This window comes from Emys orbicularis, chromosome 6 (assembly GCF_028017835.1).
Source record: "Emys orbicularis isolate rEmyOrb1 chromosome 6, rEmyOrb1.hap1, whole genome shotgun sequence".
Classification (NCBI taxonomy): Eukaryota; Metazoa; Chordata; order Testudines; family Emydidae; genus Emys; species Emys orbicularis.
Window position 1 is genome coordinate 29,677,736 of NC_088688.1, and position 144,179 is coordinate 29,821,914.

Consider the following 144,179-nt stretch of genomic DNA (forward strand, 5'->3'; position numbering starts at 1 on the left):
CAGGAACCTGATGCAAAGGCTTTCCAATTACCTCCAGGAGAGCTTCGTGGAGATGTCCCAGGAGGATTTCTGCTCTATCCCCGGACATATAGACCGGATTTTACTGTAGCTGCACTGGCAGGGACTAAACAGTAGAGCGCCTAGGGCAAAACAATCATGCTAAACCGGACATTGTTAGATTTTTTTTCAGTAGTTGCACTGCCAAGGACTGAAACGTTAAGCGCCTAGGGCAAAGTAATCATGAAAAACCCATTGTTAATATTGTTAATATTCCTGTTCTGTTAAAAATAAATGTTTACATGTTTAAAACACTTACTGACTGATCCTTCCCCTGATTCTGTGTCCGGGTTAACGCCTGGGGACGGTTGGTAGGGGATCTCTGTAAGGGTGATGAAGAGATCCTGGCTGTCGGGGAAATCAGCGTTGTAAGCGCTGTCGACTGCCTCGTCCTCCTCATCTCCTTCCTCATCTTCCCCGTCCGCTAACATGTCCGAGGAAGCGGCCGTCGACAATATCCCATCCTCAGAGTCCACGGTCAGTGGTGGGGTAGTGGTGGCGGCCGCACCTAGGATGGAATGCAGTGCCTCGTAGAAACGGGATGTCTGGGGCTGGGATCCAGAGCGTCCGTTTGCCTCTTTGGTCTTCTGGTAGCCTTGTCTCAGCTCCTTGATTTTCATGCGGCACTGCGTTGCATCCCGGCTGTATCCTCTCTCTGCCATGGCTTTAGAGATCTTCTCGTATATCTTTGCATTCCGTCTTTTCGATCGCAGCTCGGAAAGCACGGACTCATCGCCCCACACAGCGATCAGATCCAAGACTTCCCGATCAGTCCATGCTGGGGCCCTCTTTCTATTCTGAGATTGCACAGCCATCTCTGCTGGAGAGCTCTGCATCGTTGCCAGTGCTGCTGAGCTCGCCACGATGTCCAAACAGGAAATGAGATTCAAACTGCCCAGACAGGAAAAGGAATTCAAATTTTCCCGGAGCTTTTCCTGTGCGGCTGGTCAGAGCATCCGAGCTCGGACTGCTGTCCAGAGCGTCAACAGAGTGGTGCACTGTGGGATAGCTCCTGGAGCTATTACCGTCGATTTCCATCCACACCTAGCCTAATTTGACATGGCCATGTCGAATTTAGCGCTACTCCCCTCGTTGGGGAGGAGTACAGAAGTCGAATTTAAGAGACCTCTATGTCGAACTAAATAGCTTCGTGGTGTGGACGGGTGCAGAGTTAATCCGATGTAACGGTGCTAAATTCGACATAAACTCCTAGTGTAGACCAGGCCTAAGGATCGAATCCTGAGAGGTGCACAGTCCTCTCAACTCCCATGAAAATCCCATTAATGTCACTGGGAACTGAGAATGCTTCCATCTTTCAGAGGCATTCAGTCCCTACATCTGCACATACCAGATCCCTAAAGACTATAGTACTCAGGGAACAAGTACTCTGAAAAAATTCATTCCAGAACAATCCATTAACTGCTTTGCTGTCTCTGAACACATCAGACGGTATTCATAAGCCCTAACACTTAGGCTACATCTACACTGCAGGAGGTCAGATTAGATGATCATGCTGGTCCCTTCTGGCCTTAAAGTCTGAGTCATATGAATTTTAAAGAGTGTGGCTTTAACCCAAAATATTGGATCTATGACAGTCCTCTTTTTCCTTTAGAACTTGTTGCTCACTAGGTAGAAACTACATGGTGATTTAAATTTAAAGCCTGATTGATAAGATCGTATTTAATAGCCTTGCTTATTTTAAAAACATTAGTGTGACATGGAGTCAGTGGCAATGATTGGTCTTTTTTTCCCCTTAAAAGCACTAATTATTTAAAATTACTCTGAATTCCCATCACCCTTTTCTGCTTCTCCTCCCCATGCAGAAACAGTGATTTCCCCCCCCTCCTCCCATTTCTTCTAGGTCATCAGCATAAAGCACCCTCTCTGTTTCCACTTCATTTCCCTGGGAGCATTGACACCCATCCCTACACCAAGCCTGACACTTAGGCTATGTGTACACTGCACACCTGTGACAGCGGTGCGTAGGGGATATGGATCTACACACCTCAGTGAAAAATAAGCTGCGTCCACACAGTGGTATGGACTTATACATGTCAGTGAAAGTTTCTGGCAGGTGGGAGGCAGTGGGGAAAGGCTTCAGCAGCTCCCCACTGATACAGCCTTTCACTGAAGTGAGGTAAGGCTTCTGGGAGGCAGTGGTGGAAAGCTCCAGCAGTGGGGAAGCAACAGGACACTACACTGCTAAAAATAGTAGTGTACATGGGGAGACACGGCTTGGACGAATAGGGATCTGTGTAGGGTACGTTCCCACAGGCTTCAGGCATGTTTTTACTCACCTAAGCAATGCTTCCCAATCTACGCCGCTATTTATACCTGTGCTAGGGGGTATGTACTCTACACACCACCAAAAGAAGTGTGCAGTGTTGTCATCCCTTTAGCTACCCTGGTAATAGGTATCTTAGAATCACTATAGACTAGATGGCATTGCATGTACCCATTGTCACCCAGCAAGATCCAGCCCCTCCAACACTGAATCAATCTTCCTTTCTTACCTAAGCCCATCTCCAATTTCCAAACAGGCTCCATCTGTCCTCTTGCCTCCCCAGCCTGAGAGCCAACAGCCCCACACAGCACTGCCTACATCCAGCCTGAGCACTGCACCCACCCTTCCTTGCATCCATTTTATCCATCCGCCTGATAGCTCTGGATCCACCTCTTGTGTCTCCCCACCGTCACCCATAGCCATCCAGCCACCCCACTCTGCTGCAGTGCTGCATCCATTCTCCCCTAGTGCCACGCTCACCCCCCTGATTCTCCCCCATCCCCATGCACTGTGCTGTTCTTTCCTCCCACTGATCCCTTTCCCTGGCAGAGCAGACAAAGCTAGCTTGGGGGATGTGCATCAGATGCCACCGCACAGGGAGCTCTGCGGTCGGGCGGCTGCCTCCATTAGCTGGTTGGTGCGGGGGGAGTGTAGAAAATCTCCCTACTGTCCCCCCAAGGCCACCAGTGGTACAGTCCGTGTTGTGCTGAGGGATTCGCCCGCCTGTCTGGGAAGGCGCCAGCACTGCTCCTCAGCCTGGCACGAGGGGGCAGGAGGCTGAGGGGTGCGGAGGGAGTCAGGTGAGCTGGGTCCTGTCCCCTTTCACCAGGGGCCTGGCACAGACGCTGGGCACTCGCCATCTGTGCCCCACGGTCATATGCTGTGGCCCCAAGGGTGCCTCCGGAGCCTGCCCACTGCCCGGCTGCTGGGTGTTGGAGCCATGAGGTGTACCTGACCCCACAGAGGTCCAGGGGAGCTTGCACTGGGAGGCGGTGGGCCGGCCACCAACACTCAGGGTGTCAGCCTTCTGGAGGTGTGGCTCTGGGGAGGTTTATTGATTGTGCCTTTGCCGTGGGGAGTGTAGTTTTCCACCCTGAGTGATGTCGCTCCTATGGCGACTGGAGTGACGAGCCCCTGCGCGCATCCACCCGAATCCCAGAGGCCAGGCCATATTGTGTGCTTGGCCTAGGGGGGCAGAGCACTAGTCTGGATCTCAGAAGAGTTGGGTTCCTATCCTGGCACAGCCACCAACCTACTGGGTGATTTGGGCAGGTCACATCACTTCCCTGTGCCTCAGCATGCCCATCAGTAAAATGGGGTGATGATACTGATCTCCTTCAGAAAGGGTTTTGAGCTCTACTGATGAAAAGTACTCTATAAGAGTGAGGGATTATTATTACTGATGCTTAGGGCAGGTACTACAGCCACTCCTAGTACTGAGAGCTCAGGTGGAAACATTATTCGACACAGAGCATTGCATCCTGGGACCTCTGTTTTCCACTGTGGGCACTTCTGTACAAAGGGTCTTGGTGAGCACTATAGGTCATGCATGATGCAACATTGCATCCCAGAATACCTAACCTCCACAGCAGGGTCCATCCCTCTACTTAAATCTTCACATCTGTGAAGTCCTGCATAGCGGCTCCATGTCATTGTGTGGCCCATAATTCCAAACAGAAGACACGGGGGCTATGTACCACATTGCAAAATCCATACGTCAGCTATCCCTGCCATAAGAATTTTTAAAGCTCTAAAAATACACACAGGAGGGGAGAAAATACTGGAGCCTACTGAGTGAATTTTAAAACATTCACAAAATTAATAGTTATTTTAACTAATACAAATATATTTTTAAAGCACAGTACAATTTATTATATAAATTGCCTTCATTTTTCTTTATGACTTTTTTAACCATTATTTAAATTTTCTATTTCTTTTCACAGCAGGAAAAACAACAAACATACTGGAAGATGGCTGTGTATTACGGCCTCCATCCTGCAAAGACTTACACATGCTTAACTTTATGCGGTTAGCCATCCCACTGAAGTCAATAGGACTCCTATCAGGGTGTAAAATTAAGCACAAGTCTTTGTAGGCTCGGGGCCTTATTAACAGAAAGGAAAGTAAGGATTGCTACTTCTGTTTGTAAAGATAAAGAGCAGACAAAATAAAGCTACATTTCCCTATTGATAGCCTCCAAGAGGCTTTGGGGGTTGGTAGGTTAAAATGCCGCCAATGGTTCCCTGACACATACAGTGTGACCATTAGTACACCCTCTAAGTGTGGGGCAGCTCATGCCTTCCACTGTGGCCAACATGTTCCACTATCCCTTTTGGGTTGGCTAGAGACCATAAGGCCTATGGTTGAGCTGGGTACTCATGAGTCCTTTCCCACACTTGCACACCCACCGGTGAGCTGGGCAGAATGCGACACTCAATTAAAAACTGACCTTTAATATCCACAAACAATATCTTTCCTTTTCTGGTATTCTCAGGATATCCTTTGAAGACCAATTAAAGTGAGATACATATAACTACACATATGAAATGTTGGGGTCTAAATTAGCTGTTAACACTCAAGAAAGAGATCTTGGAGTCTTTGTGGATAGTTCTTTGAAAACATCCACTCAATGTGAAGCGGCAGTCAAAAAAGCGAACAGAATGTTGGGAATCGTTAAGAAAGGGATCAATAATAAGACAGAAAATATCATATTGGCTCTGTATAAATCCATGGTATGCCCACATCTTAAATACTGCATGCAGATGTGGTCACCCCATCTCAAAAAAGATATATTGGAATTGGAAAAGATTCAGAAAAAGGCAACAAAAATGATTAGGGGTATGGAACGGCTGCCATATGAGGAGAGATTAATAAGACTGGGACTTTTCATCTTGGAAAGGGGGGGATATGATAGAGGTCTATAAAATCATGACTGGTGTGGAGAAAGTAAATAAGGAAGTGCTATTTACTCCTTCTCATAACACAACAACTAGGGGTCACCAAATGAAATTAATAGGCAGCAGATTTGAAATAAAAGGACGTATTTTTTCACACAATGCACAGTCAACCTGTGGAACTTCTTGCCATAGGATGTTGTGAAGGCCAAGACTATACCAGGTTTCAAAAAAGAACTAGATTAGTTCATGGAGGATAGATGCATCAATGGCTATTAGCCAAGATGGACAGGGTTTGCCAGAAGCTGGGAATGGGCGACGGGATGGATCACTTGATGATTATCTGTTCTGTTCATTCTCTCTGGGGCACCTGCCATTGGCCACTGTTGGAAGACAGGATACTGGGTTAAATGGACCTTTGGTCTGACCCAGTATGGCTGTTCTTATGTTTTTATAAGATTAGATTTGGTCCAAATGTTAACTGCCTCACTTATCAAAGTGTGAAACAAGGGAAAGAACCGATGAGGCTGTTACAGAAACCCATCATTGAATAATTAATATTCCACTGATATACACTTTTGATGTTAAATTGGCAGTCATGAATTAAATGATCAGTTACTTGTTGTAGAGAAAGTATCAAATTAAATTTCAAAAGCAGATTATCAGTTACCATGCTGAAAAATGAAAAAAAAATCTATTTTTCTTCTTTCATCTCACCCACATGTTAGAAAGGCACCATATACTACTTAATATTGAAATAAATAAGGAAATACCACAATTCAAAATGTGCATAAGAACATAAGAATGGCCATACTGGGTCAGACCAAAGGTCCATCAAGCCCAGTATCCTGTCCTCTGACAGTGGCCAATGGCAGGTGCCCCAAAGGGAATCAACTCAAGTCCACACTATGGAAAAGCTAAGTCTAATGATCATGATGGTCCTGGAAAATCACTTACAAAGAAAAGAAAATATGACGATGATTTATATACAATATGGCTTTACATGCATTGGTGAGCAAGAATGTCCAAAACCACTGTGTGTAATTTGTGGTGATGTTCTAGCAAACAGTAGCCTCAAACCTTCTCTACTTTGGCGCTATTTAGAAACTAGGCATCCTGCATAACTCGACAAGCCTGCTGATTTTTTCAAGTGAAAATTAGCTGAGAGGAAAAGTGACAGTACCAGTTTTATATTCAAAGCAAGTACTGATAATGAAAATGCACTTGAAGCGTCATACCGCGTGAACTACTGAGTAGCAAAAGCATCAGAAGCCCATACCATAGCAGAGAGCTTGATTGTCCATGTATAAAAGACGTAGTTCATTGCATGCTCAGAGAAAAGGCTGCAAAAATGATTGACATGGTACCTTTGTCCAATAATACGTTGTCACAAAGAATTAATGACGTCAAATAATGTAGAGACTACAATGATACAGAGAGTGAAAAATAGTCCATATTATGCTATACAGTTGGATGAATCAACTGATGTAGCTAATCTAGCTATTTTGCTACTGTTTGTACATTATGTGAATGAAGGTATGGTTGAAGAAGACTTCTTGTTTTGCCAACCATTGGAAGAAAGTATAACTGGAGAAGATATCTTCAATCTGACTAATGCAAATTTTCAAGAAAAGGAAATAGATTGGTCTCGTTGCCTAGGCATTTGCACTGATGGGGCCACATCAATGATGGGGAAGTATACCGGATTTGTAGCTCGAATAAAAAAGGTTGCATCAAACATCTCTTGGACTCATTGCAGTATCCATAGACAAGCCCTTGCAACAAAACACATGCCTGAGGGACTGAAGGAAGTGCTGGACAATGCAGTGAAAATGGTGAATTTCATAAAATAACGACCAACAAATTCCAGAATATTTCACATACTTTGTGAAGAAATGGGTAGTATACACAATTGTCTGTTGACCTATACCAAAGTTAGATGGCTCTCACGGGGCAAAATCCTTGTGCGCTTGTTTGAGCTTAGAACGGAAATCCTAGTTTTTTTCAACAGCCACCCTTTCCACCTTGCCAGCTGTATAGAGAATCATGTCTGGCTCCAGAGCCTAGCTTAGTTAGCAGATATTTTCTCAAGAATTAATTACCTAAATTTATCGCTTCAAGGCCTCGATATAACAGTTTTCAATGTGCAAGAGCAAGTTGAATCCATGATAAAGAAGTTACAGTTCTGGGAAAGTTGTTTAGAAAACAATCAAACTGAGTGTTTCAGTAATCTTCATGACTTCCTGGCAGAAAATAAACTTCAGGTGGATCAGTGCACTAAAACCAATATAACTGCATACCTAAAAGGACTTTGCACAACTTTCAGGGAATACTTTCCAACTTTGTCAGGCGATAATCACTGGATTTGCAACCCTTTTGATGATACCACTTTCTCAACACAGATATTGAACACTGAGGAAAAAGAGAAATTGATTGAGATCTCCTGTGATTACGAACTGAAAAGGAGTTTCAGAAATCTGTCTTTGATCAAATTTTGGCTGAGTTTAAGAAACAAGTACCCCCTTCTGGCAGAAAAAGCTACTACAGTTTTGTTACCATTTTCAACAACATACTTACGTGAGAAAGCGTTTTCCTCGTATGCACATCTGAAAACCAAATACAGAAACAGACTTGATGCCGAACCAAACCTGAGACTTTATCTTTCTCCAGTGGTTCCGGACTTCCAAGAGCTATGCAGAGCAAAGCAAGCATATCCATCACACTGAGAAAATTTAAACTTAAATCCCTGGAAATATTCATTTTTAGGAGAGGGTTCAAAAGATTTCACAATTTAGTGAAAGGGGTTCACGGGTTGTTAAAGTTTGGGAACCACTGGGTTAGACAAATACATTTCAGGGATGGCACAGGTTTACTTGGCCCTCCCTCAGCACATGGGGCTGGGCTTTATAACTTCTCGAGGTCCTTTACAGCCCTCCATTTCTATGATTCTATACAGGTAGTTACTTATTAGGAAGAAAAGTTTATTCTGTAATGCTAACCTCATTTTGTACATATCTTTCTGAAAAATATTTTTAAAGTTAATTAGCTGTTTAAGTAATCTGGGAAAACAAAGAGTGAATACAAAAAAATATATGTACTTATCACAGAGTGCTAATGTTTTTACAATATTGTTTTACTAATGAAGCTAAATATATATACAGGCTTCTAACCATTACATTACCAAGAATATCTGCTGGCTTGATGACATAATTTTGTCTGCTAATCAAAACTGGTCACTTAAATGCACATTTCTGTGTAATTTTCTCTTAAATGGTTTTATCTAGAAATCCATTCAATTTTTTTATACTGCACATTCCAACCTCTGATCTTTTTCTGTCATGTTGCCACTTCCTGTTTGTAAAAATTGAAAATGAAAGATTGTGATACAAACCATCATGAAATTAAAAGTTGAACTTAAAGCTCTGTCCTAATTCATAATTTGTTCTGGTCTTTCCGTTGTTTCCTAATAGAGTCTTCAGGTTAATGCATATAGACTGTCTTTATAAATATTTATTACAAGTGAGACTTTCTTGTAAATTTATGTTTAAGGTTCTTAGAGTGAAATTTCCAAAGTGTTCAGCATTGACCTTTGTTTCTACTAAAGTCAATGGAACTTTTACTGTTCACTTCAGTGGGAAAAGAGTTAGGCCAGCACAGAGTGCTTTTGAAAATCACACCTCACTGTGAGACATAAAACTGTTAATATGTGCTATAATACAAGGCTCACTGGCCTGCACTCAAATCATGGTTTAAAAGAACACATAAAAGTGAATTTATGCAGGATTGTAAACCTGAGTAGTTAAGTCTGGCAGCCATGTATGTTATAAACATAAAATAAGTGGGCCAAATACTATATTAATTTACACTCTGTAAAATCCAACTGATATCAGTAGCATTGTATAGGTTATAAAGCAGCACAACATTTGATCCACTGGTTCTGGTATTGATGCAGCATGGTTTAAAGGAGTAGCACATAGCTGTCTTAACCATTAGTGTACTGTGTAGTTTGGGTAAGTCACTTAGCCTTTCTGATTCAATTTCCCTAGCTATAAAATGAGGACAATCTATTTCACAGGGTACTGTGGATTAATTGTCTTTTAATGTTTGTAAAGTTCTTTGTACATGTAAAGCACTAATATTTATTTGGCATGGTATGTAGACGATATGGTTGCAGCTTTAGTTTTGAACTTCAGCAGAAAATTCAAATTCTTATGAGATTGCCTGCCATTCTATTTGATAACATTACCTCTGCTTTCTGACATCTAAACATCATTCCTAGAAATGTCACTAAAGGTACTAGAGAGACAAGGTGGGTGAGCTAATATCTTTTATTGGACTAACTTCTGTTGATGAGAGAGTCAAGTTTTTGAGCTTACACAGAGCTCTTCTTCGGATACTAGTGAGAATGATTTTTTAAAATGGTTCTCATAGTTGCATAGGACATAGCACATCTAGAAAAATGTCTGCAACACTTCCTGGCTTATTAATAAAGATAGCTGATTTTACATATAATATTTCACCTATTTCTATGCTGGATAGAAATTCATTTTAATTTGCAAGACTAATTTGATTTGAAGATAAGACATATTTTGCTCAAATTCACACCCATGCAATCCCTTTGACACATGAAATGAATGAGGGCATAGGTGCTGGAACTCGGGGTGTCGGGGGTGCTGCAGCACCCCATGGCTTGAAGGGGTTTCCATCATATACAGGGTTTACAGTTTGGTTCAATGGTTCTCAGCACCCCCACTATAAAAATTGTTCCAGCACCCCTGAATGAGGGAAGAATTTGTCTCAAGTAGTATAAATTCTTAAATCAATGTTAATTTTATATACAATAAATACTGGGTGATATTTTCTAGAAACAAATGAATCACACCAGTGAAGCAAATATGAAGAAAATCAGTGTGGCAAATCTTGATAAACTTTTAGATGACTTCTCACAGATAGAAAAGGTAGGTAACAAATTAAGCTGAAATGGCTTTTTGTTAACACTTTGTGACAACTTTTTAAACACTTTTTTAGTGAAATTTTCTTCTATGTGGCATCTGCAGTTGTCATACTTGTGGAATGCGCCCCCTAGTGCCACAGAACTTCAAAATCTGCTGCAAAGCAGTGCCTATTTGTGCCACACAATATCCTCTTCCATCACTGAATGTTTGGAGCCAACGCTGTAAAAAAGGCTGTCCTACCCCAGTTACCTTAGTTGCCAGCATTCCTGGGCAAAACACCTTCTTGGTACTCTCAGCAATTTTGGGGGAGGCGGGGTGCTTATCAAAAACTCCTCTAATTTTTATTGTTAATTTCTGTTGTAGTTAGCTGGCAAATATTAGTTTGTTTGTGCCATCGTGCACTTAATTTTTGTGTAGGCCAGGATCATTGGCTCTTTTTGTCATGGATTATGAGGCTTCCAAAGATTCAGATAAAGATCAATTTAAGCACTGTACAGTAAGCTCTTCTGTGTTTCAGGAAGCAGACAAATATTTTTGTAATTTGTTCTGACGGGTGAATCCTCATTCTGCAGATTCCAACACAGTGTGTTGTGCCTTCATACCTCCAGCCCACACAGGCAGGAAGTAGAGGCTTTGGCCCAGATCCATGAGGGAATTTAGGCTTGAATTCAATGGAAGTTAGGAGCCTAAATACCTTTGAGGATCTGGACCCAGCGGCGGCTCCAGGCACCAGCGCTCCAAGCGCATGCCTGGGGCGGCAAGTCGCAGGGGGTGCGCCCTGCCAGTCCCTGCGAGGGCGGCAGGCAGGCCGCCTTCGGCGGCTTGCCTGTGGGAGGTCCGCCGGTCCCACGGATTCGGCGGCAATTCGGCGGCGGGTACGCCAAAGCCGCGGGACTGGTGGACCTCCCGCAGGCATGCCGCTGAAGGCAGCCTGCCTGCCGTGCTTGGGGCGGCAAAAAAGCTAGAGCTGCCCCTGTCTGGACCGTGCCTTGCTTATAAAGGAAGGCCTTACAAACATAATCCTGGGTCTGACAGTGGATCAGACATCTGCCCTGCATAGCGATAGAATGGGCTGTTTTCAGCTTTAAAGCCCAGCAAGTCAGGGATAGCTCTGGCACCAACGGCTTCAGAGCCAGGTACATCAGGTCTATAGGTGTAGGGCCAGATTTCTAAAGATATTTGAAAATCCCACTAGTAGCCTATCTGCATCTTCAGGTGCCAAAATACCTTTAAAAGTCTGGCTCATGGTGCTTTATTCACCAATGAGCATCAAGAGCTCATTGGCACAGGGAACATTTCAGAGAAGTGGCCCTTCTGGTACCAAAACTTTATCAGTGCAGAGGCCAATTTGGCTTCTAGATAATATGACAGAGCAGCCCTCACCAGCATCAGCTGCTGATATTAAGTAAGCACTTACTGGTGTGTTGGTGCTAGACTCCTTCAGTACCAAAGAGCTTTTTCCATTGGAACAAGTCATGCAGGTACTTCTTCCATGCAGGAATTGTTCAAGGAAATTGCTACAACAGTGAGGACCTCTCTTAAGTATGATCTCCTAAGCATCAAGCAGTTCATTTTATGTATCACTGCCTCAAAGATTGCACACTTTCGGAGATATTACTGCAATTTTTATTTAATTAGAACTACTCAGCCCAAGTTCCTAAGGAATTGTACTGCTCACTAGATTCCCACAGTGGGAATATGCAGAGGCCACTTCCAGAGAAAATTATTATTTTCCATAAAAACTGTGGTTTTACAACAATGTTGTCTCTGCATAGTCACACTACCTGCCCATCTTCCCCCTTCCTCAGAATTCTATTCATACAGGGCCTTCATCAACTCCACTGAAATTAAGAGAGATTCCCATTGAGTTCAATGGGAGCTGGATCTGACCCATAACGTTTTGGAGTTTAGTGGAAGAAATTGAGGCAGTTGAGCTACAGAGCCCTTTTATAATGATAGTCATTATCATCACCTTCATCTCCTCTTTTCCAACACCAAGGTTGGATAGGGCCAAGATTATGAGCAGATTCCATCCACATCAGTTTTGAGTTACTATTTTAGCCTATTGAGGGGGTTGCCTGGATGGTTTTATATATACCACTCTCTCCTGGGACATCCATGGCCTCTTTCACTATGCATTCTTCCATAGAGAATAATTTTAGGGTGTCAGTATGAGGTTATTCTAGCAACATCTCCAACCATTGTAGTTGGCACCTTCTGATGTTGTAGTTAACTACTGCACTTTGAGTCTTCTACAGATGTCATCATTTAGGCATGACAAGGTTAAGTAGACAGGTATGGCACAGGTCCCTCATTTTAAATGTGTGCAGCTTTTACTCCAGACACTTCGTCTGTACCCATGTTTCCTAATTGTAAAGTAATTTGGGCACAAAGGGTGTATATAATCTGGTTTAGCTGTCATGGACACTGATTTAAGGTTCCAAATGTTTTTATTCAGGCACACAAACATTCTGCTGGCACTAGCTATCCACTTGTTGATGTCATCATCATAATGGCTGTCATGTATTTTGATGGAGCTCAAGTAGCAAAAGCTGTCCACTTGGTCGATGTCTACACCAATCATGACTAGTTTAGCCTATTTCTTGATTTTTTGATGTTACCATTAGTTTGGACTTTTGTCATTCTTTTTTAATCCCCGTTCTCTGGCTGCTGTGTACAGGTTAGTTGCAACTTTTTGGTTGTATTCCTCCAGAGGCATTATCACTACGATATCGCCTGCAAAGTCAAGGTGATTTGCCCCATTATCATCCAACCTCCATCAGTACTACCAAGGGTGTTGGACAAGATGTTTTCTAAGTATAGAGCAAAAACCTTGGCTTGAATATTTAGTTCTGCAAGAAGGAGCTCAAGGAGCCCAAATGGGTCCTGCTTCCTAAAGATTCCCACAGCTCTGCAGCTTGGAAGGGGACATCCCTAAGCTTGAATATGGAGAAGCAACACTCTGAAAGACCATTACTATAGTAACCATTATCAGAGTGCAGCCTAATTATCTACAATGCAAGCCTCTAACACCTAACTTCATTCATTTCTTTACAGCTAAATCATAATGTCAGTATAATAGACCTGGGAGGGAGGCACTGAACTATTCTGTAAACCTCAGCTCAATGTTGTGGGTTTTTTGTTTGGTTTGATTTGGGGTTGTTTGGTTTTTTGTTTTTGTAACATTCACTTGAAAAACCTGGGATTTAGATAGAAAATTTAGAACAAAAGGATTTAATTTAGCATTAACCTACTGATATTTCAATATTTTTTAAAGAAAATATTAGAAATTAATGGAAAGAATAGCCTTCTGGATCTTCAGCTGGAAAAATGTAATAGGTTATTAACATTAAGCCAATCGAAGGAAGACTCAGTAAAAGAGGGTAAGTGTCATTTTAATGCTTAAAAACACTTGATTCCATTCTTGTATTTGACAATTCAAAAAATAATTCCACTATCTTCCATCATAAAATGTAAAATAATAACTTAGTAAGGAACATAAGATATCCTATTAATAAAGCAATTTTCTATAAGACTTTGGAGCCAGTCCAGTCAGATGTCCTATTGAAATGTATGGTAGACAAGAATGTTGATTAACTCATAGCAGACTCAATGTGAAAGTAGAAGGCCAAGGGGAGGCGATTACAGTAATCATGAGAAATAGCCAAGGCATGGACAAGAGTTTTAGCAGTACAGATAGTCAAGAAAGGTCAGAATTTGGTAATGTTAAAGAAGCAGTGACAGAATTTGGCAAAAGGGTGGATACGGAGGAAGAAGTAAAAAGAGTTGAAGATTACTCCAAGCTTTCAAGCCTGGGAGACTGGAGGGGTGATGGAGTTGCCAATAGCAACAGAGAAAGAGGCAAAGGGGAAGGATCTGGAAGAAAGATAATTTCAGGTCAGGAAAAGTTTGAGAAGGTGGTGGGATGTTCAAGAGGAGATTTTCAGAGACATTTGGTGATGTGAGAGTGGAGAAGGGGAAGATATCAGGGTATAGACAACAGATGTTAATTGCTCCCCTGACAACTAGTGAAGCAGCAAACATTGAGCACAGTCTTGCTTTTTTTATGTAGGCAAAACTCCCAGTGGGCCCACAGTTAATTGTCAAGTTTTGTTTTTTTTCCCAATCACCCAGGTATAACCATATGGGAAATTTGTCAAGATATGTCTTACAGACATGGTCACATTAAGGCATAATTCTTGGGATTGCGGGTTCTTAATCACAAGTGGCTTACACTCAAATAGGGGTGGAGCAGCAAGCATTGATTCAGTCTGCAGCTAGTTTCTCTCCCCCATCTTGCCTACTGGGTATACTGACTGGGTAGCCTCATTTGTGAAAATCACCAAGGATTCAAAGTGAAAGGAAGACAAGAGCCATCCAGCGGTGTTGGAAAAATATTATTAAAATCTAATAAAAATTTCCGCAAGATGTATGCAGCAAAGGTTTCCAAATTGTGCCTGGACTAGAGCCCTGCACGGGACTTTTAAAAATCCTACTTCCACCCGCTCCTGCTATTATGGCAACGGGTCCTGCTGGACCCATGGGATCCCAGTCCCTCTGCAGGGCTCTACACTAGTCCTGTGCGGGCTCTACCTTGAACCTACAGGATGGTATATGGGCAACAAGTTTCCATCATTCTGAGTGGAGAGTGAATGTATGGCAGAACCAGTCACTGAAAATGGAGGCAGGATTAAAGATGTGGATGCTCTCCCTCTATGGGTCATATTTGAAGAAAGTAGGTTTTCCTTGGGTCCTAATCATAAAGCATTGAGATGCAGTGTGTAATCTACTTTTTAGCATGAATAAACATTATTTCTGAAAATAAGTCTGTAGGACACCCAAATAAAACACAATTTAAGGGACTGGGATTGGAAGTAAGTAAAGAAGAATTACATGATTCCTGAATAAAGAAGGCAATTGTGTTCTATAAATTATAGGTGGAGCTGAGAGCGCCATCTATTGGTAAGATCACCTGACACTAATTATGAAACCCTGTTTTTAGTTGCTCTGCCAAACTAACTGCGTGTGTTGAAATTTTCCATGCAGTGTGTCTGCCTCGGGTTGAAGTCTTTTAGAAATTTTCAACAAAAATGGTTGTGCTCCTTCTCAAAATAAGGTGAGGGGAAAACACATAATTTTAGACACATTAAAAAAAATCTTACAACCTTTTTTGGTGAGAGGCTTTGGAGCAGGCACTTCAATTTGGTGGCGGGGGGAGTAGGGGTCTCCTGTAGGGTCAGAGATGTGCCTTGTGTTGTCTCTTTGAAAATTCTCCAAAATTTGGCCAAATTATGAGTCTCTGAAAATCTCAGTTCACAGTAGAGACAAATCTCAGTAGAGACTTTGAGATTTGACAGGTAATTTTTCTGAAGAGTCCTTCTGTACAGAACATATTCCAGCCTGGTACTGTAGGTACTGAACAGGATTTTTTCTGCAATTGCTGCTTCTGGCTTCTGAGGATGCTGTGGCAATGGGCACAAAAATGAGAGCAAGGAGATTGGCTGTCTTTCCTGTGCTCTCTATGCTCCCCCTACTGGCAGCCAAGCAGTGTGAGGAGGAGGATGAAGTAGCCTACTGAAATGCAGGGGCTGGAAATGCAGAGGGGTCGTTACGGAGTGAAGGAGCCTAAGGGAAGACTGGGAGAGGAAGTGGGAGCTTAATCCAGCTCCTGTAACATAATGTACATGCGTTATGTTACAGTCTTTGATTTCATGATCACATACTATTTGTTTCCACACGACCCCTACTTCATTCAGTGCAGAGGATGGACGATGCTCTGGAGATGTATCAGGATTGTACTGTGAATGAGGCTTTGGTCTGTTGGACCGCTGCCTTATTTGTTGCAGATGTTGGAAGATATACTGTGAATGACACAGAGGATTGCAGGAAAAGAATGGATGGCTTCAGACACAGGCAACCTTTATTCTAGCATTTCCTGACTTCTGGGTGCTTGACTTTGCAACCTTAATATACTTTTAATGTAGTTTTCTGTGTGTAGTTTCTAAACAGTATGAGTTTTTAAAAAGAGGCATGCACATAATATCTAATGATGATTTTATATTTTAACATATTACAGGAGAGCCATCTTGTGTTCACATGTTTATATTGCAAAAATTTGAAAAAATAGAATCATTTTTTGCTTATAAATAACTTCTAGTTTCTGAAATTATTTACCAATAAGAAATGGCCTGTTTCCCAAACAAATACAAAGTTGTATTTTCATAGTGGTTTTATTTAAGATGCTGTGATGGGGTATATTCATCCTGCACTAGCATGGAAGGGGATAAGGAGCTGCTTTGGCCTGGAGTGGCCCCACCCTGTCACACCTGCAAACGGTGCCAGGACTGGAGGAGGAGTTAAAAAGAAGTAATTCTACTCAGATGGGGAACCCTGGGATGGGAACAGACTGTTGAGCTTTTCCAGTGCATGAGAGGGGACTGACAGCTCGCAGAGCCCCTGCCCTCAGAGAAGGAGGGTGCAAAAATCCTGAGTTGAAGGAGCAAAGAACTGGAACCCAGTGAACTCTAAAGTGGACATTGATACTCCAAGGTCCCCTCTGAAGTAAGGGAGGTCCGTATGCTGGAGGGAGCTGCTTTACTTTTCTCTTGTTTAACTCCTTTTGCTGGCTATGGGCTGTTTGGTGGCATCACTCGGGACATAGAGAAGGGATGAGGCAGTCTCAAGGCCCCAGTCGGACTGTGAGTGCTGATCCACTAAAAAGATGCCCTGCAGCACCTTTTGGGGTGGGGGTGGAGTAATTGACTCGTGTGTGTGCACTCCCCATGTAGCCGAAAGGGGCTGCCCTCCACAGAAAGATTTGTGACAGATGGAAGAGCTGCATACTCTTTTAATTTCTCCAACTTTTGTCCGGATTATAAATCACATGTTAATATCTGATATCCGAAAGGGGAAAAGAGAGATTGGACAATAAAAAAAAACAAAAAAAAACCCCTATGTCTATTTAGGAGCTATGTCTAAATTAATCCTCCTTCACCTTCTACTTAATCTCCAAACTTAAATTCAGTTCATAAGAAGAAAAGCAAGAATATCAAGAAACAATATCTCCATTTAAAATTTAGGTAAAATAAATTTGATGAAATTTGAAGATGCACTTAGCCTTCATCTATTGGTATTTCCAATAAAATGTGAGACTTAGAACACACAAAAACTATATAAATTATGAAGGTGCTGGTTCCTCTCGTCCTGTAATCTTCAGAATCAAGAATCCCACCGGTGTCATTGTATATTACATTAAAAAAACTATATTAAATTAATGTTAAGGTTGCAGAGTCAAACACTCAAAAGTTAGGAAATGAAAGAATTAGAATAATAGCATCATAGAAGTGTAGGACTGAACGAGACCACAATAGGTCATCTAGTCTAGTCCCCTGCACTCAAGGCAGGTCTAAATAATAACTAGACCATTCCTGACAGGTATTTGTCTAACTTGCACTTAAAAATCTCCAGTGATGGAGATTCCCCAGCCTCCCTAGGCAATTTGTTCCAGTGCTTAACTACCCTGACAGGAAGTTTTTCCTAATGTCCAACCTAACCCTCTCTTGCTGCAATTTAAGCCCATTGTTTCTTTTCCTATACTCAGAGGTTAACAACAACAATTTTTCACCCTCCTCCTTGTAATAACCTTTTATGTACTTGAAAACTGTTATGACGTCTGTCCGTCCCATCCCCCAGCCAGTATTCTCTTCTCCAGACTAAACAAACTCAATTTTTCCAATCTTTCCTCATAGGTCATATTTTCTAGACCTTTAATCATTTTTGTTGCTCTTCTCTGGACTTTCTCCAATTTGTCCACATCTTTCCTGAAATGTGGTGCCCAGAACTGGACACAATATTCTAGTTGAGACATTATCAGCGCAGAGTAGAGTAGAACCAGTGCAACCTTAACTTGACTTCCTTGTGCATATGCATTATGATACAAACTTTAATTACATCATCACATATTATTTCTTCCATAGGACCTCTGCCTCATTCAGTGGTCTGGAATTTAATCAAGGATGTGTAGTAAAGAAGTCTGTTGTCTGCCTTGTTTGCTGCAGAATTGGATGGTGTGTCGTGAATGAGGCTGGGGACTGCAGGAAGAGGAAGGATAATCTTGTTTACACAGTTGAATGCCATCCTGGAGAATTTGATTCTATCCCTGCCTCTGCCACAGAATTTATATGTCACTAAGAATGTCACTTAATACAAAGTTTTCACAGATGGCCACAACTGTTTCTCATTTTATGTGTGCCCAACTTGAGACACCTGGGGTCTGCTTTGCAGAATTGCCAAATGCTCACAACTACAAATGAAGTCTGTAAATTGAAGCCTACAATTGAACGATACCCTAAACATATAAAGTGCTATAAAATATTCAGGTCTCTGAAAAATTAGGACAAAGATCTCAAAAATTGGGCACCCAACATTTCTGGACACTTTTGACATTAATATCTTTGTGCCTCAGTTCCCCATCTGCAAAATGGGAATAATAACATCTTACCTCACAGGGGAATTGTGAATATAAATTAAGTAATGTTTGTGAAACACTCAAATGCTACAGTAATGAGTGCCATAGAACAGCCCCTGAAAAAGTTAATAATTCTATATTTATAACAAGGCTTGAATGATGTGCAATAATGCAGAAACTGAATGATGAGAAAATGAAATATTGAATAGCTGTTCCTTCATTGACCACCATCCATCCTGGGCACTGAATGAAGGGGCCGCTTTAAAAAAAATGTGAAAATGTAATTAAAGACTGTATCATAATGCATATGCACAAGGGAGCCAAATTAAGATTGTAAGGGCTACCTTAATTTTGTCATTGCCTTGCTGTTGGGTGCTTAACTTCACAGCCTTAACACTCTTTTAATGCAGTTTTTGTATGTAATTTCCTAGGTTTAAAAAAAAACCCCAAAAAACAGAAATTCCATCATGTTAACATCATGTTTACACCCACTTGGTCCATCAGCAGGCTTGGAACCTTTAGATCTAAATAAATCTCTGCTGCTTCATCTAAAAGAGTAACTGGTAGAAGTTATATTGTTTATATGGGCCAGGCGCTAGTTAGATGAGGCACACGTTTGCCAGTGGGTTTCACAGTTTTATTGACAGCAGAGGAATGCTGAGATTTAAGAATCCTTGTTTTGTTCCAGAGTTTGAGGGCAGTATACTTTAGGAGTTATAGGCTCTTCGCCCTTGGCCTTCCATTATGTTTTTGTCCTGGTCTTTGTCCTCCACCCCCACCCCACTTTGGCTTCTCATCTAAGTCTCATTCCACTCCCACCAGCCCCCTTGATTCTGTGTCCCATTCCCCTGGTTTAGGCTCCCATTCTTCTCCCAACTGCTGCCTCTTGGCTCGCAGTTTCAGTCCCTCCCTGGTTCCTCATCCCACTTCCCCCTCTAACTACCCCTGCCCGAGTCTCCACCATGGCACTTTTGCCCCAGTTTACCTCCTCCTCTGCATTCCAGTCCTCCTCCTCCTTTCTGCCTAGGCTCCAGCAGTGAGAACACGGGACAGAGAGTTCCTGCTTTCAGGTCCTGTGTGCTTGATATAAAGATATACTGGAATTGGTAAAGGTACAGGAAAGGGCACAAAAATGATTAGGGGCATGGAATAGCTTTCGTATGAGGAGAGATTAATAAGACTGGGACTTTTCAGCTTGGTAAAGAGACAACTAAGGGGATATGATAGTCTATAAAATTATGACTGGTGTGGAGACAGTAAATAAGGAAGTGTTATTTACTCCTTCTCATAACCCAAGACCTAGGGATCACCAAATGAAATTAATAGGCAGCAGGTTTAAAGCAAACAAAAGGAAGTATTTCTTCACACAGCGCACAGTCAACCTGTGGAACTCTTTGTCAGAGGATGTTGTGAAGGCCAAGACTATAACAGGTTTAAAAACAGAACTAGATAAATTCATGGAGGATAGGTCCCTCAATGGCTATTAGCCAGGATGGGCAGGGATAGTGTCCCTAGTCTCTGTTTGCCAGAAGCTGGGAATGGCTGACAGGGGATGGCTCACTTGATGATTACCTGTTCTGTTCATTCCCTCTGAAGCACCTCTCATTGGCCACTGTCAGAAGACAGGATACTGAGCTAGATGGACCATTGGTCTGACCCAGTATGGCTGTTCTTATAGTGCAAAGAAATTCCTGTTCATCCCTGTTTGGATTATGCCCCATGCAAACAGAATCTTCAGAGAATTTAGCTGCCAAACTCTAAAAGTCTCTACTGAACATGTGCAAATTAAGATTTTCAGAGGCTCAAAACCTGGCCAAATTCAGGGAGATTTTCACAGGAATGCCAACAGGCACATCCCTGACATCAGCATAATCCCCACTCCCTGGCCAAATTACAAGTCTCTGTTCTGAAGTAGGGAGGTGCTAGAGCTTCTCAACAAAAGAGTTGTAAGAATTTTTTTAACATGGCAGAAAACAATGTATTATTCCCTAATTTTGTTCTGAGAAATGGCTGAACTATTTTTGCTGAAGGTTTCAATACAAAAAAAAAAAAAATCACAGTGAGGCCAACACCTAGCTCTGTTCAAACACTTAACATTTGGCAAAGCTTTAAGTGACTGAAAACAGGTTTGTTCTTATAATGGACAGTGTCGGGAAACCTGAACTATAAATGTCATTGCCTGTATTACCTATAATAGGTATAACATGGATTTGTCCATCTGGAAAAGCCTATAACTGAACACTGAAATAGTTGTAAGATTGTTTTTCCTTGAAGTACCTGCTACCTGTTACAAAAGACCACTCATTGTTAAATAAGATATTTATGGTTGTTTTCAGTTCTTAGAGTGGAATCCTAAAATGAAAATAATGAAGAAATCACTGAACAATAATATATTTATATTTCTTTTTGTTTGTTTAGAATATGCCACTCTCCAGAATGTGATAAAGGGTCTAAGACAAACAATTGAAAATCAGTGTAACCTGAGAGGTAAAAAAACAAACAAACAAAATCCTGTAAAGTACATTGCATTATATTTTAGAACAAATATGCATCTATTGCATAAACAAGGAGATTCCTAATTCACATGTAATCCTTTTGTTAGACCAATCTTTAACTGCCAATCAGAAAACACAACAAAATTAAATTAGAAACAAACCGATATATCCTATCATTTCATATGTGCCTAAGCTTAAGTGTGTGATACACAATAAAGGACTTTTCCTGCAGTCCTACACGTACAAAAATGCTTTATCTTCAATGGGAGTTTTGCCTGAATGAGGATTTATATCCTGAATTTTTGGTTTGTTTTTTATTTCTTAGCAGCGCAAGAAATCTTGCAAGAAATCAAGGTAGTGTGAATCACCTTTTTTAAGTACTCTGCGATCCAGCAAAGCACTTAATCATATGCTTACACATGCATTAGTGCTTTACTGGGTCAAGGAAGCTTTAGGTCTTAGTTTGATAATGTTCTTAAAATGCAGCTACCATCCAGAAATACTTAATCTAGGTAGTTGTTATTATTAGATATTATTTTGAAATAAAATGATAAATATATTTGTAATGTTTAGTCTTTTTTTTTATACACATCATAATTTGAAGCAGATTTTTATACTCCTAACAATGTTGATTTCTGTGAAATCTCCGCTTCTTCTGAATTGTCACTCGTGAAATTCTGTATGAAGGGCCAGCACAAACTCTATGTGCTGGCTAAGTGCTCCTTGAGCCTATGGAGTTAAGTGGTACTTAGGCCTTGTGCTGGGAGGTGAATTTTCCGTAGAATGAATGCCATCTCTCTTACACTTATTGGTTTCACATTAATAAAAGTATGATATCCAGTTCTAATCAGATCAGCTTGTATTCTGTCAGTTTGCCCAATATTTTGCATTTATAGGTTTAAACTTTGCTTAGTTCTAATTATCTGCTACTGGCTTATAAACTATCTATTCTATGTTAGCACATTTGAATTGTTCAATATGGTTTTTAATTTTTCAATGATATTGACAGTCTTACGGACACTTCTTCCGTGCTTTTTTCTCCTTTTGTCTACTTCACACTCTCTCCCCATATTTACTCTAAAACTCTACAGTCTTGATATAATTTGCCATGCTCATTCCAAATACCCCCACAGTTTCTCATAATGCTGATAAAATATTACAGCCCTCAGGAAAATGCTGGTAGAATGTATATCATGTAAATAGACTCTCTGAGGGAGTACTTCTGCTGTTCCTTCAGAAATGTTGATTTCTTTCACCCATTTTAGAAATCCTCCTTGTGTCATTTTGACTAAGTCATCCTGCCTAATTCATTTACTGGACAGTGTCAATCTTGAAGAATAGAATGTAGTGAGAGAAAATTGTCCAAATTTGAATTTTTGCCATACATTAATGTCACAAACTTTGCTACATGTGCATAGTCTTAAAAATGATTGTGTGTATGTATTGAATTTCTTAGTTTCTTTCTGTGTACTATTTGTATGTAAAGATTTTTTTTTAAAGACTCCACTGTTTTCAAATGACCTTGTAGTCTCAGTCTCTGGTCTCCAGTTTGATAACCTTGATTTGTTTCCACTATCAACTTTTAGCAACAAAAATTTCTACATGTATGAAACCAAAAGCTAGAGAAATGTATTAGTAGATGATTCAGATCTAACAACCCCTACTTTCTAAAGAATCATGACAATCCAGATTAAACAAATTTGTGGATTTTTGAATACATAACTCAATGCAGCTTTTTATGTCGATGAAATCTACGCAAAATAGATTAAAATAGACAACAAGCTAAGAGTCTGTTCAACGCACATCAACTAATAACAAAGGATCAAATCCTGCAAGACACTGCCCCATCTAACTTCCATGGGAGTTAGATTTTAAATACCTTTGAGGATCTGGGCCTCTGAATGTCTCCTGTCAGGTACTGAGCAACCTCAACTCACATTAGCCTCTATGGGAGCTATGAATATTCAGCATGTTGAATGAGGTGCTCTGCAGCTCTCAGAATTGTGCCCTGTTCCTCCATAATTCCTATTGAAATCAATGGGAATTTTGTGTGGGGAACAGCCTTAGGACTGGTGACTTAAAGGGCTTTCATTACCCAACTGAAAGTGATTCAGCTCCTCTTATTGAAGATTCACTGTCCCATTTACCATCTGTCTGGGAGGTAGGTTGGCCTTCTTTTTAACAAATGAGCCAGGACTCTAAAGGACTGATTCTCATTTATTCTAAAACCACTTTACACCACTCCGGCAGTGTAAAGGACTTTAAAGGGGTGTATATATAATTTACTCCCATTTTAAGGACCCTTTACACTGGTGTAAAGTGACTATAGTATCTATGAGAATCAGCCTTAAATAAGAATCAGGTATCTTCTGTGATTCATTGACAAGGCTATAATCTCAAGGCCTCGGTGGCTATCACTAAATTCTTTCTTAGAGACACTATCCTTAGCTAGGAGATTTACTGTCAAATTAAAGGCAGACTGAGGGCTAGTATCCTATTTTGTAAAATGTTCTCTAAGGCTCTAGGATCTGATTGCCCCAAGCAAAAGACATGTTAATTAGCTATCAAACAGGTTTTTCTAATCTACTGTCATACAGTTCCCACTGTAACATTTTTATCCATAAAAGTAAGTGTTAACATCTATAGGCAATGAAACATCTTAGAAGGATATGACATTTTAATAAGGTTTGTTTTGCCAAATAAAGTTTAGAAGTCCTTCCAGCTTGGCAAGTGTTCACTAATTCCATCAAAAGGGATTAATTCAACAAGATTTACTCAATACTGCTGAAATAAATAAGGCTTAATAACATAATGAACTATTAAATCCAGTGGGGATATCAATTATAAGGCCTGAACTCATAAAGTGGACCTAGAAGATCACTGAATTGATTAATAGGTGATTATAGGGTCTAGAATTTCTAGGAAAATAACAAGCATCATCTGTATGAAGAGTCAGTTTGTTATTTGTCTTGCCTGTTGAAACTCCATGAAAATCCTCTGCTTGTATTAGGTTTTTAGTAATGGTTTGTTCATAAATCCAGTGATACAGGGCATAGACAATCTGAGTTGTGATTTTCCCCAGCCTAAAAAATACAACTGAAAATACTGGGGGGAAAACGAGAAGGTTTGCTGAGGTGAAATATAAATCACATACACTATATGGTTCACTTCAGAAGCAATCCCTCAGACACAAAAAGGCACACAAATTATTCAAAATGCAAGGATTGCATTTCTATAAGTAAAACACAAGTATACAATAATTGAGTCCCTAGCTAACTAAGTAGTTAGGCCAATCATTCTTTTTTGTCTGCCCTTAAATATTACTATACTTTTACCAAAATAATTTGCTCTTTCAGCACCTATGCTACTAAGTTTGGAACAAATTTGTTCAAATGGAAAGGTACCATATACAAGTTCTCTGAATTTTTTTCTGTGGTTCCCGTTCTTTGTTGTTAATCAAATGAAACCAGATTTCCACAGAGACTGTGATAGTAGTATCCTTAGCCCAGCGGTTCTCAAACTTTTGTACTGGTGACCCCTTTCACATAGCAAGCCTCTGAGTGCGACCCCCCCTTATAAATTAAAAACACTTTTTAATATATTTAACACTATTATAAATGCGGGAGGCAAAGCGGGGTTTGGGGTGGAGGCTGACAGCTCGCAACCCCCCATGTAATAACCTCATGACCCCCTGAGACGTCCCAACCCCCAGTTTGAGACTCCCTGCCTTAGCCTCTAATCTGTCAACTCTCTCCAAAATCTCCAATTGTTTTTGCAGATTTATTCCTTCTTTGTAGAATCCTTTGTTCTGCAGAATGTGTGCTGTATTTTGATCAAAAACCTCTTCTGTTTGATAAAATGTCAACAAACTTACAGTAGTTGGATGCAAGTATAGAGACACAATATTACTGAGAGTTCCACCAACAGTTATTTGGAAACTCAGTAGTAATCTTCCTTTTTCAACCAAACAACCACCCACAAAGTTGATGATGGTTGCAGAATTTTTGAACTTACGCAATGTGCTTTAGGATTGTGTTAGGTGTTACTTCTTTCTCAAGAAGGTTTAAATATTGTGCTGAACATTCATACCTCAGAAGTTTAGGACGATTGTATCCGAGAGGTTCCTTCATTATTTTAATTTTATTTTTGTTGTCTGAGTAAATGGCAAAGAGCTTCATGTCATACTTTCGTTTGCATTCTTGGATGGCATCTTCTGCAATTTGGACAATGTTCTGCAGTTTTCATTTTAGATGTAGTAGAAACAATAATGTTACATATGAATGCATTTTTCCCTTTATGGATGGTTGAAGCCATTGTTGGGTCATTTCCCATGTTTGACCAAACTTCCTGCATTAATGTCAATGTTGATTCTTTTAGTTCTCCATTTACTATTTCTTCTAGTTTTTAACTTCAGCATACAGCAGCAGACCTATGAGTTCACATCTGTTAGGAGGAATATATTCAGGGTGAAAAGCTTCAACCATTTCTTTATATTACTCATTTTGTGCTATGTCGAAAGCAATGTTGTCATAAAAGTGGGTTGCAACTTTTTCTAGTTCAAGTCTTTTCCTTTCTGTTTCCACGGGTGTCCACTAATTGTGTGTTCCTCATTTACTGCATACCCAACCTGAGACATATATAGTCTGATTTTCAGAAATTCTAAGCACTCATGATTAAGGCTACAATTTTGTCATGGAGGTCGTGGAAATCATGGAATCTGTCGCTTCCAGAGACCGCCGTGACTTCATTCCCACAGTGGCTGGGAGCTGCAGATTCCCCCCGCTGCCCATGGTGGCCGGGAGCTGTGGGGGCTCCCCAGAGCTCCTAGCCACCACATGTAGTAAGGATACCCTGCAGCCCTCGGCCACCACGGGTAGCGGGGGCCCCCGCAAGGTCCGAGCCACCGCAGACCCCAAGAGACCCCCTCAGAGTGTGGCCTCCACAGGCAGCAGGGGTGACCCCGCATTTCCCAGCTACTGCGGTCAGCAGGGGGGACCTGGGAGCTCCAAGCTGTGGGCAGCAGGGCTCCTCAGGAGCTCGGGGCTGCTGGCAGCAGGGGGACCCTGCAGCTCCAAGCCACTGGCGGGGGGACCCTCTAGCTCCGAGACCCCATGGGTGGTGGGGGGCCCTGGAGCTCCCCAGCTGTCGCAGTGGGTATGGGGGCTCTGCTGCTCCCGATTTTCTCATGGATATTTTTAGTAAAAGTCACGGACAGGTCATGGGCTTCCGTGAATTTTTCTTTATTGCCTGTGACCTGTCCGTGACTTTTACTAAAAATATCTATGACAAAATCTTAGTCATACTCATGATTGCAACTGAACTCAAGGGAACTGCAGATGCTCAGCACCTCTGAAATATCAAGTCCTGGATGCCTCAAGGCACCCAAAGTTAGTGGGCGCACTCTGTACCTTAGTTTCTCATCTGCAAAACTGGGATAATAATACTTCTCTACCTCACAGGGGTGTTGTGATGATAAATTCATTAATTTTTGTGAGGCTCTGAGATGGAAAACTGCGAGGAAGTTAATAATTCTGTATTCAGTGCAGGATTTGGATGGAGTTTAGTAAATAAAGAATGAGGCCACACATAGAATAATGAGGGTAAAAAGAAACATTGAGCAGTTGCTTCAGTTCACTTAGTACAGTCCATTCTGTGCACTAAATGACACAAAAATAGTATGAGATCATGGAATCAATGTTTGTAAATGAATATGTACAAGGAGGCAAAATTAAGGTTACATGGACAACCTTAATTCTGGCATTTCCTAAATGTTGAGTACTTAACTTTGCAACCTTAAAAGTGTTCTCTTAACAGTTAATTTTATATGATTTAATATATATTACAGCAGCACCCCATAGGCCACACTCAGTACTGGGGTCCCATTGTGCCAAGTGCTGTACAAACATCTGCAAAGACTTAGTTCCTGAGCCAAAGATTTTAGCATATAAAATTCTGATCAACTAAATCAATTATTATAAGGCTAAAGTTCTTCCAAATTAATAAGACTGAGACAAATACTATAAATAAACAATAATTGTGCTTTTAAATTTTTTTTTAAATGTATTAGAAACCACAAAGATGTAATAAAAGGGTGTCATAATGGAATCTACTTCTAAATAAGAAGTTTTATTTTAAGGTTCAGCTGGATAATAAAAATACATACAAAAGTATTTCCTTATTCTGACTGTTGTTAGAAAAAATGAAATCTCATCAATACCATCTGATACAATATTTTATTTATACAGATGAAAATGAAAGGCTGAAGAATAATACCCATCTCTTGGAAGAGAAATTAAAGGCTCATGAACAGGTGAGACATGACTGGGCGTTCTGTATTCAAAGCAATAGGGCATATATATATATTTCCCTTGATTGGAGCATCTCAAGCAATGGTTTACAGTTCTTCATGTACTGAGGGACATGGTATTAAACTTTGGGGAAATTCTATGGCCTCTGTTATATGGCAGGTCAGACTAGGTGATCACAATGGTCCCTTTTGGCTTTGGAATCTATGAATCATTCCGGAAAGAGCTGTGGCTGAACTGGATTATTCTTTTCATTTATCTTATCGTTGCTCTTCTTCTGAAGCTGATCTTGCACATAAAAACAGATGACCAGCAGTTTAAAGGTCATAGCAGTACAGATAAGAGATGATGTTTTGGAGACCCAGGGGTAGGTCTTGTTAAAGGCACTTAACTTTAAATTCAAATACTCACATGTTTAAATTCACAGGAATATAAGAATCAAATTGACAAACTTGTGACAGAAATTAAAAACAAAGGAGAAGAATACAAGCTGGAATTAACAAAGGTTCATTGTGACATGAGCAGAAAATGTAAGTTTTCTGAATGCTGCACTAAATGTTAATGATCCTGAGATATGACATATCCAAATCAAAATTACCAGCTGGTTATATATGTTCTGTATCTCTTTTTCACTGTTTCATATTGTTCAGGAAACTTATAGGTAGCACATTTTATACCTATTTGAGACCTTTTTGTAGATAATTTAAAAGCAAAGAGTCTATAGAAGTCTAAGGCCCTCTGACAAGGTATTCCTGTCTACAATAAGGGGTAAGGATGAGTTCCACTTCACATCAGATTATATTTATTTGTTTAATTTGAAATGTATTACTTGTAAAATATTGAACTCTGTATATATAGCAACGGTAACTATTATCCTTTCTCAAGGCTAGGTTCGTAGCTCCTTAGTGTGGGTCATTGCCTGTCTGTAGCTATAGGGGGCAGAATCAAAGCATTGAACTGGGGACAAGGGACTAGCCCCAACCCCACCTTCCAGGGAGGACCTCCTCAGTTTTGCTTTGCTTTGTCTCCCTACGGGCATGGCAGAGAATCCAGTACTTGCTGCAAGAGAGAGAATTTAAAAAAAAACCCTGAAGGTGGTGGGTTGGAGGATGGTGGAGGATGTCGCCTGCCTGGAATTAGCAGAGTGCCTCCCCCCTGCCCTGACTGTTCAGGTTATAGGGTTGGAGGATGGTGGAGGGAGACCAAGGCTGTGTTTCTCCTGTGCTGTGTCCCTGCCAGAGGGTATAGAAGGAGAGGGTTGTGCCTTGGGCAACCCAGCCGCCTCATCTTCTCAGAAAGGTTTCACTTTGGCTGCCTCACGCCAACCCCAGAGCCAGTTCCCCAGGAGTTCCCCACCTGTGAGGGAGGAGTCTGACAGTCAGAGACCACAAATGTCTCAGTGGGTGGCAGAAAAATGAAGAGAGCACTTGAGCCACCAGAGGCAGTTACATCAAAGGGCAGCAGCCCGGCATAGGAAACCATAAGCCAGTCGGCTGAATCCACCACAGACAGAGCCAGGAGTGGCCAGTGAGACCATTTTGGGTGCGTGTGGTCCATGGCTCAGGTCATCCCTCCATGAAGCAGAGAAGAAGGGAATCAGTCTTCCTTTCAGGAAGAAATTTCTTCTTGGGCTAGGGAGTTCTTGGATTTGGCGCAAAAAGCACCTTTATCTCAGAGGCCATCTTGTGAGCCCCAGATAGCGGCTGCAGTGTCCCCTTACAGGCTTTCTATTCACTTTCAAAAGGACAAAGATAAAAAGATGCCTGCTAGCAGAAGAGGTTCCCAGGACTCCTCATCTGACTCAGGTCCCCAATCCCCACCTCCCTTAAGAAGTCAAATTATAAAAGGGGGAAAGATTCAAGAAATTACTTCAGAAACTTTGAAGAAAGCTGCCCTGTTCTTCTTGGGATAACAGTTCCACCGACGCATCACCAGAAGGACCCAGAACTAGAGGCTCTGCTCAAAGTTTTCATACATGGAAAGAAAAACCATAATAAAGGGAATACATTGTTTAAGCATCTGGCTCTTCTTCTTCATCATTTAATTCATTTTCATCCTCATTTTCTGATGAGCTCATTAGAAACGATTCTAAGGAGGAAGAAGAGGACTGCTATAGAAATTACAAAAAAATATTTTCTAACCAGTTCAAAATTTGAACCACACATTCCCCTTTATATCTTTTTGCAAAAAGTAATTAAGGCTGAATGGGAAACACCAGCAAAGTGTATGAGATTGTCCAGGTGTGCCAAAATATTCTACAACACAAAGTGTAGCAAACCAGATTTTGTCTCTTTTCCCAGAGTGGACAGGGCAGTTTCAGCACTAGTCAAAGACACTGCTACCCTAACTGAAAGGAATTTTTTACCCAAAAGAACCTAGCGACCACAGAATGGATATATCATTGCATTTGAGGCTGTATCTTCCTCCCTGAGGGCTTCTGCAGCAATGTGTTTTGCAAGAACAGAACTGGCCTGGACTGACAATTTGGCAGCCAGACTGCCAAGAAAAATGGCTAAGAAATCATTGAGGTTAGGTTTGGAGTTAAAAGAAAATCTCAGTGGCTTCAGCATTCATAGCCAATGCAACCAGGGATTGCTTTGATGTTTTCAGCACACGCCGTAGCCTTCAATGTGGTGACCAGATTGCATCTCTGATTGAGTCTGGAACAGCGAAGTACAGGCCAAAATCATGATAGTGGCTTTGAAATAGTCAGTTATTTGGGGATCCATTAGACATTTAAAATAACCATTTTTTCATTCCAAACAAAGAACAATACATTTTTAATATGTTAGTGTTCCCCTTTTTTCAATTTGTGTTTTTAGTTGGTTCATGAATTTGTCACTTTACAGCTTCTGCTGGTTTTGAATTTTACTCAGTTAATAAAATTAATGTTCTTGATAATTACAATTTTATATTATTATTTTATTGTTATTAGTTGAACTAAAAGAAGAAGAGCATAAAGAAAAGCTAGAGAAAAAAGAGCTGACAATATTAGACTTAACCAGACAGCTGAGAACTCTAGATAAAGAGAAACAGAATGAGATAATCAAACTGCAGATAGAGGTATGCACTACTGGGAAGAGAGGGTTTCATAAGTTTAAAGTTTAAAGACCAAATAGACATGCACCTTGGATAGATTTAGAAGATTCTATGTAAAGAAAAGGGTTGAGATTAGCACTTACTAATGTAATTTGGATCCTCACAGTTTTATAATTTAAAGAGGCAGGTCCACAGGTGGTGTAAATTGTCATAGCTCAATGAGCTTCATCTGAGCTGAGGATAAGCCCTCCGAAGTTGGCCAGTACGAAAAATGTTGAGATCTGTTCTCTCCTCCATGTACACGTGTAACTAACTACCATTAACAAATGGGGGATATGTCTGTATTTTAAGAATAATATAACTTATTATGTTGTTTTTGAGAAAGGTAGAATTGTTTTAAGTACATCTGTTATGCCCTCTTAGAAAATTTTGCCCTATATGTTTTTTAACACCTAGAGGGATGAAAAAAATGCTTTTGTTTTTTGCTTATTTTTTCAAATGTTTATAGTTCCTGTAATATTTGGAAGATGTCTTTACTTTAAAATGTTGAGAGCTTGAGGCCCTGATCCAGCAATGCGCTGGCAGCGCCCACTGATTTCAGAGGAACGCTGCATAGGTACTGTAAGCTTCAGGACTGGAGCTTTATTTAACATCTGAGGTTTTAAAGCCACTGCTCTGCTACTGAAAAACTAAGCAAAGATTTCAAATTCTCTACATGTTAAAAAAATAAATAGGGCATGAACCTCTGGTTGGGATGAGCTCTCCTCAGGACCCAAACTTGGGGCTGGTTTAATTAAGAGTATGCAATGCCTTCTTTTGCCCAGACACACTCCCTACAGTTGGGGAAAATCCTCAGCTGGTTGGCAAACAAATATTATGGCCCCTTTGAACCACCAGAATCAAGGACTTGGGCTAATATTTTTAAAGGGACACTGTCAACTTGTAATCTTATTAATTTTTAATTTTAAAAAACTGATTAAGTAGTTGCATTTCTAATTAAGTAGTTGGATCACCCTGCCAGTTTTAATTTTAAGGTACAAAATACATGCAAAAACATGTGGAAATTATGCCTATTTTTATGAAAATAATCATAGAATCATAGAATATTAGGGTTGGAAGAGACCTCAGGAGGCCATCTAGTCCAACCCCCTGCTCAAAGCAGGGCCAACACCAATTAATCATCCCAGCCAAGGCTTTGTCAAGCTGGGCCTTAAAAACCTCTAAGGATGGAGATTCCACCACCTCCCTAGATAACCCATTCCAGTGCTTCACCACCCTCCTAGCAAAATAGTGTTTCCTAATATCCAACGTAGACCTCCCCCACTGCAACTTGAGACCATTGCTTCTTGTTCTGTCATCTGCCAACACTGAGAACAGCTTAGCTCCATCCTCTTTGGAACCCCCCTTCAGGTAATTGAAGGCTGCTATCAAATCCCCCCTCACTCTTCTCTTCTGCAGACTAAAATAAGCCCAGTTCCCTCAGCCTTTCCTCGTAAGTCATGTGCCCCAGACCCCTAATCATTTCCATTGCCCTCCGCTGGACTCTCTCCAATTTGTCCACATCCTTTCTGTAGTGGGGGGCCCAAAACTGGACGCAATACTCCAGGTGTGGCCTCACCAGTGCCGAATAGAGGGGAATAATCACTTCCCTCGATCTGCTGGCAGTGCTCCTACTAATACAGCCCAATATGCCATTGGCCTTCTTGGCAACAAGGGCAAACTGCTGACTCATATCCAGCTTCTTGTCCACTGTAATCCCCAGGTCTTTTTCTGCAGAACTGCTGCTTAGCCAGTCGGTCCCCAGCCTGTAGCAGTGCATGGGAGTCTTCCTTCCTAAGTGCAGAACTCTGCACTTGCTCTTGTTGAACCTCATCAGATTATTTTGGGCCCAATCCTCCAATTTGTCTAGGTCACTCTGGACCCTATCCCTACCCTTCAGCGTATCTACCTCTCCCCCCAGTTTAGTGTCATCTGCGAACTTGCTGAGGGTGCAATGAATCCCATCATCCAGATCATTAATAAAGATGTTGAACAAAACCGGCCCCAGGACCGACCCCTGGGGCACTCCGCTTGATACTGGCTGCCATCTGGACATCGAGCCGTTGATCACTACCCGTTGAGCCCGACAATCTAGCCAGCTTTCTCTCCACCTTATAGTCCATTCATCCAATCCATACTTTTTTAACTTGCTGGCAAGAATACTGTAGGAGACCATATCAAAAGCTTTGCTAAAGTCAAGATATATCACATCCACTGCTTTCCCCATATCCACAGAGCCAGTTATCTCATCATAGAAGGCAATCAGGTTGGTCAGGCATGACTTGCCCTTGGTGAATAATGTTTTCTTCTGTTGGGTCAGTGTAAATATTAGGGATTTTTGTCCTTTCCTTTTGTTTCAGTTCAGTGCTAAATTGGCAAGAGTTCAGAATAAAACAACAAAATCATATCCAGATACCACTGTCTTGCCTCAAAACATCTACAGAAGGGTATGTGTTTTAATAGCTTTTTCCTAAAAATGTCTGTGGGTTGCAAATACTGTTGCTACCATGTGTTTATATAGAGTATCTAGCTGGTATTTCTGTATGATATGCAAGGTTTTAAAGCGTAGCTTGCTTTGAAAAGTGACTTTGTAAAAATGGCAATGTGCCGCTCCTTGTTTATTGTGCCACCATGGCTCCAAACCATATTGCTCACTTACCAAGTAAAACAATGATTTTTCGATGTATCTGAAAGTGAAGCTGTGAACCTTCCAGCTCATGTGTCATTCCCAGCACTAACGATTCTGGGGGACAGATTCTGTCATCAGTTACACCTGTACAAACCCAGTGTGCTCAGTGGAGGCTCCACAGAGGGATAAATTGCCTCAACCAAACCACCAGTATCCTGGAAAACTGTCCAGAAGGATGAAGCAACAACCAGTGGATTGATTGCAGTGTGCATCCCCCAACTAAGGGTCTGATCCAAAGCCTATTGAAGCCTGCTGACTTTCTATTAACTTCAACAGGGTTTGGATCGAGCCCTAAATATTCCTGTCTATGGCTGTCACATGTTGGCAGCTATGCACGACGTGCAGCCCCACCATGGCCTTCCAGCTTTCATTGATTATGCTCTTTCCAGTATGATGATGTCACAGTTTACCACAGAATCCTTCTGGTGCCAGTTTATGGAGGTCAGGGGATAGGGTTGAGGATTAACTATTTATTATTATATATCTTAAAGTGTATGTAATAATAATAAACTTTGAAAATGTTAAACATAGCATCCGGTGGTTTATTTTTACGTATATGCACGATCCCTTGCTTCAGGGATTTAATGTTACTGCCATTTGCACATAACCTTCAAATAAGCTTGAATTTTTTTGTAGATGTTTAAATATATTTTGTTAAAATAATGCCCATACACAATCAAACATCAACTATTGCTTTCATTCCAGTGTAAGGTGAGGATTGTGGGATTTCATATTGGCCATGTACCAACAAAGCACTTAAGCACATGCTTAACTTTACCTTGAATAGTCCTATTGACTTCAATGGCAGTACTCGTGCGCTTAAAGTTAAACATGTGCATCGTGCATGTGCTTTTCTAGATGAGGGCCATTAGGCTGTCAAATAAAGAGGATTTTGTGAGAATTATCCTTGTAAAATACATATTATTATGTTCTCATTATTGTACTTAGGATAATTTCATTAGTAGCAGCAAGTTGTGTTGATACACCTATGCTGTATTTCAGTTCTAAATTTTAATTACCAAAACATTTATTTATATTTCTATAGAAACTTCAGCATCTCCAGGAGGAAAAAAACAAGGAAATTGAAATTCTCCGTAACACTATTAGAGATTTAGAGCAACGACTGAGCAGTGGCCCAGATTCCCTCCTCAAACGGAGACGTTTTTGAGAATAACTTTGAACATGCACTACTGAAATGGTTTCTTGACTTAATACAACTGAAAAATATATTATAAATGCAATAGCACAAGCTATGTACTTGGAAAGTGAAAACAAAATATAAGGCAACTCTGGAATGCCATCTATTTTTATTGAAAACTCTCTTATCAAATATACCATACATCTATATTCTCCTTATATTCAGTACTGCTTTCTTGCTTATTAGCATTCACCATAAAAGGATTCAGGTTTTGTAGGAGACACAGTTTCCCTATTAAACCATCATTAACTATGGCATGTGCTTTCAAAGCATTCACCTCTATTCTCTTTTCTTTCTTCCATGATCCTTCAAATTAAAGACTACGTTGTTTTCAGTTCAGTTAAGATAGTCAAATTGTAAAAATAACTACACCAAGAGAGACATTATACAAGTTTCATTAGTAAGTTACACTGATAATCTATATATGTGGCTAAATTTAACCCTGGCATAAATAGGCACAATTCAGTGAGAGTTGTGTTTGCTTATACCAGGACTGAATTTGATTCATAACCTTGTTTCACGCCCTGATTCCACATCAAGATCTACTAACACTGCCCCCTGTGCCCATGCAGAATCTTGTTGTCTTCAGTAGAGCTTCACAAAGGTACAGGGGTCCTTGCTAATGGAGTCTGATACAGGATCTGGTCCTTAAACTATAAGATATCAAAGAATACAAAAACTATTACTTTTGAACAATGCAATTTTTGGCATATGGTTTACAGCTGAAATAAAACATTGTTATGGCAAGTTATTCTTGAATAAGTTTTTCATATGTATCAAAAACAATATGATTGGATCACTTTCATAGCTCCTTTTTTAGTTGAGAAAAAAATTAACTTTTTAATATTTCCTGTTCTTCAGAAATAAGTAATAAAACATGATTAGAATGTCTTTTCTGGCTTTCTTCTATTCTTGGTTGCTAAATATCAAACAGAAGCCCCTAGGTTATAGTTTATGCTTCTGTCCTCACTAATGCAAGCAGAATATTAGGAGAGAAACAAGAAAGACAAATTAACCAAATACTGTAGACACCCTTCAACTAGCACTGAAAAAACAAACTATGGCTTAGGTAATTTTACTTTTTAAAAAAAAAACCAAAATAACCCTCTACTGATGGTATTCTAACACACATCAAATTGTTTTCAGTGTTCTATTTTAACTTCTCTACGCTTTTCCATTTCCTGTCTAGGGTATTAATCTGATAAGTTTGAAGTTTGTTATTACAAGTTGTATTAGAATTAAATGCATTCAAATTGAAGGGATCTTTCCTGATGTTAAAATGTTTAGTTTGTTTTTCATGCTCAGTTTCCTGTCTTTCCTTCTCACTGTCAGGTGTCAGATGTTTCATGCTCACTTGCTGCTGGTGAATGTCAAGCAGCTGTGGGCAGACGTCACTGTCAAGATTCAGTGATGTTCTCTGCTAACAGCTGGCCATGTCACCTGCAGGAAGATGGGAGTTCTCCCTGACAGTGTCAGGTGGCTGCATTTCCTGATTCTTCAAACAACAGGTGTCGGCAGTGTCAACATCAGCTACTAGAAGTTGACTGTGACACTTTCTGCCAGTTTCAGGTTAACTGTTTGTTTCAGCTGGAAGTTCCTTTTTTTCAAGGCCTCTTAACTTGTGTAGGAACTTTCCCCACTTCTCTTTGTGGGGCAGTTTCTACATTTGGTTGACTACCTTTCTGACCCTGTCTATTACGACCCACAACCCTGTTATGACGTTGACTGCTCTGGTGGGAATGATTTCTCGGAGCTTGAGCAGAATCCTGTTGATTCTGCTCTTCTGAAAGCTGGTCCCCTTCCTGGTGGTGGTGCCTGTGTCCGTGATGTCTACGTTGATTGTGGTGGTGTGAATGGTGGTTGTGTGGCTTCGGTGCTTCTTCAGCCGGCTTTTCGTCGGCTGTCTGAGATATGTTTTTGCATATATCTTCAACAACCGGTGTCTGGAAAATATAAGTTCATACAATAAAAATGCACCCATCTGAAGTAAACAGAGTTAGTTTTAAAATCTCAATTAACTTATGTCATTATTACAGTAACTGAAAACAAAGGCTTAATCATATCAGACATAAAATATTGTCATTGCTTAGGTATTTTTGTTCAAGTTATCCTTTTTAAATATGTTTTTAAAAGCCATGACTGTAACATGAACAAATTAAAGGCTAGATTTTGTTGCAGTAGGGCAACCTGCATTGCAGCTCCCAGCACTCCCTGTGCAAAAAGATGCTCTCACCAGGAGTAAGTTGACATGGAGAAGGAGAAGCAGGTCAGCTGGCTGGGGGAATTTTTCAGCATCTCAAAGGGTATCATCAATTGCTGCCCCCCAATGCAAAAGGGGAGCTGGGGAGGAATTGTGCCTCTGAGGGCTTTCTCTGAGGCACAGTGTCTCCCTATGTCCCCCAGGTGCATTATGCTTATACTCTGCCACTTACTTCAGGCTGTGTCTTAATGGCACAATTTAGCCCTAAATAACTATGCCAGCAGAGAAACTATGTACACTAGGCCACATGGCTAAAGTTGTATTTAGATTTCCAGCTAAGCTAAAGAGAAACTCCTTTATTTGTAACCTGCAAAATATTATTTCAGAAATTTGTGAAGGACATGAGGTTTGAGAAAGAAATTCACTTCTGTTATCAAGCTGCTTTGTGCTACCAGGTTCATATTCACATGAAACAGAGTAATTCAGCTGTTTAAAAAAATGAAGCTGAGGAAACTGAATGGCTCAGCTGACTAGTAACAGAATACGAAACCTCTCTCTTTTTCACAAGGTCATTGATTTGAAACCAGCCCATTTTAGTAATGACTTAATGTCATTAACATCTAATAATACTGTTTCAGTGGATTATTAGCAAGACAAGGTGGGTAAGGTAGTATCTGGTGCTGGACCAAAGTCTGTTGGTGAAAGAGACAAGCTTTTGAGCTACACAGAGCTCTTCTTCAGGTCTAGGAAAGGTTCACTGAGGGTACATCTACACTGCAGAGTAAGCCCACGGGTAGCAGAACATGAGTTAGCAGACCCTGGGTTTAATAGGGTTTGAGCATCTACACTCGTTTGTATCCCCAGGTTAGGAATTGTTGAGCCCTGGGTCCCAACCTGGGGCTCCAGCATTTATACTGCATGATGTGGGCCCAAGTCCAACCACCATATCCCAGCCTTCCTAGTGCCCTCCCAAAATGTGTCTGCTCTGACCCTTTGTTCATGGTGCAGTCTTGCAAAACTTGACGGTCTACCAAACTTGTCTTTGTCTGTTGACAAAGGAAGTTGGCCTGGGGGTTGTGGAATACTTTTGGCAGACTCCCAGAGCACTAGTCCAGTGGGGCTGAAAAACAGTAGGGCTTGAACCCTGGGTACTGGCTTGATTCAAGCTTGGACCATTCAACCCCTGGCTCCAAGCCCTGGATTAGCAAGAGTTGTGTGTAGACGGAACGGGCGTTAAGCTTGAGCCTGAGTTTGAATCCTGGGCTTACTGTGCAGTGTAGACATACCCAGAGTGTCACAGCTAAACATAGAGTGGAATAGATTGTTTGGCATAAGTAGTTAACACATATTGTATCAGACCATTCAATGTGAAGTGGCCTGTTAACACCTTTTCAGTAATAGGACAAAAAAAATGAGGGTTAGTGGGTTACAGATTGTTGTAATAAGCAGCGGCGGCACCAGCGCTCCAAGCGCGTTCCTGGGGTGGCAAGCCAGGGGGGGCGCCTTGCCAGTCCCTGCGAGGATGGCAGTCAGGCAGCCTTTGGCGGCTTGCCTGCGGGAGGTCCGCCGGTCTCGCGGATTTAGCGGCAATTCGGCGGCGGGTACGCCGAATCCGCAGGACCGGTGGACCTCCCACAGGCATGCCACCGAATCCGCGGGACCGGGGAGCTCCCGCAGGCATGCCGCCAAAAGCAGCCTGCCTGCCATGCTTGAGGTGGCAAAAAAGCTAGAGCCGCCCCTGGTAATAAGCCAGGGGTCGGCAACCTCTGGCACGCGGCTCGCCAGGGTAAGCACCCTGGCGGGCCGGGCCAGTTTGTTTACCTGCCGCCTCCGCAGGTTCTGCCGATCGCGGCTCCCACTGGCCGCGGTTCACCGCTCCAAGCCAATGGAGGTGGCGGGAAGCCGCGGACAGCACATCCCTCGGCCCATGCCACTTCCCGCAGCCCCCCTTGGCCTGGAGCGGCGAACCAGAGCCAGTGGGAGCCGCGATCAGTAGAACCTGCAGACATGGCAGGTAAACAAACTGGCCCGATCCGCCAGGATGCTTACTCTGGTGAGCCGCGTGCCAGAGGTTGCCGACCCCTGTAATAAGCCATAAATCCAGTGTCTTTATTAAGACCATGATTTTTGGTGTCTAGCAAATTTATAAATTTAAGCATGTAGGTTCATGTTTTGAAGATGTTGTGCAGATTTCCTTTGAGGACAAGGACAGAGAGATCTGATATGGAGTGATCACTTTGTGAAAAGTGCTTACCCATTGGTGATATGGTATTTTTTGTCTTTTATTATTTTTCTTGTCTCTCTAACATCCTAGCACCAACATGGCTACAACTACACTGCAAACATCAATGGATTATGTGAAACTTTATGGAATGCTTGTAGGATGCTGCATGTATTAATCTAACTTATAATAATTGTTTCCCATGTTATAAGGTAATGTTTAAATGCTTTCTCTGTAACTATACAAATGTTTAAGACTGTAAATTCCCCACAGTCGGGGAAAAGAATTATCAAGTGTGATGTTATCTCCTGCCCATCAGGAAGGATTATTGAATCCAAAGGGCTATTGTGGAACAAAGACTTTGTCAATTGCTCCCCCCCATGAAGAGGTGACATGCAGGAGTGTTCATCCCATCAGCTTGCATTCTGGGGTGAGGGGGAGAAGGAAGGGTGTGACAAGGAGAAACTGGATCTTTTAGGCTGTCTGGACTCTCAGTGGCAAACATTCCTAAACATAAGGGAGAGATCCCCAAGTTGCTTGGCTTGGGTTAGCCCCAAAGGACATAAAAGTTTACTTATTATAGAAGCTTCTATTACCTTTTGAACTTAATATTGTACCTTATTTGTGTGTGTATGTTCACCTGCTTTAAACTTCTACATAAGAGAGTTATTTCTTTTCTTAGCTAATACATCTTTAGTTAGTTTATTACAGGATTGGCTACAGGTGTTGCCCTTGGTTTGAGATCTGAGTACAATGGACCTGGGGTAAGTGACTGGTCCTTTGGGACTGGGAGTAACCTGAATATTGATGTGATTTTTGGTGTAAAGTGACCATTTATCACATAATCCAGCTTGCCTGGGTGGCAAGATAGACTGGAATTCCCAAGGGGACTGTCTGTGACTCCATAATAAGAGCTTGTCTACACTTACAACACTGGAGCGGCACAGCTGCACCAGCGCTTAGTGAAGATGTTAAGATGTTAACAACGCTGATAGGAGAGCCTAGGTACCCCACCTCCCCAAGAGGCAGTAACTATGTCGACAGTAGCACTGTAACTATGTCTACAGTAGGAGTTAGATCAGTATAATGGCGTTTCTCAGGGGTGTGGATTTTCCACACCCATGAGCGATGCAGTGATGCCGAAGTAAGTTTGTAGTGTAGCTAGGGTGACCAGATGAGAGGAAGAAAATATAGGGCCACATGGGGGGGGAGGGTCCGCTGGCGGAGCAAAAAACAAAAACAAACAAAAAACCACGAGTGCTGCCGGCGGAGCGAAATATCGGGACAAATTGCATCCGGACCAAAGATCGGTCGGGACGTGGGACAAACAGCTAAATATCAGGACTGTCCCGATTTTATCGGGCCGTCTGGTCACCCTAAGTGTAGCCCAGAGCTAAGACTATTATAGTGCTTTAGAAGTTAACACTTGTTAGTGGGTTGTGAAATCTAATTATAGAATATACAACTACTTTAGGATTTTTGCCCTGCTTTTTGAGAGTCTGCCCTGAGGTTGGCACTCATGGTTATACGCCACGCCAGATAGTGTGACATCCATAACTTCCCTTGGAAGACTATCCCAGAACTTAACTTCCCTTATAGTTGGAAAGTATTTCCTAATATCTAATCTACATTTCTAACTGAGTCAGAGTGCAGTCATATGAACACTTAGAATTACAAGATTATTGCAATATACTTCAAGGGCATCTAAATTCATTTTCACTATCAGTACAGAGATAGAACTACCAACTGTAAAAAGTTATTTAAGATAACGCAATCTTTAATAAAGAGTTTATCAGCATTTAATCTTGAGATTTTGAAGGTCTAAGAGAAGACAAACATTTAAAGTATTATCTGTATATTATCTAGGTATAAATCTATAACAGTAATTTATTTATAGAATGGTCTTTTATTGCATGGCATGTGTTAATTTTAATGTAACACATACGAAATATACAGTGCAGAAAATCTGGCTGGTTTACAATCTTGATGTCATTCCTCAGTGCCCAACTACCATTTATAGCGGAGCCACAAACTGGGCAGCTGTGTCAGCATTATGGCCCATATTTTTGAAAGTATTTATTGTCTAAAGATTCAGGTGGTAGAATCTTCAAAATGCCTAGGCACCTAACTCCCATTGAAACCAATGGAAATTAGGCAGGTGGGCACTTCTGAAAATCCCACTCTGCACCTATCTTTATTTTTAGCCACCTAACCACCTCTAAAAATCTAGCCCTATGTGGCTGCTCCAGAGAGGAGTGCTTCACGCTCAAGATAGACTTGAGAGTGCACATTGTGCAGCACAGGCAGGTCATGAGGCTGCTTAAGAGCTCTGTCAGGAGGAAACCAGTCATGCTCCTCCTAGCCCCTATTGATCAGTATATTCCAAGGATCTGTCACAAACAGGCCAAAAAGCAGGTGGACTATAGCACCTGTATTTTGAAGCAGGGTTCTGCTGATATGACAAAAGCACAGATCACTGAGAATTTAGAGGGAATATCGTCTCTTGGTATTAGAAAGGACGTAACAATATTGTCCTTTTTTATGATATACTTTCTATGATGTCCACAAAATCCCAGTGCGTTATTTGTACATAGGTCTGAACTGGGCAAGGAGGAAATTAAAAATATTAACAAGCAAGTAAAAGGGGGTGGTTAATTAAGTGAGTCAATATTTTAAACATAAAAGAAGCCAAGTGCTGCAAGGAAATTCTTCATTTTTAAATCAACTGCACGTGATGCTGTAGCAAAGGGACATTTAAATATGTCAGTGGGAATCTTTCTACTAAATTCAATTAGCACTGAACTGGGGCTTTAATTTAGAACTGTAGGGAGCTAAAATTAAAACACTGGCTAATAAGAGTATTTGTATGCAGTGTTGTCATAGCCGTGTTGGTCCCAGGCTATGACAACTTGGATGAGGTGATACTTTTTATTGGGCCAAAGTTGGTCCAGTAAATTACCTCACCCACTTTGTCTCTAATAAGAATATTCTCATTCTGAGGAGCCATTGATTCAATGTGTGACTCTAAACAAGCCACTTGACCTTTATGAGGTTCAGCCAACTTAGCTGGAAAACTGAACAACGAAACAGCTTAGCTGAAACATGATGTTTTTGGTCAGCTTTCATGAGTAGGTTAAGTAAATTTCTTGCTAAATTTTAAAATAGTCCTGATCTATTTATATATTTAAAATAATGCTGCCCACTTTTATGTATTTCTTTCATTTACTCTTGGGGCACTTCGTTCAGCATTAGTACTATATGACATAAACCAAGAAAGAATAATAGCTCAACATATGCCAAAACTTGACTTCCCACCCCTACATGCAAGAATGCATGCATGCATTCTCTCTCTTACACACACACACACACACACTCTCTCTCTCTCTCTCTCTCTCTCTCTCTCTCAATTTGTTTAAGTGTATCCATCTTTGGCTCCCCCGCCACGGAAGTGTCTGAGTGGCTACTAGATACAGGTGTGCTCTGTGCAAACAGGTGAAAATGTGGTTCTGATTGTTGCTCTGACAGTTGGGTAGCCACAGTATGTTTGTTACACACTGCACTTGGAACTGTAGCTGTTGTACAATTGCTTCCCTGTAAGTTCCTTCTGTTCTATTCAGGCCTCTGTTATCGAAGGGTATGTCTACACTGCAGCTGAGAGCATGTTTGCCAGCTCAGGTGGACAGACACACGCTAGCTGTGCTTGAGATAGTGCACTAAAAATAGCAGTGTGGTCAGGGATTGCTTGAGTACAAACCCGCCCGGACTCCCTAAGTATGTACTGAGGCGGCTAACCCAAGCCGCTGCCCATGCTACCCCTGGCTACACTGCTATTTTTAGCATGCTAGCTTGAGCAAAACTAGTTTATTTCTGTCTGCCCGAGCTGGGAAGCATTCTCCCAGCTGCAGTGTAGACATACCCTCAGGGCTCATAAAGTGGACTAGTGAAAAGCAGTAAGATAAGAAAAAGAAAAAAAAAGCAGCAAGGGATTTTTGTGGTCAGCACTAGTAAATGCAGTAAGCAGTCTAACATATTGTTAAATGCTTCCTGTTAGTTAATTTTCACTATTTTTGTGAATTTTTCAAATCCACTATAATTAACTGGTGACAGTTATTTCACCCTGATACAGCCCAATTGCACGGCCCATTGGTTGGCTTCATATTCCCCAGAGGAGAAGAATAGGCACTGGCCCTTCCACTGCCTATCAACTAGCAGCAGGAGCAGTGGTTGCATTATGCATATCAGCAAATCACTAAGGTTAATGGGTAATGTCCTGGCCTCATTAAAGTCAATTACTTCACTGAGACCAGCATTGCACCCAATATGTACAAATCACACATCCAACCTAATTGCCATTGACTTCAATAAAGCTAGGTTTTCACCCATACAATTCAACAGTAAAACTATCATTGGTTTCAGCAGGACCAAGATCAGGCCCAAAGGCAAATTCAAAAGTGCTCAAAATAAGTCAAATGTGACATTTTATAGTTTACAGAGGTATTAATGATCATTTCAAAGGTTAGGAAGTGTGTAGAGAATGAGTCACACTAATTAGAAAGACAAGAGAATCTCAGAACTCTGTTGGTTTTCTGTTGGCTGATTATACACACAACTAAGTAAATGGAATTGGCAGCCAAGCCAGGACTTAGATTTCTCAAAATGATTCACATTTTTACACAAAGGCAGCAATTTAGCCCTTATATTTCAATCTTTTCTGAGCTCAAGTTGATCCATTTTGAAAAATGTGTAACAAATTACTTAATAAATGAGGAGCCATAAAATGGCCAGGTTGGTGAACAATGGCTTTTGGGATTAATCAGGTAGAAATAGTTCCTTTAAACATCAATCAAACTCACTTTCCCCTCCCAATATATTTTATATATAAAAGAATAAAATTAGGAAAGTACCATATAAGAGCAATTTCCACACTTGTATTCACAGTATGCAATCTTAATAGATTCTTCCACATATGGGAAAGTCAGGAAGCTATAAGGCAGACCAAGATGATACACCAGACGGCCACACCTAACAAGAGAATGAGATTTACAGTTATACAAAACCCCCAGAAAATATCTATTACTATTATTATTTGTGTTACTGTACTGGCCAGGACCCCTAGTCATGGACCAGGACCCCACTGTGCTGTACAAACACAGAACAGAAAGATGCTCCCTGTCCCCAAATGTTTACAATCTAAATATCTATAATGTGCAGTTTCAACATATTGCAAACGTAAACTTAATTCTGTAAAAAAAAGAACTCTTCCTTACACCCAGCTCTGCTTGAATAAAGACTATGGGCCAAGTCCTAGGAATACTCTTAACAAGAAGACAAACGCAGTTGTCAATCTGATACACAGCAGTGGCGAGGACACCACCAGCCGAAACACCATGCACACATTCCTCTCCAGGAAAAAGATCATTGCAGCTAGTCCTCACAACTTCCTAGAGGGCGGGGTTGTGGACAAGCTAGGGGTGTAGTCGGTGCATCCATACACTGCGCTGGGTGAAAACTCCATATGTAGATAGGAGCCATGAGTTACACCTGCTTCTTGTTTCCATGCTGCATGAGAAGGCACAGACAGCGTACTCAGATGGGGCTGAGGTTTAGTTCATCAAACCTAGAATGTTTTCACATGAGGAAAATATGTTTATTTGGACTTTGCTCTATGCTCCAGGATTTGGCTATAGATAAGGACATTGACCTACGATACTGTTAACTAATTTACATAGTTATTTCTTTTTTAAAAAACCCTATTTAAGCAACACAAATATTTTCTTTCTACTCAATAAACCCACAAATGTCTAAATGGATTCACCCCTCCTTTTCTCACACAAACAGCCTTTTAGGCTCAGATTAAATATGCTAAATAAATTTTCTGTGTAAATCAGACAGAATCAGATGTCCTAGTGTTGTATGAATATAAAAAATGAGCAAGTGTGATTGGAATCCTAGAACCAAATTCTGCTCTCAGTTACTCTGATGTAAATCCAGAGTAATGCACTGAAAAGAATGAAGCTATTCCAGATTTACACTGATTTAAATGACAGCAACATTTGGTCCATGTTAGTTATTCTCTGACTGTAAAAGGTGAAAAAGACTTTCCTTTGCTTAATGGAATTTAGAAAATCAGAATATGATGCACTTGTTATGAGATAAAGGGCTTTTGGCAAGCAAATGAGAAAATACTCATGCTGTTGGGTTACAACATACAACACTGTAAATTAATATAAATCATTTCCTAATTTCTCTGTTATATACAGACCTGTCATAGATAAGAAAATCATCTTTGTTTCCATTTAAGGTAGTCCAGACATCAGTTTGATTCTCATCCTGCTGGTATACAATAATATTTTCCAATACCTTCTCCTTCAGTGTGTGAATTTTCAGTTGGGAGTGTATTCCTTGATGATTAACCACCATGTATGAGATATTGACCAATCCTTCATTCTCCAACTTTACTCTCAGGTCTTCCAATCTGATGGAGATTTTAAAAGAAAAAACCATTAATCAGGCAAGAATCATCTTTTTTCTTGAGAAATAAAAAGTATGTTTTTTTAAATGGACATTTTCTTTTAGGGATCAATGATTTGCCTTGATTTATCTGACAGCTAATAATTCCAATTCTTCCATTGCAATCATTGATTTCAAACAGGGTCATTAAAATCAATGGGAGTGTTGACATTGTCAGCAATGTCCTTTGTATTATGCCTAGGATTGGATTCTATAAGAGTACACAGTGTAGCTAAATGATACAGTATTCTATCCTTTAATATATTTTACATACGTAGGTAAAGCAGATGCATTCATTTAATTGATCTTTCCATTTCAATTCCTTTGTTTCTTTTACTGATATAGATTTAAATATTTAATCTAATGAGTGTATTTGAGTGATAATTGATTATGGACCAAATACTGGTGTGACATCTGAGTGCATGTACAGTCCAAACACAGCAGAAACAGTGCCTCACTATAGATGATCAAGAAGGGGTACCTACAACGAAGGGCTGCTAACTCTCCCACTCTTTTGGATGATATAACAGCTACTCAATAAGTCAGAAAAAGGATATGGTAGCCATTGGAACAAAAGGGGGAAATAGAACTTATGCAGGATGAGGTTGTGTTACTAATGATCTTCTTCAAGAATTACAGGATAAGCAAATTCGTTTCCCTAAAATTGGCAATGCAAGAGTTCCGACTTTGATATAAAGCGACAGTGTGGTCATACTTTCATACCCTACTGAAATTGACGTACAGTGTTCTTTAAATGCATTTGCTCTGTAAACGAATGTATTATTAACTACAATACAATGAAAATTCTTTATTACCCTAACAGCTTGAAATCCTCTGGTCCATTATAAAATTTGGTTTTCTAGGGTCAAAGTCTACTCCATTGAAGTTAGTGGCAAAACTCCCATTGTCTTAAATTGGGCCAGAATCCCATCCCTAGTTTTTCAAATCCAATTACTGAAAAACTCATAAAGACCATTGTAATATTAGCACTATGCAGCCTATAGAAGGGGTTTAAAGGAGTCAGGCTATGAAACCAGCTCTGTCAGTTTTCAACTCAAAGTGATTTCATAGCTGCAATAGGAATCCAAGTTATGAGCAGGGGGAGCAACTGCTGCTTGATACCATCCAAAAGAATTGTCTGACTGTTGCTGCTGTTGATTTTTTGTATTCTGGTAGGGTCCACAGGCCCCAGCCCCATTGTGCTAGGTACTGTATGAACATGTAAAAAGACAGTCTCTGGCATCCTTGGCCTATCTCCTACAAGTGGACCCTTACTCACATGGGGAAAAATATATGAAAAATACCAGCTTTCATGTGTCTTTTTCCATTAGAATTTGAATAAAGATTATTCATCCTCACTTAAAGTCGTCCTGGTTAATGTTGTTTTGTTGTTACATTGCTGATCAGTTAGGGAACATGCTCGTTTAAAGTTGTGCAATGATCCCTTCTAACGTCGTTTGGCAGCTGCCTGCTTTGTCCACTGCAGGAAGAGCAGCCTGTTGGAGTTAGCTGGTGGGGGTTTGGAACCAGGGTGGACTGGCAGCCCCCCTATCAGCTCCCCACTCCCCTAAGTTCCCAGTGCGGCAGCCGCCCAGCAGGCTATCAATTGCCGGCAGTTCAGCTGTCCCTCCCCCCACTGCCATGTGCTGCTCCTGCCCTCTGCCTTGGAGCTGCTCCCGGGAGCATCCTGCTTGCTGTGCAGGGGGGGAAAGAGGGGGACTAATGTCAGGGTGTCCCCCTCCCCCCTGCTCCTGCACCCTGCTTACCCCATCTCCATGGGGGTGTGGACGACATGACAGGGTTCAGGACGGAGGGAGCTTCCTGGGAGCAGCTGCTGTCTCAACTTGCTGATCTACTTAAAAAGGCAGTGTGCTTAGAATGGGGTCCGCCTACTTAAAGGGGCAATCTCTCTCCGTGTGTCCCTGTCTCTGTGTATGTCTCTGTCTCTGTCCGCCAAGCTGTCTCTCCTCCCTCCATTCATTCTGCCTTGTAGAGAGTGAGGCTACATTAACAACAATGGGTTAACCCTTGAGGGCTCAGCCGAGTGCTAGTTCATTTAGCAGTGAGGCATTCCCTGGGAAATATCCCACCCTCTGACTTCACCACCTCCACCAAGCTTCACGGTCATCATCGCTATGTACAGTATTAAATTGTTTGTTTAAAACTTAAACTGTGTGTATATGTGGGTGTGTGTATATATTTCTTTTGTCTGGTGAAAAAAAATTTCCTGGAACCTAACCCCCCGTTTACATTAATACTTATGGGGAAACTGGATTCGCTTAACATCGTTTCGCTTAAAGTCGCATTTTTCAGGAACATAACTACAACGTTAAGCGAGGAGTTACTGTACAGCTTACCTCTGCTGATGGCAAAAAGAGAGTGAAACATAAAGATCTCTCTATTTCAGGTAGTCTTTTACATATGTGAGAAATATGATTTTACTCAGCTTCAATATCTCTGCCAAATTCCTAACTAAGGAGTCAGAGATAGTGGCAGTTTGAAAGAACTAGTGAATCTCAGGTCATCCCAGTATTTTCTCTTTTATCAACTCAAGAAAACATTCTGTATTTCAACCAGCTGTTTACAATGAAATTCAGCACTGCCTGGGTTCGACCCTGATTTCTAGCAATGAGGGGCCTGACCACAGGTGTAAATGATGGCTATGCCAGGAGCAAGGCACTGGAGAATGCCCACTGACGATAGCCTTAACGCTGATGGAAGGGTATGCTCATCAAAGGATGAATCTGACCATGCATTGCAAATGAAATGGAGACACTTGAATGTTAGGACCAGGATTTGCAAAGGCGCCCGAAGGCATAAGCACCTTTGAAAACTGCACCCCACAAGACTCAACTTAAGCTTCGTTCTGATTTCAGATAGCTCTTTCTCTTAGGGGCTGGCTTTGCAATGAGAATAGGATCAAGCCCTTAAAGAGTAGCCAGTCTGGCTGATAGCTTCTGAATGTATTGCCATTTTCTTTTGTATTCGTTTGTTTACCATTACTGATCTAGGGACTACTCTTGGTAATGAGTAATGCTCTGTAGGATCAGGCCCTAAATCACATCTTAGTGCAGTGGTTCTCAAACTTTTGTATTGGTGACCCCTTTCACACAGCAAGCCTATGAGTGTGACCCCCCTAATATATTAAAAACACTTTTTTTTATATTTAACACCATTATAAATGCTGGAGGCAAAGCGGGTTTGTGGTAGAGGCTGACAGCTCGTGAACCCCCCTCCCCCTGTAATAACCTTGCAACCCCCCTGAGGGGTTACGACCCCCAATTTGAGAACCCCTGTCTTAGTGGGAGTATAGCTGTGGAGGAACTGTTTCTGCTGGGTTTGCTAGGGTTCATTTGCATTTGTGTGGCCTAAGATCTTAAAGGTCTATTTTGGTTTTGGTTTTATTAATGAAGATTTGGTTATTTATATTTATATGGTGGTAATTGGAAGATGGCAAGGCTTTTAAATGGTTGCTTCATCTACCAATGAATACTGAGGCAGTGATTTAAGAATCTGAGTCACAGGCATGGATTTGTCCATCTAGGAACTCAGTCAATGGAGCTGCACCTGTCACAGGCCCTATTTGGTACACAAGCAGGTGAAGAAGCCATAAATACGTGACCATATCTATCTATAATATAAAAGCTTTGCATCCATGTTGTAATTAAATAGCTGAGTTTTAAAAACTGCTCCGTCCCATTTTCAGATATACTTGGAAGAGAGAAATGTCCTTACCTGGAAGCCTGCAGCAGGCACAAGTATCAGCTAGCTTGGAGGAGCGCTACCACTGTCACTGAGCCCCTAGAATTCTGCATTGGACTGCTCTCCTCGATTTGCCATTCTGGGGGTTCTTTACAACGGGCACTTGAACCCTGGCTCTCTGTCCCTCCTCCTGGGAGGAGACAGAGAACCAGGGCCAGACCCAGCCCTCCCCACATGGCTGGGCTTCAGCTGCAAATGAGAGAAAACAAAAGAAATGAGATACGTGCACAGAGCAGTTCCAGTTGCTGAAATTCTCATAACAAAACCAGCAGGCCATTAACTCTCTGGGGCTCGCACAGGAAGTAAGCTCAGAATTTGGCCCACTATGTTTATTGCCATTGGCAATATTCCTATGATTCCATGGAAAGCACCTTGATATTTTCTTAATTGAAAACAGGACAATCTAAGTATTCCAACCAGCTGGGTGACCCTTTACATTAACTAGACAAATTGAGTTGTTCCCTACTCCTATTTCTTCTTCTTATCAAACAGCAATTTTAATGACTGCAGAACTGACTCCAATTCTGCTGCTTTTGACTTATTTGTGCATTGACGTCAATGGTGCTATGCCAATTTACACCATGTGGAGATCTGGATCATTGGTCCAAATCAATCTGGGGTGCAATTTCATTGACTTCAAAGTAGTTACCCCAGGGGTATATGTTGGCCCATAGCAAATACTATACAAACTGGGAGCAGAATAAGAGAGTCCAGACTTTTTAGAAGACTCTTTTTCACATTTGGACCTTAGCCAGAAAAAGCTCTAAAGAAGGCAGACACTAGAGACAATTGAGCAACAAAGAAAAGGAAATGAAAAATCCAAAGTTTCAGGGTTCCCTAAATCTCTCAAAACCTCCTGCATGCACCCAGGGCATCTTATCTTTGTGATTATCATAAAACATAAAAATATTGTAAAAGCTCTTTTTCTTCCAATGATACATTAACATAACACCCTTTGGCTTATTGTGTTTAGAAACCACGCATTATCTAGGAAAGAAACTGAAAAACTACTCTTTTCCCCCTCACAGGCTGCAGGATTGTATTGGATATCCCACAGCCCCATTCACAACAGAATCTGATCAGACACACAGTTGTGCTCTGTGATGTAACATACATAATACATGAAACACATATAAATAATATACGTTTTCATCAACCCCAGAGCATTCCAATACAAGGAAAGTTTTGTATTACCGATCTCATGCAGACAGACAAAACTGCTGCAAACCAGCCTTATTGTCAGACCCCATATTTCCTGACTTTTCTTTCCTCCAATTCTGTAGAAGCAATCTGGTAAAATACTTTAGGGATGAAATTATGGAACCATTGACTTCACTGGAGCCAGAATTTCACTCTAGGTCTCTGCACACACTTGGAGAACTACATCCCTTTCATGTGACTCTCTTGCAGACATGTACAAAACTTCAAGACATGCCTGTACTGTTCCATGAATTTAGCATTCTGCAGTGTTGGCGCACAATACCCAGCAATAGCTTGCCAAGCCCCACAGACTGGAAATAAGTTTTGTTCTGAATTACACTTTCTTCTATATTTCAATTTTTTAAAAAAGCCATTTAAGTTGGTTTCAAAAGGAACTTTCTAGCTCCCCAATCAACCTCTACAATCAAAGAAACAAAGGAACACTTTACAAAACCAGAAATCACAACGGTATTTTGTAGCAAAACAACACACTTACCCCTTTTCCCCTTTCGTTGGCTGCTCTGCTTAACTCTTCTTTGCAGAAGTAAACAGTCTCAGCAGCTGCTGCTCTCTGGTATTTATACTTGCCGTGTTTATCTCACTTCTCAGATGTGGTTCAAAGTTCGGGGAACTCATTGGGCACGACCTTGCAAGCGAAGCAAAGCAAAGCGTTTTAGCTAAAGCAGCCAAAACTTTTATTGATTAACTCACTGAAAGTAGCAATCATTTATCATTCAACAGGGAGGTATTTTTATACAAACATGAATATCAGGTTATGAAGTTTGCCAGCCACCCCAGTGACTTGGAGACAGTGGTACAGTCAAAGGAAGGGGATAGGCTTGAAAGTCACATTCTTTACCTAACAGACTACAGAGGAAAAATATATATACATATTTGTTGAGCCAGCAAGTTTTGCTCTCATATCCTTTAGCTCTTATTTGTCTTAGACTGTGGTGTACCCTGCCCTAGTATGTGTACAAAGGTAACCTTCCTTGAGAACAACTGTTGTCAATTACATCAGTTTGCTTTTAAAATTGTGTTTGTGCATATAAACAATGCTCTGTGTTGCTTTTATATTTACTCCTGTTGAAGGGGACAGGCCAGATCCACAGCTTATAGAAATCGGTGGCGCTCCATTGAAGCCAGTGGACCTATACTGATTTACAACAGTTTTCTATTCTATTCTGTTCTATATAGGTTCTTGTACTGCCCTTATCACTGTAGTATCTGAACACCTTCTGGTAGTGCATTAAGTGGTGTGACTAACAACTGTCACATGTGGTTCTTTCTCTCTCTCATCTGCTCCCCAGGGCAAGAGTTGTGTTTGCCATTTTGTTTGGGTAGAGTATTGGGTTTGGTTTTTAAATATTTGCATTGTTCTGTGTCTAGGTTAGGGACGGCAAGGTCAAAGAAATGTGCCTTGACCTTAGCATGGAAGGTGGTGAGGTTTGTGTTGGTCCTTAGCTCCTGGGGGAGTTCATTCCACAACCTCGGACCAGCCCCCAAGAAAGCTCTGTCTCCTGCATAAATTAGCTTTACTCTTATGGTAGAAAGTTCCATTGTGCCAGAGGAGCAGCTTTATTGACCATGGTCCTTGTCCCCAAGCTTTAGACTCTTTTAGATAGCTTGGGCCCAGCCCACTGAGCACTTTGAAGGTAAGGGCTGAGACCGTGAACCTGACTTGATATTCTCTGGGAAGCCAGGGTAGCAAGGGGAGGACAGGTCCGATGTGCTCCCAGTAGCTTGTGTTGCTGAGGAGATGTTCTGCAGCATTCTGCAGGGAGCTGGCCCCACAGACCTGTGATCATATCACTTGGTTATTCCTAGAGACAGTGTATTCACTAAGCTGAATACTTCATCAAACCTTCCTATCTGGCAGGGGTGTTGTGTGGTTTAATTAGTGTTTGTAAAGCCCTTTGAGGTTCTTGGATGAAAGGCACTATAGAAGTTCAATAGTAGTGTTAATATTATGTGCACAGCTGGTCAGTGTGTTGGGTAAATGAGCACAGCAGCTGCAGAAAGCAGTTCAAGCTAGTACTGCTCCACTGGAATGGGAGGGGTTCAAATTAACCCCCCGCATGAGCTGTGCACCTCCTCCCTGCAGCCATGTGGCCTTTGGGAAAGAACTGCAGGGAGAAGCAAGTCACAGCCTGACATGCCATTTGCCATCATCACTCTACTTCAGTGGTTCCCAGACTGAGGTTCGCGAAATGTTACAGGGGGTTCTCGGGAAAAAATTCCCTAATGGCAGACAGAGCTGTCCCTAGGGACCCTGGGCAGCACGGGACCAACAGCCCGGAGCCCCTGGACTTCCAAGAACTAAGCAGATCAAAGCAAGCATATCTATCACACTGAGGAGATTTAAACTTCAAGACTCCTTATAAGAAATGGAAAGGGAGGTGGATATTTTTTGCTGCTTTTAAAATTAAATAGGCAGCTAGTATTGTTTTTTAAATTATTATGAAAGAACAAGTTTAAGCTTTGTTGTAACGTGCATTGTTTGCCTGGTCTGCTCAAGACCTGAATGCTTGTGTAGGAGGAACTCTTTGAGTTGGCTTCTTAAATATCTTCATGCTGTTTCACATCTGATACTCCTTGATGAAACATAGGAGCCTTGTCTTATAACAGGCTTATTCAAAGTGATACAAGCTACGAAAGTGAGATCTTGGAAGAGTGTTGCCGTTTTCATAATGTAATAAAAATATTGTAATGATAATAATTGATAATAAATAGTGTGTAATAAGCATGTCATAAAAACCAAATTTATATTTCCAAGATCACTGCTTTTATAATTTATACTCAGGTAAAGGAGAAAATCCCTGGAAATGTTCATTTTTAGGAGGGGGTTTGTGAGACTTGACATTTTAGTGAAAGGGGTTCACAGATTGTTAAAGTTTGGGAACCACTGCTCTACTTGTATGTTCTGTGCCTTTGCCCTACCATTCTTCCACCTTGTCTATGTAAACTGTAAGCTCTTCGGGGCAGGGACTGTCTCTCCTTGTGTTTGGACAGTGCCTAGCGCAATGGGACCCCATTCTCAATTGGCCTCTAGGCACTACCGTAATAAACATGAAGAATAATAACAACAGCAAATGAGAAAATACGCTCTGTGGAATTTGTATTTATTTAGAATTATGTAGCTAATATATTTCCAGGAAACTTGACTGGTTGGTTGCCAGTTATTGCAACACAGATTGAGACACCAGAAGTATAAAGGCCAATTTTCCATAGCCGTCACTATTTCATTTACCAAGAAAGAAGGGTGGGGATATTGGTTTGGAGGTGTTCAGCGTATGAGGCCAGTATATATTGCCACTGGGAATCTAGGGACCAGCAATTCTGGTACAGGGATGAACACGGAGTCTAGATGAGTCAATCTTAGAACTGCAAACTTACCATTCAGCTGTGAACATGAAGACAGGCTTAAAACAGAAAGGTATAGTGGCTGTCATTAAAAAGTCATCATTTGCCAACAGTTATAATGCAGTGGTATTTGAGATACTAACGATTCTTCCTGTCCTAGGAGAGGAAACAATTGTGGTCACTGCATAGTATCTGATGGCAAACTTTTATGTATTTGTGACGAAATGTTAAAATGTGGACTTTGGCAATGTTTAGAGTTACAATCACAGACATCTTGCTTTAAAGTGTTCACTCTGTCCATCTAAACTACTGGGATCATTACTTTACACTCCCAAGGGGGCAGATTTACTACAGCTATGGAAAAACCCCTTCCGTTGCTGTAGCAAGTATCTGCCCTACAGCAGTGTAGCTGCAGCTGTGTTGATGTAGCACTTGTAGTGTAGACATATCCTTAGTCAAGAAAAAAACACTCTCAAAGCAACTGACAGGGAAGTACTAGAAAAACAGCTGTGGGAAAGGCTAGACAAACCTAGTTGTATAAGATAAGTATCAACTCCAAGCTTTGCCCAAGGTTCAATCTGAATCTAAACCCTTTTTGGGTAAGAAAAGGTTTGGATAAATAGCCTCTACTATTAAACAAAGTTACACAACCTTTCATAAAATAAAGATTCATCTAAAATACCCATAAAGTCTCAATGTTTGCTCTCTTAACACTCCTATTGGATGAACAGCACCATAACTGAACTAATTACAGAAGAATGTCCAGATCACTGTGTTCCCCTCATTCATCCCCCTCAAGCATGCAAAATTGTCCCCGTCTCTGAGTTCCTCTACCTTAGCTTCCTAAGAAGTACTAGCCTTAAATCCTAATTTTGGCCTCTAGAGTAAATACTTATTAACTTCAGGCCATGTTCCTGTTTCACAGCAGGAAGCAGCTGTCAACCCTAATCTGGAAAAGCTTTTATTTTCAGGCAATAATTTTTCTAATTATTGCCATATTTCCACTCTCTATTTTTGGAGGGGGAGGGTGAAGACTTTGGTGGAGGTCATGGCACCCCATTTATTTGGACTTCAAGGTAATCAGTTTTATGAGATGCTTCAGTCAAACCTTCGGCCATGTCACAGCTCTAAAACTGCCCTTTCCCTAGGAGGGTAATGACTTAGTAGTTAGGAAGAGAGCTGTTGGGCATTAATCAGCTTAATGCTGACATCAGCAACGGAGGCAAGAGTGTAGGCATCTGACTTTTTCCTTTTCATTGTTTTCTACATTTATTAATCTTCTAATGACACATTAGAGGGGGAAAAGTAAACTATTTGTACACCTTACAGGGTTCTAAATGAACTGCATCAACTCAAGAGAGCGACCTAGGCATCATTGTGCACAGCTCAATGAAGATCTCTGCTCAATGTGCGGCTTCAGTCAAAAAAACCAAACAAGATGTTAGACTGCATAAAGAACAGCGTGTGAGCTGGAGACTGTTATCATGCCTTTATATAAATGCCTAATCTGTAATCTTTTCTGCAATACTGGTCCCCCCCCCCATCTCAAAAAGGATATTGCTGAACTAAAGAGGGTTCAGAGAGTTGTGATGAGAATAATCAAAGGACTGGAAAAACCCTCCTCTGAAGAGAGATTGAAAAGACTGGGATTGTTTACTTTAGAAAGGAGACAGATAAGAGGGAACATGATAAAAGTATATAAAATAATTAATGGAATAGTGAAAGTAGATTGGGAATTTATCTTCTCCCTGTCTGATAACACAAAACCAAAAGGACAAAATTTCAATAAAATTAAAAGGTATGACATTTAAAACTGATAAAAAGAAATACTATTTCATACAATATGTGATTAAACTGTTGAATTTATAGCCACTGTAAATCCTGGAGGCCAGGAACTTAACAACATTCAAAAAGGGAGTGGATATTTCTGTGGATATCAATAGTATCCAGAGTTACCATAATTATTTAAAACAAATATTGCAGAAGATATATTAAATCTTATGCTTCAGTGCTTAAACCAATCTCTAAATATGAGAGATTGGGATGAGAGCTAATGTAGAGGACTGATTACTACACAACTACCTCCTATTGTGGTTTCTTGCATCTTCCTCTCATTTGGGGCAGGCCATTAATTGAGATGGGATACTGAACTAGATGGACCTTGGGTCTGATCCAGTCTGACAATTCCTGTGACCCTACAAAGCCAATAATATTTACCATTTATATAGCACTTTGCATTCAAACTGCCGTAAAGACATCATCTAATTCCTTACCAAGTAAATAGCAGAATGTCTGTGGAACTAAATTCATTTGGGATGGGAATGATCATTAGGAAGAATCACACTGCAAAGCCAGTTTTCTTACCTCTTCTATACCTCTTGGAAATCAGTGCCTTTTTTCAGTCTCTCATTCAGTTTTGCTTATCTCACCAGCCCCAAATCCAGACAGGCGGAAGAATTCAGACCCAGGTGTTTTTAAGCCATTCCATCTGAAGATCAACGCTTTGATAACATCAGATGGGAACGAACTTGTGAAACTTACCTCTTGGGTGAATACTTCAGAGGGTGGTGTTTAAGGCTCTGAGCCCTGGCTGGGGAATGGGACTTTTGAAATCAGCTGTTTGTTTGCTGGTATTTCTGTAGCCTGGAGTGCCACATGAACGTTTCTGAAAATCTGATATGAACAAGGAATGAGAGGCTGTCAGCACTTCTGCTTTGGTAAAAGGAGCTGGACTACAGTGATGACTTGTAATACACTGGATCGTGAGATCAATGACTGAGAGGTATCAAAAAGATGCTGAAATCTAACAATGGTTTTGGAGAACTGGGATCTAAAGTCCATTGGCCAAGTTCTTAAGTCCTTCCTCAGAGCCTGATTCTCCTCTTTATTTAAGATGGTTTTACATCAGTGTAACCTTTTGACCACAAAGGAGTTACTTCTAATTTACTCTAATATAAATTAGAACAGAATCAGACCCTCAGATTTTATTCAATCCTTAACCAGGTGAACTCCCATTGACTCACAGGGCCTGATTCTCTTTTCTCAGTGGTGTAAATTGAGAGTAACTCCTGTAAAATCAATGGATTTACACCTGTGTAAAACTGGAGTCAGTGAGATCAGAATCAGGACAATGAACTCAATAGTTGAAGTAACTCCTGAATGAAGGAAAGCAGGATTTGCCCTTATGTGCTGTATTATGGGAGGTTTAAGATAACATATGATAACCAGTCACATACTTCTCAGAATCCAGGGGAAGCAGAGAAAGCTGGTATCCTTAGATATGGACCTAGAGGCAGCTCCTGCAAACTCAGCATTAGACACACGCTGATATGTAGTGACACAGTTATGTAAGTACCTGGCTATCAAAATTACATGAGCCCGAGTATAAAATGAACTTCCTTCTCCAATCATCTGACTTGATTTTCTGTTTGAAAATTCTGATTATCATGGGCGTTCTTATTCTACTTTGGTTTATCTGTATCACAGTGTACTTGTCAACATTAGTCTTTTCATTAGGTGTGTCTCCTGAGACATAATCTTTGCACTTGTTATTAAAAAAACAACTAACCAGAACACACAAGTTCTGGACAAAATTTTGTTCAATTTTCTTATTGGGTTTGTTAAATTTCTGCAGCTTGATCTGGTTAGTGATACTCGGAAGTCACGTGGTCAGGAGAGAGGGCTTCTGAGTTCATTCTGTTCAGTCTGATTCTGTTCAGGTGTCTCATGCTGCAGCTGTAGCTCATTGGAGCTCAAGATGGGGCAGCTCCCTGGCCCAAGAGCAATATGCTGGGGTAGCAGTGCAGCTTAACAGCTCCTTGACCTAAGATGAATATGGTGTTAGGGAGATGTCTGGAAAGCAGTGATGCCAAAAAAGACTTGGTCAGACCTGTGAAACCTCATGCTGTCACATCGACAAGCCTGAGTCCCATGCAGAGAACCAACTGCTTCCTGAAATAGCTTCTGAGCTGGAAGAACATCATCCTATCGTTAACATTACAATATTGCATTGCTGTATCATGAAACTAGTGTCAATGTGATGTAGCAGTGAGGCTGCAATCCAGGAGATCTCAGCCACAGTCTTGCGCCTGGCAAGGTGATAATTAATCTGTGGTGTTGATGCAACTGCACTTGGAATGCTACGTGCAATACAAGAAAGATGCTAACATGCTGGAAGGGATCCAGAGAAGTGTAACAAAGGTAATCCAAGGCCTGTAGAAACTGGCAACAAAGAAGAGTTAAAAGAACTATAATCCTCAAAAGTATTTAGGTGCCTAACTAATGGGGCCTAAACACCCGGGAAGATCTTGGCCTAAGGACCTGATCTTGCAAGGTTCAGAGAGCTGTACACCGCTGCAGGAAGTGCTATACACCTCGCAAGATAAGGCCCTGAATGGACCATATCTGTCCACAGTTATATGCACACAACTCCCACTGGAGTTAATGTACCAGATAGTTCTCATCTTTCACCAGGTTCTCTTTGAAGAAGAGCTGGGCTGTGATGAAAAATCAGCCTACCTGGTTTCTGTCTCTAAACAACCACAAAAAAGTTATTTTTCTTCATGAATTTGTCTGTTACCTCAGCCCTCATGCTGCTTAACTTTCCTAGATGCACAGCCTCAAACCCAAAGTTCACCCTCTGCAATGGGGACTGCAGACTTTAGGACCAGATCTTCAAAGGGTGCAAATTGGAGCTTACATGTGAAGTTAATGGAGCGCCATTGATTGACACCAGCTGAGAATCTGCCCTATATGCACTCTCTATTGGATATTGGTTTTGATGGTGTTTCCCAATGAACAGAATATGTCATCATCTAGAAGGCTGCATTCATGCCAGAAAAAAGTTCTGTGTGCCTTTTCATAGGGTTAAAGTACACCTCTACCCCGATATAATGCGACCCGATATAACATGAATTCTGATATAACGCGGTAAAGCAGCACTCCGGGGGGGGGGGGGGGGGGGGCTGCGCACTCCGGCGGATCAAAGCAAGTTCAATATAACGCAGTTTCACCTATAACGCGGTAAGATTTTTTGGCTCCCGAGGACAGTGTTATATCGGGGTAGAGGTGTATGGGCATCGCAAGTGGCATAAGCAATGAGGCCACAGCCAGAAACACCAGGCCTTTTGGAGTCATCTATTAGTCATAGGCAGTTCAAGAGTACCTGTCACTCTGGCATAAAAAAAAACTATTTGTGCTGCATCGTGAGCTGCTGAACCACTTTGTGGATGGAGCACAAAAATAAATAAGCCAAAATGACTATCAAAAGCAGCACTCCTTGCTAGTGCAATGCTCATCCCACAAGCATGGACCCACAGCCACCTATTCCAGCCGTAATTAAGACAGACTTAATATCATGATGGCCTCTGAACCTAAATCTGATGTGAATGGTAGAGTTCTGCTGTGCAGAATCAAGGACAACTCAAAGATTTACTCTACAGTTCAGACTTCCAGTGGGAACGTTGAACTGTTTGGTAAAGGGAACACTTTTAACCCTGAGCTCCCTGTTTTTAGCGCACACGAGTTCACAGGTTCACTTCACCAGAGGGTAGAATCTGAGCAAACTGGCAGCAGAAGCCTCTTTCAATAGGCCAGACTTTGAGAGTTGCTGAACACCTTCTGAGAAAATCTGGTTGTGACAGACCCTCAGCTGATGTAAATGAGCATACCTCTACTGCCATCTTGGGAGCTATGCTGATTTTCACCAGCTGACTTACAAAACCTCAGTCAGCGCTGTGGGGGCTTAACATCTCTCTGGATTTGGCCTGTGTTAATAAAATAATCTTGCCTTACACACTTTGCCTCTGATGGCAATACTTTGGCAGAAAAAAAACAACCCAACAATTAAAATATGAATCTTTGACAAGTGGCTGCATGGTATCTGCATTTTTCAAAGCTATCAGCACTTGTAATACAGAATGGGCACCGCTCAAATCAGTTAGATAAATGGCACACCTTGTAGAAATGTTAAATATTTATCTATCTGATAGAATGCAATAGCTCTGCCTTTTGGGTACATAATACATATTTGATAAGTTTGTATTTACCGCATAAGTGACTGGTCTGAAGCCCAGTAACAAGGCTCCTATTGGCTTCAGTGAGCTTTGGTTTAGAACCTAAATCAACAACTCCAAACGGTGGGTCTCTATTGAAGAGCTTGTCCCTGGTCCTACTGGAACTGTTAACTAATGTGTATTTGTTTTGTTTTAAGTGTTTAGGATATATAAACTGTAGAGAATATAGAAAAATTAGCCATATTTTGATGGTGCCCCTCTCTCCTATCTTTCACATGTCTCCGATCTCCTGGGTCCTGGGGCTGCCCATGGACCAGTCAGAGTAGTCCCGTGTGAGTTACAACAGTTTTACACTTGGCGTCAATGGCTCTCTGTGGGGCTTCAAGAAATTCCAGAATCAAGGCCATGGTGTGCACACACCTACACTCAGAGGAGGCAGCTGTAGTACTCCCTCTAGTCAGACGGGGAGGGAGAGATTTAACCCCTTCCTGGCAATCTTTGATTGAGGTGTACACATACCATCACACTTCCCCATGGGACTCACTAATCACTCCTACACCCCGATACACACACCACTGTGGTGTTTAGTAATCACCAATGTCCATCACCCCAGGTACATAGCCTTTCTTTAACATCTTGAAACACTTAAGTGAGCATTTTAACTTTCCTAAGGATTCTGAGTGTGAGGCCCTCTCATATCCTTTCCTCTGCCTGAAGATCAGAAGGGTGAATGCCTCTGTTAGATCTGCTCACCAACCCATTCCCATGGCATCAACTCAACTTGCAGAGCTTGAACAGTGGCTGATGTCCTGCCCTGAAGAGGAATAGCAGCAGCAGCCTGAAGCACCCTCGCAGAGTCAATGGCTACTTCCATAGTTGCCCACCAATCTTTCCTGACCCAGTCAGACACAGGAGCATTTATGGAGCTGTAGAAGATGCCTGTGTAGCTTGCTGGCCTGAAGAAAACAGCAGTGGCATAATGAGCCCCACTCAGCTCATCCCATTCTAGTTTTCCTTCCCAGCACACACAACCAGATAAAGAGCAGGGATGCTAGTTAGAGATAGCAAGTGAATGTTTCTATAAGTATCAGGCATATAATGTTCTTTAATGTCTCCCAGTCAACTGGTAAACTGCTTGTGTCTGCAAAAAAGCCCCAAGCTTACAGCTGTGGTTTTGAACTAGTTTAAAGCTGCATTTTTCTCTGAACTTTTGCCAATCAGCACAAGAAACAAACAACACGATTTCTGCTGATCCTGCATCATGGGGTCTTTGCCAAACTTCCTGTCAGGACTTGTGGGAGGGAAATAAAATATGTTTGTGAAATGAACTGCTTGTCATCCTTAAAAACTAACAGTGGGAATAAAATCACAGGCTGTTTGCGGTACAATTAGCAGCCATATACCACAAAACTAAGTACATTAGAAATCATATTACTTTATTAGTAGTAATAATTAACAATAAATAGCATTTATATGTTTCCTTTAATTCCAAAAGATCCCAAAGGTCTTGATCCTGCACCCATTGAAGTTAATGATAAAACTCCCATTGATTTTAAGTATAGACCTGGTCCCAAAGTGCATTACAAATGCAAATAATATATTACAAACAGATCATGAGGGAGTTCAGATTTCCTGATGCCAAATGTATGGCTAGGTCCTGCAGCCTTTATTCAGGCAAAACGCCCTGTGCAGTCAGTGGGAGATTTGCTTAGTGAAGGCTGCAGGACTGGGTCCATACTTTGTGTAGTCAGGAACTAAATTCAGCCCAAGCTTAACAATCACAGCTCCCATTGACTTCAATGGATGGTGCATCTCCTTACACCAGGACTGGACTTGGTCCCTGGAATTTACTGTTCGATGGAAAATTCTGACATTTTGAAAAAAAAAATTCGCTCTGAATTGTAATGAAAGCCAAAATGTCCTGTGAAACAAAAATTCTGAAAAACTTAATCCAAAACTAAAATTTTACAGAATCATTTCATTTTGATAAAAAAGTGTTATTTTGCTAAGGTAAAATGTCTTCTTTCAAATTTGTATCCAGTGTTATTGTAACCATGTTGGTCCCAGGATATTAGAGAAACAAGATGGGGAAGGTGATATCTTTCATTGGACCAACTTCTGTTGGTGAGAGAGACAAGCTTTTGAGCTACACAGAATTCTTCCTTGGGTCTGGGAAATGTACTCAGAGTATCACACAGCTCAATACAAGGTTGAACAGATGGTTTGGTGTAAATAGTTAGCACAAACAGTATAACCTCAGAGTTACGAACACCTCTGGAATGGAGGTTGGTTGTAATTCTGAACTGTTTGTAACTGAACAAAAAGTTATGGTTGTCTTTCAAAAGTTTACAACTGAAGATTGATTTAACACAGTTTTGAAACTTTACTATGCAGAAGAAAAATGATGCTTTTAACCATCTTAATTTAAATGAAACAAGCACAGAAACAGTTTCCTTACTTTGTCAAATCTTTTTTTAAACTTTCCCTTTATTTTTTTAATAATTTACATTTAACATGGTACTACACTGTATTTGCTTTGGGGGCGGGCAGCAGGGGTTGTCTCTGCTGCTGCCTGATTGCATACTCCCAGTCCCAAATGAGGTGTGTGGTTGACTGGTCAGTTCGTAACTCTGGTGTTCATTACATTGAGGTTCTATTGTATTCTAAGGGATCATTCAAGGTGAAGTGACCCGTTAACTACCCTTTAGTCCTAGGACAAAAAGGGAGCAGATAGTGAGTTATAGATTATTGTAATAAGCCATAAATCCAGTGTCTTTATTAAGACCATGATTTTTAGTGTCTAGCAAAGTCATTAATTTAAGCTCCCAGGCATGACTTTTGAAAGTGTTGTGCAGGTTTCCTTTGAATCAGAAATAGAACGATTGCTTTGTGAAAATTATTCACCGACACGTGATATGATGTTTTTGTCTTTTATCATTGTCCTGTGTGAGTTCATTCGAGAGAGCAGTGATTTTGTGTTTTCACTGACATGGTTGTTATGAGGGCACTCAGTGCACTGGACGAGGTATACCACGTTGTAATAGGCATGTCTCTCTTATTTCATCTTTATCATTTTGAATCATTTTGGTTTTGATTGTTATTTTCATATAACATATATGTGAAATATATTATTAATATTTCATATAATGTAAAAGTCCAAAGGAATTGAATCAAAATGATAAAAATAAACAAAAATGTTTTGACTTTATTGACACAAAATGAGAAAGGTGAAACAATTTGTTTAGACTTTTCCCCATCAAAAATGTTGTCAGAATTGACACAGCGCCACAAAACATTTAGGTGAAACAGCATTTTTCTGCTATAGCAGAACCAGCACCAGCAAGCAAATATCAGGAGAAGTTTTTGTAATCAGGGCATTCAGCATAGCACTTGCATCACTTGGCAGCAGATGGTACGTTGCGTTAGATGAGAAGGGACGCTATGTTCAGACTTTTGTTTTGTTAGTGCTTTTAACTGATATGTAGCACTTTGTTATTGTTGTGCATTGCATGATTGACAGATAACTGTAAGAAAGTAGGAGTAAGATACACAGAATGCTAAAATAAATAGACACTGGAGTAAAGGTTCCCAATGTAACTAAATGTGGAGTGTTGCCAAGAAAATCTATGGAGTAGTTACAAGTCTGATAGTCACTTTACTGACTTCAGTGAAATTAGTCAGAGGGAATTTTACCTGTGGATTTAAGTGCTTTCTTAACATTAATATCGTAACCCCTTTGACTCCAGTTGGAGCTGCAAGAGCTCATTATCTCTGAAAATTACACCGGGCGTCTCAACTTGTGCACGCATAATCAGTGGTCACTTTTGGACCTTAATCTTGCATTGTCTCAGTTTCCCCATTGTAAAATGGAAATAATCCTATTTTCCACTCCCCTCAAGTGTTGTGAGGCTAAATTCACTAATGTTTGTGAGGTAGTCAGGGACTATGATATTGAGGACTATAGAAAAACACCTACAAATGATTACAAAAACAACAAGGTAATTAGATGTTTGCATTTAAACACAAGGGTAGTGCAGTACAGGTCTGAATCTGTGGTCTTTTACATGCAAGAAGCAAACATTAGGCAACAAAGGAAGGGAAGAGAAACAAAACAAAGGGGATCAAGGTGAGCAGGACACGGATTAATGCAAAGTGAAGAGAAAGGGACAACAACAAAAAACCATTGCCTTGCACAGGTGAGCAAGCCACCTGATGGCTAGACCTTCACTGGATTATAATTTATAATACCTATGACTTAATTTTCTAAAAGTGCAACAAAACACTGTCAATAACAGCCATGTTGTATGGAAGAAGGACGATCTAGTGGTTAAAGCACAGCATTGGCACTCAGGAGCTAAGGAGTTCCATTTGTAGCTCTGCCACTGACTTACGAATTGACCCTAGGCCTGGCAATTAACTTCAAACCCTGGAACAAAGGGGTAACACCACCTCCCTACTTCAGAAGGTGGGGATTATGAAGCTTAATATTTAATGTTTGTAAAGCACTATGCATTTCTCTAGAGTTTTCCATAAGAAGAGCTTAAATATTAATGATTAAAATGAAAGTTTATAAATAATTAAAATAATCACTCTGAGGCAAATCTTAGAAACTGCACACAAGCCAGGTACATGGGCTGTGTGTAGGAGTGCCCCCCCTTCGCCCCCCCCCCAGGGGAAGGAATCCTCCCCTCCAGGCTTGTGAGCAGCAGGAGGTAGTGGGCAGGTATGTCCAGGCTGCAATTAAAAACCCACAGCTAGCCCATGCCAGCTGACTTGAGCTTGCATAGCTCAGGCTAAGGGGCTGTTTAACTGCAATGTAGATGTTTGGGCTCAGGCTTTAGGACCCTGCGAGGTGGGAGGGTCCCAGAGCTTGGGCCTGAGCCCCGTGAGCACAAGTCAGCTGTCACGGGCCAGCTGCAGTGTTTAACTGCAGTGTTGACATACCCAGGAAGTCTGACATGTCTGAGGTAGTCAGTTGGCAAGTCATTGAACCAAAACACCTTCCATTCCCCTGGCTTCTATCAAGTCCCTTCTTAATACTGGAGTGCAGGCAGGTGCTCCAGAGCCGTGCTCTGGCAATGTGCATTGGGTGCAGTCCCACTCAGGAGCTCCACATCCTGCTTCTCACCCCAGTTCTATTATGTTCAGGGCTTTCCACACCAGCAAGTTGTGGGCAAAATTTGCTCATATGGACCTAATCAGTCCTTATTTGAACAAATCCACATTGCTTCCAATGAGAATACTCCATTAATATTAGGTCTGGGCCCTGCAATGTTCAATATAATGATTCCATGCCCTCGTGCTTGTTCACAAAGAGCGCATCATACCCACAACCCTTATGGGATGAAGAATATTTCAGCTCTGTCTCCCAGCTCCTCCACCTCTGTGACCCATGGCTCCAGGAAATGAAAAGTTGTTTTTCTCTGCTGAAAGCTGCTTTTCACTTCTGGCAGCACTGCCCTGGTTGAAAGGTGAATGTTCCACCTCATAGTGAAAATGGCAACAGTGAAGCCACATTTACTAAAGTTCAGGTCAGGCGCAAAATATGTCACTTGTTTGAGAAGCAATAATTTCATGAACATATTCCTCACCTTTTGGCATAATGCTCATTTGCCTCACTCTGCTCTATACTAAAAGTGGCAAATACAAAGATATTCTGAATGTCACAGGGAAAAGGTATTTCTCAACTACGTCCAGTATCGTTCTCCAAAAGGATTTTCTAACCTTCACCTCCCATGCGGCATATTGTTTTATAAATGTAAAATTCAATAAAGTTGAGAGAAACGTTATACAATAATACATATGGATTATAGAGGGGTTTCATGCTGAATCGTGGTTCTGTTGAATTTGCTGTCAAAGCTGCCATTGGTTGGAAATGTTTATTGTTTTGTATGCACTGCCCGTGAAAATTGTCTAGGTTTCTAGCGTAAATAAGGTTCTCTGTGAGCTGAGACCCTGAGGCCACGCCGTGCTCCCCCAATCCCCTCATGGACAACACCCCAAACACTGCAGAGAGCATGGAGAACTCCACAGCCCCCCATCACCGCAAAGCAGTGCTCTGGGGCCACTCTCTGTGTGGCCCCGTGGAGGGGAAATTTATGGGCTGGCCAGGGAAAGGGCATGAGCCTGGGCAGTGTATCACGCAGCACAGATCCACTGACCTAAAGCCTTACATGTGTGGGAGGAGGCTGTACATCGCAGCCCACATGTACTGGGGTACAGAGGAGAACTAGGCTCTACTTGAAGCCTTTGAACTGGGGCTGCGGACAGGGAGTTCTGGATTTGTCCTTGAGCTGTATATGTCTACTTCTTATTAACTGCAAGTCAAATCTACTTGTGAAATCTTACTCTGTTGCCTGTCTCCCATGTTTGGAATTCTCAGGTTCCAAAGTCACAGTTCATCTATGATAGTCATTTTAAAAATGTAGCAGTCAGACTTTATCTCTACTGGTTGATATTAAAGTCCACAGGCCAATGAGTTTCTAGTTAGGTAGTAATGGAGTCACATGGCCTGAGAGAAAAGGCTGGGATTTAAGATTAACTATTATGTGTCTGCATGTATAATGTGTGAAATGGCAGAGCTGACAGAGAAATAGTCCAAAGCCTTTCCTGCACTCTAACCTCTACATCATAAAATAAAGTAAATATCATAAGGATTCAAAGTCCTTGCTCCATTATTATCTGAAATGACAAAATTGGAAGATACAAGTTTCCTAGATAAACCACCTTTTTTGCAGGCAGTGTTTCTGGCTCTGGAAACCTTTGTTCAGAAAGGGGGGAAACCATTACTAAAGTTGTGGTGTAGTCTTACTAATGGTAATATGGTACCATTTTCTCAACACATTTATCACGATCTGGTCAAATTTTAGTATTTAAAACATTCTGAATAGAATCACTTGTATAAGAACTGATGAGGATTCCTCACCAACCTGCAGATTTCTTCAATTCATTACAGAGAGAACTATAACAATCTTCATTTCCTAAAACACTTTGTGCAAGCAACCAAAGACAAAATCATTCTGCCATCTCCAAAACTGCAAATCCTGGTATTGTCAAAGAATCTCCTTGTGAAAAATCTCATTTACCTCTGAAGATGCAATATTGCATGTTACAGTTCATGATCAGGGATTACAAACACACACACACACATATATATTACAGTGAACACGCATATAAAAAGGACATGTTATCTATGTATTTTCTCTGAATTACCTATGTCCTGTCTACACTGGGCGGGTTTGCTGTAAAGGTCTACCGTCCACACACTGACCCAGCCATTGCCTGCTGTGTTTATAAGATGTGTTAATAAAAGTAAATAACATCTAAATGTTTAGCACTTACAATGGCTTCAACTCATCAGGCTGCAGACAGCACTTTTCAAACACTAAAACATTGCATTGTTCCTTTTTTAATGGTCTCATGGTTGTACAGTATTTACATTGTTCTGAGCCTTTTTATCTTTTTCTGGACTGACAGGACAGAAAAAAGGATTGTTTAAAAGAAAATACCACCCTTCGGAGAAAAATGCTAGAATTGCATCCTCATCCTCCTCCCCTGTTTTGTGAGCACAGCTGCTCACCAAAGGAAATAAAAATAAGAAGACCCATTGTTGACCTCCATTACACCAGTACAAATTGGGAGTACTGCACTGATGTCAGTGGAGTTAACCAGTGTAAAACTTGTATATGGGAGATCAGGATCTCGCCCTGAGCTTGAAAAACAGCAGAAACAACTGAGTAAATGTAAATGCATATCTTGTGCTAACCACGCATTTCCTTTGAGAAATCTAAAGATAACAAAAGAACATGATGACTCCTTTTCCTTATAGATGTAGCAGTTGATGATAGTCAACTTTCTTTAACAATTCAGTAAATAAGTTACAATTTTCTGAACATTTCCTTTTATAACCATAATTTTGACTATCACTAATTCTACACTCCTCTCCTCCTCCACTGAAATAGAAAGCACAGATGGTGGAGGGGAAAGTGAACTGAGATTGACCTCCTCTCTCCCCCATCACTAACACTGTATGAGGCATAGCTCACACAAGTCTCTTATTTCCTTCTGTAAACAATTTAAACTGCAATCTGAAACCTGGAATCTCTTCACTATAAACTGTTATTGAGGGGTTTTACAAAAAAGTATTTCCTCTTGCTTAACAGCATATGTCTGGTTTGCACTAGGGATGAAAATAAAGCCATGTCAGCCACAAAACAGCTATTCCAAGGTATGCATGAGACACATCTTGAGCTTTCAGATAACAAAAAGATTTATCACAAGTTCCTGAGCTCACTACAGGGGTAACTGAGTGAAATTCTATGGCCTGTGTTATACAGAAAGTCAGACTAGTTAATCTAATGCTCCAGTCTGACTTTACCACTTCCCAGAAGCAGTGATTAGTAGATTTTAGCCATGAAATTCTAGACCACAAATTGAATGGGGCTTCTAATTCACTAATTCAGCTCATTAATTCTTCACATTTCCTTAGATCAGAGAATTTTTGGCAACAGCTACGTCAAAATAAGTAAGGGGAACTACGGTTACACTTTTTCTCCCTGTTACATAGATCATACAAGTAGAATATTTAGGTTGCTTTAAATGTTCATAGTTGGCACATGAAAAAAATCAATGGAGAGAGATATCTGCCACTTAATTGGAGAGGCTGATCACACTCAGTCCATATACTTTCTTCAGTAGTCTCAGAATCATCTTGCACCTGGAGGCAAAATCTTTCCTTACTGAGGATTGATATGTTTCCAAGATCCAGTTGAGTCCAGCTGCCCAGGAGTGTTAATGCATCATACAAATGAATACAGCTTTCTCCGGATTTTTGCTGATGGCAGGTGGGGGAAGGGCACATGATGCTGTAGTAAAGCTGTGATAGAAAAATATAGAAGTGGTTAATGGTGACAAAAGTATCAATGGTAGGCTTGCAAAAGGAGGCAATGGAGGTTGGAAGGGGGTTTAATGAAGTAGGTGATTTTATTCATATAGGTATAGAATAAACTTACTGAGCATAAAGATTAATGAGGTATTTCTCAAATGTACAGTTAAATTATATTGGCTTCTAACAAATACTATACAACATAAAATATATTTAAGCACTGGCTCTGATTCTCAGGTGCAGTCAAGCTATAAATAGCCCAAACACAAGGATGGGCAAAGGTGGCACAGTGTACCTCAGTTATTCTTGGACTAGCCAGAGGTTTGGCTTGTTTGGCTCCCAGTGCCAGTTAGAGCAGCTTCAGGGCCTATGGTCTCAATGGGTCATTGCTACCCTGAGGAATAGCCAGAGCTCAGTGGCACTTCAGCTACATCTTCTTTTCCCCAACTATGTCCACATCGCTGGCTGTGAGCAGGATGGCATAGAGATGTACACTGTCTCTACACCATGCTGGGACTCCTCAATGGCTGGATCCTCCAGCTTTATAGGCCCATTGTGCTGATGGAGCCTATAAAAGGTTGTAGCTCAACGATGAATTGTGCCCAATATCTTATATAAAAATAAATTAGTATTTGCATGTGTGTATGATTTTATGGGCTGCCTAGTAAACTAGGCAGTGGGACTTGACACGTATCCTTTAGCTCTCTGGCCCTGGTTCTCCATCTGGTTCAGTCTCAGTTCAGCCCCTTTCCGGGTGTGTGTTGCGGGGGAGGTAACACTTCCACGTACAGTCCCTTCCGTTGGTCTGTCTACATTCCCTTTTCTCAGGGCATATTGGCTTCCCCAGTGGCTGTTGGGGGAAATCCCCAAGCCTGCCCATTACTCTGAGCCCCAACCCAGGGACCCTCTAAGTACCAGCCACATGCCATGACCCTTTAACTGACTGTTTCCTTGGGCCACTTCCCCGCAGCCCTTATCTTTGTCAAGTCCCAGGAGCACCTTCCTTGCTTCCCGAGTCCTTCCCAGCAGACTGAATTCACTGTGGCCCCTTTATATGAGCCTGCTGGGCCCTGATTGGCTGCTCCTATAGCCTCTTTCCTGATTGGCTGTGTCCCATGCAGCTTCTCTAGGGAGCTTAGAAGACCCTCTCCATTGCCCATTTTCTGGGCCCAGTGGGCCAGCCTGTATTCTACTTTGGTTCCACAGCCTGCCAGGTATATCATCTGACAGCTTCTTCAGTTCATCCCCATCCCCAATACCTGCCCTTTTTGTGGAGTGAGGGAGACCCTGGCATATGTCTGTTTGGAGTGTGCCAGGTGCAGCCCCCTTTTCCGACTCCTCCAGAACCTTCTCCTAAGGTTCTGGTTGCACTTTTCCCCAAACCTCCTGATCTATGCAAATCCAGTCCGTAGCCCCATGAAGTCGTGAGACCTCCTCGTCAACCTCCTCCTGGCGTTGGCCAAAGTGGCCATATAATACGAGCAGGGGGATGCTGGGCGAGGCGGGTGCTCTGCGACTGTGGGGCCTACTTTTTTTCCTCCTTTGGCTCTTGTATCTGGGCAGAGTTCCTCTGGGCAGAGTCTGTTGGCTCCCTAAGACACCTTTGAGGATCGGTGGGTGCTGTCTGAGGTTCTCTATATAAGAACAGCCATACTGGGTCAGACCAAAATTAATAGGCAGCAGGTTTAAAACAAACAAAAGGAAGTATTTTTTCACACAATGCACAGTGGAACTCCATGCCAGAGGATGTTGTGAAGGCCAAGACTATAATGGTTCAAAAAAGAACTAGATAAGTTCATGGAGGATAGGTCTGTGATGGGCTGTCACCCCTGGGATGAAGTCTGGGAGCTATGGAAACCACTGGGCCCCTCTAACCACCAGGGCCAATGAGGTGGGGGGAAGCCGGTACAAATTATCGGGGCCCGGAGGTCTGGAAGGGGGCCCGGGGCCCGACTATGTTGCATATGTTTTTGTCTTTCATTTGTATACCAGGCAGGACATATTTGTTTTTTGTTTAATATAACATATGTGATTTTAATTTGTTTTTTTTTAAATGTTCTTTAAATTTTTTATATGTTCTTTAAGAATAAATGTTTTCTTTTCCTATTCCATGTTTCATTTGTATACCAGGCAGGGCACATTTGGTTGGGTTTTTTTGCACATCAATACAAATCCCGTGTAAAGATTTTTAGCCAATCTGCCCTTGCTGGGGGGGGCCGAAAATTTTTTTTTACCGGGGCCCGAACCCGCTCTTGGCGGTCCCACTCAATTGGGTTGGCCCTGCTCATATTGCTTGGGGACACAGCCAGCCTAACCCAGGCCGCGTTATCACCCAACACGACAGCAGATGGCGCCACACATCCAAACTGAGCTACCTGAGAGAGCTGCTTCACACAAGCCACTCAAATACATGCAACAGACAGCAGCCAATTTCCCAGCTTTCCAGACTCACCCCCCCCCCCACTGGAGTATAAACCCAAAATTATACCCTCTTGCGCTGCACTGTACAGTGCAAGGTCAAAATTTTCCCCCTCCCTCAATGTGGAGAGGAATATGCAACAGCCTTTGCCCCTGTGTTATGATTCCTACACACTCCACTCCAACTCACTGGTGTAGATAAAGCACAAACTAGTTTATTAACTACAAAAGATGGATTTTAAGTGATTATAAGTGATATTAAATAGATCAAAGGAGATTACCTAGCAAATAAACAAAAAATACAAACTAAGCTTAATATATTAGATTGGATATGAATAGCAGATTCTCACCCTGAGAGATGATACAAGCAGGCTGCAGATTCTTAAGGGGCCAGCTGCACTTGCTTTACAGCTTGGAATCCCCAGGTGTTGGATTCACAGGCTAGAAATCCCTGTAGCCTGGGTCCCACACTTCCCCCAGTTCAGTCTTTGTTCCTCAGAGTGAAGAACCCCAGATGATGTCACTCCCTGCCTTATATAGCTTTTGCATATGGCGGGAACCCTTTGTTCCAAAGCTTGGTTCCCAGACCAGTCTGTGGAAAAATACTAAAGTGACCAGATGTCCCGGTGTTATAGGGACAGTCCTGATATTTGGAGCTTTGTCTTATATGGGTGCCAATTACCCCTCCACCCCCAACTTGATTTTTCACACTTGCAGTCTGGGCACCCTAAAAAATACTGACATCCCAAGATAGAGTCCAGAGACATGTGGCCTCATCACATGACTTTGTAGAGTCAGAGCAGCTATTACTTACAGGCTGTCTGTAGCATTTTCAGGAAGGCTTCCCAGGTGGGAGATAAGCTTCTCCTAAGGCCTATTGTTTTTTTCTTTTGGCCCATTGCCCTGAATAGGCCCTTCCCCACCCACTATCTAGACTGAATGCATCTTGTCTAGTGGGCATTACCCAGGTCTAACTACATTTGAACTATAGATACATAGTCACTATTCGTAACTTCAGATACAAAAAATATACATGCATACAAATAGGATAATCATATTCAGCAAATCATAAATTTTCTAATGACACCTCACCTGACTTATCTTGCATAAAATACATTATAATTATATCATAAGCATATCATCATAATATCACTGCAAAGAATATGGGGTGCAGTGTCACAAGGTCCATCAATGGCTATTAGCTAGGAAGGGAAGGGATGGTGTCCCTAGACTCTGTTTGCCAGAAGCTGGGAATGGGTGACAGGGGATAGATCACTTGATGATTACCTGTTCTGTTCATTCCCTCTGGGGCCTCTGGCATTGGCCACTGCTGGAAGACAGGATACTGGGCTAGATGACCTTTGGTCTGACCCAGTATGGCCGTTCTTATGTTCCACCCCAACACAGGATTCTAAAGGAATTCAGTAAAAATATTAGGCAGGTCTAAAGATAACCCACCGTACATAGTTAAAAATTGATTAGCCACCAATAAATAAAATAATTGTTATGTAACTCAAAGATAGTCAAGTGGATATAGCTTCAACCTCATCCATTATACTTACTGCAAAGACAAGTACCGTCTGTGGTGTTCCAGATAATAGTAAGGAAAAATTTTTGGAGGACAATGGGGAGTATTGTGGGGGATGGCAGCGGGGTGGCCTCTGATTGCCGGACAGCATATCTTGAGAGAGGTCTTTCAGGTCCTAGCCCCGCTCTCATTCTCCTAAATTAAATTCTATCTCGTGGGTGGACTGGTATAAACATCCATCATCCAGCTGTCCCAAAATGGGGCAATTAGGAGGGTAAAGCAGGAGGTGAGAAGGAAAGAAATAAAAGCTATGAAAGATGGGGAGGAAGAGAAAAAGATAGAAGGACAGACAAAAATGTAGACTAATAAATAGCAAACAAACCTACCAAGATAGGGAGAAGGGGATGAGCTTAAACCCGTTGTGGGAATGGTCAGTACTTCTTAATTGTTATACAGCATTTTGAGCCCATAGTACTAGGTGTCTTAGTTATATATCAGTCAGCTTGATTACATGCCGTTCAGAATTCTGTTCTTTCAGTAAGACTTAGACTCATAGTGATATTGAACAAACCTGTAGCTGCATTATTGTAAAAACAACTTAGTGCTATCGTGAAAGTACTTGTCATTCCTAATGCAATTCAGTAAATTAGAAAACAAGAAGGGGATGGTAGACAACTTCTAGCCCTTCTTATAGATTCATAGATTCTAGGACTGGAAGGGACCTCAAGAGGTCATCGAGTCCAGTCCCCTGCCTGCATGGCAGGACCAAATACTGTCTAGACCATCCCTGATAGACATTTATCTAACCTACTCTTAAATATCTCCAGAGATAGAGATTCCACAACCTCCCTAGGCAATTTATTCCAGTGTTTAACCACCCTGACAGTTAGGAACTTTTTTCTAATGTCCAACCTAAACCTCCCTTGCTGCAGTTTAAGCCCTTTGCTTCTCGTTCTATCCTTAGAGGCTAAGGTGAACAAGTTTTCTCCCTCCTCTTTATGACACCCTTTTAGATACCTGAAAACTGCTATCATGTCCCCTCTCAGTCTTCTCTTTTCCAAGCTAAACAAACCCAATTCTTTCAGCCTTCCTTCATAGATCATGTTCTCAAGACCTTTAATCATTCTTGTTGCTCTTCTCTGGACCCTCTCCAATTTCTCCACATCTTTCCTGAAATGCGGTGCCCAGAACTGGACACAATACTCCAGTTGAGGCCTAACCAGCGCAGAGTAGAGCGGAAGAATGACTTCTCGTGTCTTGCTCACAACACACCTGTTAATACATCCCAGAATCATGTTTGCTTTTTTTGCGACAGCATCACACTGTTGACTCATATTTAGCTTGTGGTCCACTATAACCCCTAGATCCCTTTCTGCCGTACTCCTTCCTAGACAGTCTCTTCCCATTCTGTATGTGTGAAACTGATTTTTCCTTTCTAAGTGGAGCACTTTGCATTTGTCTTTGTTAAACTTCATCCTGTTTACCTCAGACCATTTCTCCAATTTGTCCATATCATTTTGAATTATGACCCTGTCCTCCAAAGCAGTTGCAATCCCTCCCAGTTTGGTATCATCTGCAATCTTAATAAGCGTACTTTCTATGCCAATATCTAAGTTGTTAATGAAGATAATGAACAGAGACGGTCCCAAAACAGACCCCTGCGGAACCCCACTTGTTATGCCTTTCCAGCAGGATTGGGAACCATTAATAACAACTCTCTGAGTACGGTTAGTCAGCCAGTTATGCACCCACCTTATAGTAGCCCCATCTAAATTGTATTTGCCTAGTTTATCGATAAGAATATCATGCGAGACAGTATCAAATGCCTTACTAAAGTCTAGGTATACCACATCCACAGCTTCTCCCTTATCCACAAGACTCGTCATCCTATCAAAGAAAGCTATCAGATTGGTTTGACACGATTTGTTCTTTACAAATCCATGCTGGCTATTCCCTATCACCTTACCACCTTCCAAGTGTTTGCAGATGATTTCCTTAATTACTTGCTCCATTATCTTCCCTGGCAAAGAAGTTAAACTAACTGGTCTGTAGTTTCCTGGGTTGTTTTTATTTCCCTTTTTATAGATGGGCACTATATTTGCCCTTTTCCAGTCTTCTGGAATCTCTCCCATCTCCCATGATTTTCCAAAGATAATAGCTAGAGGCTCAGATACCTCCTCTATTAGCTCCTTGCGTATTCTAGGATGCATTTCATCAGGCCCTGGTGACTTGCAGGCATCTAACTTTTCTAAGTGATTTTTAACTTGTTCTTTTTTTATTTTATTTGCTAAACCTACCCCCTTCCCATTAGCATTCACTATGTTAGGCATTCCTTCAGACTTCTCGGTGAAGACCAAAACAAAGAAGTCATTAAGCATCTCTGCCATTTCCAAGTTTCCTGTTACTGTTTCTCCCACCTCACTGAGCAGTGGGCCTACCCTGTCTTTGGTCTTCCTCTTGCTTCTAATGTATTGATAAAAAGTCTTCTTGTTTCCCTTTATTCCTGTAGCTAGTTTGAGCTCATTTTGTGCCTTTGCCTTTCTAATATTGCCCCTGCATTCCTGTGTTGTTTGCCTATATTCATCCTTTGTAATCTATCCTAGTTTCCATTTTTTATATGACTCCTTTTTATTTTTTAGATCATGCAAGATCTCGTGGTTAAGCCATGGTGGTCTTTTGCCACATTTTCTATCTTTCCTAACCAGCGGAATAGCTTGCTTTTGGGCCCTTAATAGTGTCCCTTTGAAAAACTGACAACTCTCCTCAGTTGTTTTTCCCCTCAATCTTGATTTCCATGGGACTTTACCTATCAGCTCTCTGAGCTTACCAAAATCTGCCTTCCTAAAATCCATTGTCTCTATTTTGCTGTACTCCCTTCTACCCTTCCTTAGAATTGCAAACTCTATGATTTCATGATCACTTTTACCCAAACTGCCTTCTACTTTCAAATTCTCAATGAGTTCCTCCCTATTTGTTAAAATCAAGTCTAGAACAGCTTCCCCCCAGTAGCTTTTTCAACCTTCTGAAATAAAAAGTTGTCTGCAATGCAGTCCAAGAATTTGTTGGATAGTCTGTGCCCTGCTGTGTTATTTTCCCAACATATATTTGGATAGTTGAAGTCCCCCATCACCACCAAATCTTGGGCTTTGGATGATTTTGTTAGTTGTTTAAAAAAAACCTCATCCACCTGGTTAGGTGGCCTGTAGTAGACTCCTAGCATGACATCACCCTTGTTTCTTACCCCTTTTAGCCTAACCCAGAGACTCTCAACACTTCCGTCTCCTATGTCCATCTCCACCTCAGTGTGTACATTTTTAATATATAAGGCAACACCTCCTCCCTTTTTCCCCGTCTATCCTTCCTGAGCAAGCTGTACCCATCCACACCAACATTCCAATGATGTGTATTATCCCACCAAGTTTCAGTGATGCCAACAATGTCATAGTTGTATTTATTTATTAGCACTTCCAGTTCTTCCTGCTTATTACCTATACTTCTCGCATTTGTATATAGGCATCTAAGATACTGGTTTGATCTTTCCTCCCAGTTTTGCCCTGACCCTCCTTTCTCTCTGCCATTATAGCCCACGCTCCCTCTTGTTTCCGACCCATCTCCCAGGTCTCCATGTTCCCCACTTACCTATGGGCTTTGCTCACCTGTCCCCGTCGAACCTAGTTTAAAGCCCTCCTCACTAGGTTAGCCAGTCTGTGTCCAAATAGGGTCTTTCCCCTCCTTGAAAGGTGAACGCCATCTCTGCCTAGCAGTCCTTCCTCAAATAGCATCCCGTGGTCGAGGAAGCCAAAGCCCTCCTGGCGACACCATCTTCGCAGCCAGGCATTCACCTCCATGATGCATCTGCCTCTGCCCGGGCCCCTACCTTTGACAGGAAGAATCGAAGAGAATACCACCTGCGCTCCAAACTCCTTCACCCGTACTCCCAGAGCCCTGTAGTCACTCTTGATCCGCTCAGTGTCACACCTCGCAGTATCATTTGTGCCCACATGGATGAGTAGCATGGGGTAGTAGTCAGAGGGCTGCATAATCCTCGACAATGCCTCCGTAACATTTCGGATATGGGACCCCGGCAGGCAGCATACCTCCCGAGATGAAATGTCAGGGCGACAGATGGGCACCTCCGTCCCCCTCAGCAGAGCGTCTCCGACCACCACTACCCTATGTTTCCTATTCGCAGTGGTGGCAGCAAACCTCCCAGCCTTAGGGGTACGAGGCTTCTCCTTCTTTACTGTAGAGGGTGATTCCTTCTCTCCTGTATCAAGAAGAGCATAACGGTTACCTATTACCACTGCGGGAGGGTTCAGAGCACTGCCTGCTGCCAGAAGTAACCAGCTGCCAGTGTCCACCCTGAGCCATCTCCTCCTCCACCAGTGGTGTATCAGCAGTCCTGTGTACTGGGACAGCTACCTCAGCTGTCTCCACATAGACACTGTCCAGGAATTGCTCGTGGATTCAGATGCTCCTCAACCTAGCCACTTCCTCCTGTAGCTCTCCCACCTGCTGTCTGAGAGATTCCACCAGCAGGCACCTTTCACATTGGATGGTCCCCCCAGCCTGGATATCAATAAGTGGAAATTGCAAGTTACAGTCTCTACAAAACCACACCAGGATCTGGGTAGAAGCATCTATGCTCAGGCGCTCTGTCTGGCTACAGGTGCAGGTGGAGGATACAGAAGCAGTGCTGGCACAGGTGTTGCTGGTCTTCCTAACCATTGTAAGCCTCCCTCTGTCAAACTCCCTCTGTCAAACTCCCCTGTCTGCAGCCCCCTGTCTGCTGAAAGGGTTGTTTAAGCAAGAAGTTTTGAATGTAGTTTGGTTTATAGGTTAAGGGGAATAAATGGAAACAGATAGAACCAGCAAGGGACCCCCGCTCCCTTCCCGCTCCCCTTCCAAACTCCCTTGCGAAACTCCTTGTTAGCAGCCCCTGTTCACAAAAGCTCCCTCGTCGCTTGTGCACTGCTTTATAAAGCCCTGGCCTGTGTGAATGCCCCGCCCACTGATTAAGGTTCAGCCAATTACCAGAGGCTTCTAGCTTTCAGGCCTTCCTTTGAAGCTCACAGCTTCCAACTGCCAGCCGCAGCACATGGTCCTTCAAACAACCAAACAGACTGACAAACACAAGCTCAGCACACAACAAGTAACCCCCAAACACAAACACACACTACAAACAGTCACTTATCCCAAGGGTGCTGTATTGCTCCTCCTTCACCTGGAGAACTCCCTTGCGAAACTCCCTGTTAGCAGCCCCTGTTCGCAACCAGATCCATTAACAAGATATTATTGAATTTCATTGCACCAGGAAATCCGCTGTGCAGTAAGTGAGGAAATAGAAGGAACACAAATTTGATTTTGAATCACAATGGATACAGGATATCTCTGGATCGAGAACTGAAACTGGCAGTAATTATGAAAATAACTTTATGAAACAAGCTCAGCTGGAGTTTTGGTTTGGTTTCAAGTTTGTAGCAGGGAAAAGGAAAAATGATGATGAACAGGAGTGGGGTAAAAAAAATAAAATTTCTTGGATGAAGAGATGTAACTGCTCAACTGAGATACTTGGTCAAATCTACAGAGTACAGGTCTGTCGCATCTTACGCGCATTTAACATGCGCGAATTCAGCTTTACGCGGTCGGCAAAAGCAAAAAACAAAAAGAGAAAAATAACAATTTAAATACTGTTCCTGTAGTGCGGGCGATTCCGCCCGCCATTATACTCAATGTAATTTTGATTATACGCAGTTTTCGCTTTATGCGCTGACGGCGGAACGTAACCCCAGCGTAAGATGCGACAGACCTGTATGTAAATTGACATCGCTCCAGTAACTTAAATACAATTATGCCAGTTTACACCCAGCTGAAGATCAGGCCTTTCTGTTTCCCTATGACCACATTTGAAAAATTAATTAGTCAGAGTTTGATTCTTCACTGCTTTCCACCTTGTCTGGTCATTTATATCTGGGACAAGTGAGTGCCTAAAGGGTGTAAAATACTCCACAGTGAGAACTGCATGGACACTGGTGGTGATATTGCACCAGCATAAACAGGAGTAATTCTACTGAAGCCAATGACAATGGTGTTTAATGTATATGTTGAAATGGTGTTAGATCAGAATCTGGCTGTGGTGGAAGTGGGGATGCGCTATAATAATTTATGATTACTGTACTGTGACCAGGTTATTGTGGTGTTTACTGTATGAATATGATGATTTAACTGACTGTTGGGAAAACAAGCAGGAAATGGGGAAATGGCTTGAGAGAGACACCCATCTGCCAAAACTTAAGGGACAATGCAAGAGCTATTTGCTTTGATGTTCTGCCTCTGATCCTCTGCAGAGCTCACCTATCTGGTTTTGGGCAGCAGAGTCCAATCCTGGGAAAGTAAGAAGACAAAGGACTTCTGAGTACTGTATCAACAGACACAGGAAGGTAAATGGGGAAAAGCAAATACATTTATTTAGCTGCTGTATTTTATGTCATTTATAATTACTCAGGAAAGCAACTACATTTGTTAAGTCATTTCCAAAAGACTGAATTGTTTTTGCTTGTTTGTACATGTATATGTAAAACGTGGAAACTACATATACAAAATAAATGGGGTCCTTTTCAAGCCTGAATCCTACTTTATGAGACGTTATTTGTAAAGTACCAGTGTCAATTTAGTTGCAGTCACAAATTGTATACAATAATTTGGTCATCAGGAAATGATTAGAGCCATAAAATCATTTCCTTATGGTTGAACTATTGTTGGTTTCACATTTTTCCCAGTACAGTGCCAGGAATTGCATCTCTCCTACTGAAGGTTATTAATTTGACATTAAATTACAATTAGTTGGCACAAATAAAGCTATGGCAACCATTCTGTGTTTTTATGTTATGAACAAAATAGGCTATTGAACAGCTGCTGGAAGCTTTGAATACCTAGGAATGCAGGTTTTGCCAAGGACTATTTAAAAATGGTCAGTTGAATTTCACTGAATTTTCATTTTGTTTTATGTTAGTAGGATTTGTTCACTAACTAACACAGTTAAAGTACAAGCAATTATTCCAGCTGTGAATGGGAAGCAGAGCCCCAAAATAAGGGAGCCCAGGCAGCTACTGCCCTTGGGAAAGGAGCAACAGCCAAATGGCCATTAAAGATGAGCTCATTAACATCAATTTTGCAAGTGAGCACATACGAATTTGTCATAATAGCCATGAAGTCTGTGGGAAAGCTTATGAATGTGCTCCTTTTTTTTTTAATAGCCTAGATGTGCAGCCTTAATAGCTAGCTTCACATTGCTGGGATTGTGACAGGGTGTGGGATGGTTGGTTGATTGGCGTTTATAGTGCCTGTGATATTGCAATCCTGTGTAGTAGCTTCAGGGACCATTGTAGTACATTTATGAATTATTTATATATGACTGTGTTCTACTCCATGGGGGAGAATTACCGCAACTCCACAGGGATTATTAAACAGCAGGGATTACCACAGGGATTATTAAACCACTCCAGAGAAGCACCACCTTTTGGAGTAGTTTATATAAAATCATAGAATATCAGAGTTGGAAGGGACCTCAGGAGGTCATCTAGTCCAACCCCCTGCTCAAAGCAGGACCAATCCCCAACTAAATCAATACACACACACACACACACACCAGTACTGGTTCAGACTGGGTTTTCCAAAACTAGGAAACAAAAAAAAACCAGGCTTTTGGTATAAAAGGGTGACCTGGAACTGACTTGCAGTCTTCCTTTGACTCAGTAGACAGGACCTTTGGTCCTAAGCAGACCTCAACTCTGAAGACCTCGAAGGGGTGTTGGCCTCCCAGATTCCCCACGTGCAAGTTGGGTGATTTCTGGTATGTTTAGTAAGAGTCCAAGAACTTTTAATTGTATTTTTGTTTTCTCTGTAATGCTTTTGTCCTATGAATAAATATACATTGCTTTGAAAGAGCTGTGTGGTAACTTGTAATGGCTGACCCACACTGGTCATTGTCCTCAGAGAAAGCACAGCCCAGAGTTGGTCTTTAGCAGCTTGGCTTGCTGAGGCTATCACGGTGTATGGGACGGGGCTGTGCAGCCCTTAAACCCCAGTCAGAAAGGACTGGAACATAGGGCCCTGCCCAGAGACAGGTGACTGCTGGAGGCTTGAGACCTGGCTGGGCACTCCTGGAGGGGGAAATGGGAATACACATGTTCTTATGCTGAAATTGTGACACTGTCTACTCGTTTTTCCCCCCTCCTGGGCATTGAAATGTTATGTCCTTTTGAGTCATCTAAGGCCTGGTCTATACTATGAAATTAGGTTGATATAAGAAAGATGTGGAGAAATTGGAAAGGGTCCAGAGAAGAGCAACAAGAATGATTAAAGGTCTTGAGAACATGACCTATGAAGGAAGGCTGAAAGAATTGGGTTTGTTTAGTTTGGAAAAGAGAAGACTGAGAGGGGACATGATAGCAGTTTTCAGCTATCTAAAAGGGTGTCATAAGGAGGAGGGAGAAAACTTGTTCACCTTAGCCTCTAAGGATAGAACAAGAAGCAATGGGCTTAAACTGCAGCAAGGGAGGTCTAGGTTGGACATTAGGAAAAAGTTCCTAACTGTCAGGGTGGTTAAACACTGGAATAAATTGCCTAGGGAGGTTGTGGAATCTCCATCTCTGGAGATATTTAAGAGTAGGTTAGATAAATGTCTATCAGGGATGGTCTAGACAGTATTTGGTCCTGCCATGCGGGCAGGGGACTGGACTCGATGACCTCTCGAGGTCCCTTCCAGTCCTAGAATCTATGAATCTATAAGTACATCACTCAGGGGTGTAAAAATCCACATGTCTGAGCGACAGTTAAACCAGCCTAACACCAGGCACAGACAGCACTAGGTTGACAGGAGAGTTCTCCAGTCGACCAAGCTACCACTTTTCATGGAGATGAAGAACCTACACTGAGAGGAGAAACTCCCCCATCGGTGTAGGTAGCATCTGCACCCAAGCTGTGCAGCTGCACTACTGCAGCATTTTAAGTGTAGACAAGCTGTCAACAAGGCTTATAGCTACTAGTAGACGCACCTCGACTCTAACCTCCTTCTCCTGGAGGAATAACGTGCTGTTTAATGGGTGTGGTGTTGGTGCTACAGGGGAGAGGGTTAGGCACAGATGCCAATGTTGGTAGCAGGCTCATGGGCGGCCAGTGAACTTGGGGAGGCTAGTTCCATACCCTTGCCTGAATGGGGGGCAAAACAAAATTAAAGTTAAAAAGAATCAGAGCAGGAAACTTCAAACAAGCTGGAAATACTTTATCACGGGGAAGGTTTTCAGCACCGCTCACCCAAACGGGCAGCGATGGGGCCGAGACGGCAGCAGGCCGGAGGGCTGGTCGAGTGGGACTAGAACGGGGACTGTGCCCTGTGATGAGACACGTGGACCTTCGCTAAGGAACAGATAGCAGCCTCTGGGGCACATCTAGGCGCTGCCCTGCTTCCCCCGACGAACAAGGGCACGGGTCTGGCAAGGTGGGCGGACGGGCGCCCAGGGAGCCCCGGTTCTCCATCCCATCCCGCTGCAGCTAGGGTGACCAGACGTCCCGATAAAATCGGAACCGTCCCGATATTTAGGTATTTGTCCCGCGTCCCGATTGATCTTCGGTCGGGACGCTGCACTCCGCTTTTTTTTTTTTTTTTCCTCCGCCGGCAGCACTCAGCTGTTTTTGGCTTTTTTTTTTTGGTCTCCTCTCACTGCCGGCAGCACTCAGCTGTTCTCCGTTGGTTTTTTCCCCCCCTCTCCTGAAAACCAGAGGCTGAAGGCATGCATACCTTAGGGAGGGTGCATAATCTCCTCTGAGTGCCCGCAGCACTCGGCTGTTCTCAGCTCCCGCCCCCGACTGCCGGCAGCACTGGGCCACAGTAGGGAATTGGGAGAGGGAGCTGTTTGTGTCCTTACACCGGCAGCACTCGGTTTTTGGTTTTTTTTGCTCCGCCAGTGACCCACCCCCCTTGTGTCCCGATATTTTCTTCCTGTCATCTGGTCACCCTAGCAGCAGCGTACTCGTGAACCCATCCCGCAGCTCCCAGAATGCAACGCGCCACGCCATTCCTGGCGGAGACTACAACTCCCAGCGTCCCCCGGGCCAGCTGGTCCCAAGCGCCCTGTTGTGCTAAAGGTCATCGCTCCGTCACTTCCGGTTCGCGGTGCAGGCCGGGAATGCGAGTCGCGATTGGCCGGCGCCCGCCCCGCTTTTCGGCAAGCTGGGGGAGCAGGAAGCGGCAGAGCCGGCGAGACGGGGCGAGGGGCTCCTCGCGGTGAGTACCAGGCGGAACGCCCATCCCCCTTCGGGGCGCGCGCGTCTCCGGGGTGCGATCCCGGCCAGGAGAGGGATTGAAAAGGGATCGATTTAATGCGCGCTTTGATGACGTAATAACGACTACAGGGCCCAAGGTGCCGCCAGATGCCGGGTTCGGGCTGTTCCTTCCTTCCGCCCGCCTCGCGGTGGGGGCCCGGCAGCGCCCAGTCCCCCCTCGTAGTAGCCTGGTAGCCCGTCGTTCTCTCGCCGAGTTATCCGCCACCCGCGGGCGCTCCACACGTCTAGGCCTTCCGCCTTCCCCAGCTTCTGGCTCTTAGCGAACGCCCATTGGCTCCGTCTCCTGCCGTGGTGTCACCCACTTCCCTGTGATTGGCTGGAGTGTATTTGATTGGCAGCAGATTTCCCTATTGGGGTCGGGAGTTGAGGCCATGTGACCAGCACTGGGCTGGGGCGCTGAGGTTCGAACCCTGGGAAGCTGCGCTCTTTGGGCACGTGGCAGCCCCACCTGAATGAAGGCACCATAGGGAGAGGATGTGTGTCTTACTCTGCACAATGCTGCAGAGGAGATTGTAATGCATACACTGCCATGTGCTTTCTTGAGGGGTTGCAGAAGGGAATATGGCCTTGTATATGTTAATGCTTAAATGAGGATGGCACAATGAGCTCAGAGTCAAGGTGCTTCCATGAGCTGTACATTCCCATAAAGCAGAGGATGGCTGCAATAAACTGTTCTAGATTTGTTTGACATGGTTCTTTGCCATTGTGACAGCATACACTGGACAGTTTGGTGCAGTGCCCTTCTTTAGGAAGAAACATTTGTAATTCTAATTATTTAATCAGAGTGGAATTTGTTTCTTTTCTATTGATTAGCATGCAGCTCTTAGTGAATGACAGTTCAAATAGACTTATGATCAAAAAGTATTTTGTTATTGCTGACAAGATTAATGCTGCACATGCATCCTGGCTTTTGAGCTAATAGATAACATAACAAGCTACATCTTTATTTAGTGATCACAAACTGATTTATCCTGCCATCATTACTTCCCTCACTTTTATTTTAGCAGTTCCTATGTATGTGTATTTATAGATTAGATACTACAGGGATATAAGCAAACACTGAGTTTCAACATATTTCTTGTAATAATGCTGTCCTTCTGTCTTTCAATTTATTAAGAGATTCATTCTTTAGATTAATATATATATATTCCAGTATTCCACTTTAGCATATACATATCACTCTAAAACTGTATGAGTCTTAGGGAATGAAGTGAAATATACAAAGCTCTGTTCTTCTATGAGTTAGAGAATTTGCCTTCAGAACAATGAGCTGGGAATAAGCCCAGTTTGGAAAGTTTTTTGGGGCTTTCAGACAGTTTTGAAGATAGGAAGCATTCTACCTCTTACCCCCCATTATGGAGATCAATTACTGTTCTTTGTTTCTGGGGATACTTTACATATGTTCTGCATTTTTGCACTTTGGTATCGCTTGGGGATATTTTGCATATAGTTTGAACTTCCACAAGAGAAAAACATGGTGCACCATGTAATGGACAAGAACCTTCCAAAGCATGCAGTGAAGCATGATTCCTTTGAGGTAAATTCACTGCTGATGTAGGTTGGTGAAACTCCATTAGTTTCAGTGGAGTTGAGACTGCTTATGGCAGGAAATAATTTGTTCCCATCACTGCAGTTTTTTCAGTTTGTAAATCTCTGCCGACCTGCAACTATAAAGATAAGAAAAATACTAAATAAAATGCAAAAAAACCCCAAATCCAAATGAGTTATAATAATGATCTGATGCCATGTGAGGAAAAGAACATTGTCATTACTGTCCACTCAGGCCAAACATGATAAGGCATTACTATTGTGTTCTGTGGAAGTGGTAAAATACGCACAGAAGTAAGGGGGCAATGGTGTTAAAAAGGGGTTATATTACCTGTTATCTGAGTACAGCAAAGGGACCATTTCTTATTCACTTATCAAGCTGTCAGCTCCCTCCTCCGATCAATCCATGATGCCAGCCTATATTGCCCACTTGCTAAATTTTCAAACAAGAATCTCGGTGCTTTCTCCCATGCTGCCCCTTACACCTGGAGGAGTTTCCCAGATACATGTGCAAAGTTACTCCATTGTCCTTCTTCAAAACCCTCCTTATATCTCTCCTTTTCCATGATGCCTATGGGTGCGAGACCCATCTATCATGCTGGCCAATATTGTTTCCTTCTGTTTCCCCATCTGTCTGCATCCATCTTTTGGCTCTTCTTTTAAACTAAGATTGAACTCTTTGGAGCAGGAATTGTCTGTTTTGTTTGTACTGCACCTAGCACAATGAGGTCCTGGTCCATGACTAGGGTTTCTAGTAGTAATAATAATAATAATTAATAAAAGTGTTTAAATAAATTTACACCAGCACATACATATTTGACTATAAGTATTTACTTAAGTTATTCTGAGGTGGATTTGAACTACCAATTACTACAAAAGATCTTCAGTCGTACTACTTTGTGGTGAGATTTGATCAGATCATACAAGTTAAGCAGTAGTAAGTAGGTACTTGTTTGGGAGACTTCCTATGAAAACCTGGGTGGGGAAACACAGTAGTTGACACTGATTTTGGAGTCAGTACTCAACACCATGCTGCTTTGTTGAGGAGATACTGCGCTGCTGGAGATGCTGCTGGAGGTGATAGAGAAAAGTCATTAAAGATTCCATCGTGTTTTGTAGCATGAAGTACTGATACATATATCAAATAGACTAATTTAAATCCTTATTAGCTGCATATGTAGTGCAATGTATAAGGCCCAAGGAGACTCCTGGTAGTTTGTGTGAGGACCTGCAAGCTTCAAAGTCTTGTAGCGGCAGCCTCGCTAACTTGAACTAATTTCCATTTCTGAGATAACAGAGAGAGTATGGTGTAATCCCTGTGTAATACACTGCTGCATTTTAATAAACAGTGAGAGGGAATCTTAGGCACTTGAGTCATAGAACTAGAGATGCAACTGCAGCTGGCAGGAAGACAGAGAGCTGCACCCTAGAATAATCTCCACTTACTGCATAGACACCCCAAATTGTATAGAAATAGGATATTTTTAGCACCATTACTTAGTTTTTATAGATTCTCCATTGTTTCCTTTGTGTCTGGGAAATATTTGTGTCAGAAAAACCACTGTCACAATTGGCACTAGTTGGCACCCTTACTGGCAGTGTCAGCAGTTTGTAAGGATTGAATGGGCATGGAGAATGGACTAATCTCTTACTCTGAGAGGTAGTCTGCCTGATCTGAGGGGTAGCTTTCACTCCCAGTATGTTTACTGGATATGCTCTTTGGATAAATCAATGGCTTTTGACTTCCAGGGCTATTGGCCTGACACCTCTCACATAAACTAAATTCACACTTTTTGTGTGTGTGTGTGTGTGTGTGTGTGTGTGTAATGTATGAGCTGAGTTTTGCTGATTATCTGTCCTTCCTTTCACAGGAGTGGTGATAAAGAGCATAGTTTTAGGTTTAGTTAGCATTTTATCTGTATATTCCCACCCCTCCACCTTGGGAAAAATGAATAATAATTTCATCCTGTGGTCTAAGAAGAAAAACTGCTGTTTGGAGAATAAATGCGATATCCTGGGTGTCCTGTCAAAATTTCTGCTTTGATCATTCATTTTGTCTACCTAAATTAAATTTTCCCCCTTTGGTACACTGAATACTTCACTTGGTATTCCAAAGTTTTATTGTTTTGCTGTGTGCTTGTTATACTGTTGCTGTGCTCCAACTCAGAGGTAGCATTTCACTGGTATCATTTGGGATTTGGGATCTTTCAGGATGAAGGTCATTATTATTAGTTTATCTATCTGCTGTGTTTTTGAGTTTACCTGTGAGACACACAATGATTTATGAAAGCCACAACAGACACATTGTTAATGAGGATTAGGAATAATGCAAGTCTTTTCCAAAATAATTTCAAAGCATTGTATTACTTTATGATAAATTATCACTTGCTATCAAATGCATTTCAACCTATGGAAATAAATCCTTCATAAGGTGTGAGTGTGATCACCTGGCTTATGTAATTCACAGGAATTGGGGTACTCCTGACAACTCTGAGAACTAGTAATGGAAGCATGGAGCTAACTTGTCAGACTGATTCTTAACCGTTGAGGTTTGTACTATTACTCCATGGATGAGGAAAATGCAGCAATGAGGAAAAGATACAAAAAGTTTGGAAAAAGCAATTTCTGGAGGTTAAACTGCTTTTGAATATATTGAAGTTATAAGAGCTGGGATTTGGGGGTTTTTCCTGTGGTTTTACATTAGCAGAATCCTAGTGGAATTTTACCTATAATTCCAAGTTGCCTGTCTATTTATTATGTATCTTAGTTTCTACTTCTTATAGTAGACATAGTGATAGCAAACAGAAATAGATTTCTTTAAGCAAACATTTTTATTTTTTCTGTTTGATGAGTTGGACATATTCTAAATAGGGCGTTTTCCTACCGGTAAAAAAAACAAAACAAAAACACCCCAAGGAGGGATCTGTTCTATAGAGAAATAGGATAGCAACAGCTTTCCACCAACTGGCATCTGCAAAGCCTAATCCTATGCCTAGAGACAAAATGTCTCCTTATCATAACAATAGAGTTTTGTTCCAGGCTTCCACTCCACCTTTTTATTTTCATCCCACTCCACTCCAAGACACAAGCATATTAAATACTTCCTCACCTCCAGCAGCCATGTATGAGGTCTTGTCTATACTTGAAATGCTACAGCACTTCAGTGTAGACGCTACCTATACCAATGACAGGGGTTCTCCTGTTGCAATAGGTCTCAAACTGGGGGTCATGACCCCTCAGGGGGTCACGAGGTTATTACATGGGGGATTGCAAGCTGTCAGCCCTCAGCCCCTCATTTATAATAGTGCTAAATATATCTATATCTGTAGATAGATAGATATAGATATTTTAGTATTTTTGATTTATAAGGGGGGTCACACTCAGAGGCTTGCTGTGTGAAAGGGCTCACCAATACAAAAGTTTGAGAACCACTGCAACAGGTAATCTACCTCACCGAGAAGCATAAGCTAGGTCAATGGAAAAAAAATTCCGTTGATCTAGTGTTGTCTACAAGGGGGCTTAGGTTGGCTTAACTATGTAACTTGGGTATAAATTTTTCACACCCCTAAGTGATGTAGCTGAGCTAACCTTCCTTCTTAGTGTAGATCAGGCCTGAGAGTTAGCAAGCTTGGTGATGTCAGATGGATAGTAATGGGTAGGCTCAAGGGATCGGCTCATGTTCAAAGGAGGAGGCCCTCTGATTCTAGTTGAGGAAAACCAGGCATTTAGATTAATTGTGAAGACTTTCTTCTAATCTTTCATGGAACTCTGTGGATCTCCACTTTGTGCACCCACACCATATGCTTCTGTTACTGCAGCCACCATGATACTGGAGCTGGCAATGCATCTCTAGTTTAATGTAAGATACTCTCTCTTCTGTTGTTCTCCCACATGCTATTCCCCCACATACTTAGCACCTAAGTACAGATTAATCACTAACTATAGATATGAAATTTCATGAAGGAAACCTCTTTGATGTGACTATTGCCTGGCACCCTATCCCCAAGCAGGAGAAAAGGTACAAAGACTCCATAAAGACACATTCAGACTTGGTATCTTTGTCTTCTGTCTGGAACCAATTGTTCTTTGAGCTGAATTAAGTTCACTCAAAAGACATTAAGTTCCTGCATTGGTTCAGATTTGCTTCTGAAGAAAGTTTGGGGCTGCAGCAGAGGGCTTTCCTTTCGACACCCTTCAGTAGTGGGAGTCTTCTTGGGAACTCATTTTGTACAGTTCCACAACTCAGAAAAGCCCTAGGTTAGGTGCAGAGGCTTATTCCAAATTTCTTTGCTGCTGTACCCCACAGAATATTTCTGCTTAAATAGAGCCTTAAAGGACTTAAGAAGGAGATTCTCCTCTCAGATTCACCTGGTTGAATTGAGCAGAATGATTTTATACTTCTAACATATGAAGAGCTCCCATGGGCCTCTGTGTGAGAGCCACACCTGTGGGGGGAATAGAACATCACAGATGGGTACTGCCATGCAGATCTGAAAGAAGAATTTTGCCTAAAGTTATTTGATTGAAATGCTTGCAGTTGTAATTATCTGGACTGTCTCTCCAAAGGTATTAACACATACCCAGCAGATTAACATCCATTGTCCATGTTTTAGGGTAGATTTTCATGATCTTTTCTGGTTGGTGACCCCTTAAAGTCAAAACCTTTCACAGCCCTCTTCCACTTACTATAAAAGTATCAGATAAGCCTGTATGACTTATTTGTGTGTATATTTTGAGAGGTTGACAGAGAATAGTAGATCCTGAACGGTAGGGTTGTGCGGGAAGTGGGGGAGTGAGATTTTCTTTGCTTTAGATAGTAACCAAATTTTCAATCCTTTGCAACTCCCCTGAACTCGTAGGTGAAGAAACATTTCCTTAGTGGATACCTACTTCCTTCATTCCTCTACCTTCTTTAAACATCTTCTCTTCACTGAATAGAAAATTAACTTAATCTGTGAGAGTATTGAAGAGCCATCCTGCCATCAAATGGATTAGCAGAGTTCCTCAAAGTAACCGTATCAAGATGCTTGTATTAGCTTGCCAAATTTTTGTTGAAATTGCAGTAATCAGTTATGTTTCCGCCCCTTCTGATTGCTTTGAGGGAGGCAGATTTCTTTGCAATTTATAGAATGAAGAAGTAGACTTGCAAAAGTTTTAGTCTCTAATGTCTATAATAAAGCCATGTTTCTTTTTTGTTTACCGTAGTACCTCCTATCTGCTAGCTAAATTGAGGTATACCTATTGTTGATCTAATTTGGTAGTTATTAACAATCACATTACTCTATTTCATGGCCCTTTTTTAAACACTGAATTTAATTAAAGCGTTATGCTAATTAGTTCATGTTTGTTTGACACATTGAAGATGTAAAACATTGAGTACTGCAGTATTCTTAACTTTATTAATAATCTTTTGTAGAATGGTCAATTCACTATGGAAGCCGAAGAAACGATGGAATGCATTCAAGAATTCCCAGAACATTATAAAGTTATTTTGGACAGACTGAATGAACAGCGTGAGCAGGATCAGTTTACGGACATCACTCTGATTGTAGATGGTACGTACTATCATACCAAATCTGCTGATACACAGATGCTTTGGAATTCTTCATTTTGATTGCCATAGATCAGACAATTGAAAATAAAGCATCAATGTATTTTATTCTCAACCTGGGCAGAACACAAATTAATGTCTTCCAGTTTTATATAGCAGTACTACAAATTGCAAGTAGACTTTCATCCTGAATGATGTAGCAGATGGAACCTTTCCCTAATTTTCAGATGTTATGCTGAAATAATCAGCAGCATTGAATAATAGTGGTGTTTGTTTACTAGTGTTCATAGCAAAACAGAAATTCAGAATTAATTTCTTAGTGCTTTGTCTAAACCAGCCTAGGCAGGAAGACTTACGCCCACCATCAGCAGATGTAGATAGAAGGGGGGAAATAGCAAAACTCTTGTAACCTCATTTCCCTTCTTTAAAAGGACAGTCTGGTTGAACTCAGTTCTTTTCCTGTCCCTACCAGGTGGAGATAATGCTCTGTTACCAAAGAACTAAGAACTTTGTTTTGTTTTGTTTTTCTACCATCTTTCTTTTGGTGAATTCCCTGCCTATAATACAGTCCTTTTCTATCAGGATTAGTGCTTTACAGTGAAGTATTCAGTTTAGGGTTTTTTTCCTTTTTCACTCACCTGAGCACTCTGAAGGGAGGAGACCGCCTAGCTTTGGTGTGTTTGGCCTCTTAGTTAGCAAGCAAAAATGGTCCCACGTGTAAACAGTCCTTTGGTTTTGATATATCCTAATACTCATCATTCATACCTACATATTCTGGTAATTGGAACCTTCTCTTTGTTACATGGAAGAAGTTGGAGCTCCGACTTTGGGTGAACAGACCCTTCTACCCTTAGGACTAATGGAAATTAAGTGTGACTGATGTCTTATGAACCACTCTTATTAATCTGAGTTAATAGAGCTTCTTTTCCAAACAAGGGGTTGGGTATACACCTCTACCTCGCTATAACGCTGTCCTCGGGAGCCAAAAAAATCTTACTGCGTTATAGGTGAAACCGTGTTATATTGAAATTGGTTTGATCCTCCGGAGTGTGCAGCCCCCCCCCCGGAGCGCTGCTTTACCGCGTTGTATCTGAATTCGTGTTATATTGGGTCGCGTTATATCGGAGTAGAGGTGTATATTGATAGGACAATTATTCCAAAATAGTTTCTGTTTTTTAATTGTGTTTTATTAATTATTTCCAAATAGTTGTTAAAGATTCTGTTATGGAGGGGGTTGTGTTTACGTTTGTTGGGACTTTCATACCCTGGAACTGGAGGACTCTTGCATAACTCAGCCTGAGGGGAAGCAATTAAACATGCTGAAAGCTATATGGGTCAGTGAAGGCCCAGGAAAATGTCTGCAGTAACATACCATGCAACAAAGAGTATGCTCAGATTGCACTCTGCTACAATGTCTTCACATTCTGAATTCTGCAGCTTTCTTTATTCTGAACCCATTAGCATCTAGCATGAATGCGTGTATGTTGACTCAAAACATTTGATTTTTATCCATTTCCTTTTAGGTCACCATTTCAAAGCTCATAAGGCTGTCCTTGCTGCCTGCAGCCAGTTCTTCTACAAATTCTTCCAAGATTTCACTCAGGAGCCTTTGGTAGAGATAGAAGGTAACCTGTTGATATGACTTGTATGACCAAAATACTTATAGTTCTGTAATGTTAGTGATACAGATTAATATGCAGGCTTTAGTGGTACTAACCACCTTGTCAAGACCTAGCTCAGTGGTGGTTGTGAGGTAGCTAATGCCACCAGAAGGCAGCTTCTTTCAAAGATAACATCTGAAGGAACAATTTTGAGGAGAGGCTTTTTTCAGTGGCAGTAGACACACGATGGAGACTGCTGTCTCTCTAAACTTCAGTACTAGCCACTTTAGCAGAAGGGGACTAGCAACCTTTCCAGTGATGAAGATAATGATATGTTTTACATTATGGGACCTATAGTTCTACTATTAAACATGGCACAAACCTGAAGAAGCTGCATCAGACTCCATTGCATGCAGCTGTAGACTTTCTGAAGCCTATGAGAACATCTCATGAAGGTGATCTGCAAAAGCCAATAAGCAGGACATTGTGAACTAAAATCTAGATGGTGAAAGATTTGTTAGCAAAATTTACTTCTTATACATGTGAAATGTAACAACTAAAATCTGAAGAATTGCAAAAAACCAATGTATATTTACTTCTAAACAGGTGTAAGTAACATGGCATTTCGACACTTAATTGAGTTCACCTACACAGCAAAATTAATGGTCCAAGGTGAAGAAGAAGCAAATGATGTTTGGAAAGCAGCTGAGTATCTACAGATGTTAGAAGCTATTAAAGCACTTGAAATCAGGTAAGCATGTCGTTTTTCCATTCATATTCTAGAAACATGGAATACGATATCTGAGGAAGATTCTTGGCAGGGTTGGTTGCCAATATTGTACAGCGCTGTTTCTTCTCCTCCTGGAACCTGAGTAGTAGCTGTAGAGTCCTCATCCACCTCTTCTTCCCAAAGTCTGTAGCCTCCTCCTATGAGGGTGTGATGGAAAGGGTAAAACTGAGCTTCAAACTCTGTGAGATGGAACTTGGTGTCAGGGGACATGGCTCGCAAAGCCTGAGAAGGTGTGAGAAAAACAGAGTACAACCCGTGGGTGCCCTTCCCTTCTCACTGCTCTCCGGAGGACCTTCTCTGCCTTCCCATTCTTGGAGTTCTGCTGTAATCTTCCCTTTGGCTATAAGCACTGTTTCTCTCTCTATGAGAAGGAAGCCCATAACAGCCACCCCTACTTCCCATTCTGGAATTCACACAGGAGTTTCTGCAAGCTTGAGGAACATGAGGGGAAGCTGCTGTTTCCTTCCTATCCCACCACAAGGGTCTTTTCCACACCAGATAACATGTTCATTAACATTCAGCATAGTGGAGAGCAGACATAGGCCTATAATTCCTGCAGTCGTAGTATTTACACATACTGTATTACTTTGCTTTATTAAAAAAAAAGTTAAATAAAGCTTGGTCACACTGCAGACTAGAAGCAGGGTTTTCAACATCAATATTTATTTTAAAATATTTGCCCTACGCTTAAACTTTGCTGCCAATAAATATAGGGAAGAAGTATGGTCTTGTGGTAATAGCTGGGATTGGAATCAAGACTGCACAACTTCACTCTTGGATCGAAAAGACACTATCAGGATAAAAATGCATATTAAAGGGCAAAAAAGTTACTTGTATTGTAAATAGCTGCTGAGATTATTCACACTGAAAATAGTATAAAGCTAATATTACTACAGTAGAACCTCAGAGTTACGAACACCAGAGTTATGAACTGACCAGTCAACCACACACCTCATTTGGAACCGGAAGTATGCAATCAGGCAGCAACAGAGACCAAAAAAAAAAATCAAATACAGTACTGTGTTAAGCATAAACTACTAAAGAAATAAAGGGAAAGTAGCATTTTTGTTCTTTATAGTAAAGTTTCAAAGCTGTATTAAGTCAGTGTTCAGTTGTAAACTTTTGAAAGAACCACCAGAACGTTTTGTTCAGTTACAAACGTTTCAGAGTTATGAGCAACCTCCATTCCCGAGATGTTTGTCACTCTGAGGTTCTACTGTATTTACAGTTCCTTTACTTATTACAATTCTCTCAGCTTGGAAAATAGAGAGAGTATAGTAGAGTTTTATTTAGGGCCAGTTTCAGGATCTAAGGCAATAATGTAATGTTACAATAATTTGGGTTGCTAAAGTTGCAAGGAAATAACTATTTGCTTTAAAATACAAAAAACTTGTTTAGTAGTTTTAGGAATATTTTAATTAATCTTGGATTTAGTTTCTTCAAAAATAAGTTTTTTACAGCATTTTGGAGCTAAATTTAACTGGACAGTGTCCATTTAATTTCACTGTTTACCCATCTCTAAACAAGGTGTTGAGGCAAAAATAATATTTTATAATGTTACTAAAGCGGGGCCGAATTTTTCAGATGAAACTTTTTTCACTGAAAAATATAGATAATGGGTTGATTAAAGCATTTTGAAAATTCATATACATTTTGGCAAATTGTTCCAGCTAAAATAAAAAAAAAAAATTGGGAATGTTGAAACAAACCATTTCAACATCAAAAAGGAACATTTTGATTTTTCAGACTACATTCACAAGGGGATTTGGGCCCATTGATGGAGGTGACATTGTCCTCCTTACGCCATATATTCATTGGAGCAGGGATGGAACATGGATATTCCCCCTCCTCCCAGGTGAGTGCCCTAACCACAGGCCACCACCATCACCTCCTCCTCTGTTTTTTTAATTCCTTTGCTTTTTATTAAAAGGCCCAGACAAAATGTTTCTGACTTCCAATTCACTGAACATTCTGGAAACCTGAACTGATTTTTTTTTCTGAATTTTCAGAATGGCCAAAAATCCATTATTCGCACAACTCTAATGTTACTATGAGCTAAACTCCTTTGGCTTTAATGGGAGGGGAGTGTGGAGAGGGGATGCGTAGTGAGTTCCTTACCTCACAGATCTGCTAGAACCTGCATTTATTGAGCTTCAAGTCATACTAAAAAGCTCCTATTTTCTCAGGCATTTCTAAGATATTGTTTTCCATTTTATATGGATTTTATTAGTTAAATGCTATATCAAATAAAACAAAGTACATTTAGATTCTCAAATGAAATGTGCTATATAAATGCATCACAGTATGGTTTAAGCCCTCATTAACATTTTATATAAAGGGGGAAGGGATAGATTGGCCTTCGCTCTTCACTACTCTGTAAGAGAGCTGGATGCTCTTGCTTATCCTGGCTTCTTACTTGCAGGCTGGGCTGACAGGAATTAGGATTGTGGTAAGGAAGTACCACTTTAACGCTCCACCATGCCAGCACTTACCCCTATGTTATCATTCTGTGGACTTGGAACCAGGACATAACCCTTCTCCTCCTGCCGCAACCAAAATAGTTGAATTGGTATACAACTGAGTGTGGACCAGTCCTAGACACCACATAAATCCCACCCAGTTCCTATTTTGAGAACTAAAGTCCTCGAGCTGGCCCTTTGCATAGGGGTGAATTTCACATTTAGTGCTGGGAGGCTTTGGTGCGCCGGTATAGTACAATGGATTTTGCGCTGCAGGCCTTGCAAACCAAATCCCACCACCACCATCTCCTGCTGGGTCCTTTTGGCTTCTCCACTTGTGTTCATCTACAGCAGCCAGATGTTCCTGGGATCCAACACCTTTGCTCATGGCCCTGGACTGAGGGGGGGTGTAGTTTTCACAAACATCTTACCAGTTGCAGTGTTTTCTTTTCCTTTGAGACAGAATGCATAAAATATGTGCACAACAGTAGTTCTCTTTAAAAGATGACTTATTAAAATAGAGAAAAAAGTGGAATTATACTGTTTACTCAATATCTCTAGATTTACACTTCACATAACCTAAACTAGATAAGGCATTCTCAGCTCAGTTACAGAGGTGATGGACAATCTTAATGGTTCAGCAGTAAAGATTAAGGATTAGTGCATTCCTGAATCTACAATGTAACCGTCTGCATGGTGTTTCAGAACATGCATTCTCTTCAAACACTTTATTACTGATTTATTACATACTTTGAATAATCTCATGTGTAATTTCAGTATATTGCAGGAATTATTATGTAGGTGGTTTTGGATCCTTACTATGTTATATTACACACACTTTACAGGAACAAAGAAAATTCGGCACCACTAGAATCAAATACAACACAAGATAAAAATAAAACCAAAAAGAGGAAGATAGCCGAAACCTCCAATGTCATCACAGAAACATTGCCATCTGCAGAATCAGAGCCTGTTGAAATTGAGGTGGAGATTGCTGAAGGGACAATTGAAGTGGAAGATGATAGCATTGAAACCCTGGAAGAAGTAGCTTCTGCAGAACAGTCTATAAAGTATATACAGACTACGGGTACGTCAGACGAGTCTGCTTTGGCTCTTTTGGCAGATATCACCAGCAAGTACCGTCAGGGGGAAAGGAAATGCCAGATCCAAGAAGAAGGTGACAATGCAACTGATCCTACATGCAAACAGGTAGAAGGTATTGAAATTGTGGAACTTCAGCTGTCACACATGAACAATTTATTCCACTGTGAGAAATGTAACCGTTCGTTTAAATTGTTTTACCATTTCAAGGAACACATGAAAACACACTCCACTGAGAGTTACAAATGTGACATATGCAATAAAAGGTACCTACGAGAGAGTGCATTGAAACAGCACCTCACCTGTTACCACCTTGACGAAGGTGGAGCCAGCAAGAAACAAAGACCTGGCAAAAAAATACACGTATGCCAATACTGTGATAAACAGTTTGACCACTTTGGACATTTTAAAGAGCACCTTCGGAAACACACAGGTAACATTTCTGTATTTCTAGTATACATCTATTCCTTTGGTTTTTGTGTTTTCCTGTTTTGTGGGACTGGGGGGAATAAGAGGGGAGTGTGTGCAAGATTTGTTACAAATATTATTTTTCTAATGCTGTATAGAATCGTGAGACTGAAGAATGCTAGAAATGCTGGGCTTCCACGAATGACAAAATGTGAACAATCTATTTACATAGCAGTGAAGGTAGATCTTAATGAATGCAACTTACTTAAAATATTGACTCACAAATTTCACTTAGCCACCTACTGAAAAATAAGCTTCCTAAAGAAATAAATGTGCTTTTAAATTTAGTATATTGTATTTGTTTCAAAAAAACAACATGCAAAGAGTGACACTCCTCTGAAAAACAAGTATCCAATTCAGGAATAAACTTGTGGAAACAAATTAACTTCCAGTTCATCAAAAAAAGTGATATTCAGTAGAAAATTCATCTAAAAAAAATAAGTCCACTAAGCAAACCTACCACACTGTATCATAAACCAGCAGAAAATTCTTAAACAAATGCCTATTAATATAGTAGTTTGGGTAAGCAAGTTATGCAAATATAGACAACATACAGTAGAAAATTAACTCTTTTGACACTTGGTATGTGATTACTTAATCCAGTGGAGTTACACTGATTAAAAAAAGCCCTATGTAACTGAGATCAGAATGTTGCTTTTAGACTACAGTGGGTCATTACATTAAAGGTAACTTTTGCTTTTTAAATTACTGCTTCATTTTCCCCCTCCTTATACAGAGATTAAGTGCCTCTACCAAGCTCCCTGTAGTCCTGCTGTTAAAAGAGTTACATTTTTATTACTTTACCATATTTGCAGTATTGAGTACCATACAAATAATTTATTAGCTCTGAGAACGTGTGACAATTTGCATGGGCCCTGGTCCTTCAAACACTTGAGCATATTTGTAACTTTACCCAAATGAGTAGTCCAGTAACACGTTAGTGGGTAGATGTGGGGTAGCAGAACAGGTCTTCCAAAGCTACTATTCTAGGTTCTGACCTAGAACTTCTTTGCACCCTTATGTGAGATTCCTGGCCACTGGAGTAGTGGCTGCACTCCTGTCTACTTACAACTAATGTAGAAAGGGTTTGAAAAAACCTCTTCCATGTCCAAGCAGTATAGAGAGGGCTTCCATTGCACACAACTCCATCTACACCCTTTTTGCCACCACCCAGTGCTGAGCAGAGACATCAGTGGGCTTGTGTAGGCCCCTCTGTAGTGTGGTAGATTTCATCCATTATGACCAAGCTATGTATAAACTGATTATAGGTTTCTCTCTTGGAAAATGTTCATGACAGCTTTAAGGACAATATTTGGTCAAAAAGAACAGGAGTACTTGTGGCACCTTAGAGACTAACAAATTTATTTGAGCATAAGCTTTCGTGGGCTGAAGCTTATGCTCAAATAAATTTGTTAGTCTCTAAGGTGCCACAAGTACTCCTGTTCTTTTTGTGGATACAGACTAACATGGCTGCTACTCTGAAACCTGTCAATATTTGGTCAGATTGCCAAAGTAGCTGGTATGTCGTTACACCTACTTTGGTGTTCTAACAAAAGGGCTTAGTTTAACGCCATTATACAGCAAGTATGTAGAAGGCATTTCCCATTTATTAATTACTGACATATCTTTCTGAATTTTCACATTAACGAAATAATTATTAGAAGGAAAGCAAAGTTGGAATGTAAAAAAGCGGCAAACAAAGTAAAAGTAGTTAAACCTTTATGTACGTTGTGCTCAACTGGATAGTAGCACTCCACTATTGTCCATTGAGATCTGTGAAAAGACTCTAGTTGATTTCAATCATCTTTGGATCAGGCCTAGTATTTGGAGAGTACAGTGTGGCACATAGTATAAAAACTGACCTTGAAGCAGAAGATGTAATTTTCTCCCCAAGGTATTTAACACTAATAATGTCATGCATTAACAATGACAAGATAAAAGCATATATAATGAAGTGACAAATTGACTTCAGTTGCTACAAATTAACGAATTTCCAATTAGTACTAATAACTGCATACAACTTAATCGTGGAAAAAGCTTTTCCTTTCTAGCTGAAGTTATAAGGCCAGCCATCAGCTGTCTTTGTCATAAGCTTCTAGAATGTGCTCTATGTATCTCTAAACCTAAACTGTTTTTGTTTAGATTAATCCTGTAAAGTACTAACTTCCAAAATTGTCATGGTAACTTATCAGACCAGGAAAAAGAATCCACTCACTCATCTCCTCTTTTATCATGATTTCTGATAAAGCGAAAATAATGAAATTTCAGTTGCCCATCATAAATTGCAATGGAATAGATTTTTACTGAGCTAAATTGGTCTGAGTTAAACAGGATGAAGTTTAACAAAGACAAATGCAAAGTGCTCCACTTAGGAAGAAAAAATCAGTTTCACACATACAGAATGGGAAGAGACTAGGAAGGAGTACGGCAGAAAGGGATCTAGGGGTTATAGTGGACCACAAGCTAAATATGAGTCAACAGTGTGATGCTGTTGCAAAAAAAGCAAGTCATTCTTCCGCTCTACTCTGGTTAGGCCTCAACTGGAGTATTGTGTCCAGTTCTGGGCACCGCATTTCAAGAAAGATGTGGAGAAATTGGAAAGGGTCCAGAGAAGAGCAACAAGAATGATTAAAGGTCTTGAGAACATGACCTATGAAGGAAGGCTGAAAGAATTGGGTTTGTTTAGTTTGGAAAAGAGAAGACTGAGAGGGGACATGATAGCAGTTTTCAGGTATCTAAAAGGGTGTCATAAGGAGGAGGGAGAAAACTTGTTCACCTTAGCCTCTAAGGATAGAACAAGAAGCAATGGGCTTAAACTGCAGCAAGGGAGGTCTAGGTTGGATATTAGGAAAAAGTTCCTAACTGTCAGGGTGGTTAAACACTGGAATAAATTGCCTAGGGAGGTTGTGGAATCTCCATCTCTGGAGATATTTAAGAGTAGGTTAGATAAATGTCTATCAGGGATGGTCTAGACAGTATTTGGTCCTGCCATGCGGGCAGGGGACTGGACTCGATGACTTCTCGAGGTCCCTTCCAGTCCTAGAATCTATGAATCTATGAAATTAAAGCTATGTATGTATGTATAGTAGGACTAATTTGGTATGACTCAGAATAAGAACAGTTATTTGTTTGAATGAAAAAATGTAGCTTTTGTAACTAAGAGCAGTTAACTCATTATATTTGCCTAAGCATGATCTTGCTGCAAAACATTGCGGTCAGCTGACAAAAAGAGGGACTGAACACCTACAACTCCCACTGCCTTTACTGGGAATTATGGATGCTCAGTGTCTCTCAGCATTGGGGTCTTCCTGAATTTTTAACTAAATAAAATTGATGGGGGTCTCTAAATCAGTTTATCACTTGATTAACAAATGAGCGTTAAATAGTCAGATGCACTGTAACTAGAATTGAAAGAACTTTTTGGAGGCTTTTTTAATTATTATTTTTAGGATTTAGACTATTTGAAAAAACTAAAAGATGTTTTTAAATGAGCCTGTTTGTATCCTATATTTATGTACAATAGCCTTCTAAAAGATTTTTATATAAAAAAACACTCTATAATTTCTAATGTTAATAATTGGGTAGGGCAAAAAAGATAATGCTCAAAATTGGGGAGGAAAGACAGGTAATGCACAAAAGTAGGAAATGAGATTCAGAGAAGCTTTATAATCATGGTGAAAATATTAAAGGCAAAAAATAGTTCCTGGAGAAGTACCAGAAGCTGACTTATTTTGCTTGCACTGTGGCATTGGTGGGCAACCTGCAGCCCACGGGCTGAACGCAGTACGTCAGGGTAATCCGCTGGTGGGCCGCGAAAGCGTGTTTACATTGACTGTCTGCAGGCACGGCCACCCGCAGCTCCCAGTGGCCGCGGTTTGCCATTACTGGCCAATAGCAGTTGCGGGAAGTGGCGGCCAGCACGTCCCTGTGGCCCACACCGCTTCCCGCAGCTTCCATTGGCCGGGAACAGCAAACCGTGACCACTGGGAGCTGCGGGCGGCCATGCCTGCGGACGGTCAATGTAAACATTGTCCGGCCCGCCAGCGGATTACCCTGATGGACCGCAGGTTGCCCACCACTGCTTTTTGCGGAAATAGATCGTATTCAGGGAAAGCTGGTGGAGAGGGCTAATGATACTGTAACAAAGATTAGACTTCTTGAAGTACAATAATCAGTTTCTGTTTCTACTTCAGTAGTGAATCTATATAGTAGTCATAGCACAAGGAGTACTCTGTCAAACTTTGGTAAGATTGTCCATAAAAGCATGTGGGGAAAACTGACAGTTTGTGAAAACTTCAATTAATATTCTTAGAAACTTTACTTTATAAATAGTGTCACGTATGTTTCTGAGAAATCCAAAATAACTGGGTTCACTGTAACTTTCCACTCTCTAGACCTAATTTAAATATTAATGCAGTAACTTATTGGTTAAAGATGCATTCCTTTGTATTTTGTAATCTTAAACAAACAAAAAGTCAATGTGTATAGCTACTTGCTTGGGTCAGTTTCGTCCTGGCGATGGACAAAGATCAGGTGCTGACTCAAATCTATCAGCTGCCTTCGAATGAGAGCGGATTTGCTGAAGCTCAGTCTGGATACGACTGAAGTGTGCTTGTACGTTGGTTGAAGCAATAGAAAGAAATGACAGTTTGTCATATTTGCGGAAGTTTGGCCACTGTTTTTGTTACTGGGATTTTCAGCCCTGGGGGTCGTGTTGACTCCTTGCCTGCGCTTGGAGTTCCTGGTGGCAGCAATGAGCAAGAGCGCAGTTCTAGTTTCACTTGACAAGCAGGTTGCAAACTTTTGGGGGGGGGCTTAGGGGGCATCAGACTTTGCCACAGTTGTCTGTGATGATGTCATCTTGAGATTATTACTGCAATGTGCTGTACATAAGAATATACTTGAAGACCGTTAAAGAACTTCAGCTATAATAGAATGAGACTGCCCACTTATTGAGCGGTGGTTTGCTCCGGGCGCACGTGTAAATGAGTCCTGGATTCGATTGGATTACAGATGAAGTTCAGAGTGTGGGTTTGGCCTGATTTGATTTTGGTCTTGGTCTCCACTCTGGAACTTACTCTCCTTTCCTACATACGCTCCTGACATTGCTTCTGCAAAGCCCAGAATTGTTGACCTGCAAGACTGATGGCAATTTGCTGCCAGGGGACTGCAGTGGAACAGAGGTCCCTTGGTGTAGTCTTGGCACAGGGACTAGGCATAGGTTATCCCTGACCCCCAACACATCCCCCTACAATCCATATAGCTCTTTGGGCTGAGGATGAATAATGTGCAGATTGTTGGGGTCTATTCCTTGTTTCTCTGGGGTTTCCAATCCTCCTGCAGAAGAGACTATTTGGGCTAAAGTTCATGTGTCCAACTCTTTGTGTCCACTGCCATTCTTGTCTGATTAGAGATCCTGGGATTTGGATTGTATGTTGATGGTGAATAGATTCCAACAGTTCCTTTTAATTTTCTATGAACATTAAGATTTTACTATTTAATATTTCACTATTTTTACTTAATGTTTTCCTTCTGATTGTTCTTATTTTTACTGTGGTTCTCAATCCCATTTTCAAAAGTGATTTAGGCACTCCCTGGGACTTGCGCTCCTAAGTCACGTAGGCACTTTTGAAAATTTTTGCCAAGTGACTGACGGCCATTTAAATTTCAGTCCTAGCTAGAGTAACTGCAAATGCTGTTGTACGTGTAAATGTCTTATCCTCTTTGGAATTTTACTTAACAATTTGTTTCAGATATTCTAGAATCATAGAAATGTAGGGCTGGAAGGGAACTTGAGAGGATATCTAGTTCAGGGGTTCTCACACAAATATTTTGGGGGCCCCAGAGTGTGGCCACCAACTCCTGCTGGTGGCTGCTCTGACAATTAATTAAGTATTTTAGGAAAAACAAATAAATATCCACATATACCTGTCCAAATTATTGTGATGTATTTATGTATGGTGGTTGTTTTTTTTTGAAGACTCAATAATAACAACAATGTGCAGTTGCCTCTATTCTTTACTGGATCTAAACAGAATAGAAACACAAATAAGGTGGTTTGTCGTTTTTGTTGTTTTCTGTTGCTTTTTTTGGTTGCTTATTATTTTTAGACTTGCTAGCTAGTAAGTCTGCTGCTGTGAAAAGTGATACTTTTATGTTAATATCACTTTTCACAGCTTCCCAGCAAGCTATTAAGTCTGTTGTGAAAAATGATATTAACAAACATACAAATCTAACATTTCACAGCAGACTTACTCAGCCCCGGCAAGCCCGGGGTCAAATTAAGCCCTGGATGGGGAGGTGGGTAGGGAGGCATTGGGGCCAGGGGTAATGGAGGGATGGATGGGAGGACGGGGGAGGTAGCAGGTGCCAGGGGCAATGGTGGGGTGAGCCTTGGCAAGCACCCGCCGCCATGGGGCTGGGGTTGGGGGCCGAGCTGAGCCTGGGGCCTGAGCCCGAAACCCCGTGGCCAGATCCTGGGTCACGAACCTGAAGCCCTGCAACTAGATCCAGGGCTGAGCCCAAAGCCCTGTGGCTGGATCCCAGGGCTGGGGCCGAACCCGAAGCCCTGCAGTCAGGAGACGGAGCCTGCCACCACACGGCTGAAGCCCGGGGACGGAGCAGGCAGCAGGGGCCAGATGAGATGGGGGGGGGGGGGGTTGGTGAGCCCAGGGTTGGAGCCCACCACCACGTGGGCGAGGGATGGAACCTGAAACCCCACAGATGGAATCTGGGGCCCGCGGCAGAGTCCGAGGTCCCTGGCCCAGACGGCGAGTTCCACATCGGGGAAGATGGGGAACTCGCTGTCTGCCTGCTCCTCCAGAGTTTGTGTCTCCAGGAGGAGGGCAGGGCTCAAAGCCCTGCTGGCAGCCCTGGGGGAGGGGCCTCTGCTTCTTCCCCACCCCCCAGTCATCATCCAGGAGGCTTTGGCCACAAGAAAAACCCCTGGTGGCCACATGCAGTGGCCATATTTGAGAAATACTCTAGTTCATCCTCCAGCACTGAGGCAGGACCAAGTTAAACCTAAACCATCCTTGACAGGTGTTTGCCTAACCTATTCTTAAAAACTTCCAATGACAAAGATTCCACAACCTCCCTTGGAAGCCAGAATTTAACTATCCTTGTAGTTAGAATTTTTTCCCCCTAATATCTATCCTAAATCTCCTTTGCTACAGATAAAGCTCATTCATAGATTCATAGATTCTAGGATTGGAAGGGACCTCGAGAGGTCATCGAGTCCAGTCCCCTGCCCGCATGGCAGGACCAAATACTGTCTAGACCATCCCTGATAGACATTTATCTAACCTACTCTTAAATATCTCCAGAGATGGAGATTCCACAACCTCCCTAGGCAATTTATTCCAGTGTTTAACCACCCTGACAGTTAGGAACTTTTTCCTAATGTCCAACCTAGACCTCCCTTGCTGCAGTTTAAGCCCATTGCTTCTTGTTCTATCCTTAGAGGCTAAGGTGAACAAGTTTTCTCCCTCCTCCTTATGACACCCTTTTAGATACCTGAAAACTGCTATCATGTCCCCTCTCAGTCTTCTCTTTTCCAAACTAAACAAACCCAATTCTTTCAGCCTTCCTTCATAGGTCATGTTCTCAAGACCTTTAATCATTCTTGTTGCTCTTCTCTGGACCCTTTCCAATTTCTCCACATCTTTCTTGAAATGCGGTGCCCAGAACTGGACGCAGTACTCCAGCTGAGGCCTGAGTAGAGCGGAAGAATGACTTCTCCTCCAGGTCCACTAAAGATAGGACAAGAACAATTGATCACTGTCCTCTATATCATTGTTCGTCAATGACCAGTCCGTGGACCGGCACTGGTCCCTGAGATTTCCCTGACACAGTTTAGGAAGGCAGCAAGCCAGTGCTTGGTATCAAAAATGTTGAAAAACACTGCTCTGTATAACAGCTATCAACTTATTTGAAGACTGTTATCAGGTTCTCAGTCTTCTTTTCTCAAGTCTAAACATGCTTAGTTATTTTAGCCTTTCCTCACAGGTCAGGTTTTCTAAACCTTTTATCATTTTTGTTGCCCTCCTCTGGGTTCTCTCCAGTTTGTCCACATCTTTCCTAAAGGGTGGTGCCCAGAACTGGACACACTACTCCAGCTGAGGCCTTACCAGTGCTGAGTAGAGTGGAACAATTACTTCCCGTGTCTTAGGTACGACTCTCCTATTAATACGCCCCAGAATGATATTAGTCTTCTTCCAGCTGCATCACATTGTTGGCTCATATTCAATTTGCATGCCACCATAAATCCCAGGTCCTTTTTAGCAGTACTGCTGCTAATTAATTATTCCCCAATTTGTATTTGTGCATTTGATTTTTCCTTCTAAGTGCAGTAATTTTCACTCCTCTTTATTGAATTTCATTTTGTTGATTTCATACCAATTCTCTATTTGTCAGGGTCGTTTTGAATTCTAATCCCATTCTCCAAAGTGCTAGCAACCCCTCTCAGCTTGGTGTCATCTGCAGATTTTATAAACATACTCTCCACACCATTATCCAACTCATGAATGAAAATATTGAATAGTCCTACCCCCAGGATAGACTCCTGCAGGACCCCACTAGATACATCCTTCCAGTTTGACTGTGAACTTTTGAAAACTAGACTTTTGTCAGCAAGTTTCATGGGTGGATTATCTATTGAGTTTCAGAAAATACCTTCTTATTTTAATTTTAAAATTTTCCACTTTTTAACTTCATTGCATGCATATAATTTCACTTCTGTATGACGAGAGAGTCAAATAGGAGCTCCTGATTTTTACCTTCATTGAGACTGATGTTCTTTATGTACCTCAATCCTAGCTTCTCTAATTTTTTTTATCCTTTTCATGCTGTGCAAGTCTCTAATCATGTTTTTATTCACTGCTTCTCACTGGATTTTTTTCTGCTGTATCTGGTTGAAAATGAGCTGACCAAACTGTATGTAGCATTGAAGGTTAGGATGACCCATTGTGGAATTTGTTGCTCTTGTTGTTTCCTCCCCCTCCCCCCAAATGGTCTCTGCTGCCTGCTCAGTGTAGCTTATGGTCTTATTTTCTGATTATCGCTGCATGTTGAGAGATGTCACTCAATGAACTGCCCATGACAGCACCTAGATCTCTTTCCTGGAAGGTTTCAACCAATTTGTTAGGAGGATCCATACTGACTTCATGTAACTCTAAAACAAAAAATAGTCTTCCCAGTTCTTGGTACATGATGAATATTTCTATATGTTAAACTGGACATGAATGAGTAATGCAGAGTTCTGTATGGTTATTAGTTCCAGTCATTGCTTGTATTTCATCTCAGCAAATCAAGATAATAGTTGAATGTAACCAAGCTCTTATCAAAAATTAGCTTTTCATGAAACTAAAGATTCCATTTAAAATGTAATCAGCAGTTCTGTCAAATTCATCACAACTCCCAGCTGTGGAAAAATTAATCGACTCAACCATTGTTTTCTTTGCCCTTTTGGTTTCTGTATAAAATGCATTCAGTGAAGTGGCTGTTTCTATTAGAACAATCCCTGTGATCGAAGGACTTATACCTTTAAAAGATTATATCCAAATCTTTAAATTATATTTACCAAGTTACTAAAATCTATATACACAAAACAAAAACAAAAAACCAACTCCAGTAGAATTGATTTGTTTTCCTATACCTCTATAAATTCTTATCTGTCTTAACAGGTGAAAAACCATTTGAATGTCCAAATTGCCATGAACGTTTTGCTAGAAATAGCACACTCAAATGTCATTTGACAGCCTGTCAATCCGGTGCTGGAGCTAAAAAGGGAAGAAAGAAGCTGTATGAATGTCAGGTATGTAATGGAAGCAACAGGAGGAGAGAGTCTTGGTGGGCGGGAGGGGAAATTTAAACTGTTGGATGCCAAGTAATTTTATTTTTAAAATTACTACAATTGTTTAGTTTAGAGAAGTAAGAAATGGTAGGAATTGTTTCTCTGACTGCCAACACAAGGGTGTGGCTCCCACTATTTAGTCACAGGAGTTTTTACATACCTTAGTGGATACCATTATTAAGACCAAGACAAGCTATCACAGTTATTAACCATGGCTCTTTTATTATTAAAGAAAGGAAAAGAAAATATTAAATAACTCACATGACCGAACACAACTGATAAACTGGTTATTTCCATTACAATGTCTACAGTATGTCTCTCTCTAGAGACCTTTTAACAGAGATTATGTCCTTGAGAGTGAACCACTTCTTGGGGGGGTGCTTTTTCTCTTGGTAAGTTAAGACCCAAGTATGTTGTTTCCCAGAACTGTTTTAAATCCATTCGCTAGCATATCCTTAGATAGGCAAAATAATTTTATTTCAGGGCTGGCAGATTTCTTTTATTAATAAATAATCAGCCCATTCATAGTTGGAAAAGTATATACTCGATCATAAGCCGGTTTGTTTATAAGCCGACCCCCCCAAGATGGATAAGTAAAAATGGAAAATTTTTATAACCCGTTCATAAGCCGACCCTATAATTCAGGGGTCAGCAAACTTTGGCTCCTGGGCCATCAGGATAAGCCACTGGTGGGCCGAGATGGTTTGTTTACCTCGAGCCTCCCGGCGCGCCAGCTGCTTACCCTGACGGGCCAGGACAGCAACTGGTGGGGAAATTTTTGTGGGGGGGAGAAGCTGGGAGTCAGGGGAGTAATCCCTGTGACCACCTCCCACATGACCCCACCCCTAGCCCAGGACCCCCACACTCTCCCCATCCCATCTTATCTGGGGAGGGCCAGGGGAGGATGTCTCTGACCTGGCTGGAGCTGCTCTGGCAAACTGGGTAGTGCGGCCGCAGCCTGCTCTGGCGGGCCAGACCGGGTGGCGCGGTCGCAGCATGTTCCAGCGGGCTGGGCCGGGTGGCACGGCCGCAGCGGGCTCCGGTGGTATGGCCGCAGCCTGCTCTGGGGGCGGGGCCGAGCGGCACCGCTGCAGCCTGCCAGCCCCAGAGCTGCAGCTGCTTCGGAGGCTGGGGGGAGAGCAGCGTGGCCAGAAGCGGAGAGACTCTGGCCCCGCCTCTTCCCTTCTGGCTGTGCTGCCTCTCCTTGCTCCCTCTGTTGGGGGGAGGGGCTGTGTCCCACCTCTCCCTCTCTATACCCATTCATAAGCCGACCCCCTTCTCTAGTGGTTCCCTTTTTTTACTAAAAAAATTCGGCTTATGAACGAGTACATATATACGGTACATTCTAGGAAATAAAAAACAGTATTTAAATCAGTTACTTAGAATAAGCCATTTAAGGAGTTGTTTGAAAACAAGCCAATTATGAATATTAATGATCCTAAATCCAATTGAATCCCACTGTTTCGTCTCCTATTCAGGAATACATGGTATAAACTTGATTAATGTGAGAAACTGCTAGTATTTTAAATTACAACAGCATTTCAGTATTCCAACAAAATCATCACAAGAGTTTTAAATTAAATCCTTTGACAGTGTCTTAGTTAACTTCCTCTCACCAATCCACGTTGAATTCTTGGGGAGCTTTTCCTTGGGTTAGTTTCATCTTTACTCCTGAGGGCATTCTGCACCAATAATTAAAAATTCTGCTCACAATATTTTAAAATTCTGCAAATTTTATTTGTCAAATAAATGTGGAGGCTCCAGCATGGCATTGGGGAGCACAGGCCACTGGCTGCACAGAGATGGGAGATCACCCTGCATCATCCCCCTGGGACACCTACTCAGTGGTGAGGCTGCACCCAACCCTGACACAGCGCAAGGACCAGGCCTACCCCGGAAACACCCCAGGGCCCTGCCCTTCTGTGCCAGGTGCACCAGGGGTGGGCAGGCAGGTTCAGCAAGGCAGGATCCAAATGTGGAGGGGCTTAGTGTGGAGAGATCCAGGTGTGGGTTGAGAGGGTTGTGTGTGTAGCAATCTGGGTGCAGACAGCTCCGTGATATGGGGAGAATCTGCATGCACAGGGGCTTGTTGAGGGGTTCTGGATGCAATGGTAATGGGACTCTGCAGGGGGGTCCTGGTGAAGCTGGTTTGGGCTCAGCAAGGGGGGTCTGGCTGTGAGGGGAATGAAGCTCGGCAGGGAGTCTGGGTGTGGTGGGCTCAGGGGGGTGGGTCCAGATCCAGGGGAAGTGGGGCTCAATGGGGTGGGGATCCAGGTGCAGCTGGTTGGGACTTGGTGGGGTGGGGATCCGGGTCCAGGTGCAGGAGAGTGGGGTTCATCAGGGGGGCTTCTAAGTGCGGGGGGTTGAGGCTCAGCAGGAGGGTCTGGGTATGAGGGGGTCTGGGTGGAAGGGGGAGCAGCTCCCTGTACGGGGATCCTACAGCTGAGGAGCGATGGGCACAGGAAGTGGACAGGGGAGTTTGCAGAACTTCCTGCTGCTGGGGGAGAAATCTAGGGGTGGGTCTGACCCAGCCCCAGATGCTGTGCAGGGGAAGAGGAAGTCCTGTCCTCCCCAGCCCTGCTGGGAATAGTAGCTGAGCCTGGCGAAGGGTAGGAGCCAGCAGCTGGGTCTTCCCCAGTCCTGGCCCCAGCCCCACAGTGATTTATCTCTCTGACATCTGCCCTGGACACCCGGAACATGCTGCTGGGGAGGGTCGCATGACTGCTCTTGTGGCTTCCCTTTGCTTCCCCAACAGAAAGTCATTTTTCTGTGGGGAAGCAAAGAAATCAGTTGGGGACATAAATTCTGCACATGCGCAGTGGCACAGAATTCCCCCAGGAGTATGTCTTGAATCTTCTCTGTTTTTCTTATCTGTGGGTGGCAGCTTGCTTGTGGAGTACGGTGCTGTGCTTGAGTAGGGTAACCGGGGGGGCTGCTCACTTCTGAGTGTTTGGAGCACTTTGGAGTGCTCTTCTTCCTATTTCTACAAAATTATAGTAGAAAACTCCTCTTTTGGGCTTCTTTAGATTCAAGGTTGGTTGCTGTCACCCTTTGATTGGCTTGATGCATTCATTAATGGCTTAGGTGACACATTCAGCTCCTGAATATGCAATGTTTCTTTAATTGCCTTTGTTCTTCTTGTGGTGGAAAAAGTCAGGTAACTTTTTTAAAATTTAGTTTTGTCTTTCTTTTCATTCAGTCCATTTTCGCAAAAAAAAATTAAATTTTTTTAAGAATTAGCCCGGAAATGAAATTCTATTTTCAAAATGTCCAAATACTTCTGTTCTTTGTATACAAGGTTTTAGTTCCCAAAATAGACTTTTAAAATTAAATAACTTTTATAATATCTAGAACTTGAGTGTTGATCCTATATGACAATTTTTGGAATGATTATTTTCTTTTCCTGCGTTAGGTGAGGGCTTGCTTGTGCACTGCCATAAATTAATTCCCTAATAATATAAAAATTCTATACTTAAATGGTTTCTTACATTAGCAATTAATTTAGCATCAAATAACCTTGCTCTGTTTCTATATAAAACATCTAACTATTCTACTCCTGGTGGAATTCTGCGCCAAAAAATTAAAAATTCTTTCCACAATATTTTAAAATTCTGCAAAATTCTGCATATTTTATTTGTCAAAATAACACAATATAATCACGCCAGTTTCAATTATTTTTGGTCATTTATTTCAAAATATCTGTCAGCAAGTATGTCTGCAACAATACAGACAACAAAAAAGATTCAGGAAATGTTTTTTGACAAATTGATTCCTTACTAGCCATATTAATACAGAACTCTGAGTAATAATTTATTTAAACTACAATACAGAGCCATAGTTCCCACACCCCTCAGAAGCAGTGCAAAGGCTTGGGGGAGTCAGGGGTAACGGAGGGAAGTAAATTGCTGGGAAGGAGCCTGGGTGTGAACGTGGAGGGCTGTTGGGTATGGGTGGGAAAAGTATGGAACAGGTTTTTTGGGGGAGGTGGGGAGAGATTGTTAGGGAGCTTCCCCTATGCAGACCCTGGCTGACCTCTAACCTCTCCCATTCAGTCAGGCACATCTGCCCCTGTCCCCATGTGTCTCTGTGCCCTCACCCAGCCACTCCCCTGTCCCTATGTAGCTCTGCATCCCTCCCCCATCACCATGCGTCTCTGGGCCCTCCTCCAGCCACTCCACTGTCCCTATGTAGCTCTGTCCCACCACCACCTGTCCCCATCTGTCTCTGCATTTCCCTCCCTCCATGGCCCTGTGCCTCCGCCCCCATCCAGCCCCTGCCCGTGTCTGTCCTCTCCCACTAGCCCTTATGAGCCCCTGTCTGACCACCACCACCACCACCACCACCCCACCACAGTCCCTGTCTCCTGACCTGGCCTGACAAGCGCTGCGAAGGCAGCCCTCTCTCTTCCCTCGCTGGCGGGGAGCTGCAACTTTGTTCTATCCCCACGGCACCCTCTGGTGGGCAAAAGGCAGAACTGCAGCAACATTTTGGCAGGCGCTTTTTTTCCTGTGCAAAAAATTAGAAATCTGCAGGGCTCATTAAATGTGCACACGCGCAGTGGCACAGATTTCCCCCAGGAGTACTATTCATATGACAATGATATCAGGCAGTTATTGTATGAAAACTTTCGTTTAAATAAAAAAAGATGCTTATGCCATCGTAGGAAATAACGAAGGCTTTTATCTTTTAAGTGGAATGATGAGTTGGAAGTATTCAGTATTTTCTATAAAACACTTCCTACTATACATGTTCTCCAGGTTTAAAGAGTGGAGACTTTAGTGTGTTTACAAAAGAAATCAGTTTCATTAAGGCTGTTTCTTGAATACTTTGTGTGAGTTTAAACTCAGGTTTTTCTTTGAAAAGAGAGGTGAGGATTGCTGATATAGGCTCATTTTACAACCTAGATTTATGGCTCTTATAACACACCTTACATTCCTTTTTACAATTAGGTTTCTTCCTAAAAGTGTTTTTGAGGTTTGTCTGCTTGATGTTTGCTTCTCCTTGAGAGAGAGAAGCAGAAACCTTCTGGAATTCTTTTGTTAGGTTTAACATTTGGTAATATGCCTACCTAAATGTATGCATTTGTTGTATTTCCAATCATCCTGGCTGTAACATTCTAGTAGCTATAGCTTAATGTTCAGTACATGTGCAAACCAACTTTGTAACAACCTAATAAAAATAAGTTTTATAATAAATTTATTAATATTTTTGCATCGATATTGAGTTCTCTCCCCCCCCAGTCTGAAAATGGTCACCTGATTCGTGAGTTGACTGAGCTCAGAAGGTGGGGAAGGAAATGAGACAGGGGTAGTGGATCTCAAAGAAGTACTGCAAGTAAAATGGATACAGGTGTCATGTTCAGAGTTCTGTCATGATATTCAGACAAGAAATGTCTAGATCCATAATAGTGTCATTTTAAAACAAGAGTACTAATAAGGAGCTTCATAAACATTTATTAATCATCACAACTCTCTTGAGAAGTAGGGCTAATCTTTATCCTTTTACTGAAGAAGAGGCAGAGAGAACCAGGCCCTCTCCACTTAAGCACATGCCTCACTAAGTACTCGTAGAGTCCTGTTAAACTCATGAGATATTACTGAACTTTTGTTGCTGTCCTTCCTGTTTTGCTGCTGTCCTCTTTAAACGCACAGTTTACTGATTCATTGTTTACTAAGTCTTACCTATGTCACATAAACTTACAATAACCGCATATGCTATGTATGTAGCATAGGTAAAAATGTTGTTAGATATGCTCAAGGGTATTAGCTACCCATCTGTATTACATATGAAAAAAACATGATAAAGCACTCAAAAATTAGGAAATGCCAGCATTAAGGTTGCCTATGCTATCTTAATTGGCCCCATATGCATATGCATTATGATGGTCGTGAATTACATTATCACATAATGTTTCCACAGGACCTCTGCCTCGTTCAGTGCATAAAATGATTGTTGCTCACTTCATGAGCAGCTATTCAATATTTAGTCTTCTTGTTATCAGTGTGTGATACTAGGCCTTATTTACTGCACACTATTCAAACAAACCCTGCTCTGAATATGGAATTAATACATTTCTTCATGGGGTTTTCTGTGGTGTTCACTACAGTATCTCAGTGCTTCCCAAACATGAATCTATCGTACAACACCCCTGTGAGGTGAGGGGGTTGTATTATCCCTGTTTTACAGATGGGGAGCTGAGGCAAAGAAATTAAGGCCAAAAATATCATATCCATTAATTTTGGGTACTCAATATGAGACTAGCAGGATCTCGCTTTTCAGAGTATTTAGTGTTATACGGCACTTTACATGTTCAAAGCACAGCTCCCACTGACTTCAGTTCAGGTCTGTGTGCTCAGCACTTCTGCAATCAATCTCCAGGATATCAAGCTGGGCACCCAGAAAATGAGGAACACAGCGAGCACTTGTGAATAGTCTGGTTTAAAACGCTGGTGTAGTCCGGGATAGGATCCAGTTCACAAAGGCAATATTAAACTGCCTTACCCATAAGACCATCTTTTCTTTTACTGCAACCCCTGCCTCATTCAGTATACACCTTCCAACTTCTGTAACAAATAAGCTAGAGAGGTCCTACACACAACATTCTCCTACACTATACAACCCTGATTCATCCCCAAACCAAGTCCCTCCTTTGCACTAAATGAGGCTGGGGTCCTGTTGTAAAAATAGTATGGGATGTAATTAAAGACCGTGTTATAATACATTTGAACAAAGGAGCTGAATTAAGGTTGCTTGTGTGACCTTAATTCTGGCATTTCCTAACTTTTGAGTACTTGACTTTTTTGATAAATTGTATAGTTAATTGCTTGACCACTCTTTAGTTTGTTATGAAATATATTCAAGAGACCAGATAACCAATATCAGTCAGGTTTATTGCTAATAGCCAAAAAGAGGCTAGTACAGGAAAAAGTTTCAGTATGATGCCAGTCTCCAGGAAGCTATCTTGTGCAGCATTGTTATATTCATCTTACATAGAAGGTGTGCTCCAGAGTTACACCCCTAAAGCTATCTTTTTATACCCTACATGGTTACAAGTAAAAGGTACTGTGTACATCAGTGGTGAGCAACCTGTAGGCCACATGTGGCCCATCAGGGTAAGCTGCTTGCGGGCCATGAGACATTTTGCTGACGTTCACCGTCCACAGGCATGACCCCTGCAGCTTCCAGTGGCCACGGTTCGCCATTCCCGGCCAATGGGAGCTGCGGGAAGTGGTGGGCCGCAGGGACATGCTGGCCGCCGCATCCCGCAGCTCCCATTGGCCGGGACCGGCGAGCCGTGGCCACTGGGAGCTGCGGGGGGCCGTGCCTGCGGACAGTCAATGTCAGCAAAATGTCTCGTGGTCCGCAATCAGCTTAACCTGATGGGCCGCAGGTTGCCCACCACTGATGTACATCATCTGAAATGAGATTTAACCAATCAGCTTTCAACCATGTTTTTTCTGATAATGTGGTCTACCCCTTAGTTCTTTGTTCTGAACATAGGCATTCCAAGTATCAACGGGCATGGCACCTCCTAGGTTTGGAACAATCACATGTCTTGTCCTCTTCCACTGGGGCATTCCAGTAGTGGCCTGTGAGAATAACTGCCTGCTTGTTGCTCTGGTAAAATAATCGTATGTCCTCCTTCTGACAACTTGCCTATCTACTGAAGCCAAGGCTTACTTCAGCTAATGCAGTGTTATAGGATAATTTAGGCTATATAATTGTTATAAAATCTGTGCTTAATATTGTTTGTGTTTAATGAATGTTAATTATATAAGTGCAGATATAATACACATTCATAATATGACGTACATGTGTATGCTAACCAGCATATATTGGTCAACACTTTACAATGTTCTTTTAGCGTAGTTTTTGTGTATATTTTCCTGTTTTGTAAACTAACTGAAAAAACAAAAAATCCACTATATAGCATCAGTTGACACTCCAATGATTCATCAGTAGAGTTGAAACCTTTAGATCTACTGCACAGACCTCTGCCTCTTGAACAAATGGAATAACTGATACCAGAAGTAGTAGGTTGTCATCCTCTTATATAGACCAGCACGAGATAGGAATGGGACACTTTGCCAGTGTGTTTCACAGATATTTGCTGATAACGGAGGAATGGTGAGACTCAAGAATCTTGAATTCCTTTCCAGGCTCTGGAGGGGAGTATGTTCTGACACACAGAGATTCTTCTGCCTGTTCCCCTCCCCAAATGTGACGTCTTTTCCATCTCTTCCTCACCTCTGGCTCCTGTCTCATTCTCTTTCCCTACCTAGTCCCAGTCTCTGTCTCTCGGATTTCTCCTCCTAGTTTCCATGCCCAGCCAGTCCCAGTTGAGAGGATAGAGCATGCTCAGATGCCCTGGCGATGGTGCATGTGCAGTCTGGTCAGTTTTAGCAGCTGTGAGAGGCTTGCGTGTGCTCAGTGAGGATAGAAGCTTCTTTGATTTTAGCCGTTAAAATGAAGCCTTTACTGACCATTGGTGAACTGTGACTTTTTTTCCACAGTCTTACAACTTAGCCAAATTTGGGCAGATTTTCATGAGGATGACAAAAGGCACATCCTTGACACACAGGCCACCCCCCTGCCAAATTTCAGGTCCCTTCTCCAAAGTGTGGGGGTGATAGAACTTCACAAAGAAAAGGTCATTAGAATTTTTAAACCTGGGCAAAACAACGTACTTTTCCCTAGCTGCATTCTTGGAAACAGCTGAACCACTTTGGCTGAAATTTTCCAAAAAAGTCAACCAGTGACAGCTACCCGGCATGGAAAATTTCAGCCCAAATGGTTAAAGTTTGGCAAAGTTATGAGCAACTGAAAACAGGATCTTATGATGCAAAGTGTTGGACAAACTTAATAATGCTGCCAGCCCTGCCTGTAATATCAGTTTAGAAAAAGTGCAACATGCTCTTTCTGTTTGGTAACTTTCGCACATAACATTTGTACGTATCATTTCTTCATGCAGTATTATAAAACAGATAGCCAGAGCTCTAACATAAGATCTTTGAAGGGGGAGGTGGGATTCAATATAAGAATTGTACATTTTTGTTAAACTGAGGAACATTAAAAACACAGTACCAATCCATAAATGCCAAGGTTGTCTGCATCTTTATGTATATACACAAGGCCAGAATTAGAGAGTCACTGTCAACTTGAAATATAATCACTTAAAAAAAATTCAGGTACTAGACCTAACCCCGAGTTCTGCCAGTTTTTTGTTTTTAACAACTTGGATTTTTTTGGCTGATGTCCATGTAACTTGTTCAATCATAATAGCAAGAAACTACATGGTAACAATCTGTAAGCTTAATCCAGAATATACAGTGTACTTTGCTTTATCAGATTTTTATTAGCATTATTTAACATATTACATCTTGTTGTTTCAGGTATGTAATAGTGTATTTAACAGCTGGGATCAATTTAAAGATCACTTGGTAATACACACAGGTGACAAACCCAACCATTGTACCTTATGTGATTTGTGGTTTATGCAAGGCAGCGAACTGAGAAGGCATCTCAAAGACATTCATAACATTTCAGAACGAATAGTGACAGAGGAGGTTCTTCCAGTGGAAACCGTGGAAACGGAACCAGTGACATCAATGACTATTATAGAACAAGTGGAGCAAGTCCATGTACTACCAGTAATTCAGGTACAAGTGGATCCAGCACAAGTAACTGTGGAACAGGTGCATCCGGATCTGATTCAAGATAATCACGTGAAAGGCACACAGATGGACGATCTGCAAGAACAGGTACAGATTAGTTACGTAGAAGTGGAACACATTCAGACTGAACAAGGTGCTGATGTACAGATGGAGGAGCTACATGTTGAACATGTAAATCAGATACAAATGGAAGAGGTACAGGCAGAACTTATAGATGAAACAGATCTAGAACAAGTGGAGTCTGAAAACATTAATCAGGGAGAGTTAGAAGAGAGTGAAACTGGTGAAATAGGTGATGTGGAGACAGTTAAAGAAGATCATGAACAAGCTGAAGATTTAAAAACTCAACAAATAGTGGACACACAAGATGAGCAAGTGGATGATTAGGACAAATGACTGTACTGTGCAGGTTTAGGGATGAAATACCAAATTATTTTTGTTAATTTCTACGTTGATTTTTGTACCAACTGTGGTCGGCTCTCCAGCATCGCTGTCCTTAGGAAACCAGAAGGTGGACCAAATTTAGGATATTTCATATACAATTAAAATCATCCTATTGTACTTTAAAAAGAACTTTTCCCCTTTCATGTAATGCCATGGAGCAAAAACTATCCCAGAGATCGGCAGCTTTATGAGAAGTGTAATAGTTGGTTGAATAGACTGTGTCATTTGCCCCATGTGCGTGCAATTGTTGTCACTGAGACACTTCCCCCCCCCCCCTCCCATTTACAAGCCCTTGATATATACTTGCAGAGGAAGAGGGATTGGTGGGGGGGGGGTGAGTGAGTGAGAGAGATGGCAAAATGCTAGAATATGGGGATTCTAATGTATGCGTGGATATTGAAAGACAGTTGGACCCACTTAGAAAACACACAGATGTTTGTCATCCAGCAGCAGTTCCTTATAATAGCAGCAATTCTCAATATACTTTTTCCTAATATGAACAGCCTTCTTTCAGCCCAGTTTGAAAATGCCAGACTGATGGTAACAAGTGTTGTCACTAAAGTTCTTGGAGTGCAAAAAGTCTTGTGCCTTTTCAGAATTGACTAAACTTCCACAAAGCTCCTAGAATGTTTAAGAAGCTAGTGCAGTAAAAGGCAATGTAGATAATGCTATAGTGCTTTATATTTTTGCTTATAATTGTCAGCTACCAACTCTTGCTTTAAATTTAGATGGGGGTAGAACGGAACAAATTACACATTGTGACGATTGTTGAAAGGGCCACTTACAATAGGAAAAAATCAGCTGAATCCATGGTAAATGAAGCGGCTGAAAGATTGTACCATCTTACCACTTCAAATTAAAAATGAATGCATTTAAAAACAGAGAAAATGTGTGTGTGATATATCAGGTTCCTGTTTTGAAATGAAATTTTCTCTGACACTTGACATAAAGATCTTGTGCTAAAAAAGAATTAAAGCCATAGGTATGAGTGCTAAACTGTGGATTTAAAAGTAGGAGTGTAAATATTTTAATCAGTATTATTGAACAATAAAACAATACCAACCATGAAAAAACTGTGACATTATTTGCTTCAGTCACTATAGATTAGGAAACAAGTGTTTTAGTTTGAGTACTTGTACAGTACAATATACACAGCAGGTAACAATGCAATTCAGTTTAGCTCCAATGTAAAACATTCCCTCTCTTTGCAGTGTAATAAATAACTGTGGGCTAGATTGTGATCTTGGTAATGACAGTGGAGTTAGTGCAGATCCACTTTGACAGAATAACCCATTACTACATATGGAACTTCATTAAAGGATGTTGGCCTGACTTTTCAAAGGTGGTGGGTACTTTCAGCTACCAATGACTTTAGTGAGATTTGGCACTTCTGAAAATCAGTCCACTTTTTCTCATATATGAAAACTTATACAGATGATTTCTCACAGAATTCTAGCAATCCTGCAGACCCCAGACCTATCTTGTTCATTTTCCTGAAAGTGCAGAATTATTCCCTCTAGTATGCTCTCAAGTGCTTTATCTAGTCTCAGTCTAATGCTTGCTATCTGCCACCATTTCCCTTGAGTGAATAGTCCACAGTAAACAGGGATATATTTAAGGTTCTGAAACATAACTTGAAACAACATCTAGTGGGTGCGCTCTTTCTATTTATGCTGCTTTATACCCCTAACATTATAATTGTCTCTCTTTTTTAAAAAACAGGAGATAATCAGTGGGGTTGTGTAGATATAACTGAGGGCAGGACTTGGCTTATTGCTCTTCACAAAAGAGTAGAAAAAGGAGTCAAACAAGTGTTAATCTCCAATTTAGGGTTTCTGTCAAATCACTGCAATCAGCTTCCATTAATTTTTAACTGAAAGTAAGTCATTGTTTTAACTGCTTACCTATTTAATGTTTCTAAGATTTAATATTCCTAATATTTACATTAGAAAAATCAATCTTCAGAAGTAATCTTTTTGTCAGGATTTGTTAAAATACATTGGTGCAGGAGCTTTTAAAATTGTTTTCTAGTAACAACCAGAAAAAAAAATACACAGTAAAGAGACAAAAATGAATATTTATATTGGCAGCCTAAATGTTGATTTGTTTGGTAGATATTTGTGCTAGTGCCCATGACCATGTAAAAATGGCAAAGTGTTATATATGATCAGCATGTGCAATGTAAGGAGTCTCCTAGTACTGCTAACATGAATTGTATGATTTTAATTAATGACTGTAGTGGAGAAGTTTGAAATGAAACTAAAATGAATTCAGGTAAATTGTTGGTCCAGTGTAGATTCAAAAGGTGTACAGTATCTAGCAGTGAATTTTGGGGAAAGAGCCTGCATAGGTAAGAGTTGTGGGGAGGGGTTTGTCATACACAGAAAGCAACACTAAGTCCAGAGGTAGATTCTCCATGAGAGAGTGTAGTGTGTATCTACCCTGTAGCAGGCATCCGCTGAACACCCACCAGCAGCAGATAGTTTACTAATTTACAGAAATCAAAGGCTGGTCTTGCATGATTTTGTAGGATGTGTAAAAATGACCGGGCTGCTATCACTTCCCCAGGTCCTATGATGCTACCTACCTATATCCTTCACTCACTCCTGCTCTCTAGACACACATTGCTCTCATTCTTGTTTATCCCCCAGCACATGCTCTTTGCTAATCAACATGCTCCTCCACAGGGTAGGGAGCAGATCTCCAGTGGGACACCCTGAAATACCTGATTCAGTGGTGGTGAAGCAGTGCTCTAGTAATAGAGGCAAGAATCAGGGGGGAAGAAGAAAGGGACTGGTTTGGGTGGGGAAAATTTGAGTGGATAAATGTACAGAACAAAGGGTACTCCTACTTACATTTTTCCGTTATATAAGAACAAAGAAGACGCATGAAATAAAGGCAGCTAATTTTCAAATTAAGGAATGGAAATACACTTATGTAATGCATAACCAGTATGGGGAATGGATTAGTACTAGAGCTGAGTTAAAGAACCTAGTAGAATTCAAGAAAAAAATTGACATTAATTTGGAATAACAGACCACAGTCATATTAGGCTAAAACAAAAATTAAAGATGTATAACCTCATCCTGTAGATCAAAAACTGATAATTGAGGGGAATAGGAGAAAGTTCACTTGAGGGAAGGTAATCCATCACATCCCTCTGTCAGGTTTCTTGTATCCTCCTGCAAAGTTACAAAATATCTGTACTGACCACTGTCAACTAGATGGACTACAGTGTGACCCAGTATGACAATTTGTGTTACTACGTAGGGACAAAGGGAAGATGGGAGAAGAGAGAGATGTCAAGAAAAAAATCTTCAGAGGTGCCTACCTCAGGTTAAAACTCCAATGATATCCCCCACTTCCCTCAACCAAACTTAACATAGATACATTCTCCACCCCTTCTTTCTGTTGTATGTAATTAAAGATTATTGTAACACAGAAGCACAAGGAGTCTGAATGAAGATTACACAGACAACCTTAATTCTGGTATTTTTTAACTTTTGGGGGCTTGACTTTGCATCCTTGATGTTCTTTTAATGTAGGGTTTCAGGTTGGTGGGGGTTTTTTTGTTTTGTTTTATGTAACTTCCTGGGTTTTTAACAAAGCAAATAGAAATTCCATTATAGTAACATGATTCTGTGGCAGGGTTGGAACCTTGAGTTCCACAGTACAGACCACGGCCTGGTGAGATAAGAGTAATGCTAGCAGCAGTAGGGTATTATCCTCTGTGTGGGCCAGTCACTAGAGGGCAATGAGAGCAACATTTTTCCGCCGAGTTTCACAATTGTTTGTTGACAGCAGAGGAATGTTGAGACTCAGGAAAGCTGGGTTCCAGATCAGTTCTGAAGGCAGTGTATTCTAGTGGTTACAGACTCTTCTGCCCCTCTCCCTCCAACCTGTCCTTCCCACACCCAGAGCTGTCCATTGGGTAGGGCAAATCGGGGCAACTGCTCCAGGCCCCTTGCTTTGGGTGGCCCCATGGGCCAGTGCGATTGGACGGCACAGTGGGTCCTGGAAGAGACGAATCCATCGCTTCTGCCCCGGGCCCCGCACTCCCGTAGGGATGGCCCTGCCCACACCCTATCTAGCTTTTTGGCCCAGCCTTCCCCACAACCCTACTCCCAGGAAAGGCTCCTCACAGCTCTGAATTCCAGTCAGGCTGTTTCCTTGCAGCCTGAGCTCAGCAGATTAGCATTGGGAGCACAGGAGAAAGAATTTCTCTGCTTTCAATTCTTGTGCCCAGTGCTATAGCAGTGCTTGGCTGTTAGGAGTTATCCTGGAATTGCTCCTCCTAACTGGCCCCTGCAGCCGTAGGATGGAGTAAACTGAGCACAGATTGAATCCTCTGAGTATTAAGTCTGAGCATGCATGAATTGAAATTTTCACAGGGTCATAACTTGGCCAAATTTGGGAGGATTTTCCTGGGCACGGCAAAAGAGCCATCCCTGACACCAGGGCACACACATCCCTGCTCTTCCACATCACAACCGCATGTTAAGTCCCTGCTCCAAAGGATGGAGGCAGCAGGCCTTCTCAACAAACTGTAAGAATTTTTCTAATATAGCAAAACTATTTTTTCCCCAACATCGTTCTGAGAAACAGCTGGCCTGTTTTTGCTGAAATTTTCCAAAAATTTCAGTGTGAGGCAGACACTGAGCATGAAATTCTAAAAAGCCAGGAGACTGGTGTATTGTTCTTTTCTTTTAACCCTGAAGCTTAACACTTTTACAAGCAACTGAAAACAAGGTCTGAGAAGGTGTTGGACAACTTTAACTGAAAGCATCACTACCTGCTTCACCTATAATATATACGCTCCCACCATTTATAGAGCCTCAGTGAGCAACCTGGGCTTAAAACTGCAGCAGATACCTGTTACCAGAACTCCTAAAGCTATGCTAGGGCATATGCCTTTGGGGTAGGAATCAGAAAAGAATGATAGACTTACAAGACTTCTGCAACATAAACCAATCACTCTTTTGTGGGTGCTGTCTAAACCCTCTATTGTATTATAAACACGAAGTGAACTACATGCACCTGTAACTGTGTGATTTGTAGCCCTAGTCAGTAGTGCAAGAATCCTGATTTTGCATACAATGCAAGTGTGAGTGCCAATTTTGTAAACTCAAGTTGTACCCATGAAAACGAGGCCACAATTTTGAAAAAAATTCTCTTTGCCTGAGTTTCCTTATCTATAAAATGGGGCTAATACCTATTTATCCATGTTAAGGGATTGTTGCCAGGATGAATTCATTTTTTTTAATGGAAAGTGTTATTTATTATTAGATTGTTGGGGTGTTTTGGGTTCCCCGAATCAATGCTGATCTTTAGTCGTAGTCTCTGAAACTCTTGATGAAGCCTACTGAGTTAAATGAATGCAGTACCATGACTACCGTGTTTCCCCTTGCCTAGAAAGAGTTGCCTGTGTAATGTAAAGAGAGCGAGCGGAGCTGTCCAAGGTTGTAGAGGAAAACAGCGGCTCGCTGGCTAATTGCATTGTAGTTTTTTAAAGCACCTGTTTCCCCCACCCCCTGAGTAGCGCTGCCCTAAAAAAAGATGCCCCTGATCTTGGTCCTCCTTGAGTCCAACGCGTTTCACCAGCTGCCAGCCGGGGCTCCCCGCGCGGTGAGCGCCCTGCAGTCGCCAGGCGGGCTGTGTGGTATGCTCCTAACCCATCTCACCGCTCCGGGGCTTGGCTAGGTCCGCCTCCCCCAGCCCGGGGGCCGCCTCCCGCTGCCGCCAATCAAAGCCGAAGGGCGCTTCCCACCGCGGAGCGGGTGCAAAGGCGGCTGGCTCCCCGCTTCCTTGGCAGCGGTGCTGCTGCACGGTGCCTCCCCGGGCTCCGCTTCGCCATGTCCCGCGCGCGGCCCTCGGCCTTCCCCGGGGGCTGCCGCTCTAGAAGCTAGCCCAGCCTTCCGCTGCCCCGGCGGCCCGCCCTCCCCAGGGCCCTGCCCCCTGCCGCCCAGAGCTCCTCCCGCCAGCCCTCAGTCCCTCGCAGCTCTGGTCCCCTCCCTCCCCGCGTCGCGCGAGCAGCCTGGTGCCCCCGGCCGGCAGGGGGCTGCAATGAGTGCCCCGCGCGGAGCCCCGCCTGGGGCAGCCCTGCAGCCTGGCAGCCTCTCTCCGCAGGTAAGGTGACCGGGGGGCAGCGCTCCATTAACCTGGGATGAGAGGGGAGGATGGGTGGAGCAGCCCCCCAAGGGCAGGGAAGGTGAGGGAGGCTGGAGAAGAATGGGTGTGTAGGAGGGGTGCTGGGGCGTGTCTGTAAATGGAGGGGCTGGATATGTTTGGGGTAGAGGCAGCAAAGGCTGTGGGGGAGCTAAGGGGATGCGTGGGGAGATGTTGGCATATAGGAGGTGTAGAGGATTTGGAAGGGTGTGGGGAGAGACTGAATGGAGAGTTTATGCTGCACCCTGCAAAACTTTCAGATGTATTTCAAACAGTCCATTGTTATGTGTTAGCATATTGAGATGTAATTAATAAAATAAAAAGTTTGCTGCCCTTAGGATGCCCAGACATCCCAATATTAGGGGCTTTGTCTTATATAGGCAGCTATACCCCGGAAAAACAAAGTGTCTGGATTTTTCACACTTGCTATCTGGTCACCCTAGCTGCCCTTACGGGGCTTGCTGATGTCATTGCCTCTAGTATCCCTGGCTGCAGCATGTTCCACAGCCTGTATACCAAGCCAAGCATTCCTAGCGTTTGTGGAGTCAGAGGGAGACAAGGTAACCTCTTTCATTGGACCAATTTCTGTTGGTGAGAGAAACAAGCTTTCGAGCATACACGGAGCTCTTCTTCAGGTCATTTGTGAAGTCATGTTTTTCCTACGGAAAACTTAAAGGAGACTGTTGGCCTGATATTGCTTTAGTTCTACAAAGCATTTTTGAGATGTTTATTCATCTGCAGTCTAGGGCCCACTTGCTCTGGTGGAGTGTCTGTCCCATCAGTACAAAGCAGCCTAAAGCTGGCAGAGCCAGCCCAGGTGGGAGGGTGGAATATCTCCCTAGCATAGGGGGAATTCTCTGATGGCATAGAGCTGGCATAGTTGCTGCTGTCCTGTCCTCCTTCCCTGATGCTGACATCAAGGGCATGATCAAGGTTTTCTTACCCGCCTCCAACTCCCGCTGCAGTATGGGATCCGTAGAGTAGTTATGGACTCCCCCAATGGATAACAAAGGGTCTGAACCAGCACACAGCCAGCCTAGTATTGGAGGAGCGCAAAGGCCACCTTTTGCATGTCCTCCTCCTGAGCTGAGCTGTGTCCCTCTCAGACATAGTTGAGGATCTGGGCCTATAAATGTATCAAAGAAGAAAAGTGTGTTTATGTTGTAGCAGTGGGTGGCTGCAATCATTATAGTAGAGTTCTTTAATCGTTTCCATTTTCAACCTCTGTCTTCATCTTACACCTTTCTGTAAGTTCCACCTTTTCGGCTGAAATATCAGGGCATCGCCTCTGCCCCCCATTGATTTTCTGTGCAACATATTTGAGCAAAAACAGTTCAGCTGTATTTGAAAATGAGAATGAAAATACTACTTTCCTCACTATTAAAATGGAACAGTACTACATTTGGAACCTGCACCTGAAATGTGACATGTAAATAGACCCGCTTGAGGAGAAATGCCTTTGAGTGTTCCTGGGAAATTTGGTTTTGATCAAAAATTGTTTTTTCATGTGACTGAGTTAAAACCCTTTTAAGGTCACATCCTGCTCAGGCACACATTGGCTGTTTCTTGAGTGTTGGCTTTTCCTTTGCTAATCGTGTAAAATGAACATTTGAGGAAGCGGGCTATGTGTTCTGCATGGCTAATTTAGCTGCCTATTGAAAAGAATATTAAATCTGTACATAAACCAAGGAAGGAGCTCCACATTATCCCTTTCTCCAGCTACTTGTGCAATGCCTTGCTAAAGTGCACCATAAGGGAGTGAGCTGCTATGGTCCCTCGCAGCTTTCCCCCTGGAGTAGGATCCTGTCAACAGGACTTGGAACTCTGCTGGACAGGCACTTTCTTGCGAGAGCCTCCCATTCCCACAGTCCCCTCACTATGTCTCACCATAGGGAGAGTTCCTGTGACAGTGGCAAGGGAAGGCTTCTGTGAGCCATATAAGGGGCACTGGATGAATCCTTGCTCTGCCATACCTTAAGGTCTCTCCATCTGACAAAGGCATAAGGTTCCTTGAATATGCAAGAGAGGGGCTCTCCCAAGGTGTATGGGACGGACTGTTCCAGCAGGCTGCTGCTAACTTGTTTCAGATTGTGGATTTTACCCACATTATTGTCAGTTTTCATTGACCCAATAGAGCTAGTCAGTTTTGAAAATCCTGGCCACAATACATTAGTGTTTATGAAAATATGAATGTAAATACCATAGAAATAAGAGAAAGTATCTTATACAAGGTTTAAGTCAATAATGACATAGAGCAGGATTATGAGAATGAAGCTAATGAAAGAAGAATGAAAAACAATTGCAAGATAATATCTGTGAGAATCTACAGTTGGAAGGAAAATGGCACTGTATATTGTCTGTGATGCAGCATATGATTTAATTAAAGGTTATACTGTAATGCTTACAAGGGGGCAGTAACTTTAGAGTGCTTAATCGTGAATCTTTAATGGTCTAACATGGTATTTTTTGTATCTAATAGCAATCCTTCCCCCTACGTTTCTATTTTAATTTTCTTAGTCGTGTAAAATAACTTAGGGGGTGAACCAATGCTCCTTGAAATGATTGGAAAGATTCCCATTCACTTCAATAGGCATTGGATCAACTTCCTTTTGTCTGTTCATCTGGAGACTCTGGACAATGGAAATACTTTGTTGTTTTGGTAGTTGTTTGCTGTCACGAAAAAAAGAAAGATCTGGAGTAAAACCTTTTTTCTAAAGGGTACCTAACAATTTTATGTCAAATTTCTAATGACTCACATAAGACTAATATCTTACTCCACAAGTAGTCCTGCTGATTAAATGGAACTATTTATGCAATAAGGTGGCACTCTAGTTCTCAGATTTTTCTTTCACAACTCTGAGGTTGTGTTATGAATCCTCCTTGTTAGGCAGAGCAGGATTAAAAGTAAATATTGTCTAAAACAAACTGACAAAAATATCTTTCCCTTTGCCCTATGCCAACCTGAGTTTTAAAAAAAACCTGCTGCAAAGAATCTGACCATGGGTACTTAAAAAAATCTGTACAATATATTCCCACATGCTGTGCTTAACTTTAGAATCCAGTACTATAATCTATAATAAACACATTTCTAGGTTGCTCAGTTTTCATCTACAATCTAAGTATTTTGGGGTAGCATTCCTTTATCTCTGATAGAATTACTGATCTTTGGCCCCTGTAAACCAGATAAAATGATTGTTCCCCTGACAAGATTTGCCTCTTCTGTTTCTGCAAGGTGACTGGTATATACATTTCCTTTGTATTACAGTACATGATATCATAATGAAATATTTCTACATTTTTCATTTGTATCCACATTTATCCATTTATAATGGTTATACTGTCTCTGCTTGAGGCTTTATCCAGCACTTCAATTCCCTTCCTCCTTCCTTGCCCCTGACATTTTCTGAGTTACAGAACAATTTAGGAGATTGGCCAATCGCATTCAGAGCATCGCTTCATTTACAATTGTCATTCTGAAGAGACATCTAAGCAGCTTTCTTTGATTGTGGCTTATACTTTGCTTTTACTGTTCATATGGAGAAAAAGAAAGTGCACCCAAATCTCTTCAAGATATCTGTGATGTAATATTCCAGAGAGTTGACAGAATCATTTTTGGATGTTTTTCTACATTTTCAAATATTGATTTCAATTACAACACAGAATACAAAGTGTACAGTGCTCACTTCATATTATTATTTCTGATTACAAATATTTGCACTGTAAAAAGGATAAAAGAAATTTTCAATTCACCTCATACAAATTTTCAATTCACCTCATACAAGTAACGTAGTGCGATCTCTTGTATCGTGAAAGTGCAGCTTACAAATGTAGAATTATTATTATTATTATTTTTACAAAGCTGCACTTAGAAACAAAACAATGTAAATCTTTAGAGCCTACAAGTCCACTCAGTCCTACTTTTTGTTCAACCAATCACTAAGACAAATGAGTTTGTTTACATTTACGGGAGATAATGCTGCCTGCTTCTTATTGACAATGTCACCTGAAAGTGAGAACAGGCATTCGCATGACACTGTTGTAGCCGGTGTTGCAAAGTATTTACTTGCCAGATATGCTAAACATTTGTATGCCCCTCGATGCTTCGACTTGTAGGCTCTAAAGTTTTACATTGTTTTGTTTTTGAGTTATGTAACAAAAAAAAATTCTACATTTGTAAGTTGCACTTTCATGATAAAGATATTGCACTACAGTACTTGTATGACGTTTATTGAAAAATACTATTTGTTTTGTTGATTTTTTTCAGTGCAAATATTTGTAATCTGAAATAATAATATAAAGTGAGCACTGAACACTTTGTATTCTGTGTTGTAATAGAAATCAATACATTTGAAAATGTAGAAAAACATCCTGATTAGATTTATAAAATAATAAGAGCCTGTCTGAATGCTCTATTTCAAAATACGAATAATCTCATGGAAGTGAATTATAAATATACATTTCAAATAATAACCAAAGATCTCTTTCCTTCCAGTGTTGCTCTTCTCACTGATTGTTAATTGCAATGCATTTGCAAGTACTTTGCTATTTATTAAGGTGTAAAGGGAGCTAGAGATTATACCTATCTAGGTATCTGAAATAAAATCATCCTAAGTATGTCAGTGCTGGTGATAAATCCTGTTAAAGATACATGGAGACAGACTTGTTGAGAGAGGATTAGCAGGATACATTTTCTATTGGTTGTCGTGACAACCATGACTCCATGCTGCTGTAAAGCGGCATGTTAATCCATGCAGGTTAATCTAGTTTCAAGATTAGCTCATCAATATCAAGCCACTAAATAACAGGTGGGTTAAATGCCTTTTATTCTTTTTCTTAAAAAAAAAAAAAAAAAAAAAAAAAAAAAAAAAACAGCCCCAAAAACCTATACAAATAACAAATAAATTATATGATCCAGGAAGGTATTTACACTTTGAATTAATTTGTTGATCCAAATTATTATTATTATTAATTACAGCAGTAACCAAAATGTGCTAGGTATTGTACATATATATGTGAAGACACAGTTCTCCACCCCCCACCCTCCCCAAAGAGTTTACAATATAAAATGTCCAGGGTTGGGGATACGCATAAAATCTACTAGAAACATGGTGAGAGAAATAATGACTGGTTTATGTCTTCTTACTACCATGGTTGCCTGTTGTTTGTTTTGTTCAGTTATTAGATTTTTCATAAATGAATGTCTGGCTCATTTCTTATAGATGTCAGGGCAGAAGTGGATGTTGAAAAACGATTTGATACCCTGATACAGCACAGCACAGCACATAAGCATATGTTTAACTTTAAATTTGCGAACAGTTTACTTCAATGGGATTACTCACATGCATAAAAGTAAGCATATACTTAAGTGCTTATTCAAGGATGGAATGAGGAATGTCCTGGTGTATAAGCTCAGGAAGAGTGCTCTGTTCATAGTGCTAGTGGAGAAAAGGGGGTGGCAGGCAACATAACAAATACCATCTAAACAATAGGGTGGAGCAGAGATATATAGCATCTGGAAGGCCAGGACAAAAAACTTCAAGTCAAGCGGCTCAATTTATGTGATGAAAATTGAAAATAAAGCACTTTGTTTCCATGTGAAGCACAAGAAAATAAGAGTGTGAGAAAAGGTTCTTAGACTAATTAGTCTGGTGGTTTGGCAAAGTTGCAGACTTTGCCAAAGTTAGAACAGCCATCTAGGAATCTAGATACTTGGGTTTATTCCTGTCTTGGTCACTGGCTTGCTTTTTATCCTTGAACACATCACTTAGGCCATGTCTACGTTACAGGTGCTACAGCGGCACAGCTCTGGCACCGTACCTATGCCACTATAGCACTGTATTGTAAATGCACACTACAGTGACGGAAGGGATTTTCCCATTTCTGTAGTAACTCCACCTCACCTAGTGACGATAAGTGGGTCGACTGAAGCATTCTTCCATTGACCTAGCCGTGTCTACACTGTGGATTCAAGGGCTTTATCTATGGTGCTCAGGGGGTGTGGATTTTTCACACCGCTGAGCATGGTACCTATGTCAACCTGAACTTTTAAGCATAGACCAGGCCTTAGTAGCTCAATTTCCCCATATGTGAAGTGGGTGTATTAATACTTATTGTACCTCACAGGAGTGTTTTAAGGCTTTATTAATGTTTACAAAGCTCTTTGCAATTCTTTGGTATAAAAGACCCTGCAGATATGAACGTTGTTGTTTGTTGTTATTATTATTTTATTAGTTAATAGTCTGATATAACAATGGCACTACTTAAAAATGATCTGAGCTGTCGGCATGGTCTTGACTATAATCATAACAGTTGAATACAATAAGCATTAATAATTTAGGCTAAATACAACCTAATTTTCTGAAATGTAGAATACGTATGAGTTTTTCAATAAGATAAAATGTATAAAAAGTTTGAAGAGTCTGTGCTATTCTGTTATTCAAATCATTCAAGTCAATGAGTGCTGATTTTAAAAAAATATATTTTTTTAAATGTTCATCATGGAAAAGTAAGAAAGTTTGTCATCCAGAAAATGAATTAGAAATTTCAGTTGTCCTCAGAGGCGCAATTATAACAAATTTCATATGAAATTCATTAATTAACCTATAAAGTATGGGTATTTTAGTCTTGTTTTAAGTAGAAATCTCAACTCAGCCTTAACTGTTTCATTTTTCTTTTTAAATCCAGCTTCATGAAGAAGAGGAAGACAAGGGCCTAGATTTTGTGTGGTAAAATGGCCACTTTATGCCACCCCATTGGTGTAAAGAAGCCATGAGGGACCCCCACAGAATACACTCATTAAAGCCATAGAACAGTTCTCCATAACAACTCTATGCCAGCCCTTCTCCAGTGCTGCTCTATATTGTCCAACTGGTAACTGCCCTCTGTGGCCTGTTCTGCCAGCAAAGAAAAGGTTGATCATATTGCATTCCAGTCACACTTCAGCCCCCTTCTACACTGGCGGTGGGGGACAGTGTAGAGCCACTGTGCCAGCTGTATGCTATATTGAGAACCACCCTTCAATGGAGGGATTCTGCAAGGACCATTTAAGCCCCCCGGTTATGGCCCCTTTATATGGTGGAGTGTCTGTTTTGCCTTATTGAAACTGAGCACTTGTTTTCCTGTCTTCAGACAAAAAAATTCATTTCACTGAAGTCAAGGTTAAAAGTATTGTCAGTCCAGGAGGTGCAAAAGTAGGAACAGAGCACTGCAGAATTCAGAACAAGGTCCCTGCTTGAAGGAGACAACTCACTGTGGATAAGGATGGCACAACTGTGTCCATGGCGTGTAGATCATTTTGCAACATCAATTAAATTAATTGTTAGCTTTTTTGACCCAAGTAGGTCTTCCAGGTTGGTACTGTTAGGTGGAGAAATTGATGATGGAGTCAGGTATTTCTTTGGTACAATCCTGTTTATTTACAAAGCATGTACAAAGTCCTGTTTCCCTGAACAAATCAAATGGCAGGAGACTGTTTCTTTGCTCACACTTCCAAGCCTCTTTCAACCAGCACTCTACCCAAAAGCTCTCTTCTCAGGTTCAAGGTGCAAGTGGTTCTCCAGGGCTTCCTTGCTTCCTTCTCTGTGTGCTTCTGTGGTGTTTCTGCTGCTTTTCTCCACACACATCCAGCCACTCTGCATTTGCATTCAGCCCCCAGTGAAACCCCTTTGCCTGCATAGCTGAGATTCTTCACCACCCTTGCATGTGACCTGTATTTTGTGAGAGGGCTCCCATTATCACAATTGTCTATTCCATAAAGGAGCTTAATTGTATTTTTACATTTATCCTGAATAACAAATGGTTGTCACAAACCCCAGCTTCAGCAAGGTTTCACCCACAGCATAGGAACATAAGAATGGCCATACTGGATCAGACCAAAGGTCCATCTAGGCCAGTATCCTGTCTTCCAACAGTGGCCAATGCCAGGTGCCCCAGAGGGAATGAACAGAACTCATAATCATCAAGTGATCCATCCCCTGTCACTCATTCCCAGCTTCTGGCAAACAGAGGCTAGGGAATCCATCACTGCCCATCCTGGCTAATACCATTGATGGGCACAGCAATATATTTCCCAAGGCACATAATTTAGAGCCATAGAGTGAAATGGGAGTTTTGCCATTGACCTCAACAGAGCCAGGATTTCACCCATAATTTCTTTTTTGCCATAGGAGCAAGGCTCAACGTTTTGTTTTTCAATGGTTTATGTTTTCATAATCCAAAGGTATTTTGGAGTCATTTTACAAACAGTACAGTTCAAACTATATTACTCTTTATGTTTCAGACATGTTAGTGTAGAATTTCTTAATTTTTCATCCGTTTTACTTGAACAGAATTGATGCTCAATGCAGGTTTTAATGATAGATTTGATCTCTTATAAGGTACCTCCTCTGCTAAGTGACTGTACCCCACTGGAGTTGTGATGTGCTGGTCAGTGTAGTGACTAGCCCCTGTGCTTGTGTGCTAGCTGGAAATCCTGCCCTGATGCTGTACTCTTCTCCCTCCAACCCCTCTCCAGAACAGGGTAGGTTTTAACCCTAGGACTCTTGTGTTCTTGTTACAATTAAAGCAAATGTGACTTAAAGGGGTGATCATATTACTACTTATATCTCTTTCCAGATGCTGTAGGTTATTAAAATTTCATGGCCTTGGTGCCCAATTTTGTGATTGCCTGTTTATTGTTTCAGTGTAGCACTCTTTGGAGAGAGCTCTGCATGCCTAATTGCATAAAGAGCAGGTAATTTGGGCAATAGTTTTCTTTCTTTTAAGGCACTATATTTATTAATGATTTAATCCATTTCTGCATATCTATTCTGCCATGAGTGCAGGGCACTGGACTAGATGACCTCTCAAGGTCCCTTCCAGTTCTATGATTCTATTGCTAATAAATTAATCATGTTCACATTATATAGATGCATGCGCACAGACATCATATTCCTTTCTTTTATGTTTTGTATTTATGACATTTTAAAATATACTAAACACAATCCAGGGTCTGGTAATCAAGAAGACTTTACCCCCCACACCCTCTATGCCTCAAAAAAAGTAATAATGAGAAGATACAACTATCCATTGCTTAATGACTTCAGTGTGCAGAGATAGGAGTTCAAGAAAGAAAAGGTTTACCTTTTAGAACAGGGAGCAAGGGGTGGAAGGGAGAGGTCTATATCGAGTTTATTCTGGGCCCATTTTATACTCTTCAATAATGCATATAGCCTGGTTGGATAGAAAAGCTGATCTTCAGTGCCAATGGGCAAGTACCTCTTCCTCTCTTTTTACATTACTCTGTTGAGTCCCTGCAATATGTTCTCTCAGGAAGCATGGACTTAAGATGAGTCAGGCAGTAAATCTCTTGAGTGTTAGTAATTACTCTCTCAGCTGTGTATCAGAATTGGCCTTTTTGCTGCTTAAACATGCTAAAGGCATAGGGTTATAGCAACTTCATCATGGTTATGGGAATTTTTCAGTGTCTCCTTCACTGTGATACCCTTCATTCGAATGCCCAGACTTTGCAACGCTAAAGGCCCTACTGGCAAGTTGCCAGGAATCCAAAGTCTGCGGCTGATTTACATGTAAATGCATTGCACACTTATGGCACCATAAATAAACACTAAATAATAATCATACTACATGTGCATGTCTTTTTAAAAATAGCTAGTGCTCATGGGCATATCCTTGTACCTTCCTGACAGAGCAATACGAACTTCTTCCTGTTTGAATTCACCAACAATAAACCCTTACCCAACACTGTGCTGTTACAGCACAAGGAAAGCTGATTTCTCATTTTAGGATGCTGCAAGCCATATTTGTCACTAGGGCTGCATTTGAGCAGCCCTAATCTAGGGACTGATCCTGCAGGGTGCCGAGACCTGGAGCTCCCGTCAATTTAAAGGGAGTGGAGAGCTCACAACATCTCTCAAGAGGTGTTCAGTACCTTGAAGAATTGGCCACCTAATAAACATCAAAGGCAAGCATCTATCTAAAAGGCATCCTAATGCAAACTGTGTGCTGCCACCCATTAGATAAGCAGCTGTCTGATTTATATCATCTTAATTTTGCAGCATAATCAGAGTTTCACGTGAGGAGGAGTTTTATCTTAGTAGCAATTCAGTGGTAATTAACTCTGACATGTTCTTGCTTCAGTACGAAAGATTTCCTTGTCTATTTTTCTCTCAGGCCTTCCCACCAATTCCCTCCCTGCTTACCATTTTATCTCCCCGCTTCATTTGGCTGCTAGATGCCATTGAAACAACTGATGTCCTGCTAGGTTAGGAGAATGATGCAGGGACTCCCTCCAGAGTCAAAGAGCCAGAGCTCTTGTAAGAGGTAGGGTTGGCAACTTTCCCAGACACAGATTACATCCCCTCTTTGGTGTTCTTGGCCTCTAGTGACCCAGCATTTGATGAGCTTCTGAATGCTTGTTTGGCAGAACAATGAAAGTGCTGATTTGCTTGGCCACCACAAACTGGCCCCACATTTTACATGAAAATACAGACTTCAAGAAAAAATATATAAATGCAGGTTGTGAGGCGGGACTAAGCTGGGCATTGCTAATATTCATTATACATATTGGACATGTCAAAAGAAGCAAATTAGTGATTCGTTTTATTTCTAAATAGGTACTGGGATCATCCCAGCCCATATCCTCACAGAGAGCCCTTCTTGCAGTCCTTTGGCTGCAGGCAAAACTCCTGATGACTTCAAAGGGAATTTTCTTATGTGAGGACTGTAGAATCTGGCCCATAAATGCTGCTGAAGAATTGTTATAATTAGACTGAACTGAAATCACATGATTAGATCATCCTTTTGGAAACTGAGTCTGATGGCTGGAAAGAAACAGGCTTGTATGTGTGTGAATTACCGTAAATCACAGCACATAACATAAATCACAACATGAATCGAAGGCACAAAAAGATATTTTCAAGCAATAAGCTCTCTTAGAGCTCTGTTTCTTTTTCATTACCCACAGGGAAAAGGCAGTCACACTACCAGTACGGACAGCATTCGTCCTTTTGTCATCAAATAGTAAATCTAGTCCTGGTTCTCTCTATATCAAGTTCCCAGTCTATAACTAGGAAATAACTCCCTTTACAAGTATGTTGCAGAACATCATTTCCTTCAGAGAAAACCCTGTTTTGGCAGTTCTTTATTCTTCTTTGACATCTTCTGCTATCCTGTGTTATCTGAGAGCTTCTGATTTTACTGGTTAAATTATACTTTGCTCCTTCTTAGAGAATCTTGTGTGAATTGTAAATCCCTAATCCGTTGTATGGTTCCCTGAATACTTGAAAGAGCTGCATACATGCTGAGCTTTATTAGCCCACTGTGACAGAATGACCTTTAATGAAAAGGTGCTGTAACTGTAAATGCCACAAAATCCTGGGATTAGTAGTATAGCATTTTTCTCTAGTAGAGCTCAAAGTGCTTTAAAAAGAAGATGAGTATTGTGACGGGTTGGATCCCAGAAACCCCCTTGGGAGCTGCCACCCAATGTGCAAAGACTACCCCTGCTTCTGTTTTCCCTGCCAGCTCAGGATTGCAGCACCCCGTCTTGCTGAGCCAGACACTCCAGTCTGCTCTAACAAAGACTCAGGGTCTGAATTACTAGTCCCAAAGCTGCAAGTTTACCTGAAAACCAGCTCACAGGAGTGTGCTTGTCTTTAGCACTCAGATGCCCAACTCCCAATGGGGTCTAAACCCAGATAAATCCGTTTTACCCTGCATAAAGTTTATGCAGGGCAAACTCATAAATTGTTCGCCCTCTATAACACTGATAGAGAGATATGCACAGTTGTTTGCTCCCCCAGGTATTAATACATACTCTGAGTAAATTACTAAATAAAAAGTGATTTTATTAAATACAGACAGTAGGATTTAAGTGGTTCAAAGTAGTAACAGACAGAACAAAGTAAGTCACAAGCAAAATAAAATAAAATGCGCAAATCTATGCCTAATCAAACTAAATACAGATAATCTCACCCTCAGAGATGCTTCAGTAAGTTTTTCTCAGACTGGACACCTTCCAGGCCTGGGCACAATTCTTTCCCCTGGTACAGCTTTTGTTCCAGCTTAGGTGTTATGTAGGGGATTCTCCATGATGGCTCCTCTCTCTCTCTCAGTTCTCTTCCACCCCTTTATATATCTTTTGCATAAGGCGGGAACCCTTTGTCCCTCTGGGTTTCCACCCCCTCCCCTTACTGGAAAAGCACCAGGTTAAAGATGGATTCCAGTTCAGGTGACATGATCACATGTCACTGCAAGACTTCATTACTCACTTGCCAGCACACACATATACAGGGAGACTCACAGGTAAACAGCCATCTGCAGACAATGGGAGTCATCAAGATTCCAAACCATCATTAATGGCCCACACTTTACATAATTACAATAGGCCCTCAGAGTTACATTTTATATTTCTAGTTTTAGATACAAGAGTGGTACATTTCTACAAATAGGATGATCACACTCAGTAGCTTATGAGCCTTGTAATGATACCTTACAAGAGACCTTTTGCACAAAGCATATCCCATTTGCATTATAGTCACTTATTATCAAATTTTTTATAAAACTATCCCAGTTACATTATATTCACTTATTATCATGTTTTTATAAAACCATGTAGACTGCACAACGTCACAAGTATCATATCCCCATCCCTCACTCCCTGTATTCAAATGAAGAACGATGATTCAGAAGCTCTGGCAGGATCCATATTTTGACATTACTAGCCAAAAGGAAGGAAACTGGGAAGCTTCAGTCTTGAGTCTTCAGTCAGGAGCAGAAGGAAGAATTCCAGTGGATGCCATCTTTCCATGATTGGTGGCTTTCCTTGGCCGTCATGCACTCCTATGTATAAATCTGGGTATCTAGACAGTAAATTATATATTTTCATGAATTATGTATCTTAAGTGGTTTTTTAATTAAAATTTAGGGTTGGAATAATGCATATTTTAAATACCTAAAAACCAGAATTGTATACAGGTATGTTAAAAAAAACCTGACCAAGAACTCCCTCAGTCACAGCCTTTCTACTCACTCTCATATGACATCTTTGGTCCTTTGGTCTCAGTTAATGCTGAAATAAAGGGAGCATGCACTTTTCTTGTGTACTGTATTCATACCTGGGAAAAGCTTTCTTTCAGCTTGCTGTTATCATTTAGGACATCTTATAGATGATCAATTGTTTATTATCAAACAAGTGTAATTGACTGGAAAACTACACGAGAAAGAGAAAGATCAGATATTCTGTACTAGTTTGGGAACCCATATAAACTCAAAACTAGGGCTGGGCAAATGGTTCAGCACATAGATGACATTGTTGCAGGCTGGAGTTCAGCAGATTGTAACCTGTGATATGTCTATGTTATGATATGATGCAGTTGTGTCATTACACCATCTCATTGGAACAACATCCCACAAGAGCCTACACTCTGAGAATTGAGCCCTAAAGCACGAAGAGAGGAAGGTCAGTCCCTTCCCCAGGCTGCAGGCTTTCTCCACTCTAGAGCTGAGATTTAGTGGGTAGGCATTATGACATCATGATAGTTAGTCTGCACTACATTATTGCAAGGGGTGTTGTACTCTTAAACCAGTTTGTCAGTCAGGATTTCCTGAATGCTAAACCTGGCTTGGATACTGATTCTCTCTGCAGTCTTAGGCAACTCTGTCAATCTCACTACCGCTTTTTCCCTATCTGTAAAATGGAGATAACTAACATATCTGCTTGTAGTGCCAATCTGAGGATTAATCTGTGTGTTTTAAAGAATTTCAATACCTAAGTGCTAAGTGGCATGAGGAGGCACAAAAGCATGCTTACATTTTCTCTGATTCTCATAACAAACACATCCTTCCAAATACCTGGATTATCTGGTGAGCCCATTTAAGAGAGGCTGGGGGAGGGGGAGCCTTCTCTCTATTTTTTATTATGAGTTATTTCCGTCATTCTATCTTGCTTGAAACGGTATTTCAAAAATGTCCAAAATTTAATATACTTTTTTTTTATTTCAAAGAGACTTTTGCTGAAACTGTTAAGGCTGGGATTCCTAAAATGGGGCTGAGGGAGTTAAGGGCCCATCTCCGACTGCAAGTCAATGGGGGTTAGGCACACAGCTCTCTTAGGTCCCATTCAAAGTCCCAATCTAAGGGTATGTCTTCACTACGAAATTAGGTCGATTTTATAGAAGTCGGTTTTTAGAAATCGATTTTATACAGTCGATTGCGTATGTCCACACTAAGCGCATTAAGTCAGCGGAGTGCATCCTCACTACCGTGGCTAGCATCGACTTACGGAGCAGTGCACTGTGGGTAACTATCCCACAGTTCCTGCAGTCTTCGCCACCCATTGGAATTCTGGGTTAAGCTCCCAATGCCTGATGGGGCAAAAAACATTGTCGCGGGTGGTTTTGGGTACATGTTGTCAGTCGCCCCTCCCCCGTGAAAGCAACGGCAGACAATTGTTTCGCGCCTTTTTTCCTGGGTTACCCGTACAGATGCCATACCACGGCAAGCATGGAGCCCACTCAGCTCACCGTCACTGCTGCTGTTGCATCAAAGAGGCTTTGAAAACCAGTTTCATGACTGGCCAGGCTTCGGTGTGACAGTTGTGTGTGTTTCTCCTTGATACAAACCCGCCCCCTTTGTTGATTTTAATTCCTTGTAAGCCAACCACCCTCCCCCCTTCGAAATAAAGTAACTATTGTTTTGAAACCATGCATTCTTTCTTTATTAATTAAAAAAAAAAAAGAGATAACGGACAAGGTAGCCCGGGTGGGGTGGGGGAGGAGGGATTGACAAGGCCACATTGCTTATTGTAGCCATACCAATAATCAAACTGTTTGAATGACAGCCTTCTGTTGCTTGGGCCATCCTCTGGAGTGGAGTGGGTGGGTTCCCGGAGCCTTCCCCCCCACCCCACCCCCGTGTTCTTGGGCGTCTGGGTGAGAAGGCTGTGGAACATGAGGAGGAGGGTAGGCGGTTATACAGTGGATGCAGCGGGGGTCTGTGCTCTTGTTGGCTTTCCTGCAGCTCCAAGAGATGCTTCATCATGTCCATTTGCTCCCCCATTAGCCTCAGCATCGCGTCCTGCCACCGCTCTTCGCGTTCACTTAATTCTTTCCTGGCCTCTGCCACTGAATTAAGCTGTGCCCTATCAGTGCGGGAGGACTGCATGAGCTCTGAAAATATGTCATCGCGAGTGTGTTTTTTTTCACCTTCTAATCTGCGATAACCTCAGGGACGGAGATGATAGGGGGAGCGTAGAAACATTCTACGCTCTACGATTCTGGGGGGACTGCACAATCACCTGTGCTGCTGAATTCGCCACGCTGACCAAACAGGATATGAAATTCAAAAGTTCCCAGGGCTTTTCCTGTGTACCTGGCTAGTGCATCAGAGTTCAAAGTGCTGTCCAGAGCGGTCACAATGGAGCACTCTGGGATAGCTCCCGGAGGCCAATACCGTTGACTTGCGTCCGTACTACTCCAAATTCGACCCAGCAAAGTCGATTTTAGCGCTACTCCCCTCGCCGGGGAGGAGTACAGAAGTTGATTTTAAGAGCCCTTTAGGTCGACGGAATGGGGTTGGTTGTCTGGACGCATTCATTTTTAAATCGACCTAACGCAGCTAAATTCGACCAAACCCCGTAGTGTAGACCAGGCCTAAATGCTTTGGGACAACCTTAATAGGATTGCAGTTGGTTTCTAAGAAAGCCCAGGATTTACTTTTAAATCTAGAGTGAAGCAGCCAGCATTAGCAAATTTGCTGGGGCCTCATTGACGCTGAGATACGTGCAAATGAGATTTATATGCTAGTGCTAAAACAAGTTACTCAGGGAAAAGGTAAAGGGATTTCCTTCTCCTAAATAATGAGACTGTGTCTATGAGCCAGGTATCAAACTAGTAACCTCATGCTCACACTCTGAATATTAAGGAACCAAGATCTACATGATAGTCATGGGAAGGGTATACAGTTTTTTATATATATTTGCAAACGGTTCACTGAAGCCATTAGTATAACCCAGTTATTTTTCTGGAGGTAAATATGTTCAAACGATTTTTGTCTGGATGATATGTATTTTGTTTTGCTGGAAAGATATCAGAAAACACAAAAGCTGACTATGTTGGAAGGAAGAGAGAGCATCATGTGAGGAGAAAGTTAATGGGTTGTAGCCCACGAAAGCTTATGCTCTAATAAATTTGTTAGTCTCTAAGGTGCCACAAGTACTCCTGTTATTTTTGCGAAAAAACAGTAACCATCTCTACTGCAATCACTGCTGTGCACCTTGTTAGCATGAAACCCTTTTTCAGTGCATTCCCTTTAAGCCCAGTGAATCTGATCAATGTGCATGTATAGAAATTGCATCTTATCTCCTTTTCTAAGAAACAAGACAATATAGGCTTTGGGATCAGATTTTTTTCTGGTTTCTCCTGGTACATATACCCTAGATTTCTAACTTTTGGTTGATTCACTAGTGTGTTATTCCAGTTTTACATTGGTGTAACTAAATTAAGTTCAGTGAGGCTACACAGAAGTCAAACTTGAGTAATGCAAGGGTGAAGCAGATATTATGCTTCTACCATACTTACTTAACAATAGGTCAAAATAGAAAAGTGCAGAAAGAGAACTGTTTAATTCCTGGCTTATCTCCATCAACTAGAATACAAGGTAATGGATGGAGAATGGATCCAATGTCCATTAAATTCAAGGAGACTCTTCCCATTGACTGCAATTAATATTGGATTTGACCCTAAGTGTGTATGTAGTGACTCCATAAAGCAAGAAACTAGCACAATGTGGAAGCAGGCATTTTTTTGTTTGTTTTTATGAAGTCTACAATCTATAGAAACTTCCAGTTCTGTTATGTATTTAGCAAAATTCTTCTGAGTTATCCATAAAAAGTGTGATCCGCTGCTCCAGCTTTGACACTGAAACAAACTTCCTCAATAATGGTTTCACATTTCTCTGGTTTTCTTTTTTAATTCTCCCTCTCACTTTTTAATCTGTAATCACTCCTGGATGTTCTCATTGCGAAACAGAATTCCCATTAACATGTGCTATTAACATCAATATCTTGCCTAAATAGTTAACCAGAAATTTAAACGTATGCTAAACCTGACTTTCTTTCCTTTAATCCTATTGCATGAAAAACAATAGGATTCTGTAAAAGACAGCACAACAAAAAAGTTTCTTAACTTTTGATTACAGATTAAAACACAGTTGCCAGAGTAACTGTTGTTCTTTGATTGGATCGTTTGTATGGATCTACGCTCTTGGGACAGGTGCAGCTAGGCGTAAAAACTCAGAATAATTTAAAAAGCAGTGCCCCTTCATCCCTTGTGTAAGTTTCCAAGCATATAAAAAGGGGGAATAGGGAGTTGTCCTAACTGCCCTCCAGTTCCTTCCATTAATTCGGGCCTTCATAACCCAAAGCTCCAAAGAAATGGAAAAGTTGGATCGATACAGGTCATAATCTTGAGAACATGACAGTTGCTATCTGTTTCACAGAGTTTTAGGGCCAGAAAGGGACCTATTAAATCATCTAGTCTGACCTCCTGTATATCACAAACCATTAATTTAACCCAATTACCCCGGTATTGAGCCCAATAACTTGTGTTAGGTTATAAAGCATTTCAGTGCTCAGGAGACTAAACTGACAGATTCAGGAGAGACAAAGGTGCCAAGGCCCTGCAGGTGAGGTAATCCTAGATGATTCTAGCAGGTGATCCTTCCCAACCACAAATCTGGTGATCAATTTGATCCTGAGCATGTGAACAAGACCCACCAGCCAAGTATCTAAGGCCTGGTCAAAACTAGTAATTTACTTTGGCATAGCTACGTCTCTTAGGGGTGTGAAAAATCCACACCCCTGAGAGAGACAGCTATACCAACCTAACCCCCGGTGTAGACCAGTGCTTGGTCAACAGGAGAATTCTCCTGTCAACCTAGCTACCATCTCTCAAGGAGGTGGATTACCTACACCAATGGGAAAACCCTGCTGTTGGCATAGGTAGAGTCTTTACTGAATCGCTGCAGCTGTGCCTTTGCAGCATTTTAAGTGTAGACGAGTCCTAAGAAAAAGGATTCTCTGTGCCAACTCAGAGCACTGGTCCACCCCATCGGGTGTCCTGTCTCCAGCTCTGGCCAATCCCTGATGTGTTAGAGGAAGGAAAAAAACTAGCAAACAAAATACATCTGGCCAATTGTGCATTTGGCGGGAAAAAAGTCCTTCCTGACCCCACACATGCCTGGCTGAAGCCCTGAAGCATTACATTTGATTATAGTCATTGTATTATTGAAGAGCTGCAAGTATTATGAGCTTGTTCGGGGCAGTGCAGAGCTTTCTGTTCCTCCCATGGCCTGTGAACAGAGGGGATGAACCAAGGAATTCACAGATTCCAAGGCCAAAAGAGCACACCACAACCATCCAGCAGACCCACCCCACCCTCGAGTCATAGAATTTCTCCAAGAAGCTGGATTAAAGTATATCTTTTAGAAAGATATCTACTCTTGGTTTTTAAACTCAAAGCAATAGTGAGTCCACCACCATGTCCCCTGGCAAGCTGTTCCAGTGTTAATTACCCTCACTGCTATTTCAAGGTTGAATTTAGCTGACTTCAACTTCCAGCCACTGGATCTTGTTATGGTTTTGTCTGCAAGATTGGAAAGGCCCCCACTATCAGATATCTCTCCCATGCGTAAGCCCCTATACACAGTAGTCAAGGCTCCTCCCAACCTTCTCTTCTGAATAAGCTGAATGGGTTGAGCTCCATAAACCTCACATTATAAGGCTTGTTTTCAAGCTCCTGGATCATTTTCGTGGCTCTTCTTTGAACTCTCTCCAGTATTTCCACATCCTTTGTGAAGTGCGGCCACCAGACCTGGACACAGTATTCTAATAGAGGTCTTACCAATGCTGTGTATAGAGGCAAGAGCACTGCCCTAGCTCTGCTTGCTACTCCCATTTTTCTGCATCCAAACATCCCATTAGCCCTTTTTGCCACAGCAGTGTACTGAGCTCATATTGAGGCAATTATCTATGATGACCCCCAAGTCCTCCTCTGAGTCGCTGCTTTCCAAGAGAGAGTCTCCCATCCTGTAAGAATAACCTTCATTCTTTGTTCCCAGATGTATTCCCTGGCATTTGGCTGTATTAAATATTATTTTGTTGGATTGTGAACAGTTAGCCAGGTGGTTCAGATGAGTCTGTAACAGCACCTTGTCCACCCCACCAATCTTTGTGTCATCTTCAAACTTTACCAGCAAAGATTTTATATAATCATTTAGATCATTGATAAAAATATTAAACAGCATTGAACCAAAAATGTATCCCGGGGGGACTTTGCTAGAAATCAGAGATGAACACCCCTAGACGAACACCCCTTTTGGAGTCCCACAAGGATGAATTCTCTCTCTGATCCTTTTTAATGCCTACACATAGCCATTAGGTGAACTGATCAGATGGCATGGACTCAAGTGCCAGTAATATGCAGATGAGCACCGCTCTATTTATCATTCACCACATGTTCATACCACCATCACCATGATGGCCCAGTGCTTGGACAAGATCAGCGCATGGATGAAGAACAGCTGGCACAAGCTGAACTCGAGCAAAATAGAGGTGATGATGGTGAGCAGAGGACAGCATTTTGAATAGTCCACATACACAGAAAAATCTCCTTTGGCTGAAGGTGCACATCTAAACAACAGACTGAACAGACCTATTGTGGAAGTGCTCTTTGATTCCTCACTGACCCAAGCTCTCACATAGCAGCATCCACACATAATACTTTCTGCCATCCCTAGGTGGCTAGGAGACTCCATCCCATCCTGGTAGATGATGTACTGGCCTCAGTTATTCATGCTTTCATCACCTCTTGTCTGAACTATAGCAATGTGACATACCTGGGCATGCAGCCTTCAGCCCTTAGGAAACTCCACCTAGTACAGAATGCTGCAGCATGTCTCCTCATTAGCATTGGATTGTGCAAACTCATCAGACCTCTCCTCCACTCCCTACACTGGCTTCCCGTAGACCAGGGGTTCCCAAACTTTTTGCTGGCATCACCCCATTTTAATTAATTATTTCCTCTTGGGACCCCAGACAGCATGGAGGATGCCATTTTGAAGAGCAAAATGGCAATCTCTGCACAGGGTGATCTCACTCACTGTATGTATGAGGTCACATTGTGTGGAGGAAGCCATTTTGCTCTACAAAATAGTATCCTCCACACAGCGTGATCTTGTATGTATGGTGTGTGCGAGGTCATGCTGTGTGGGAGATGCTATTGTGTAGAGCTAACTGGCGTCCTCCATGTGTCGTGACCTCACACACACCATGTCAGGGTTCCCTCCCCACTCTGAACTCTGGAATACAGATGTGGGGACCCGCATGAAAGACCCCCTACGCTTATTTCTACCAGCTTAGGTTAAAAACTTCCCCAAGGCACAAATTCCTTCCTTGCCCTGGGTATCGCTGCCACCACCAAGTGATTTAAACAAACATTCAGGGAGGGCCACTTGGAGCCCTACCTCTCCCAAAATATCCCCCCAAGCCCCTACACCCCCTTTCCTGGGGAGGCTTGAGAATAATATCCTAACCAATTGGTTACAAAGTGAGCACAGATCAAACCCCCTGGGTCTTTAGGACACTGAAAAACAATCAGGTTCTTAAAAGAAGTTTATTTAAAAAAAGATAAAAGAATCACCTCTTGAAAATCAGGATGGAAGATAACTTTACAGGGTAACAAAAAGATTCAAAACACAGAGGATTCCCCTCTAGGCAAAACTTTAAAGTTACAAAAAACAAAACAAAACAAAACAAAAAAACAACCAGGAATAAACCTCCCTCTTAACCTAGGGAAAATTCACAAGTTAAAACAAAAGATAATCTAACGCATTTCCTTGCTATTACTTACTATTTCTGTAATATTAAATGTATCATTTCAGTAGGAGCTGGATTACGTGTTTGGTCTCTCTCTTTGTCTCAGAGAGAACAACAACACAGAGCACAAAGCAAAAATCTTCCCCCACAGATTTGAAAGTATCTTCTCCCCTTATTGGTCCTTTTGGTCAGATGCCAACCAGGTTATTTGAGCTTCTTAACCCTTTACAGGTAAAGGAGAGATTTTATGCTACCTTTAGCTGTATGTTCATGACACACCATAAGTGCAAGGTCACTCTGTGAGGAGCAAAGTGACATCTTCTGCACACTCAGGATTGTAGCGACCCCATTTGCTGATGGTGCAACCCCAGTTGGGGCATGACAAAGGATGAATATAAAGAAATAACTCAAGAATGTAGGGACAAAATTAGAAATGCCAAGGCACAAAACAAGATCCAACTAGCTAGAGACATAAAGGGTAACAAGAAAACATTGTACAAATACATTAGAAGCAAGAGGAAGACCAAGGTCAGGGTAAGCCCATTACTCAATGAGGGGGGGAAAATAATAACAGAAAATGTGGAAATGGCAGAGGTGCTGAATGACTTCTTTGTTTCAGTTTTCACCAAGAAAGTTGGTGGTGATTGGACGTCTAACATAGTGAATGCCAGTGAAAATGAGGTAGAATCAGAAGAGGCTAAAATAGGGAAAGAGCAAGTTAAAAATTACTTGGACAAATTAGATGTCTTCAAGTCACCAGGGCCTGATGAAATGCATCCTAGAATAC

General features: G+C 41.7%; 3 protein-coding genes across 3 annotated transcripts; 2 read left to right on the forward strand and 1 right to left on the reverse strand.

Annotated features, from left to right (window-relative positions):
* Window positions 1-10,106: 10,106 nt before the first annotated feature.
* CCDC152 (coiled-coil domain containing 152) lies at window positions 10,107-34,569 on the forward strand. Its single transcript, XM_065407033.1, has 8 exons — window positions 10,107-10,193; window positions 13,468-13,573; window positions 21,076-21,144; window positions 27,398-27,462; window positions 27,885-27,987; window positions 30,393-30,520; window positions 32,896-32,982; window positions 34,270-34,569. Exons 1-8 carry the CDS (start codon window positions 10,107-10,109, stop codon window positions 34,390-34,392), a joined length of 768 nt encoding a protein of 255 aa, XP_065263105.1. The 3' UTR covers window positions 34,393-34,569.
* Window positions 34,515-50,874, reverse strand: SELENOP (selenoprotein P). Its single transcript, XM_065407032.1, has 5 exons — window positions 50,812-50,874; window positions 49,089-49,304; window positions 45,106-45,318; window positions 43,748-43,865; window positions 34,515-36,365 (listed from the first exon to the last, which is right to left on the reverse strand). The coding sequence occupies exons 2-5, from the start codon at window positions 49,289-49,291 to the stop codon at window positions 36,006-36,008; spliced, it is 894 nt and encodes a 297-aa protein (XP_065263104.1). The 5' UTR covers window positions 49,292-49,304; window positions 50,812-50,874; the 3' UTR covers window positions 34,515-36,005.
* Window positions 50,875-82,711: 31,837 nt separating this feature from the next.
* On the forward strand, window positions 82,712-116,298 carry ZNF131 (zinc finger protein 131). The gene is made up of 7 exons (XM_065406826.1): window positions 82,712-82,807; window positions 89,831-89,969; window positions 91,489-91,590; window positions 92,173-92,317; window positions 95,661-96,349; window positions 106,068-106,198; window positions 115,630-116,298. The coding sequence occupies exons 2-7, from the start codon at window positions 89,846-89,848 to the stop codon at window positions 116,296-116,298; spliced, it is 1,860 nt and encodes a 619-aa protein (XP_065262898.1). The 5' UTR covers window positions 82,712-82,807; window positions 89,831-89,845.
* Window positions 116,299-144,179: the final 27,881 nt, after the last annotated feature.

Excerpts from the sequence above, each read along its gene's own strand:
- CCDC152 (XM_065407033.1), top strand. The coding sequence starts at position 10,107 with ATGAATCACACCAGTGAAGCAAATATGAAGAAAATCAGTGTGGCAAAT. Across the intron at positions 27,988-30,392 it reads TTGTGACATGAGCAGAAAAT|TTGAACTAAAAGAAGAAGAG; the intron begins GTAAGTTTTCTG and ends TATTGTTATTAG. Across the intron at positions 32,983-34,269 it reads CTCAAAACATCTACAGAAGG|AAACTTCAGCATCTCCAGGA; the intron begins GTATGTGTTTTA and ends ATATTTCTATAG.
- ZNF131 (XM_065406826.1), top strand. The coding sequence starts at position 89,846 with ATGGAAGCCGAAGAAACGATGGAATGCATTCAAGAATTCCCAGAACAT. Across the intron at positions 89,970-91,488 it reads CATCACTCTGATTGTAGATG|GTCACCATTTCAAAGCTCAT; the intron begins GTACGTACTATC and ends ATTTCCTTTTAG. Across the intron at positions 91,591-92,172 it reads GCCTTTGGTAGAGATAGAAG|GTGTAAGTAACATGGCATTT; the intron begins GTAACCTGTTGA and ends ACTTCTAAACAG.